This window comes from Mus caroli, unplaced genomic scaffold (assembly GCF_978045245.1).
Source record: "Mus caroli unplaced genomic scaffold, Mus_caroli_1 scaffold_6, whole genome shotgun sequence".
Taxonomy (NCBI): Eukaryota; Metazoa; Chordata; class Mammalia; order Rodentia; family Muridae; genus Mus; species Mus caroli.
This window is the reverse complement of record NW_028227261.1, coordinates 113,617,966-113,762,144: the sequence shown is the minus strand read 5'-3', so window position 1 is coordinate 113,762,144 and position 144,179 is coordinate 113,617,966. Positions and strand designations below refer to the sequence as shown.

At 45.6% G+C, this 144,179-nt stretch overlaps 2 protein-coding genes across 2 annotated transcripts in view; both read right to left on the bottom strand.

Annotated features, from left to right (window-relative positions):
* Positions 1-8,441, bottom strand: part of Smu1 (SMU1 DNA replication regulator and spliceosomal factor) — a 20,572-nt gene extending 12,131 nt beyond the window's left edge. The window contains exons 1-5 of the mRNA XM_021159773.3: positions 8,329-8,441; positions 6,420-6,630; positions 5,278-5,430; positions 4,274-4,384; positions 2,566-2,694 (exon numbers count right to left, since the gene is read on the bottom strand). Of these exons, the coding sequence (XP_021015432.1) occupies positions 2,566-2,694; positions 4,274-4,384; positions 5,278-5,430; positions 6,420-6,630; positions 8,329-8,354 (630 nt within the window). The 5' untranslated portion in view covers positions 8,355-8,441. The remainder of the gene's footprint in view (positions 1-2,565; positions 2,695-4,273; positions 4,385-5,277; positions 5,431-6,419; positions 6,631-8,328) is intronic.
* A 59,778-nt stretch (positions 8,442-68,219) lies between these two features.
* Positions 68,220-115,627, bottom strand: B4galt1 (beta-1,4-galactosyltransferase 1). The gene is made up of 6 exons (XM_021160405.2): positions 115,010-115,627; positions 86,686-86,921; positions 76,259-76,446; positions 73,286-73,408; positions 71,340-71,444; positions 68,220-70,923 (listed from the first exon to the last, which is right to left on the bottom strand). Exons 1-6 carry the CDS (start codon positions 115,422-115,424, stop codon positions 70,791-70,793), a joined length of 1,200 nt encoding a protein of 399 aa, XP_021016064.2. The 5' UTR covers positions 115,425-115,627; the 3' UTR covers positions 68,220-70,790.
* Positions 115,628-144,179: the final 28,552 nt, after the last annotated feature.

Genomic DNA, 144,179 nt, shown 5'->3' with positions numbered 1-144,179 from the left:
CCAGCCTTTCTTCAGTACCCTGTAAGTGCTGGGATTGCAAGCATTTATCACCTACGCCTACGTGAGAAAAATAGACGCTTATTTTCATGTGGTATAGAACCAATACTTCAGTTGGTTCAAACAATAACCTCCTGGCTTTTTTTTTTTTGGGGGGGGGGGTTTCGAGACAGGGTTTCTCTGTATAGCCCTGGCTGTCCTGGAACTCACTCTGTAGACCAGGCTGGCCTCAAACTCAGAAATCCGCCTGCCTCTGCCTCCCGAGTGCTGGGATTAAAGGTGTGTGCCACCACCACCGGGCTTAAAATGGCTTTTTAGTCACAAATTAACATGGCTTAATATGTTTCTGCTGTGGATCTGGATGGATGACTCATTTTCAAAATAAGAGTACTGTAAATAAGATTTCCATCACTGGGGCTGGCGAGATGGCTCAGAGGGTAAGAGCACTAACTGCTCTTCTGAAGGTCCCGAGTTCAAATCCCAGCAACCACATGGTGGTTCACAACCACCCATAATGAGATCTGACGCCCTCTTCTGGTGTGTCTGAAGACAGCTACAGTGTACTTATTTATAATAATAAATAAGGGGCCGGAGCAGTCAGGGACTGAGCGAGCGGGGTGGACTGGAGCAAGCAGAGGTCCTAATCAATTCCCAACAGCCAGATGAAGACTCACAACTATCTGTGCAGCTACAGTGCACTCATATACATAAAATAAATAAATATTAAAAAAAAAAAGATTTCCATCACTATTGAGCAACCTTTATTGAATCATACGATATTGTGTAGCTCACCAATTTGGACTAGAGGCTGGAGAAATAAATGGCTTAGCAGTTAAGAGTACTGGCTGCTCTTGCCTAGGCCCTAGAGTTAAATCCCACTACCCACAAGGCACCTCACAATCATCTGTAACTACAATTCCAAAGGATCCAGTGCCCTCTTCTGGCCTCTATGAGCAGGAGGCATACATGTGGTACACAGATATAAACATGCGCACAAAACACTCAAACATATACAATTTAAAAAATAAATAAATCTTTAGGGAAAATAAAAGCCTAGGACTAATTATTAGACAAGCTATTGCTTGCTAAGTGCCTTCAAGCACTTGCAGTGACAATGTTCCAATGTCAGGGGAGCCACAGGACAGTAGACAGATGGCAAGGAAAGACTACCCTGGGTTTCTCCTTTCCTTTGTTTTTAGTGCTGGGGCACAGACCCAGGGTCCATACATACTCGGCAGGTGCTCTACTACTCAACTAGATCGCCAGCTCTCTCTTTTTATTTTGAGACTAGGTCTCAGTAAGTTGCCCACACTGGACTTGAACTGAGTCTAGGGCTGAGGCAGGCCTTGAACTTGAGTCTTCCTGCCTCAGCCTGCAAAGTTACTGGGAATGCACCATCATGTCTAGTTACATTTTCACTGCAAACTTGGCATCCCCATGCCAGAAAAATTCTAGCCCAGTGGCATCAACAGAATAACACCAAAGTAAATAAAGTTACCACCCAAAAATACCATATACAAGTTAGAATACCCAGTGCAGAAAAGACAAATCCAAAATGCTAAAATCACAGTTAAAGAATATCCAACATCTCTGTGTGTGCATTTATGTGTCGTACAGTGTATGCATGCGTATACATGTTCACGCAGGTGCACTCATCCATGCACACACATGCGGAGGGGAGGCTAGAGGTCAGGATCAGGGATCTTGTGCCTCTCTACCTATTTCTCAGGACACGTCTCTCACTGAACCTGGAGCTTCCCACGTGCTGCTAGAATGGCTCTAGGCTACCTCAGGCAGGCTGTGACTCAATTGTATGTGGGCTGGGAATCCAAACTCAGGTCCTCGTCTGTGCACAGCAAGCATTTGATCCACTGAGCCTTCTCCTTATCCCCATAATATGCAGCAGTTCCTTAATGCACTGACTTCAATACAAGCACAAAATTACAGAAGCTATAATATATTTTTATGATATAATTTTTATAATATAAAAAAGATGCTAACATTAGCAAGCAGACCTCTCACTCTGGGAACTGAACTACCCGATTGTGCCTTTCCTCAAAAAAGTATCCAAATCACCTCAAGGTGAGGGGATGTAGCTCAGTGGTGTGTTGAGGTTCTAGGTCTAATCTCTGGCATGAACTCACACAGTAACCAAATAAGCCATTAGATAAAATTATTTCCCTTAACATCACAAGTCAACTTTATAACCCTGACTAGCCCTTTCCCTGAGATGCAGCAAACTAAGCATAAATGTTTAACAGGCCATGTAGGTAGACAGTTCATATAGCCCAAGATTTAACCAGAGAGTGGACCATTTCTCTAAATATAGGATTATGGGCTGGATGTCAAGTATTTATCTACTTGTGTATACAATTCACATCCAGGACTGCCAAGCTACTGCAGTACCCAAAAATGGGCACCAAGAGAACCCTGAAGACCATCAGAGCTCTCCTTCCTGGAACCCAAGCTCCTAAGGTAGGGCCTGGCTCTATATATGATGGGTACTCAACAACTGATCACCAACTGTTCCATGTCTAAGGTATTCCAATATTTTAAGGTATTCCCCACCTTAATATGCCTGCTCAACTGTGTTGGAAACTTCTCTTCTTCCACATCTTTGACAGCTGCCTTGCCTCGAAACAAATCGATGGTCATACCAGGAGGAAGCAATCCCTGGTGCTGCTGCCACTTCAATGCCTGTGAAAAAGGAAAGAATCAATCTGCTTATGAGCCAGTAAAACCATGCCTGAAAGAACGGGGTCCGAGGAAATTAATAAGCTTTCTGGTCACACCACCTTTAACCATCCAAACACAATCTATGTTCAGTGTGGGCAAAAGCATGGACTTCTCTTGGAAGACTGACAGGAAAAAATCTACTATCTCACACCATTACTTCATTGTTATTATTATTGTGTTATTTCCTTCTATTATAAACAAAAATGTGGAAAGCAGAAATTTCCCAGAATTCCAATACTCAAAGCCAGCCACTAATAACATTTTACATAATTCCTTCTAGTCATTTTCCTCTCACATGATAGTTTTTTAATTGCTCTATTAATAATTATACTATATACTAAGTTTATATTGTCTTCACCTCATATTAAGGCATACCTTAATATGCCAGCTCCTGTATGTATTAGGAATTGTAAAACTATCATTTTAATGGCTGTAAAATATATTGTTTGCTGGAAGTTTCTGTTTACCTTATCAATATACTTAGTGAATATTTGCACTGCTTCCAACTTGTCAACTTATCTAGTGAATGTTGCCCTGAACACATCTAGACAAGGGTGCTTTGTACTCCTGATGGTTAGTTTTGACACCTTGTCACACAAAGCAATCATCAGCAAAGACTGACCTGTAGGCAGAGCTGAGGATATTTTCTTGATTAACAATTGATATAAGGGCCCAGCCCACTGTAGGCAGTACCATCCCTGGGCAGAGGTCCCAGGGGGTATAAGAAAGCAAGAGGAGCAAGACATGGGAATGCAAGACAATAAGCAGCATATTAACTAGCTTCTGCTATACTTCCTGCCTTGAGCTCTTATCCTGATTTTCCTAAAATGTATAATGGAAGCCGGGCGTGGTGGCGCACGCCTTTAATCCCAGCACTCGGGAGACAGAGGCAGGCGGATTTCTGAGTTCGAGGCTAGCCTGGTCTACAAAGTGAGTTCCAGGACAGCCAGGGCTATACAGAGAAACCCTGTCTCGAAAAACCAAAAAAAAAAAAAAAATGTATAATGGAACAAATCCTTTCCTCCCCAAGTTGCCTCTATCTCCCAAGTGCCGGTATTTGTGCACACATGTGCATACATGCAAACAGACACATGCACACACACACATGTACTCACAGCAACACCACAAATATGTATTTTCTTCATGTCAGAAAATAAAATATGCCTCACTATTGGTTTCGGTGGGAACAAACCTATGATCTCATGCACAAGAAGCAAGCAGGTTGTCCCACTAGCCGAGCTACAGGCCCAGCTTGACAAGACCAGAATGCTGGGAGGAGGAGGATGGAGTTTATGGAGCATGAGCATTATCCCAGCAGAGGTCCAACATAATTCTAAAGATGCTAGAGTGTACGTCCCGGAAGCCTAGTTTGCTGTTCTAGGAGAAAAGGAAGGGTGCATGGCGCAGCTACTGAGCAGTCGGCTTTATAGGCAGGCTCTACTCCTAGCCTCTGTCATTTCCTTAGCTCAGAAATATGCCTTATACATAGGAACCAGTACCAGAATTGAGGGTAACTTCACCTCTCCAGGCATTTAGTTACCTGTCCCAGCAATGCCATGAGACGAGAAGGCGGCACCACGCTGACTTCCCCAGCTAAAGCCTGGGCAATCGCTGCTCTCCTTTTCTCTTTGCTACTTCCATCTGGATATGCCTAGGAAAAAAAGGAGGTCATATCGTTTCCAAGGAGAAGCAGAGCTGGAGAGATCGCTCCGCAGCTGACAGCATGTCCTACTCTTCCAGAGAAGAAGGTACCCACATCAGTCAGCTCACAATAGCCTATAACTCCAGCTTCAAAAGTGAACTTGATGCCTCTGGCCTCCTCAGACAGGTACACACATGTATTTACATACACATATGAACACACAAACACCACACACACACTTAACCATGAGAAGAAGAAAAAAAAACTTTAAAGCAAAGGAAACAAGACATTCAAAGAGGAAAACAACAAAAACAAAATATCCAGTTAAACAGGTGAGGAACTATACCAAATTAGTATTTTAAAATAGCTTTCTAATTCTGCACACTTGCATTTCAGAGGTATGTGCAAGAGCTATCAGTCAATCTGCACTGTATCATGAAGAGCCCAGGTAAGCCACAAGGAGAGAGGTGTGGTTCTAGTTTCAAAAATGCTTGCAGGGCCAAACAATCACATTCTTCAAAAATCTGAACTTTCTATTACCCAGAATGTAATGTAATGTATTCCTACTACATTCTCCTTTCTTTTACCTTGACAGCCCTCCAGTGGAAGGTCAAGTGCAAAAGAGACTATGTCTTTATGTGTGTGTATTAAATGGTGCTGGTCCTGGTGGATCAGACAGCTCTGTGGAGAAAAGGTGTTTCCCACCAAACATCATGAGGCATTTGAATCTCACAGCAAAAGAAACAACTCCTGTAAGTGGTCCTCTGACCTCCACACATGAATGCCTGCCCAAACACACACATACACACACACAGACACACAGTTTAAACATTCTTCCTGTAAGGCCACATTACTTAATTTTCACAATTAAAAAGGATATCTTCTAACTACCACAGACATACCTCACGAGGATCAAAGTAGGATCTGGCTAAGAGGTTTTCCAGATGAATATAGCGCTCTGGTTGTGTTTGCTTTAACATAATCATGGGGTCAGTCTGTCTCAGAAGTGACCTGGCAGCACCCAATTCACGAAGCTCTATCAATTCCAAAACAACCTAGACAGTGGAAAGAAAATCAATATTTTTCAGTACATTCTCTTTAGCAATCTCCCCCCCACCCCAAGATCATCATTCAAATTCTTTCTTTTTATTGTTATTTTTTCTTGGTTTTGATTGTCTTGAGATAGGGTCTCACTACAATGCAGCTCTGAACTACCTGAAACTCACTATGTAGACTAGGCCACCTTCTAAGTCCTGAGGTTAAAAGTTTGAATCATCACCTGTGTGTTATTTTATAATAATTAAGTCTATGTCTGTGCTAGGGTCTTGTTTCAGAGCTTATAAAACCCTTAGAAACAAACAAACAAACAACCACAAACAAAACCACAAACAAACAAAAAACAAACAGAGAGAGAGAGAGAGAGAGAGAGAGAGAGAAAGAGAGAAAGGAAAAAATTAAATGGACTAAATAAATATGCCCTGTTCCTGTATACCCCAACATAGTAGAGCCAGTACATAAAGTAAGAGAAATCTATGTCAGATTTACTGGTGTGGGTTAATTCCTGGTGATCAGTGCCTAAACTGATTCACATGATATGATTTAATATTAGAATATTTCTCTCTCTCTTTCTCTCTCTTTTTTTTCTTTCTTTCTTTCTTTCTTTCTTCCTTTCAGACAAAGTCTACTCCTGGCTGGCCTGGAACGCATTATGTATACCACCAGGCCTCGAGGCCATGCTCAACTTTAAACTATTTCATTTAATGACCACCTAGAAGTAATTTCAGTTTCCCTGGGTCTGATCTTCAAAACCATACCAAGAAATAATTTCAGTTTGGGAAAAATCTTGAGTCTTCCAAAAGGGAAGAAAGAATTACACTGTTGCGTCTTGAGAATTACACTGTTGCGCCTTGAGAATTACACTGTTTCGTCTTGACAGTGTACATCTTACATGCAGTTATATCCCTTAAGTGCTTAAGAAAGGCTCACTGATGCTTCCCAATTAAGGGCCCAACCAAAACCTTCAAGAACATCACCTCACTCTTACCTGTTCATAGAGATCAATAAGGGTTTTGTCTGGCAATTTCAGAGACTGTATAGCCTGTAAAACAGTATCCCAATGGCCACTATTAATATCAGCCACGAAACTTTCAATGCTGTCCACAGTATTTAGAGAGACAGTAGTTTCCTCCTGTAAGGTGGCCAGTGCCCGATGTAAACTGTTCTCCTTCAAGTACTGCATGATTAGACGGATCACACTGAAAGGAAGACAGAAAGAAAGTCATTTAGTCTGGAGATTGAAAGGAAGTTGGTAGCCATTATTATTCTGATCATGAGATCTACTGGACATTTGTGTGAGATACTTTAAACCTGTAATACTTAATGACTTTTTCCTTTTTAAATCAACTGGCTAGGCAGTAGTGGCCTTAATCTCAGCGTTCAGGAAACCGAGGCAGGTGGATCTCTGAGGCCAGTCTGGTCTACAGAGTGCGTTCCAAGACAGCAAGGACTATACAGAGAAACCCTGCCTCAAAAAAACAAACTTAATTAACAAATTGAATCATCTAAATTGCTATAAAAAAAAATCTGGTCTGTTAAAAAAATGACAACAACTTGAGTTCTAGCATTCTGAAGGCAGAGGAAGAAAGGAAGGTGGATCTCTGAGTTTGAGGCCAGCCTGGTCTACAGAGTGAGTTCCAGGACAGCCAGGACCCTGTCTTAAAACAACAACAACAATAATAACAATAATAATATGAACATGCAGTTATTCCTCATATAGAAGGGTATTCAAGACTCAAAGATTGGTCGTTAAGGCTATTATTAGACCCCAGGGTAAAATATCCTTTGCAGCCTGTCCCGACTTACATTATCCAACACGGTTTGTTACTGTTTTATTTTTCTACACACAGACCATCTGTCTGTGAGTTCCAGGACAGCCAGGGCTACACAGAGAAACCCTGTCTCGAAAAAACAAACAAAAAAAAAATATGTATCTCACCGGGCGTGATGGCACACGCCTTTAATCCCAGCACTTGGGAGGCAGAGGTAGTCGGATTTCTTAGTTCGAGGCCAGCCTGGTCTACAAAATGAGTTCCAGGACAGCCAGGGCTACACAGAGAAACCCTGTCTCGAAAAACAAAAACAAACAAACAAAAAAAAAATGTATCTCGCTATGAAGAGGCCCAGGCTGGACTCCAGGTCTTCCTACTTGCCCATTTAATACTGCGATCATAGACGTGCATACTTCACGTCCAGCTTCAGTCTTAAAAATACATAACAGGTTTCAGACTCCGCTGACTTAATTAATAAACCTTGCTTTTCTGCAGATCTTCAGAACATGTCTATCTCTCCCTTGCACTCAGAACACAGCTGTTTGCTAATTTCATAATTTAATTTTACTTTTGAGAAAGTAAAAGGCGGTGGGTGGAGTCCTGGGGAGTCCAAGCAAGACTCTTCGGTCACTCACTCCCCGCCCACCTGGCTCCTCGTCGCCGTCCCCGCCTTCACTTCTGACCCAATCTCTTCTATTCAAATTCTCTGTATCCACACAGAGGTTCTCTCTCTCTCTCTGCAAGTTGCAAACCAAATCAAGACACCACACTGGATCTGATCAGATAGGAGAAGCAGCCGAGTCTTTGGGGTAACTAGTGCTTGGACCAGAAGGAAGAGCTGGGGGACTGGCGGACACCCTGGCAGCGCCGAGGGCCGGGTGGCTAGCAGAGGAAACCACAGTAGTCAGGTCTACTCGCTGTGCCCCTGCACAAGCCCGACGCCGGGGCCCAGGGGCTCCAGGCGGCTCGCCCCATGGCTCTCTCGCGGGCCCATCTAAAGAGGGAGCCAACCCGGAAAGTGCTTCGAGGCCGCAGCCTCCGGCGCGCAGCTCCCCCTCCAACGTCCTCCAATCACCCTCCACCCCACCCCACGCCACGCCGCGAACACGCCACGGCAGGACTCACTCGGAAGACTCAATTTCGATCGACATAGCGGTAACGCTCCGGGTCCAGGCCCCACTCAGCACACAGTCGGTCGCACAACGCCGCGCGACACTTCCGGCGGCCGCGCTGCGACACTTCCGCTCCGCTTGGGTCTAAAGGGCGAAGGAAGGATACGCCCAGGTGGGCGGGGCGTGAGGGGCGGGGCCTCGCCAAAGCTTGGCAGGATTGCGAAAGCCCATCGGTTTCGCGAACACACACACAGGTGGAGTCTTTCTACAGCCTTGGCTGTTCCGCCCTCCTCTGCCTCCCTAATGCTAGGATTAAAAGTGTGCGCTATCGCGCTCAGGTCCAGCTAAGAATTAAGTTGGAAAAAGCTGCGGTTACGGAAAAAGAAATGTAACCAAATGGGAAGTTATAACAGATCTGAGACTCCTTTCAATATAGACTTTCAATATAGACCTTACTGGCATGGCATGACAGAGCTGAGGACATAGCTCAGTGATCAGAGTGTTTACCTAGCAAGTCAGATGCCCTGGTTCAATCCCCACTTATTAAAAACAATACATAAATATTGATGAATTTTATAAATAAAGGCTAGGGAGAAGGTGGGATGGACATGTAGCTTATAGCTGGCTTCAAACTAATTATATAGTTGAAGATGCCCCTACTTTCCAAGGGCTAGAATTACAGATGGCATCACAGTGCCTATCGCCAATAAGAGCTATTTTAAAATTCTACTGACAAAGTATATATATATATATATATATATATATACACACACAACACAGTGGCAAGTCTATCTTGTGAAATTACATATTGAGATAGTTTAGGGGTTTCTAATGGCTCTCATCTACCTTCCACACAATTTCTTTACAGTCTCCTTTTTTCCCCCAGTGCTAGGTATCAAAACCAGAGCCTTTCAATATAGCCTCTCATATGCTGTTTACATTTTCATTTTTACTTGATTTTTGTTTGTGTTTTGTTGTATTGTGTTTTGTTTTTGACACAGGATTTCTCTTTGTAGCCCTGACTGTCCTGGAACTTGTTCTGTAAGCCAGGCTGGCCTTGCTGCCTGCCTCTATTCCTGAGTGCTGGGATTAAAGGTGGGAAATTTTTCAAAAGAGTCATTTGAAACTAAGTAGAGAAAATGACATATGCTACTGTTACAACGAACCTATCTTCTAAGGTGCTTGGATTAAAGGGGTGTACCACCATGCCCAGCTCTTTCAGTTTTCAAATCACCTATTTCCCATCAACTCTAAAGAACACAGTCTCAGCCAAGCAGTGGTGGCACACCCCTTTAATTCCAGCACTGTGGAGGCAGAGGCAGGAAATTCTGTGAGTTCAAGGCCAGCCTGGTCTACAAAGTGAGTTTCAGGACAGCCAGAGAAACCCTATCTCAATAATAAGTATAATGACTTCTGAGATTGTCTCATTCAGAGCACAGCATAGGAATTCCTTTCTTTCTTTCTTCCTTTCTTTCTTTCTTTCTTTTTTTCTTTCTTTCTTTCTTTCTTTCTGTCTTTCTTTCTTCCTTCCTTCCTTCCTTCCTCCCTTCTTATCTTTCTTCCTTTGTTTCTTTCCTTTTTTGTTTTTGTTTGTTTGTTTTCTGAGATTGGGTTTCTGTGTATCCTTGGCTGTCCTGGGTTGAGTTGATTCTCTCCTTCCATCAATTGGAAGAATATTGAAGGGAAGATTACAAAATATTGGGAGGTCCTTGAGTTAAGTACTGCTGAGAACATACTGCAGAAATCCCTATGAGAAATGGTTCCAACAGGCAGGCTAGATAGAGCAGGCCCCTAATGCCAGGTACTCAGGAAATAAGGTTAGAAGATCACATATTCAAAGCCTTCTCAGGCTACAAGGAATTCAAGGGCAACTTAGTGAATACCTGTCTAAAACTAAAAGGTGGGAGGAGGAATGACGATGTAGCTCAGTGGTAGAACTTGCATAGCATGTGCAAGGTCCTGGGGTCAGTCCTCAGTACTTACTACAGAAAACAAGTAATTCCAAACAAATATTCATATTCTCTTAACTTTTCGTTTACTTTAACCTTAGAAGGATCTTTTGGAAATGAAATCTCTGGGATAACATTGTAAGAGTCTCTCTGGAATAAGCATTCCGACACCAGTGAGAGTGGAACACACATTCACCAAAGCCAGGATAGATCCTCAAAGATGCAGAGCCAGCTGCACTTTTATTTTATACTCTAAAACCACAAGGTGAGCAAGTAAGCAGGTTAGCAAACAGAAGCAAACAGGAAGTTAGCTGGGGGAGCTTTGGTTTTTTTAAAGTGTTTCAGTTGACTGGTGTAATCTTTTGTGGTCAGGTTGCTAAGGACAATGACCTATTGTTTGTCTTTCTACCTTATTCTACTTCACTCCCTCTTTTTTTTTCCGGTTTTTCGAGACAGGGTTTCTCTGTATAGCCCTGGCTGTCCTGGAACTCACTCTGTAGACCAGGCTAGCCTCGAACTCAGAAATCCGCCTGCCTCTGCCTCCCAATGCTGGAATTAAAGGTGTGCGCCATCACTGCCCAGCTCACTCTCTCTTCTTAGGAATCTGTCTTGAAGAAACAGGTTGGCACTCCTAGAATATCATCAGTAGGTTTATTACTCTCATTCTAGTTTTGATGAACCTGGACAGGATCTTCAAGATGCAAAGCCTGAACCTTGTCATTATAAGTGGCCTCATTAAAAGAGTCAGCCAGGGTGCCCATGTTATCCAAATTGTATAACCGTGGCTCCCCTTTGTACCTCTAGCCTTAGTCCTTTTCAATAAGTTTTCAGCATTCTCCTGTGCTATTTTTGACTGATTAGCCAGAGAACTGGCTGTCTTGAACTTGTTGGATGTTGAACGCAGTGGCACTGGTGCTCATGGACCCTGTCCGGGCTGCTCCCAGTAAGACTGGTAAAAGTACAGGCATTCTTTTATTTCCTTTCTTTTTTACATATAATTTTCTCTTCCTTCCTTCCTTCCTTCCTTCCTTCCTTCCTTCCTTCCTTTCCTTTTTCCTTCCTTCCTTCCTTCCTTCCTTCCTTCCTTCCTTCCTTCCTTCCTTCCTTTCCTTCTTTCTTATTTTTTGTTTTGTTTTTGTTTTTCAAGAGAGGGTTTCAATGGATAGCCCAGCCTTCCCTGGAATCATTTTGTAGACCAGCCTGCCCTCAAACTCACAGAGTTCTGTCTGCTTCTGCCTATGATTCCCAAGTTCTGAGATTGAAGGCATGCACCACCGCTGCTGTTCTGATTTGGTCTGGTACTGCCATTTTTATTTCCCACACTCTGTTTTTTTTTTTTTTTTTTTTTCCAAAAACTGAACAGGTAGCCTGGTTAAACATGTACCTCTGTGTGGTTAACCAGGCTTTGGTTAGCCATTCCAGCATAAAGCTCCAATGTAGGTAACTAGCCTTAAACACAGCATATCCAGGGTAATAACCTTAAGAATGAGTCGTCCCGGAGCTGGTGAGATGGCTCAGTGGGTAAGAGCACCCGACTGCTCTTCCGAAGGTGCGGAGTTCGAATCCCAGCAACCACATGGTGGCTCACAGCCATCTGTAATGATATCTGACTCCCTCTTCTGGAGTGTCTGAGGACAGCTACAGTATACTTACATATACTAAAAATAAATAAATCTTTAAAAAAATCATTAAAAAAAAAGAATGAGTCGTCCCGTAATAAGGACACATGCTCCACTATGTTCATAACAGCCTTATTTATAATAGCCAGAAGCTGGAAAGAACCCAGATGTCCCTCAACAGAGGAATAGATACAGAAAATGTGGTACATTTATACAATGGAGTACCACTCAGCCATTTAAGCCAGGCATGGTGGCGCACGCCTTTAATCCCAGCACTCAGGAGGCAGAGGCAGGCAGATTTCTGAGTTCGAGGCCAGCCTGGTCTACAAAGTGAGTTCCAGGACAACCAGAGCTATACAGAGAAACCTTGTCTCGAAAAACCAAAAAAAAAAAAAATGAATTTATGAAATTCTTGGGCAAATGGATGGATCTGGAGGATATCATCCTTAAGTGAGGTAACCCAATCACAAAAGAAGTCATTAGATATTCACTCACTGATAAGTGGATATTAGCCCAGAAACTTAGAATACCCAAGATACAATTTGCAAAACACAAGAAAATCAAGAAGAAGGAAGACCAAAGTGTGGATACGTCATTCCTCCTTAGAATAGGGAACAAAATACCCATGAAAGGAGTTACAGAGACAAAGTTTGGAGCTAAAATGAAAGGATGGACTATCCAGAGACTACCCCATCCAGAGATCCATCCCATAATTAGCCACCAAACCCAGACACTATTGTATATGCTATCGAGATTTTGCTGAAAGGACCCTGATATAGCTGTCTCATATGAGGCTATGCCAATGCCTGGCAAATACAGAAGTGGATGCTCACAGTCATCTATAAGATGGAACACAGGGCCCCCAATGGAGAAGCTAGAGAAAGCACCCAAGGAGCTGAAGGGGTCTGCAACCCTATAGGTGGAACAACAATATGAACTAACCAGAACCCCCAGAGCTCGTGTCTCTAGCTGCATATGTAGCAGAAGATAGCCTAATCGGCCATCACTGGGAAGAGAGGCCCCTTGGTATTGCAAACTTTATATGCCCCAGTACAGGGGAATGCCAGGGCCAAGAAGTGGGAGTGGGTGGGTAGGGGAGCAAGGCGGAGGGAGGGTATAGGGAGCTTTCAGGATAGCATTTGAAATGTAAATAAAGAAAATATCTAATTAAAAAAAAAGAATGAGTCATCCCATCTACGGTCAGTAACTAAGACAAAGGTATTGGCAAAGACATTGAGAGGCAGAGTAGGAGCTGAGGTGCCATCCCTATTTTGAAGTCATTTTGTAGTGGTCAGTTTCAGAGGATGGCCTGAATCGGATCACACTGTCTATTCTTGTTTTGTTTTTGTTTTTGTTTTTCAAGACAGGGTTTCTCTGTATAGCCCTGGCTGTCCTGGAACTCACTCTGTAGACCAGGCTGGCCTCGAACTCAGAAATCTGCCTGCCTCTGCCTCCCAAGTGCTAGGATTAAAGGCGTGCGCCACCACTGCCTGGCTCACACTGTCTATTAGTGGTTCAAGTCCTTCTAGCCTTGGTGTGGGCATGGTATATCAATACCTTGAGACCTGAAACCTCAAGAACTGAGGGAATGGTGAGGATGGGGCAACTTTTTGTGCACTGTCAGCCACGTGTTCAAGAACTGCTAGAGGCATAATCTCAAAAGGAGAGTAACTACATTACAGGGCATGTGACACACTCTAAACAGCACAAGTGTCAATTTCTAGCCAAGAGAGGTCTGCTTCTTGACATTGCTGGGCCATTTTGTAAAGTCCTATTCATTCCCTCAGCTCAACCTCAAGATTGGGGGGTTGGTACCTTGTGTGCAAGCTCCAAGTTAATCCCACCACCTGGGACACATCTTGGATCACCATTCAGACAAAGACTGGTCTGTTATCTGACCCTCCAACTCAATGGGACCCCAAAGTGTGGGGTAATTTAGCATGTCAGAAGGTGCAAACTCATTGGGTCTTCTCTGTACAGATGAGAAAAGCTTTCTACACAACCTGAAACATGCATGCCATAACCATAAAGCGTCAGTACCTATGGTGGGCTTTGTGTCAGCAAAGTCCATTCTTAGATGTTCAAATGCCTACAACTCCTAGTTTTCTGTCAGCCTAGGGCCTTGGGTCACTGCTTAAGATTATTCTGAACACACCACCGACGGCCTTTGCTAGCCTGTTGAGTCAGTGCTGGCAACCTTGGGTGTCGCGTCCAACTCGGCCAGCAAGAAAGACACAACCACCGGTTCTTCTTAAAGCAGTTTTACTCAGGCAGCTTCTTTCTTCAAATCCTCCCAGCCTCCCTGGTTACAAGTGTTTTTCTCCCCTCCAGCCACAACCACGCCCCCACCAATCACCACAGGTCACATCACCTCACCAGGCAGGCTTGCTCAGCCAATCAGGGATTAAGGGCAGGCTGTCCACCAAACATGGGCTTGTTTATAGCCTGGAATAGATTTCCATCCGGCTGGTCAGGAAGTCAGGAATGGCTTCCCACAATTCCACCTTTTATATTTTTTTTGAACAAGCTCCATGGGTGAAGATAGAGGTCTGATCCCCAGTGTGCAGAAATAGGGGCCATGTACAGGATTGACTCTTAGGCTCACAGGTTTTTACCCAGAGCAACTCTGACCTGCTCCCGTGCCGTTTTTCCTGGGGGAAGGACACTAGGACACTCAACCCTCATGCAATCAGACATACCTCCCAGAGATTGTCAAACAGCTTCCAGACTAACCTCTGTGCAGTGCTTAGCCTTACAACCCTACAGAGCGATGGCTTCATTGTTCATTCTTGATGGCAGCAAGCCAAATCTGAGGTGACTGCCCTGCTTCCACTGTGGCAAGAGCTTGCACCACCATGGCGGCAGTGTGGACCTGGGCATTCCGCAACCGACACATACACCATACACCCAACATGCATGCCAAAACAAGGGCCACAGTGAGGGCACCTATCCCCAGTCCATTCTTTCCCGATGCCAAGCCAGGATTCACTCAGGTAGAATTCACGGTGACAATTGCCGAGTGAAGCTCATTCATCTTGCCATCAAATTTTACAGTCCAATTTCTTAACACCGACAGTATCCCCCATCTGGGTTCCACACCCATCAGGGGCAGACACATGCTCATCACCAGCAAGATCATCTTCTTCATTTTGACAGCGTCGTACTAGCCGCTCTGGAACCCACATTGGCTCTGCGCAATTCTGTGGAAACATGCAAACAGACCCTCTCCCCCAGGCTAACACGGGATCTGGACTGTTCCATGATCCTGTAAGCACATCCTTCCATTTAGCATACCCCAGTTTACTGGGGCTGGTATTAGCATGTCGTTCAGCAGCAGAGCGACCTTCCTTATCCAATTGTAAAAAATTTAAGGTAAAAAGAGCTAATGAGAGTCTTATCTTTGGGGTATGGCCATAGCCTATTCCCCCTTTTTGTTTTATTAATAATTCTTTTAAGGTTCTATGTGCTCGTTCAATGATTCCTTGGCCTTGAGGATTATATGGCAGGGCGTGTTTAACTTGTACTTCCATCTGTTGACAAAAAGACACCGGGGTTTTGGCAGTATATGCAGGGCCATTGTCTGTTTTAAGTTGTTGGGGCTTACCCCAAGCTGCCCAGGCCTCCAAACAATGCTGTATAACATGGGAGGCCTTTTCCCCTGCCATGGGAGATGCATAAACTATTCCTGAATGTAGTCTCCCCTCCCCCAGCCTGAAACCTGCTTGCTCAGGGGTGGAGCTTCCCGCTCAATCATTCTGCCATGCCCACTGCTGGAACCTGCCGCTTTGCTGTTTAGAGCCATACACGTGGTCACCCTGCTACTGGTCCCTGAGATTATTTGGTGGGAATCGGGTCCCCTCCCCCTTCCTTCATAACTGAGTGTCGAAACAAGTAAAATTGAGCTTTGATCAGAATGCCTGTCTTAGCTGCACTTCTTTCTCTCGCCGCCTAGCCCCTCTTCTCTTCCAGGTTTCCAAAATGCCTTTCCAGGCTAGAACCCAGGCTGTGATCTGCTGGCCGGACACAACACCTGAACATGTGTCAATGGATACATGCACGTATTTCTGTTTGCAAAATTCTGAAAAATGTGTCACATCCATCGGCCACACCTGTAGAGGGAGCAATTCTCTAGGATTCACTCCATAAGAAGGTGGGTGTTGAAACTCTAGGCAACGTCCACAGGTAGTGACTATATCCCGAGCTTGTGCTCTAGAGATTCCAAATTTTCTCTGCAGAGTTTTAGCATTAATGTGAAATTTAGAATGAAATTGTGAGGCTGACTCTATAGGGGATGCTAAAAATATGAACTCCATACGAGTACAATTATCCACAATATCATTTACTTAAGGGTCCTGGAAGCCCACTATGGGCACGGACATGTCCAATATATAATGGTTGGCGTCTTTCCCACAGCAACTTCTGTAATTGTAAGGCCAAGGCTTGGATGATAGTACGAGCTTTTATTTGGCCTGCCACTTCTAGGGATAAAACTAAATTAACTACATATTGTGAATCTGAAATTAGATTAAAAGGAAAATCACAATCCTTAATGACCTCAATAACTATTTGTAATTCCACCATCTGCGGAGTACAGGGATAATACTGCCTGACCACAGGATCTTTCCCCTCTACCATATATACTCCACATCCGGTTTTTGATCCATCAGTAAACACATTAACTGCATCCTTAATGGGTGTTTTCCTCACCTCACCACTTGAGGAAAAATGACTGGATGTTCCTTAAAAAAAGGTCATTAACGGATGTTTGGGATAATGATTATCAAATGGGCCCTCATTAATACAGGCTAAAATAGCCCACTCATCAATATTTGCTGTTAGGACCTTTTGCTAATACCTATCATAAAGGATTACAATAGAGCTGGGTTTTCTACCAAAAAATTGTAAACAATGCTGAATTCCCAACAAGGCTAAAGAAGCAACTGTTGTAGGGTAATGATCTAATGTCCTCCCAGCAGATATTTTGGAATGGATCCAAAACAATGGGCCTTCTTGCCACAATAATCCTGTGGGTTGCATCTCAGTAGGTAATATTATCAAAATGATGGGTAACCCGTCTCTACAATGCTGAAGCTGGGCTTTAATCAATTCTTCTTCCACTAGGGCAAGGGCCTTTCTAGCCTCAGGTGTTAATTCCCTTTTGGAACTTAACTCTGAGTCTCCTTCTAAAATTTGAAACAGAGGTTTTAATTTAACATTTGGGATCTTCAAATAGGGCCGAATCCAATTGATATCACCTAACAATTTCTGAAAATCATTTAAAGTATGCAAGGAATCAACCCTCAACTGTATCTTTTGAGGCCAAACGGCTGTAGAGGCAATCCTTGCTCCTAAATAGGACACTATTTTTCTTGTTGCACTTTCTTTTTTTTTTAAAAAAAGATTTATTTATTTATTATATGTAAAGTACACTGTAGCTGCCTTCAGACACTCCAGAAGAGGGCGCCAGATCTTGTTACAGATGGTTGTGAGCCACCATGTGGTTGCTGGGATTTGAACTCTGGACCTTCGGAAGAGCAGTCGGGTGCCCTTACCCACTGAGCCATCTCACCAGCCCCTTGTTGCACTTTCTCTGGTGCAATATGCAAACCCCATTGCCTCAAACTCTCCACCATCTTTCCATAGGCTTCCTGCAAATACTTTTCATCCTTTGCTGCAAGCAGGATGTCACCCATGTAATGAACACAGCGAAGTTTGGAATATTCTTTCCTAATTAGCTCCAATGCTTTTCCTACATAAAGCTGGCACATGGTAGTACTATCAGCCATTCCTTGAGGCAGCACCACCCACTCAAATCTTTGATCAGGCTCTTCATGATTACAGGAGGGCAAAGTAAAAGCAAATCTAATACTATCTTTCAAATCCAAGGGAATGGAAAAGAAACAATCTTTAATATCAATTACTATTAGAGGCCACTTTTCGGGCAGGGCAGATAAGAGAGGCAGACCCCTCTGAATGGAGCCCATCACCTGCATCTGTGCATTAATAGCTCGCAGATCATGTAATAACCTCCATTTGCCAGATTTCTTTCTGATAACAAAATTTTGGGTATTCCATGGAGATACAGAAAGTTGAATATGACCCAAAAGAAATTGTTCTTCAACTAATTCCTTAGCAGCTTGTAATTTTTCTGAGGATAATGGCCACTGAGGCACCCACACCGGCTCCTCAGTTTTCCAGGTTATGGGAATGCATCCCCCAGTGGCCCCTAGGAAAAACCCATTCCTTCCCGAGGCTTTCTTTTAATTGGGAGAATCGGGGACTTACTTCCTTGCAACCCTTTTCCCAACCCGAAGGATGGGTGCCATCCCATATCTTTCATCATCTTCTGGGAGGCATCAGAATATTCATTAGTAAGTCTTAACTGTAGATCCTTCAACAAATCCCTGCCCCATAAGGTAATGGGCAGATCAAGCACATACGGCTTAAACATCCCATCATGCCCTTCCTTATCTTTCCAAGGGAGCATCCTGGCACTTACGTCTGGATTCTTTACATAGCCCAGGCCTTGTAATATTTGTTCTGACTCCTGAATCGGCCATCCTTTTGGCCAGTCCTTCCTTGCAATTATGGACCTATCAGCTCCCGTATCTAAAAGCCCCAAGATGGATTTTCCATCCACCTGTAACTCCAGAACCAGACGCTGATCCATTTGTAATGACAGACAGGTAAGCTGGGTGCCTGAAGACCCAAATCCTTTTCCTCCCCTTTTTTGTGATGCGGCTGGGTATAAGCCGTGAAGACTAGGAATGATTAAAAGTTGTGCTATCCTATCCCCTGGAGAAATAGCTACCAGACCTCATGGTAAGGAGGCCATGACTTTGACAATTCCTTCATAATCTGGATTGATCACTCCTGGATGGACTATAAGACCTCGCAAGGCCGAGGAGTATCTCCCCAAGAGCAGTCCTACTGCATCTTTGGGTAAGGGTCCTCTAAAATCTGTGTCTATTAATTGGGTTCCCATCTGTGGAGTCAGTATGACTCTGGTGGTTGAACAGAGGTCCAATCCCGCTGAACCCTCAGTTGCTCTCCTCAGCTTCAAGGAGGATAAAGAAGAGGCCAGGTTGTCTCCCCCTGGCTCACTACACTCACTGCCCCATATATTTGTGGGCCCTGAGGACAGGGGCCCCGCTGGCCATTTTTTGGCTGAGCTCCTGAATTAGAGGAGACAAGGGGCTGTCCGTTGATGTCCTTTATAGATCGACATTCACTGGCCCGATGGTTTCCTTTCCTACATTTTGTGCACAATCTTGGCTGTCTAGCTCGAGGTCCTTGTGTTGCACTTCTTTCTGGACAATCCCTTTTAACATGTCCCACCCGGCCACAGTGGAAACATGCTACTACAGGAGTTCCTCTTTTTCTCTCCTGCAATTGCATCACCGCTGCGGCCAGTCCAGCATTGCTCAAAGGCCCTCCAAGCTCTTGGCAAATCTTCATCCAGGCCTCAATTCTTGTAGGGAGTAATGGCTGTTCTACACTCCTTAGTACACTGCTCAAATACCAGTTGTTTTATTAACGGCATGGCAGTGTCAGGATCTCCAAAGATCCTCCCAGCAGCCTCAACCATTCTAGCCACAAAGTCAGCAAAAGGCTCAGTAGCTCCCTGTGTAATCTTTGTTAGATTCCCATTCACTTCTCCTCTATTTGGTAAAGACTTCCAGGCTCTAATTCCTATATGATTGATCTGCTCATAAACTTGCAGGGGGTAACCAGTTTGCTGTTGGGCAAAGCGACCTTGACCAAGTAACATATCTCTATCCCAGAATTGATTCCCCGCAGTGGCGGCCTGCTCATTAGCAAATTCAATCAGGAATGCTCTCCAATCCAGATATTGTCCAGGAAACAAACATGCCTTCACCAACCCTGCCCAATCGCTGGGTGTTAGGCAATAGCGCTGTAGTGCTTCTAGCTGAACTGTGGTGAAGGCAGCAGAGACTCCATAGGCTCTGCAAGATTCTGCTAGATTTTTAATAACCTTAAAGTCCAATGGTTCATGGTAACGATTCCCTTGTTGATCTAGGAAAACAGGGAAGCAACCCAAAGAGGATCTAACCTCCTTCCAAGCATCAGGGCAAAATGAGTTGCCAGTCTCGCCCAAATCTTGATAGGGCGGGGGAGCTGTAGGGGTCACTACCTCCCTCCTCCTTTCTTGTCTGTAATCTTTAGGGTCTGCACTAGATGTTTTGCCTTGATCCCTACTACTCCGCTCCTCACTTGTCTCCTTCTTTAATCTTGTAAAATCAGGATACAAGGAGCTTCTTCCTAACTCCCGTGCTAGCTCCTCTATATCCTCCTCTGATCCACTTTCAGAGCTTGATGAGCTCTCCTTTTCGGACTTTAATGATCTCTCTTCCTTCAATTGTTCTAGTGCTTGCTTGCCTGTTTCCACTGCTTGACAACAACGCTCATCTTCTAAACAGCTATTCACTAGTTTCCATACTGCTCTAGTACCTTCTTTAAGGACACCCTGCTCCCAGGAGAAATCTAAGTCTCTTCCCAACCTACCCCAGCTAGCAGGAGTCAAATGGCCCGACATGGCAAACCAAGGAGCAACCTTGTCACACTCCTCGAGGAAGGTTTGAATGGTATGCTTTTTGAGTTTTGCGCCCTTTGCTCTTAGCAGCTCATGGAGCGCTGAAAAAAATTGGGTGTGACTGTGACGACCCCATACCTAGTCATTCACGCCCTCAGAAAAATTACTCAAACGGCTAGAAAAAGAAAGTAACCCATAGACCGTCCCTATTACCCTCTTACTTTCACTACCCTCTTACTTTCACTTTCTCTCTTACTTTCACTTTCTTGTCTCCAGAACTGGAGAGCCTTATTGTCTCTTTACCGAGAGCCTAATCCCAATCCCGGGATAGTGAGTTACTTACCATACTCATCCTGTCGACAGACCCTGACTGCAGAAAGTTCTGAACCTCTTTGGTGGGGGAATTGGGTCCCGGATTTCTTCGGCACCATTTGTCGCGTCCAACTCGGCCAGCAAGCAAGACGCAACCACCGGTTCTTCTTAAAGCAGTTTTACTCAGGCAGCTTCTTTCTTCAAATCCCCCAGCCTCCCTGGTTACAAGTGTTTTTCTCCCCTCCAGCCACAACCACGCCCCCACCAATCACCACAGGTCACATCACCTCACCAGGCAGACTTGCTCAGCCAATCAGGGATTAAGGGCGGGCCATCCACCAAACATGGGCTTGTTTACAGCCTAGAATAGATTTCCATCCGGCTGACCAGGAAGTCAGGAATGGCTTCCCACACTTGGGACCACCAAATATCTTTGCAACAACTCTTGTAGTGAAGTTTTCTTCCAAGTGGAGCTGTGGTCTCCAGACTCATTGTTTGTCTATCTGGGGTAATCATCCAGCCCACCTGATTTTCAGTAGCCCCTTCATTGGTTGCCCTTTTCCTTCTGGCTTATATAAGGGCAGCTCTAGGTGGTAGTAAGAGAGGATTGCAAGACTATGTTGTTGGGGTTGGTCTGGTGCTGCTAAAGTATTAAAATGCTAAATTCTGTACCCCAGGATGGTGAATTCTCATGTATACCTGCTTTTGTTGTACAAACCTTGCTCCCCAAGTTAATTGATCAACAAAAGGCTGAAGCCTGTGATTGGGCAATAGAGAGAGAAAGGCAGGACTTGAGGATCAAGTTAGGGGTCTCAGGAGGGATGGGAGGGGGAGAGAAAGGAGGAGAGGAGAGGAGGGAGCTGCCATGAGAGGATAGACCATGAGCATGTGGAAACATGAAATGACAAGTAACAAGGGACATACACGGCTGAGGTGTACATTAGAATAGCTCAGAACTTGCCCAATCTAGGCTTACAGCTTGTAAATGAAATACCAGGATCGTGTGTGTTTTATACAGGCTAGATAGCCCATATAATTCCTTTACACTGTGTCTTCATGGAGGGTAGCCTGTTTGCCTGTCAGGTCTAGTTGGTTTCCCCAACTCACTCAAACTTGATTCTGTGTGCAGCAGTGCACACCACTGTCAGAGTCAGGGCCCAGACAGTTTCTGGGAGCTCTGGAAGGTTTGCTCTCTGTTTTCAGTTTTGTTTGGTTTGGTTTTTTGTTGATGTTGTTGTTGTTGTCCCCTAAGGTAAGCAGTTTCTTTTTCTGTGTATTGTTGCATTGAGTCTCTAAATGTGAGGGGCTATTTCCCCTGTTGTAAGCTTCAGCTCCCTTCAGTATAAAGGTCCATATCTGAATTAGGGAGTAACTTGTCGTCTAATTCTGGCCTTGTGGAGAAACTTTTATAATTTCTCTGAACTGAAGGAGGCACCTTCTTCAAGCTAGAAGACGAGACGTCATAGCTGCCATCTGCTTGGAAGAGGGGAGGCTTGGCATTTCTCTTAGTGGATACACTGGAATGGACTCCTCCCTGAAATGCCGCTGATCATAGTCTGGCAGAGCTGGCCAGCAGGAGGAGGTGGATGAGCACTGAGAAGGGCAGAGGCATTTAGAGGGACAGGATCTTACACCTGCCCTGGTGATGTCCAGCACTAGCAAATGGAGCCTGTGGGGACCCACGAGCATCATGGGCAAAATTTCATCTTCTGTGGAAGCTAATGTGACATGTCCTTGATGTCTTCAGACTTAATCTTTGTAGGACTCTTCACTCTCATGTCTGGACTCTACTGACCTCAGGATGAGAACCGAGCTGGGAAGGGTTATATGTGCTGCCAGAAGCCATCCAGGAGAGGCTAAAAGGCTAGCAGGTGATCTTCTGGTGATGCTTACAGAGGAACCTATGATGAATGAGCCTTTAAGAGGCAAGACTCTGAGCTGGGCAGTGGTGGTGCATGCCTTTAATCCCAGCACTTGGAGGGAGAGGCAGGTGGATTTCTGAGTTCAAGGCCAGCCTGGACTACAGAGTGAGTTAGGGCTATAAAGAGAAACCCTGTCTCAGAAGAAAAAAAAAAAAGAGGCAAGGACCAAAGGGCAAATTTCAGGAAATGATTCCTACAGCTGATATGGATTTTCTGTCCTTATAAAATTAATATTATACGGCTGGAGAGATGGCTCAGTGGTTAAGAGCACTGACTGATCTACCAGAGATCCTGAGTTCAATTCCCTGCAACCACAGGGTGACTCACAAACATTTGTAATGGGGCCTGATGTCCTCTTCTGGTGTGTCTGAAGACAGCAACAGTGTACTCATAAATAAATCTCTTTTAAAAATTAATATTATAATCCCTGGACATTAGCCTATCCTATTGGGCAGTTTTTTGCAGATCAACAAAGATGATCTTATAGTGATGCTATATAGACAAATAGATGATTTCTTCTTTTTTTTAAAAGATGTATTTATTATATGTAAGTACACTGTAGCTGTCTTCAGACACTCCAGAAGAGGGCGTCAGATCTCATTACAGATGGTTGTGAGCTACCATGTGGTTGCTGGGATTTGAACTCAGAACCTTCAGAAGAACAGTCAGTGCTCTTAACCACTGAGCCACCTCTCCAGTCCCAAATAGATGATTTCTTAATTCTTAATGATGACCTATAAGAATTCCTAACATTATACTAATAATTATTAAGCCCCTTATAATAATAGGACTGCTATTAAAGCCCTCTAATTGTTATACTACAATTAGAACTCTGCCAGTCTTCATGTCATGAGTTAAACACTTCTGAGATAGAAAGCAGGCATCTTAGAATACGTTCCTTAGAGCTGCAAAACAGTGAAGCAAAGGTCATAAAAGGGAACTAATGATTATTTGTAGGGGCAAGGACAGAAGATAAATATTGAATGGTTTATCTTTACAAAACTTCAGTGCTAACTTAGTCACAAGAATTATGATTTTTAGCTTTCAGTGGAGCTGTGGAGCTAGTGGCATAAAAGAAATGTCTAGTTAGATAGCTACCCTTAATGGAAACACATGCAAACATCTCTGCTGTAAACTTCTTATTCGATGTATGATTTGGATTTATGATTTGAATTGATGTTTAAACTCCTGGTGAACTTTGAATTAGATACACTGGACCATGAATTCTAAGAAAATATGTAAGAACTAACTAAGAATTAAGAATTTACAACTAGAAATGTAGAGAACTCAGCAGAGAGATTTAGATAGTTTAATAGATTTCCCCCTTTTTTCTTTTCTCTTAGAAATAAAGATTAGACTCTATTTTCAAGTTGTCCATTTTCTTCCCGCAAGCTACTTTCTTTAGCTTATAAAGAGTTAAATAAACTCCCACCCAACCTTGGAGACAGGACCTTTGAATTCCTGCTAAGAAATCAACAAAGGGACCTCTTTAGTTATTTCCCCCACTGTTAGGATAAAGGACAGGTTAAACCAAGACAGCTGTTTTTAACCTCAGCATAAGCTGGAAAATTTTCCATTTTTTAGAAGCCAACAGCTTCAGCATTCAGCCTAGTTATCTCTATAATTATATGTAGCATAGTCATCTCTATAACTACAAGTTTAAAGGTCAGAGGTCATCAGTCTACTGCCCTATGTCCAAGGCTGTGACCCACTTCAGTCCATTCAGGCTGGGACCAGCTCTCAGCAGTGTGCCTGACCCAATGTGTGTAGGGTGGGGCAGAGGACAGCTTCTCCCTCAAGCAAGTGCCCTCCTGGCCAGCTGCCTCCAGCAATTTAAGAGGTCTTGCTTTAGGGCCCCAAGTATAAAACCAAGACACTGTGCTTGGTCACATCCTATTGCCAGAGGTCAGTGCTGATTCTGGAGAGACAGACTCAGCAGAACCATTAACTCCAAAGATGGGAGGAAAAAGACCTCCGACCCAAATCATCAAGGCCAAATTAATTACAGCAAGACGTCTTTGTATACACGGGCTGCTGCCTCCCACTAAGGCAGAGTTCAAGAAGTCAACATTGGACATGGAGAAAATAAGGATCTTTTACTCCAGTAGTAGGGGGTTTCCAAATGGGGGATTTGGCAGGCAAATGTGTGTGTGTGTGGGGGTGTGTGTGTACCAAAGCAGAACAGATGCATACGAAGTTATTCATAACAACCTGAAACAAAGACGTGCAAGGTGGCCATAAGTTAGTCATAACAAGAGGTCATAATAGCCCTTTGAAGCAAAGACATGATTGCCATTCCTGAAACAGGCAGTACAGAACCATCTGTAGTTAAGGTTACAGGTGGGCATAGCCCAATCCTTGAGAAACAGAGGTTTAATCATAAACAAGAATGAACCGAGTTTGTCTTTCTTATAAAATGGCTTTTAAGCCAAATACGGAGGCAGGCTGGTGGGTTGGAATCCAGTCAGATATCATAGCCACAGGGCTGTGCAAGCGTGATGAGCAGTTACAGACAAATTCACCATCCAATCAGAACTTAGAAATTCCCATTTTAAATTCCTAGTCTGACCAGAGGTGGTGGCACACGCCTTTAATCCCAGCACTCAGGATGCAGAGGCAGGTAGACTTATGAGACCCCTTGACTACTGGAAGGGGACCCTGAACCCCATTGCGGGTGATGGTGAAGGGTATCTCTCTGAGGGGTCTCCAGAACTATTGCAGATATCTCTCTGGAATAAACACCAGTGAGAGTGGAAGAGAGGAGATGTGCTCACCAATGGCTGGAACTAACTGCCTTTCCAGAACTACCATGGTAGAGGAGGGCGGCCAGATCAACATCAGCCTCACTCACAGGAAGTCAAGGTGGGCAACAATACTTGCCTTCAGACCTCTTTATGTCTGGGCCTTCCAATGACAAGTACCGCACACTCAGGGAGGGTCTTCACTGCCCCTCAGCAAATCCCTTCTGGAAATGCCCTCGCAGACCAACATGTGTGTTAAGAGATTCAGACTCCTTCAGGTTGAGATGAGTGTGTGTGTGTGTGTGTTGTTTATTGGCCACAGCTACCTAGGTGTCTAATTTCTATTTGTATGTCTCTGTAAGGGATATTTGGAATGATGGTCACCCAATAATGTCATGTCACCGATGGGTTTTTTTTTTTTCCACTTCGTTTGTTTGTTTGTTTTGTTATTTTTGTTTTGTTTTGTGTTTCGAGCTATGTGAAGCCCTGGCTGTCCTGGAACTCACTCTGTAGACCAGGCTGGCCTCTAACTCAGAAATCTGCCTGCCTCTGCCTCCCAAGTACTGGGATTAAAGGCATGTGCCACCATTGCCTGGCAATGATGGGATTCTAAAAAATGTTTATTTTGTGTGTGTGTGTGTGTGTGTGTGTGTGTGTGTGTGTGTATGGCTATTTTGGCTGCATGTTTGTTTGTGGAACCCATGTGTAATTGGACGCCAGAGGAGGCATCAGAACACTGCCCTGGAACTGTAGCTGCAGATGGTTGTGAGCCACCATGTGGGTCCTGAGAATCAAACCTGGGTTCTTTGGAAACCTCTTAACCACTGAGCCATCTCTCCAGCCCCCAGGATGATGGCATTTTTTAAAAATTATTTTATGTTCATCAGTGTTTTGCCTGCATGTATGTCTGCGTGAGAATTTTGGAGTTACAGACAGTTATAAACTGTCATGTGGATGCTGGGAACTCCAGTCCCCTGGAAGAGTAGTTAGTGCTTTTAACCACTGAGCCATCTCTCCAGCCATCTCCCAAGGACAGTGGGATTTTGACTAATATTTGCTCTCCTCTTTTTTTTTTGGCATTACTAAAATTTTTTTATCATGATTATGTAAAAATGCAATCTTAGGCATTGTTGGCACATTCTTTTCATCCTAGAACTTGGGAGGCAGAGGCAGAGGCAGGCGGATCTCTAGGTTCAAGGCCAGCCTGGTCTACAGAGGGAGTTCCAGTGCCATCAAGGATACCCAGAGGAACCCTGTCTTTAAAAAGAAAATGCAAACCGAGGTCAGGTCTGGTGGTACATACTTGTATTCCTGCACTTGGGAGGAAAAGTCAATATGGTTAAGAGTTCATTGCCTGAGAAATGGAGAGAAGACTCGGTGACTAAGAGGACCTGGTTTCCATTCCCAGCACCCACAACATTGCTGAAAACCGTCTCTATATAACTCCAACTCCAAGAATTCAATGCCCTCTTCACACCGCACCAGGCATGCACATGGTACACATACATACATGCAGGCAAACACACATACATATATAACAAAAGAAATCAGTCTAAAAACTAAAAAGAAAATAAGAGTTCTGAGGGGGCTCAGTGGTTAAGAGCTCCGACTGCTCTTCCAGAGGTCCTGAGTTCAAATCCCAGCAACCACATGGTGGCTCACAACCATCTGTAATTAAATCAGATGCCCTCTTCTGGGGCGTCTGAAGACAGCTACAGTGTACTTACATATAATAAATAAATTAATTAATTAAAAAACAAATCAAAAACAAAAACCAACCAAACAAAAGAGTTCTGGGATATGTAACATGATTCAAAATAAACAACATAATACAATCTTGGGTTGGAATCATAGTGGTAGAATATCTGTCTAACATGTGCAGGGCACACCATTCTTTTGAAATTAGACAGGAGGAAGTTACATGGTTCAGTGGTTAGGAGTGGGGGCTACTCTTACAGAGGACCTGAGTTTGTTTCCCAGTTGGTGACTGTCATGCAGGAAGAGCTGCAGCGGACAAGTGAGTGTCCTGGAGATGACCCACCATCTTGCTTGGCTGTGATGGATATACCCTGGGAAGACACAACCTCAGAGACTTCATCCCGGGATTGCTTCTTGTCACTGATGTGCCTTCTCATGCTTGTCATTGCCGTACTCCTCATTTATTTGGCTTGGTGTGAGTGGACTCTGGGAGACTCTCACTGCCTATAACCCGGTGAGATTACTTCCTGGGTGATCTGTTGGGCAACTTCCCAGAAGATTAACGTGAAGATGATCATTCTTGAGATAATGCTGTTTAGATGAATTAATGATTTCATGGAATTCCTGGTTTTGTTTAAGTAGATTTAGCAAGTTAGTTTGATTTAAATAACTTTGGGAAGTTAGGATAGTTGATAGAAAGTTTAAAGTTAGAATCAAGAATAGAATGTGTTCCTTCCTCATAGAATGACAAGAGCTACATGCATTAAAGACAATACTGGACTGGAGAGATGGATCAGCAGTTAAGAGCACTGACTGTTCTTCCGAAGGTCCTGAGTTCAAATCCCAGCAACCACATGGTGGCTCACAACCACCCGTAATGAGATCTGACACCCTTTTCTGGTGTGTCTGAAGACAGCTACAGTGTACTTAAATATAATAATAAATCTTTAAAAAAAAAAAGGGCAGTAGTACAGTGAGCACTCATGCATTACAAGTGTAGAAAAATAGGTTTGGGACAAGTTAATGATCAAAGAAAACATTCACTCTAGGTTGGACCCAAGTTCCTTGATCTTGTGATCTAGGGCTGTGGTACAGGCTTTCAATGTACGCCATGAAAAGGAAGCTTAGAAACAATGAGTAAATACTTCAGCCTTTTAGCTGATAAAAACTTCAAAAATAAGATGCAAGACAGATGGTCTGTTCCTTGGTATAACAGATTGTCACCAGTGACACCTAAGGAAAGCTTACTACTATAGACATGGCTTGCTTAAACTTTGTTAATCTATGACAAGAGAATTATTGCTTTGGGGTTCCAATGAGCTTATGGAGAGGAAAATGAGAAATGTTTAGTGATGTATAAGTTTCAAAAGAAGATACATAGTCAATAGTTCTGTTGTAATTTCCTTTTGTGTAATGATTTTAATCTGGTTTTGAAGAATATTTTTGGGTTTTGTTTTTTGGGTTTTTTTGTTTTTTCTTTGCTTTTTTTGGTTTTTGTTGTTGTTGTTGTTGTTGTTTGAGACAGGGTTTCTCTGTGTAGCCCTGGCTGTCCTGGAACTCACTGTGTAGACCAGGCTGGCCTCAAACTCAGAAATCCGCCTGCCTCTGCCTCCCAAGTGCTGGGATTAAAGGTATGTGCCACCACTACCCGGCTGAAGAATATTTTTTGTGTGTGCTGATTGTTTTTTTTAAAAATGTGTGACTTGTAGCTATGAGGTGATTTTTCTTCTTACATAGAAAATTATGTCTTAGGGGATATAAAAGGGTTAAGAGAAAAAATAAAGTTGTTTGAGCCTGCTTTGCTTCATCCACTCTGTGTGTGTGTGTGTGTGTGTCTGTGTGATCACCCAATCACCCCACCCCCCAGTTTCTTTTCTCTAATTGCTGGCTGCCATTTGCAGCAGCCCCAGTCAGTTGCTATCTGAACTGAGCCATCAGCCCTCCTAGGGCTGGTCCCTGTTGGCTGCTATTATCACCGACCACCAATCACTTGCTGCCTTCGGATTGTTAACACTGTGGTGTGGAACTAGCCTTTGACACCCAGCCATGTTGGTCAACTCAGGAACCTCTGCAATTTTGGGACATAAAACCTTGTCAGAAAGTTTGGTAAGGTAGAGCAGGACGAGACCCAGAGACTCTGTGGCCACACACCTGAGGCTTGGGTGACTCCCAGCGCCCTGCCAGACTCCCGACTTGGAATAGATGCATTGCTTCTCACATAAAAGAATCATGTCCTATGGTCCCATAGGCTCAAAACAGAGTTCTCCATGCTCATGAGGTTCCTAGAGGCCCAGAGGGCTTAGCCAACAAGCTTACCTTCCCAGACATTCCACCCTACCAAAAGTATTTAATCTAAAGCCCACCCTGAGACGTAGGGTATGGTTTTATGAATCCATTTTCTGCCATGACAATAAACTGTTCAGATCCATGAACTGTATCTTTTCATCAAAATCCACAATGGGAAGCCATGAAGAAAGCCTTTGCCCTCAGAGCCACAGCCTAACCTCCTGTAGAAGGCCTCTCTGTGCTCCCAGCCACAGCCACCACCAAGCCTGCCTCCAACCAAGCTAAGGACAATCACCCTGCTGGGGCAGGCAGGGGCTCCCCTTTTCCTCCCCCGACACCCCCCCCCCGGGCCCCTGACTAGATGCTGATCCCGGCCCTTGGGCCCCTGACTGTATTCTCTGCTCTTCCTGTGACTCGCAGTGGCACCTGGATGTCCAAGAGTCTAGAACCCCATGACCCGGCCTGGGGACCCTCGAACTAGCTCCAGCTTTCCCATGTCTCAGACTGCACTTTCCCACCCGGAAGCAGTGTCTCAGTGGAGGCAGGGTGGGGTAAACGCAGTCAAACTCCCCGTGTTCCACCTCTCAAAGCAGCCGAGCAGAGCAGACACGGGCCTACAACTGGTGCCCATCGTAGAGCGTAAAACCATGATCCTGAGATTAAGAAAGAGTCTCATGGTGCTGGAGAGATGGCTCAGTGGTTAAGAGCACTGACTACTCTTCTGAAGGTCCTGAGTTCAAATCCCAGCAACCACATGGTGGCTCACAACCATCCATAATGAGATCTGATGCCCTCTTCTGTTGTGTCTGAAGACAGCTACAGTGTACTAACATATAATAATAAATAAAGATTAAAAAAAAAAAAGAAAGAGTCTCATGTTCTACTGACTGAGCTAGTAATATCAGCTTCAGGGGATAGGAAGTTTTCCTCTGATCTCTGCTGACACTCTCATTCTAGTATGCACAGCCTCCCAACACGTACCTACTCACAGCTAAAAATGATAAAAATTTATTATTATTGTTGTTATATTTTAATTTTAATTTTTCTAGGCAGGGTTTTCCTGTATAGTACTGGCTGTCCTGGAGCTCGCTCTGTAGACCAGGCTGGCCTCGAACTCACAGACTTCTGCCTGCCACTACCTCCTGAGTGCTGGGGTTAAGGCTATGTGACACAGTTGCTTCGGTATTTATTATTTTCTTATTCAAGAAGCTTTTGAGTGACTGTTTCTCTCCCCAGCTCACTAGGCTATTTCTACACTTGGAAGTGCCCTTTTCTTTCTTAATAACTGTTTCCTATTACTAAAAAAGAAAAAACAATAGAGAAAATATTGGGGTTATACTTCAATAATAGCGTGTTTAACATGTATAAAACCTTGAGTTCAATTCCCAGCACTCCCCTCCATCTTCAAATTCTTTTTTTCAAGAAGAAAAATTACGCTACTAAAGGTTATGTCAGTTATCAAAAAAAAAAAAAAAAATCGATGAGAAACTCCAACCCCTACTGATTCTAAATTCAGAGGTGAAATGAAAGGCACTATAAACAAAAGGGAAGCCATGGAGAAAGAGTGGGCGGGGCGGGGGCGGGACTGTATTCTGCTTGCTGGGTTTGCTATTTGGGAAAGTCTCTGGTAGAACCAAACTGTTACAAGTCAGAGCTTGTTATCTTCTTATCTTCAGCCATGCCTAAAGTCTATGCATCCTCACCCATCAAGTCAGACAGGGAGAGGAGAGAGGAGGGGAGGGCAGGGGATTTATTAATCCAGCCAGGGGAGGGGAGGAGAGGGGAGGGGAGGGGAGGGGAGGGGAGGGGAGGGGAGGGGAGGGGAGGGGAGGGGAGGGGAGGGGAGGGGAGGGGAGGGGAGGCACTTGAAAATCCAGCACTTGAAAAGCTGAAGCAGAGCGGGGCAGTGGTGATGCACTCCTTTAATCCCAGCACTTGGGAGGCAGAGACAGGCGGATTTCTGAGTTCGAAGCCAGCCTGGTCTACAAAGTGAGTTCCAGGACAGACAGGGCTACACAGAGAAACCCTGTCTCGAAAAACCAAGAGAGAGAGAGAAGAAGAAAAGCGGAGTCAGGATGACTCCACCTTGAGGCTAACATAGGCACCTAAATTAGAGCCTCCTCAACATGATTGGTATAAGACAGAAGAGACAGCCAGGAAGTCCTGTTTCCCATTCATGCCCCCTTTCCAGACATTAACGAATATTCTTCTTAATCCAGCAGAGGGCAGGAGAGCCACACTAAAACCACTCTCGTGAACCCGGCCTCCAGATGTCTTATGGTTAGGAAGGAAAAAGGAAGACAGGTTAGCTTCATTTACTTGAGCTCGGCCAGCTTGTCCGAACAGGAGGCCAAATCTTGAGAAAAGCCATCCCATAATTCCAGCGGCTCGTGGCAGAACATGACTTTCTCCTCCTTTTTATGTTCAGTTCCCAGCCCAGTGCTGGAGCCCTTGATGAAGGACCCTTGATGAAATGCTTATGGGTAAAAGTCGTCTGTTTTAACTTGTTACAAAATATGCTTTCCCGTAACTCTCAACAAGACTGTTCCATTCCAGCCGGGCGTGGTGGAGCACGCCTTTAATCCCAGCACTCGGGAGGCAGAGGCAGGCAGATTTCTGAGTTCGAGGCCAGCCTGGTCTACAAAGTGAGCTCCAGGACAGCCAGAGCTATAAAGAGAAATCCTGTCTCGAAAAACCAAAAAAAAAAAAAAAAAAAGACTGTTCCATTCCAAGGTTTCACAGTGTCCTTATGTCCCACACTGAAAGAAGGGAGTTTCTCCTCACAGATCAGTTTTCATTCAGGGAAAGATTTTCCCAGAAGTCTCTGCCCCCCAACTCTCTCTCTCTCTCTCTCTCTCTCTCTCTCTCTCTCACGCACACACACACACACACACACACACGCGCGCGCGCACACACACACACACACCTCATTTCTGCTGATCCACAGGTCAAGGCAACCAATCTCTCATGCTTCTTTGTTGAGTTAAGGACATCACTGGCATACAAAATGGAATCACTGTGGTTGACTAGGCCACATGGCTGTGTCCCCTGGGGCAGTGGAGGACCACTTTCTTCCATGTCTGCACACAGCTGCAGATCATCTGGCAAGAGAGAGACAGAGCCTGTGGAATGTCTTCTGGGGCTGCCATGTAAAATTGGTCTGGAGTATTGAAGAGCACCGACTGGAAGGAAGGAGGGAGGAGGGACTGAGGAGCCCCATCCAAATCTCACAGTGAGGGACTCTGAGCTTACAGAAAACCAGTTCAGCTGTGGGATGTACTTGGGACTTTTTCTCGTTGCTGCTGTTTTGTTTTGTCATTGTCGTTTGGTGGAGGACAGATAATACATGCGAATGTGTTGACAAAGGCACATTGGAGTCGAGAGCCTTGAGCACCTCGCTGCTAAGGATGCTGAACGCAGGTCCTTGCACTTGCTTGCCAAGATCTAGAGCCCAGGCCCACTTACTTCTTTCTTCTGGTCACGCTTGCTTGGACAGGACATGCACAGTTCACATGCACGTCCACCAGGTGGTGCAAGGCTGTGGGAGTGTCTACCAAGGTGATTCTGTGTTTCTTCATTCCCGGAGACCCTGTTTGTGAATTCATTGTGATTTCAAACTTCACGGCGGTCCCAACCCGTTGGCTGAGTGGTGTGGACACAGACCCAAGAACAGATGAGCTACAAGCTGACCAGCACTGGCTCACAAACCCTTCTGTTTTTCAGGCATTGGAAGCTGGGGGGGGGGGAGTGGTAGGGTGGGGAGGGGGACACAGCAAGGGACTTGGGAACAGGTGCTGAGGTCTAAGGCACCTTGAGGAGGAGGAGAAAGCCTGTGAGAGCTCCGGAGGAGAGGACACATGATAGAGGCATATGTGAGGGCGAGCCTTGGCTCCTCCTTGCTGCCCAAAACACTGGAACCTAGTGAACTCTAGGAAACTTCACTTTCCAGGCCTGGAAGAGCTCCTCTGCTAGCACTGCACAACTTAAATTCCAGCGCTCGGGTGGATCTCTGTGATCCTGGTCTACAGAGAGAGTCTTAGGGCAGCTGCATAGTGAGACTCTGTCTCAGAAAAACCCATACCAGCCAAACCAAAGCCCAACCCCCAGTGCCTATTCTTAGATTTTGGTCCCTTCTATCTCTTTCTGTTAATCCTATTTGTACCCTCTGATTACCTTCTTCCCATTGGCTGCCCTCCAGGAGGCTCTTGCTTTGGAAGGAGCCTAACCAGTCACTACACACCGCTTGCCTGTGAGCTGCAGCCCTGAGAGAGACTGAACTGGGAATTCCAGGGTGTGCTGTTAGGAGCTCTCATCATTCCCGAGGGTCAGGTGGTGGGGGTGCAGGCCTTTAATCCCAGCGCTCAGGAGTCAGAGGCAGGCAGGTCTCTGGGAGTTTGAGGCCAACCTGGTCTGTGCCGTGAGTTCTAGGATAGCCAGGGCTACACAGAGAAACTGTCTGAAAAATTAAAAATAAAATAAGATTTCTGAGGATCAAATGAATTATTATTACATGTAAAACATGTTGACCATATCTGACACATCTAGCACTGAAAAAGAATGTACCATAGTTATCATTTAAAGCTGTGGAGATAGCTCAGCACTTACAAGCACCCGTGGCTCTTCCAGAGGACCCAGGTGTGACTGCCAGCTCCCACATAGCAGCTCACAACCATCTGTAACCATCAGGCCTCAGGAGATCTGATGCCTCCGACCTCCTGGGCACCTACATTCATATCCACATGTCTAAGGGTTTTTGGTGCTGTGAAGAGACACCATGACCATGGCAAACCTTATAAAGGAAAATATTTAATTGGGGCTGGCTTACAGGTTCAGTGGTTTAGTACATTATTGTCATAGCAGGAAGCATGGCAGCATGTGGGCAGACATGGTGCTAGAGAGGTAGCTGAGAGTTCTACATCTGGATCAGCAGGCAGCAGCAAGAGACAGTGAGTCATGAGCCCTGCTTGAGCTTCTGAACCCTCAAAGCCCATCTCCGGGGGCACACTTCCTCCAACAAGACCACGCCTCCTAATCTATTCAAATAATGTCACACTCCCTATGAGCCTGTGAGAGCCGTTTTCATTCAGATAACGACACACACCTGTACGTGGTTTTAAGACATAATTGTTTTCAATTTTTAAGACGCTGTCAAAGTCTTCCTGCAGTTTTTATTTCTTCTTCTTTTTTTGTTTGTTTGTTTGTTTTTCGAGACAGGGTTTCTCTGTGTAGCCCTGGCTGTCCTGGAACTCACTTTGTAGACCAGGCTGGCCTCGAACTCAGAAATCCGCCTGCCTCTGCCTCCCAAGTGCTGGGATTAAAGGCGCGTGCCACCACTGCCCTGCCTCAGTTTCTATTTCTTAACACAAAGAGGAAATGAGAACTGTAGGTTCAAACGAGGTCTAAACTGGTCAGTCTGGAGTAAGGGACCACTGTCCTTGTTAACAAAATCCCAGCTCTCACCAATGAGCTTGCACGCTGTTCTTGTGTCTGCAGGTGGTGGCTGGCTGGTCATCCATGACCTTCTCCCTTGTCTCAGCCCCCCACCAATCACAATGTGTGGCCCAGTGGCCCACTGAGCCTCTGTGATACTAAAGCCACATGAAAAGGTTCTTGCCACGGGCTGGGACTGGAATGTAAGGGTTGTTACCCCGCCACTGACTTGCTGGCATTTGTGGCTTCCGGAGGCTTCCCTCTGCTGTCCTTTGATCTGGGATCTGAACAAACAAAACCAGGGCACTGGAGCACAGCAGCTTCCTGTACTTTCTCTACAGGGATTTCCCAGAGTTATCTTTTAAATGGCATCTTTGGCCCTCCTTCCCCAAATTATTTTCCTACAATCTCAAGGAGCTCTGGGGCACAAAATTAATCTTCACTCTACACATTTCAAATTTCTCCTTTTCCTTTGGCTAGATGAGGGGGAGATTCTGCCTTCATCCCCCACTATCCTGCTCAATGTCTTCTTTTCTCCAATTGCCATGGTAGGTTTGGGGAAGTTGTCTGGCAAGCTCATTGCCAGCAGCAGTGGGGGGACACACAGTCCACGCCTGCCTATTGAGTTCTTCTGCAGCCTCAACTCAAATGAAACTGGGTTGGTTTTTTATGTGTTTTGTAAAGACTAGGATGTGTTTTGTAGAGTCAGGGATATGTTTTGTAGAGAGAGGAATGGTGCAGTGGGAGATGGTACCTTAGCGGGCCCATGGGTCTAGTATAGAATAGAGATTATTTGGGGACATGGGAAGGGGAGTTGAGAAGGGAGTAGAGGCAGAGAGAGGGAGGAGACAGAGAAGGAGAGGAGACGAAGGAGAGGGAGAAGGGGAGGGGGAGGGGGAAGAGAGAAGGAGTAGGAGGTAAGAGAGAAAAGAGAGTCAGAGAATCAGAGGGAGTGAAGGGAAGCCAAACTGTCCCTTTTATTGAGAGTCAGGCCTACCTGGCTGTTGCTAGGTAACTGTTGGGCAGAGCATAGAAGGAATGCCAACAGTTTTGATTGAGTTTTATTTTGTTGGATTGTTTTTGTTTGTTGGCTGGTTTGGTTTTTTACCGTAGAGATTTTCAGAACGAGTCAGTATGAAGCAAAGTTGGATTTATTAAAAAGAGATAAAAAATTAGGACAGTTTCGACTTAAATCTGAAGTACAGGCAGAAAAAGAGATGGGGAGGGGGCTTGAGTCTCTCAAGCATAGCTAATACATGTGTCTTGTGGCTTTTTCCTTTATTGGAAACACCATCTTATGTATCTCAGGTTGGACTCAAAATGCTATGTAACCACAGATAATGTTAAACTCCTCATCCCCCAGCCTCACCCTCCTCCTGAGGGCTGGAACTACAGAGAAGCTCTCCCGAACCCCTGGGTAGACAGTGCTTGGGACTGAACCCAGACTGCGTGCTAGGCAAGCCCTCTGGCAACTGAGCTGGATCCCTGGTCCAGTCTTGTAGCGTTTCAAGTTACATTTTTCTTTTCCTTTTTAAAAAGATTTATTCATTTATTTATTTATTTATTTATTTATTTAATGTATATGAGTACACTGTAGCTGTAATAATGGTTCTGAGCCATCATGTGGTTGGGAATTTGAATTCAGGACCTCTGCTCACTCCGGTCAGCCCCACTCGCTCTGGCCCAAAGATTTATTTATTATTATACATAAGTACACGGTAGCTGTCTTGAGACACACCAGAAGAGGGCGCCAGATCTCATTACAGACCAGTCAGCGCTCTTACCCGCTGAGCCATCGTTCCAGCCCCAAGTTACATTTTCCAAAGGATGTAATTTATAAGCAGGTTCAAAGATTAGGTAAAGCTTAAAATTTTAGGCGCCAAAGTGACGGCTCAGCTGGCAAAGCTGCTTGCCACTATCCTGACAACACTACTTCTATGCTTTGGGCTCACGTGATCGTGATGGAAGAAGGGAGGCTTGAGAGAGTCGCCCTCTGACCTCTGTGAGTACATGCACACACACACACACACACACACACACACACACACACACACACATATAAATAAATACAATTTTCAGAAAATATCTAATTACTGGGTGGGGGTGGGGGTGCATGCCTTTAATCCCAGCGCTCAGGAAGGCAGAGGCAGGAGGATGTCTGAAAGTCAGAGGCCAGCCTGGTCTCCAGCATGAGTTGCAGGACAGCCAGAGCTACACAGAAACCCTGTCTTAAAAAAATCAAAAAGAAGAGGAAAGAGAAAGGGGGCTAGGTGTGAGGGCAAGGAGGAGGAAGAGGAAGATGAAGAGGGAAGAAGAAGAAAAGGAGGCGGAGAAGGAGGAAGAGGAGGGGAAAATGTTTAGACACTTTTTTTTTTTTTTTTTGAGACAGGGTTTCTCTGTGTAGACCGGGCTGTCCCGGAACTCACTTTGTAGACCAGGCTGGCCTGGAACTCAGAAATCTGCCTGCCTCTGCCTCCCAAGTGCTGGGATTAAAGGCATGAACCACCACCGCCCGGCTTAGACACATTTTAAAATGTGCTAAGAGGTGAGGAGGTGATGCTTGGGACTGAACTTGGGACTGATAAATCTGGCCATGCACTCACTCGTGGCATCTGCAGCCCATTTAGACCTCTCATCTATAAGACAAACTTGAAACAAAGACTCTTGCCTGCTGTGCACAAAGAGCTGTATCGCCTATTACAGAATTTGTCTGGATGAGCTCCTGCTAGGTCCAATGAGCCACTCGAAGACAAAGACATTAAAAGAGAAATTTGACACAGTCTCTGGATGACTGGTTGACCATGGCACCACTAAGGCCCCCAGCTTACCATACTTCCAAAGCTTTATGGCTACATAAAAATAAAAATAAAAAAGTATGAGCCAAATAGAGCATGGTAGTTCGAGATTATAATGCCAGAATTTGGGAGGTTGAGATTGAAGGATTACAGCAAGTTCAAGGCTAGCCTGTGCTATACACTGAGACCCTCTCTCTAAAAAGACAAACACTGGGGCTGGAGATGGCTTGGCTGCTATCTCAGGAGTTTCATTCCCAGCACTCACATGGTGGCTCACAACCAACTGGAACTATAGTCAGGGGATCCAAAGTCCTCGTCCAGTCTCCATGGGCACCATTCACAAACATGGTGCACAGACAGATATGCAGCCAAAACACTCATACAAGGGAAAAAAAAGTAAATAAATATTTTTGTTTGCTTGTTTGTTTGGGTTTTGTTTTGTTTTGACACAGGGTCTCACTATGTAGTTGTGGCTGTCTTGGAACTCACTACGTAGACCATGTTGGCCTTTAACTCAAAGAAATCTGCCTGCCTCTGGCTCACACGTGATGGAATTAAAGGCTTGCACCATTATGTCCAGCATAAAGAAGTCTTTAAAAAAGAAAAAAGAAAGGAAAAGAAAGAGCTGGTTCGATTGTTTTTCTTATCTTGGAGACTTCCCTTTGCAGAGGGAATTGTAAGTTGGCTTCTGCATTGTTCTGGCTTAGGGATACCAGAAGAATATCATCTGTAAACCCACAGGCCCCAGGTACCTGGCCCTAAGCAAACAGTTCATTTGTTGTTCTTAGACTTTTAGATACATCAAGAAAATGAGCATTGTCCCCATGAAGTCGAGCTCTCCTGACTGTCTCTTGAAGTTCTCGACTTTCTACCGAGGAGCCCACACAAGGCCATAGGGTAAATGGCTTCTTTCCCTTGGCAGTGTCCTCCTTAAATACCCCTCCATTTTAAATTCTGCCTCATCACAATTAACCCTTTCATGGAAACCACATTTCACCAGATATTTCTTTTCCCACGGTATGGCTCAGGGGCAGACGCTGACTTAAAGCAACCTGACTAGATTTTCTTTAGTGGTTATTAAATGACACATGACAGTAGAGACTGAAGAGATGGCACCACAGGCTAAAATCTAGCCTTGGATGTGAAGAAAGACAAAACGGAATAGCAAGGCTGCAGCGGCTCCAATCAGATTTAGAGGTGGGAAGGGCAGGAAATGGAGGAAGTTCACACACAGCCTTTAACCTCCAGGCTCTATCTGTGAGGTGGTCCAGAGCAGGAGCTGGGGGATGGGCAGAGATGTTGTGGCTTGGTAAAGGGAGTTGCTGTAAATAAGGAAGAAAAAGCAGCTTGCATTAAGTCGAGGAATCCCAGCAGTGGCTACAGGTTTTAGGCAGTTGGGACATTAAGGGAGCCCAGCAGGGACCTGTTGGGCTGTAACTTGGTAGAAGTCTCAGTGAGGTGGAAGACATCGATGAGAGTCAGGGTTTGAAAGAACTGACCTGTAGTCACTCTAAAACATTGGCATCTGAGACTAAGGTGGTGCCTTAATCCTGACAGGAGTTGAGCCTGAGCAGAGCATCTAAAATGAAGGGAAACATTAACTGGAGAAAGTCATGGAAATGAGGGGCAATTCCATGCAAGTGTAAAAGTACAGAAACCAGCACATGGGGGATTCCCAGACAGAATTCAGAGACATGCAGATCCATACAGGCACGCAACACGGGATGGTGATCATAAATCCACACAGTCTGAAGTACAGACTGTCCCCTCTTCTCTCTGCCAGCATACAACACAGAGAGGCCCCCAACAGGGACACAGACACATGCATATATTTAGATAGGAAGCCCATAGGTAGAGACATGTATAGTCATATGACACATAAACTTTGAGTCACTCGCCGCAGTCCTGTGACTGAAGTGAGTAAGATTTCCCCCGGGGATTGTGGTGTCCACGTGGCACATTTGCAGTTGTCAGGAAAAAAAAAAAAAACAAAAAAAAAAAACAAAAAAAAACCAGAAACCTGAAACCTCTCTCAAGTTAGAAATAAAGGGCTTGACACAGCCCAGCCCTGGCTTACCAGGGCAAGATGTCTGCTGACACTTTTGTCCTTTTAGAACTGATGTTCCAGCTCAAGTTCTGCCCCAGGGCCTCTCAGTCACAGGAAACAGCCTCCCCCTAGCCCAAGGCACACCAAGACAGCTAGTGGCTTAGACTGAACAGCCTTGCACAACCAGAACCTGCACCCTTCCCAGCCCAATCATTTTTTCAACCCAGCAAGCCAGCCTTACCTCACAAAGCAGTCTGTCAGGAAGGAGAGGCAAGAACAAGAAGGGTGGGGTGGAGGTAAATGTTAAGTCTCTTGTGGCTGGAGAGATGAATTCAGGGTTAAGAGCACTTAGTGATCTTGCAGAAGACGCGTATTCAGTTCTCAGCACCCACATGGTGGCTCATAACTGTCTGTAACTCTAGTTCCCCCGAGGGTCAAATGTCCTCTTTTGGACTAAGCCAGACATGTATGTGATGCACAAACATATGTGCAGCCAAAATATTCATACATGAAAATAAAGATAATATTTTGCTTTCACTCGTAGTCAAACTTTTAGTTCCCCTGAGTGCTACTTCCTTTTACTTCAGACCGTAATCCCTCTGTCCTGCCTTAGTAGAACCTCTCTCATCTCCATATTCCAGAGCCTTGTCATGTCTTCAAGGGCGTTGACCACCTCCATGCTATCAAACCCAATAATGACATGTGAATTCTCAACTACAGAAAGACAAAGCTCAGGAAAGTAAGGTGGATTTAACTTCTCACAGTTTGGCTCAGTGAAGACAACCGGAGAATTAAAAAATATCTACCCAAAGGCATAGAAATAAATGGGTGGGTGTAATGACTCCTTTCTCTTGGATAGATAGATATCTGCCGAGCAATGTCCGATACAGTAGACAGCTAAGAAAATGACCTTTCTTCAGAGAGATCCACTGCTTATGATAATGATCATCTTATCTCAGTTAGCCACTGTTTTATTGCTGTGAAGAGACACTATGACCAAGATTCTGCAAGTCCCTGCGGTACCTTTTCCTCTGTCAGCTCCCCACCCCCCTCACCTCCAGGTTCTGGAAGCGGGATTATAGGGTATGGACTTCCTGACAGGCCCCGGGTAGGACTGAAGTCAGGTGAGATGAAATCTGTTACAGTAAATTTCCAACCCCAATTAGCAAAGAACACACAACTCAGTTATAATATTTATAAGCTGCACTCCTAGATTGGGCAGATCTACCGCTACACTACTCTATTCCCCAGCTAGGAGATCTCTTGCTACGTGTGTCTTCTCCAGGCCCCACGCTCCTGCTCCATCTTCTGTCCATCATCTCTTCCTCCATCTTCCTCTGTCTCCTTGTCTGACTCTCTCCTTCTTCTCTTCCCTCTCTCTAAAACCTCCAGCCCTACCTTTCCCTTCCACTGCCTAGTCACAGGCTCTAGCCTTTATTTGACCAGTTAAACTGGGAAGAAGGTTCACATGAAATCACCTGAGTGCATGATCCACCTCTCAAGAGGGCAGCCCCTCTTGAGGAAGCAGAATTGACATCAAAATGCAAACAGCACCAGGGCAATCCACAACAGAAATCATGGGTCAAAAAATGTTTCCCAGCCGGGCGTGGTGGCGCACGCCTTTAATCCCAGCACTCGGGAGGCAGAGGCAGGCGGATTTCTGAGTTCGAGGCCAGCCTGGTCTACCAAAGTGAGATCCAGGACAGCCAAGGCTACACAGAGAAACCCTGCCTCGAAAAACCAAGAAAAAAAAAAAAAATGTTTCCCAAGGGGGTTGAGATGTGTCCTTTCATTTTCAATGCGGTCTATAACTAGTCCTGGTTTGTGAAACTGTAGAAAATGACATGTTTAGACAGGAGAGGAGAAAACTTGGCCACATACTGTAGGCCTTAAGTGTGGGTCACTGATTCTTAACTTTTGCTTGTTTTTGTTGTTGCTGTTTGTTTGTTTGTTTTTATGAAACAGTTCTCAGTGTAATCCTGGTTGTCCTCGAACTCATCTATTGACCAGGCTGGCCTTGAACGCAAAGATGCCCCTGCCCCCTGCTTCTGCACTGGAATTAAAAGCATACACCACCATTCCCAGCGATTTTTACCACTCCAATTTGAAATGTCTACGTATGGGAAGAATCCTGTTGGTCTGGGGATGTGGCTATGTGGTTAAGAGCACTGACTGCTCTTCTGGAGATCCTCAGACGAAGCGAAACTCACAGCTGTCCTTTAACTCCAGTTCTGCCTTAATTTTCTCTGACTTTTTTTTTTTTTTTTTTGTTTCTTCGAGACAGGGTTTCTCTGTGTAGCCCTGGCTGTCCTGGAACTCACTCTGTAGACCAGGCTGGCCTCGAACTCAGAAATCTGCCTGCCTCTGCCTCCCAAGTGCTGGGATTAAAGGCGTGCACCATCACGCCTGGCCCTTCTCTGACTTTTAATCAACCTCAAGATTTCTGCCTCTAAAAATAAAAAGAAATGAGAAGGGCAGGGGCCAGCTGTGAACAAAAGGTAAACAGCCCTGACAGGGACGGGCTCCAAGCCATCTCAGTCTCTGAGAGGTATTTGTCTTGGCTTCAGTTGGGTTTGAGACAGCATCTTGGAGTGGAGCCCTGGCTCACTTCTCCTTTCCAGGATCTGCTTGCTGTAACCTCCTGAAGTCTTGAGATGACAGCTATGTGCCACATCACCCCGCTCAGTCCCTGAAACTGGAGTCAAGTCATCCCAAAGGATCTGGAAGAAACAAACCTAGATGCTTTCTGCAAGAAGACGTCAGAGCTCTCCAAGAGGTAGCCTTTCACCTGAAGAGGCGAATGACATAAAACCCAGCAAAAAACGTTATGCAATAGAACTAACCCCACCATGGCTCTAAAGGCTGGGATTATAATGAGCAGAACACAGTCTGTGTTTTCTGTGTTCAAAAGCAAGACTGAGCATTTTGGTGAAGATTTGGGAAGAATAAAAAGCTGTTGAGCCGGGCAGTGGTTGCAAATGCCTTTAATCCCAGCACTTGGGAGGCAGAGGCAGGCAGATTTCTGAGTTCGAGGCCAGCCTGGTCTACAGAGTGAGTTCCAGGACAGCCATGGCTATACAGAGAAACCCTGTCTCAAAAAAAAAACCAAAAAAAACAAAAAAATAAATAAATACAAAAAAAAAGCAGTTTGAAATAGAAAATCTAGAATCCAAAAGTACAAGCTAATATTAAGTTGGTTTTCCCTTGGGGAGCTCTAGAGCGATTCTGAATTAGAAAATAACTTCCAAAGTATCCAGAGCTGGTGCAGAGATTAAAAAAAAAAAAAAAATGAGAGCAATAGGAAAGAAAGGGAGAGTTTCTAAAGGGCGTGGAGGTTAGTTCTAATACACCTGGGGTTCAACTGCCACTAAGGTAGATAAGGGGTGGGGGTGGGGGTGGGAGAGATTCAAAGAGCTAATGGCAAAACAGAAGAAAGCCATCAAGCCACACATCCCAGGAGGAAATCCAAAAAGGATTTCAAGGGGCTCAACTGGGTACCTCATCCAGTATGACTCCAAAAAGGGACCTGACTGCTGAGGTGTCAAGGGAATGGGAAGAAAAAAAAAAAAAAAAAAAAGATGAACACAGACAGACCCGCAGACAGAAAGCTAGGATCGGGTGGTCCAGGCTCTCAGCTGGAGAAACCAGAGCACCACCAAAGCTCAGCGTGTTTATATAGAGTCAAACAGAGAGTCAAGGTTATTGTGTGCAGCTGAGCAAGGACTCAGTGCTAATACACACAGATGAGCAAGGAGGCGGGGTTATAGTATGCAGATGCAGCAAGGAGGCGGGGTTATAGTATGCAGATGCAGCAAGGAGGCGGGGTTATAGTATGCAGATGCAGCAAGGAGGCGGGGTTATAGTATGCAGATACAGCAAGGAGGTTTAGCTAATCTAGGTAGGCGCAGTCTGTAGGGGAGCAGTCTCAGGCTCTAAGCCTCTAGAGAGGAGAGAGTTACTGTGGACCTTTACTACACACATTTACACTTGGACCAGACGGAGAGACTTTGCCATCTCCCGCTGAGCCTCATCCCGGGGGAAGTCTTCGCTGCTTCTCCATGGGTCTAACTGAGGCTCTGTGGACCTTAACATGGCAGGCTCATGTCAACACAAACATCCACTCAGGCTTTCTCCGCTCCCAGCAACTGGGGCCGCTGACTTGGCCAGTCTGAACAACGTGCCAGTAGCACGCAGGACCCATGGGTGCTGCTCTGAGCTGCATCACCCTTTACACTAAAAAGCCTCTAGGCACTATGGAATAAAAATATGGTAGTCATGCTGGGCATGGTGGCGTATGCCTTTAATCCCAGCACTTGGGAGGCAGAGGCAGGCGAATTTCTGAGTTCAAGGCCAGCCTAGTCTACAGACTGAGTTCCAGTACAGCCAGGGCTATACAGAGAAACCCTGTCTCGAAAAACCAAAAAAAAAAAAAAAAAGTAGTCGGAGAAGAGAAAGAATTTGCAATGGATAAAGTAAGTCTTCCTTGAGTCATAATTGGAAGGGTGGGGTACCTCCTACAGTAAAAGCATTTCTCAAATAAGGACAACACATGAGAGCCAGAAAAGGACTGGCATTGCCGGATATCACAGCTGGGCTTTCAAGCCACAAACAGCGCCTCACAAGACAGAGACAGCTGGATCAGAGGGAGGCGAGCGCCCAGTCAACCCTGCTTCTGAAGACAAAGAAGAGGAGAACAAAGCACAGAAGAAAGGACCCAGAAACCAGGAAGCTTTGCCTTGCTGTTAGAGGTGTAGGTTCCAGAGGGAGCTCACCCTACTCTCAAAATGGGCAAGTCCCTGCAAGGCCCACCTGGTGGCTACCAAGGAAGCCAGAATCAAGGGTTGGCTTGATTACCATTCTTTTACACGGAAAAGCTGATGTGGTATTCCCACCCTTCAGAATGCCAGTCCCTGTCCTCTGACTCTGGATCCCAAGGGGGAAAAGGAATCTTGTGGTCTCTCTTCCCCCCAGCTTGGAACCTGCCTGCTCTAGGGTGGAGCTACCGGCTCATTCGTTCTGCCACGCCCACTGCTGGAACCTGACTCTGCTGCCTGGAGGCACACACGTGTTTGTCCTGCTACTGGACCCTGAGTTACTTGGCGGGAAATTGGGTTCCCTCCCCCTTCCTTTATAAACTGAGTGTTTGGAAATATTAAATTGAGCCTCGATCAGAACTTGTTGTCCTGGCTTCATTCTTTTCTTCCGCCCTATCTAGTTACCTCTCTTTGCAGGGAACTGCCATTCTCAGTTGAACGGTTCGTGTTGTAGACCGCGGGCGGGCCGCAACTTGCCGAGCTGCAATTCAACCGCATAAGGGACAGACAGATTTGGCGGGATATGTCCGTCTTTGCGCAGACATCGGGCCTTCCTGCGAGTTCTCGCAGGGAACCCACGCGCAAGCAATGTTCTCGAGAAAGCAAGAAAATAATGCATGCTTTAATTGTGGAGGTTTGGATCATTTTAGAAGTAATTGTCCTAAGAACAAGGGCGCCAAGGGTAGACAAACAGGCCGTACCCCAGGAATTTGTCCCAAGTGTGGGAAAGGCCGCCACTGGGCAAAAGATTGTAAGCATAAACCAAGGGTTTTGAGCCGCCCGGTGCCGGGAAACGAGGAAAGGGGTCAGCCCCAGGCCCCGAGTTACTCAAAGAGGACAGCTTATGGGGCCATAAATCTGCTGCCCAGCCAACAAGATCAGTTCTTGAACTTGTCAGGTCAAACCCAGGAAATGCAAGACTGGACCTCTGTTCCACTGTCCACGCAGTATTAACCCCAGAAATGGGAGTCCAAACTCTGCCTACCGGAGTCTTGGGACGAAGCAGTTCTATTGTAGAAGGCCTGCAGATTTTTCCAGGTGTTATAAATAATGATTATGAGGGAGAACTTAAAATCATAGCCGCTTGCTCTCGTGGTGTTATAACTATACCTGCTAATCAAAAAATTGCTCAACTTACTTTGATCCCTTTACGCCAGTTACTGTATAGATTCCTTAAAAGTGAGGAAATACAAAATAATTTTGACTCCTCGGGCGTAAATTGGGTGAAATCCATCACAAATCACAGACCTAACCTTAAATTGACTCTTGATGGAAAAGGCTTTGAAGGATTAATAGATACCGGGGCCGACGTAACAATTATTAGAGGGCAGGACTGGCCCTCAAACTGGCCCTTGACTGCTTCCTTGACTCATCTTCAAGGAATTGGGTACGCCAGTAACCCAAAACGTAGTTCCAAATTGCTAACCTGGAGAGATGAGGAAGGGAAATCAGGAAAGATTCAGCCGTATGTTATGTCAAATTTGCCTGTGACCCTGTGGGGAAGAGATCTGTTGTCACAGATGGGTGTTGTTCTGTGCAGTTCTAAGGAGATGGTGACTGGACGGACATTCAGGCAGGGACACCTGCCTGCTCGTGAACTAGTAAAAAAAGGACAGGGAATTGAGACCTTTAAGGATCTTAAACCCCACTCTAACATGAGAGGTTTAAAGTATTTTCAATAGCGACCACTATCTTGCCTGCATCCCACGCGGAAAAAATTCAATGGCGTAATGATATTCCGGTGTGGGTAGATCAGTGGTCTTTACCCAAAGAGAAAATAGAGGCCGCTTCTTTGCTAGTGCAGGAGCAGTTAGAAGCAGGACATTTGGTAGAGTCTCACTCTCCCTGGAATACACCCATTTTCATTATCAGAAAGAAATCTGGAAAATGGAGACTGTTACAAGATTTAAGAAAAGTTAATGAGACCATGGTACTTATGGGAACCTTACAACCAGGGCTCCCCTCCCCAGTGGCCATTCCTAAGAGATATTATAAGATTGTTATAGATTTGAAAGATTGTTTCTTTACCATCCCTTTGCATCCAAAGGATTGTGAGAGGTTTGCTTTTAGTGTTCCTTCTGTAAATTTCAAGGAACCCATGAAAAGATATCAATGGACAGTCCTTCCGCAGGGGATGGCTAATAGTCCCACATTATGTCAAAGGTTTGTGGCGAAAGCAATTCAGCCTGTTAGACAACAATGGCCAAATATTTACATCGTTCATTTCACAGACGATGTCTTGATGGCGGGAAAGGACCCCCAAGAATTGCTTTTGTGTTATAAAGGTTTACAAAAAGCCCTAGCTGATAAGGGATTGCAAATTGCTTCTGAAAAGGTACAAACTCAGGATCCTTATAATTATTTGGGTTTTAGACTCACTGATCAAGCTGTTTTTCCCCAAAAGATCGTTATTCGTAGAGATAACTTAAAGACCTTAAATGATTTTCAAAAATTGTTGGGTGATATTAATTGGCTTCGCCCCTATTTAAAGCTTACTACAGGGGAGTTAAAACCTTTATTTGATATTCTTAAAGGGAGTTCTGATCCCACTTCCCCTAGATCCCTAACCTCAGAAGGATTGCTGGCCTTACAACTAGTGGAAAAGTCTATTGAAGAGCAATTCGTTACCTATATAGATTACTCCCTGCCGCTGCACCTGTTGATTTTTAATACAACTCATGTGCCTACGGGACTGCTATGGCAAAAATTTCCTATAATGTGGATACATTCAAGGATTTCTCCCAAACGTAATATCTTGCCATATCACGAAGCAGTGGCTCAGATGATTATCACTGGAAGAAGGCAGGCATTGACTTATTTCGGAAAAGAGCCAGATATCATTGTTCAGCCTTACAGCGTAAGTCAAGACACTTGGCTGAAACAGCATAGTACAGATTGGTTGCTTGCACAAATAGGGTTTAGTGGAATTATAGACAACCACTACCCTCAAGATAGGTTAATAAAATTTTTAAATGTACATGATATGGTATTTCCTAAGATGACTTCTTTACAGCCTTTAAATAATGCTCTATTGATTTTTACTGATGGCTCCTCTAAAGGGCGAGCTGGATATCTTATTAATGATCAACAGGTTACTGTAGAGACTCCTGGTCTCTCGGCTCAGCTAGCCGAATTAACAGCAGTGCTAAAGGTCTTTCAGTCTGTACATGAGGCTTTTAATATTTTTACTGACAGTTTATATGTTGCTCAATCAGTACCCTTATTAGAAACCTGTGGCACGTTTAACTTCAATACGCCATCAGGATCCTTATTTTCAGAATTGCAAAACATCATTCTTGCCCGGAAAAATCCGTTTTATATTGGCCACATACGGTCTCACTCTGGTCTTCCTGGGCCTCTGGCCGAGGGTAATGATCGCATTGACAGGGCTCTAATAGGAAAAGCCTTAGTTTCAAATCCTGTGGCTCTGGCCCAACGTGATCATAAAAGGTTTCACCTCTCTAGCCACACCCTAAGGCTCCGACATAAAATCACTAAAGAGCAAGCAAGAATGATTGTAAAACAATGTCCTAAATGTATTACATTATCCCCAGTGCCACATCTAGGAGTCAATCCTAGAGGCCTTATGCCTAATCATATTTGGCAAATGGATATAACCCATTATGCAGAATTTGGAAAACTAAAATATATACATGTTTGCATTGATACCTGTTCAGGATTTCTCTTTGCTTCCCTGCATACAGGGGAGGCTTCAAAAAACGTAATTGATCATTGCCTACAAGCCTTTAATACCATGGGGTTGCCTAAGCTTATTAAGACAGATAACGGGCCATCTTATTCTAGTAAAAACTTTAGTACATTCTGTAAAGAATTCGGTATCAAACATAAAACTGGAATTCCTTACAACCCCATGGGACAAGGAATAGTTGAACGTGCTCATAGCACCTTAAAAAATTGGCTTTTTAAAACAAAAGAGGGGCATCTATATCCCCCAAGGTCACCAAAGGCTCACCTTGCCTTTACTTTATTTGTCCTAAACTTTTTGCAAACTGACATTAAAGGTCAGTCTGCAGCGGAACGCCACTGGCACCCAGTTACTTCTAATTCTTATGCATTGGTAAAATGGAAGGACCCCTTGACTAATAAATGGAAGGGTCCAGATCCAGTCCTAATTTGGGGAAGAGGGTCGGTTTGTGTTTTTTCACGAGATGAAGATGAAGCACGGTGGCTACCAGAGAGATTAATTCGTCAGGTAAACACAGATTCTGTCTCTCCTCGTAAGTATCACCTTGAGGACTAAATTTCCTCTTGAGCTGGGAGTGGAAGCTCTCAAAAAACACTGTTTCCTCTGAGCCAATTCCCCTACAAAAGGCCGGAGATAAACTTTAGCTTTACAATTTGCATCTAAGTAAAGTACCTTGACTTCTCCAAACAGAAAATTTACATTACTACACTCTAATTGTTTAGTATTCTTCCTTCTCTCAAGCAGGTCAATCTACATTCTCCGGTTCTCCGCCCCTAAGAGCAAACAGGTGGTTCTGCTAATCCCAGCATGTGGCCTTTCAGTCTAAAATAAGATTTAGATTTACCAGGAGAGCTAGGGAAGTAGAAATTTCATATATATTTACAAAGATTAGTTCTTATTTTGATAGATATAGGCTTAGTCCCTTAACTGGCCTCTGGCTTTTCACCCTTGCTGTTACTGCAAGGTGTCCTTAGTTCCTCAGGCTACTGGGAATAACAGAGATGAAGAGAAAAGACCTTCAGCTCCTAGTTTAACCAAAATTAACGGTGTTAATACTAACATAATTCTTGTCTAGGCCTTGCTAAATCTGAGGTTGACAAGTCTCACATAGAGGCCTCGCAATAACTCAGAATTGCGATACTGATTCATAATCATATGAATACGGTATGGGTACCGCTTGGCGCAGGAGATCACTGCGGAGGGAAGGTCCAGTTTGACCGTTTCTGAGTTCCCTGTGCGACACACCTGATTTGACGGAGGTTGGTATCCGACTCCAGCTAAACACTAAAAATACTTACGGCTCTGCCTCCCCTCCCCAAAAGATACCAAGAGCCACAGATGTGAGTTGTTACGATACTCACGGGAGGAATCAGGTTAATGTCCACCCAAGTCAAGGTTAAAGGCCCACTCATCTACGGATGAGAAAATCTTTTGATCACCTCTGTTAAGCATTGCCTATTTAAACTTAATTAACAGGGGGGAGAGAGATTGGAGACCTTGCTGTCGTAAGAGCAGGCCCTTCACTGCCTCCCACCCAAAAAATAAAAAAGCCAATTGGCCTTGTACTAGGAGCCAGCCAGTCTTAATCGCTTCTCACTGTTTCCCCTGCCTGTCACCCAAAATTGTGGATAATTATCAGTTCAGTGTTATTCTAAAATTGTTTAGCTAAACTCAGCCAGGGTTCCAACGCCCTACTTAAAAGGCAAACAGGTAGCTACCTATTCAGCACTAATTAGCATTATAAAGTCAGAGCCTACAGCCTTAGCCAGATACAGTTTACCATTAGAATAGTTAAGAAATCCCACGGAAATAGGTTTTTTCTTTAGCCCTAGGAACTTAGGCAGAACTATTGAACATAGATAATCTTTCTGCCACAGGCCACCCCTTTTTTATTTTTATTTTTGTTATCTAATGGGGGGAAATGTGGTCTCCCTTCCCCCCAGCTTGGAACCTGCCTGCTCTAGGGTGGAGCTACCGGCTCATTCGTCCTGCCACGCCCACTGCTGGAACCTGACTCTGCTGCCTGGAGGCACACACGTGTTTGTCCTGCTACTGGACCCTGAGTTACTTGGCGGGAAATTGGGTTCCCTCCCCCTTCCTTTATAAACTGAGTGTTTGGAAATATTAAATTGAGCCTCGATCAGAACTTGTTGTCCTGGCTTCATTCTTTTCTTCCGCCCTATCTAGTTACCTCTCTTTGCAGGGAACTGCCATTCTCAGTTGAACGGTTCGTGTTGTGGACCGCGGGCAGGCCGCAACAGAATCTTATTTGTCTTAACACCATAAAGGTAGCTTTAAAAAGCCAGTATAGCCAAGCCCAGTGGCACGGAGTGGTAAACACCAGTTTCTTGGGAGGTTGAGGCAAGGGGATCATGAGTTGAAGGACTGATAATGCTACAGAGCAAGTTCAAGGCCAGCCTGGGGACTGAGAGAGACCCTGTCTCAAAATGAAGTTGGGGGGAGGGGGGTGTTGCTTAGTGATAGAATGTGTACTTGGGGGTGGGGTGGGGTGGGGGTGGAGTGGGGGTGGGGTGGGGGTGGGGTGGCAAGGCTCTAGGTTTGATTCCCAGTACTGAAAGAAAAGCAAAGAGGAGAAGAGGAGAGAGAAGAGAAGCCAGAAATGATTTCTGCACAGCCACCCAAATGACTTCAAGATGTTCAAAGTCAGGTCGTTCATTCATAAAAAGGAAAACAAGCTTTCAAAAGCAGCCTGTGCTGTACTTTGCAGAGAAAAGCAAAGAACCTTCTATAAAGGACTAAACTTGCAGAACAGGGAGTGGGGGACATTATAAAGAAACCTCAGAGAGTAGGTCCAGCAACCCCATGGTTTTCCTCCCAATTGTGTTACCTCTAAAATTTTTTTTTTTTTAAATTGTTTTTGTTTTTAAATTTTTTTACATTTATTGATTTATTTATTATATGTAAGTACACTGTAGCTGTCTTCAGACACACCAGAAGAGGGCATCAGATCTCATTACGGGTGGATGTGAACCACCATGTGGTTGCTGGGATTTGAACTTCGGACCTTTGGAAGAGCAGTCGGGTGCTCTTATCCACTGAGCCATCTCACCAGCCCCAAATTTTTTTTTTTTTTTTTTAAAGACAAAGTTTTACTATATAAGCCCTGGTTGGTCTAAAACTCACCAGGTAGAACAAGAATTGAACTCATACAGATCTGACTGCCTCTACTGCAGAGAGCTGGCATTAAAGGTGTTTGCTACCATGTCTGGCTTTACCACTATGTGTTAACAGCGTAGCATATGTGTAATTTGGGGCTCTTGTTTGTATATTGTTTGGGGCTGGAAGGGATAGAGTGGAAAGGAATGATGGAGATGGAATAGGAACATTTCGGTTAAAATTTGGGGTCTGATGGGGGAAATGTGAGATAATAGAAACAATTAGAGTTTGGGTCCTATGTCCAGAATATTTCATCTTTTCAAAATAATTTAATGGCACCATAAACAAGGACTGGGAGCTGTTGCTTGAAAGCTGTCACTGTCTGAAACCAACGAGCAAATGTGTGTCTCCTGCCTGACATTAATGTTATTCCCCATAAAAGACTAAACTAGGCATATGGTAGACACCTTTAATTCCAGTAGTCGGGAGGCAGAGGCAGGCAGAGTTATAGGCCAACCTGGTCTACACAGAAAGCCTGGCTCAAAAACAAAGACTCAAGTTTCCGAATTACCATGCTGTCATTTTGTGTTGTGTTTTGTTTTGTTTTGCTTTGCTCTGTTTTTCAAGACCGGTCTCACTATTGATGTAGCCCTAGCTGGCCTGGACCTGACTTGTAGTGAGCATGGTCTTGAACTCCCTCCTGATCTTCTTGCCTCCATATCCCAAGAGCTGGGATTACAGATCTGTTGGCATCATTTAGGAGATGGAAACTGAATGAGAAGCCTTTTGTTAGAAAGTGGGCGTGGTCAGGCCATTCTGTAGGAAAAGTGTTAATTTTTTTAATGAGAAGAGGGAAAAGACCCTTCCATTTCTACCTACAAAGTTATAAATATCAGTTTGTCCACTCAAGTCACTAGCTGAAGTAGTGTGGTAGTGGCTGATGGGAGGGAGGATATAAAGAGGTGAGTCTGTACCTTTAGGGTGAGTGTTGGGGTCCAGGAGTCACCCCACAAACCACAGGAACACCCATCTCAATCAGACAGGGATAGTTTATTAAGCATACACCCATGCCGGGCAGTGGTGGCACACGCCTTTAATCCTAGCACTTGGGAGGCAGAAGCAGGCAGATTTCTGAGTTCAAGGACAGCCTGGTCTACAAAGTGAGTTCCAGGACAGCCAGGGCTACACAGAGAAACCCTGTCTCGAAAAAAACCAACCCCCCCCCAAAAAAAAGCATATACCCAGGACTGATCAATTAGGGTCACAGTCCAGACTTGGGAGCTGACTGCAACCCCGAGCCAGGAAGGGTCCTGCAGAGCTTTTAAGCCTGAAATCCACAAACATCTGTGCCAAGTTATTTCACCAGTCAGGATTTAGGGATAAGGACTTCCTTAGGAGCTCGTCTTTGTTGTACACTTATCCTGCTTCCATTGGTTGGGGTATTCAACTGTGGCAGGGGACTTCCCATGTCTTAACATTCATGTCTTGACAACCAGGATGTCAGTTACCCACATACATGTCTCTTTCTGCCAAGTAGGATGTCAGTTCCCAGGGAGGTCTTGGGAACTTAAAACTTTACTCGATCCCTACTCAAAATGGAAGTATCATTCCAGATGGTTTCTTATATTGGGGCAGGTGTTTCTCTTATGTTGTGGTCCATTCCAGGGGCAGCTTATGAAGGCAGAAACCGGAAAAGCTCACACACAGGAGCAGGAAGTGCTGCCTGCTGGTTGCTTTGGCTCCAAGCTTATTGTAGCTAACGATACAAAGCCATTCTGACCTCTATTGGGATTGCTTTCCAAGAACCCCAAAGCACAGAAAGTAAGAGAATGTCCAATTAACTGCAGCATGAGAAAGTTTCCTAGTAACAGTAGTTACAGCATAGGAGAAAGTTTCCTTGCAACATTAGTAGCAGTTCAAAATGGCTGGCTAGACAGGCATCAGTCTTCCCAGGGAACTCTTGGACCCTCTATTTTATGAATTTTGAAACCCCAAACCATTAGGAACAGGGTTTAGTCATTAACAAAAAAGTTTCACTGAATCGGTCAAAGGGTTGATTGTGTAAAAAAAAAAAACATATCTCAGATTAATTAATATTGGTATATAAGTTCACTTAAGACAGAAAACAGCTGGGCATGGTGGCGCATGCCTTTGATCCCAGCACTCAGGAGACAGAGGCAGGTGGATTTCTGAGTTCGAGGCCAGCTTGGTCTACAAAGTGAGTTCCAGGACAGCCAGGGCTATACAGAGAAACCCTGTCTCGGAAAACCAAAAAAAAAAAAAAAAAAAAGACAGAAAACAATCTTTTTTTTTTTTTAAAGATTTATTTATTTATTATATGTAAGTACACTGTCGCTGTCTTCAGACACACTCCAGAAGAGGGCATCGGATCTCATTACAGATGGTTGTGTGCCACCATGTGGTTGCTGGGATTTGAACTCAGGACCTTTGGAAGAGCAGTCAGTGCTTTTAACCACTAAGCCATCTCTCCAGCCCCCAGAAAACAATCTTTTTTTTTTTTTCCCCAGAAAACAATCTTAAAGTAGAGACCAAAACTTTGCAAGTGTGAGGGGGAAACATAAGGAAATCGAGATACAGACACATCCACAGACTTTCTGAATAAGAGTTAAGTTGCTGAACCTGATAGAGAAATCCAAATTAAAACTGTGTTGAGATTTCATCTCATCCAGGTCAGAAGGGCAGTCACTAAAAACGAGCAGCGTTGGTGAGGATGTGGGAGCGCTTAGACACAGCTGGTGGGGATGAAAACTGTGTCTCCACCAGAGAAGACTGCTCAGGCATGGGATCACAGTGTAGCCCAGAGCCTTTCTTAGGGTGAGATTTTAAGCACACACACACAAAAAAACATGTTCTGGGTTGACATACTTCAGCTAACAAGAACTTTAGCCAGAAGCAGAACTTCAGGAGCCAAAAAGCAAGGTTAGGACATTAGAGTGTCCCAGGACTGTGGACTTTGATGGATTAGGCTTTTGTTTTCATTTTTGGCAGGTAGTAAGTAGTATCTACATGCTGAGCTTTAAAACCCGAATGGCACTTCCATCATAGAGTCAGTTGTGCTAAGGTCTGGGGGACCTGTTACAAGAGCCAGTTCAGTCTCTGGAAGTTCCTAAAAAACTAAAAATGAAAACTATCTGTCCCCTTCTTCTGGCCTCTACCATCATTGCATGTATACTTGAAGACAAAGCACTCATACAAATTGGTTTGTTTGTTTGTTTGTTTGTTTAAGTAAATCTTGAGGGGGAAAAACGTTAAAAGACAAAAGCCAAAAAAAAAAAAAAAACAGATGACAGGACTCAGCTCCACCACTTCTTGGTATTTACCTAAAGAACTCCAAAGGAACACATCACTGAGATACACGTACATCGGTGTTTACCAAGGCTGTATTCATGGTAGCTCAGGCGTGGAACCAACCTAAGTATCCCATCAGAAGAATGGATAAAGAAAATGTCTGTCTCACACACAGAGAGGAATATCTTTCAGCCCTGGAGAAGAATGAAGTCATGTTTTTCGTAGGACAGTGGCTACAACTGGAGATGATCATGGTAGGCAAATTAAACCCGTTTCAGAAACACAGATGTCATATAGTTTCTCATCTGTGGCTCCTAGATTGCCTATAGACAAATACAGTCGTTTATGTATGACATGAGAGTAGAAGCAAAAATGTCTAGTGGAACAAACAGACAAATTTTAAAATAAAATAATATGTAAAATAAAAAAAAAAAAACCCAGAAAGCAACAACAGATTTGAAGAATTAACATAGGCTGGGTGTGGTGGCTCACATCTGTGATCGTAGTGCTCGGGAAGAGAGTGCAGAAGGATCTGGGAAGAGGAGAAGAACCACTTGAGTAGTGTGGGCTGAGAGTGGCACAGAGCCAGCAGAGAGGGAACTAGAACAGAGGGTAAAAGTCACTCTGATTCTTCTGGTAACAACTGTCATCTTCCCGAGACTTACTGCCTCAATCCGCTAACCTACGCCTGGTCCTGAAAGCTTCCAGCCTCCGTACAATCTACTCTAGGCCTAGACAGTTTCCAGCCTCCAGGACGTCCTGCTGAATAAGCTCATCATTTCTAGTTCCCTCTGAGCTCTGGCTGGCTGGTCAGCCCAGCTGTTCTGCCTCAAACTCCTCTCCAAGCTGACTGAGTCAAACTGGCTTCTCTCAGTTTCTTTCTTTCCTTTCTTTCTCTCTTTCTTTTAAAAATATTTACTTACTTATTTTATGTATGTGAGTGCACTGTAGTTGTTTTCAGACACACCAGAAGAGGGCATCAGATCCCATTACAGATGGCTGTGAGCCATGGAGTTGCTGGGAATTGAACTCAGGACCTCTGGAAGAATAGTCAGTGCTTTTAACCACTGAGCCATCTCTCCAGTCCCCTTCTCTCAGACTCACATTACTGTTGGCAATATGTTCTGATCTTCTGGCTCCTCATTCCCTGGCTGTTTGTTTGTTTGTTTGTTTGTTTTTTCAAGACAGAGTTTCTCTGTATAGCCCTGGCTGTCCTGGAACTCACTTTGTAGACCAGGCTGGCCTGGAACTCAGAAATCCGCCTGCCTCTGCCTCCCAAGTCCTGGGATTAAAGGCGTGTGCCACCACCACCCGGCCCCTGGCTCATTTTGTCTTCACCTGTGTCTAGATTGTTCTCTCTTTGCAATCCATCTTGGTATAACTATCGCAGTCAAAACTGCCTCCCTTCTTTCTCTGCACTGCCCCTCAGGTAGCTTCCCTTTCCTCTCTCTTCCCTCCTCTTGTGAGAGTTGGTCCTATCCAGTTCTGTCAAATCTTTCTCTGATTCATCATTCTGTCTATCATCCACATATCATTTTCAAATATCAGTACTTCCTTAAGTCTGCCTTCCAGCCAGAGGGATTAAAGGTGAGTGCTAAGGGCCGAGACACACTCTAACTAGAAACAGGGGTTTGTTTTCTTTTAGTAAATAACACAATCTCAGGATTCACAGTGTGGTCAAATACCCTGCAACAAGAGAGTCCAGAAACAGCTTCTCACACATATGGACGCTTGTTTTATGACAAAAGGTGACACACAGAATAGTGGAGAAAAGGTGATAGCTTTTCAGGACGTGAGCCTTGGACTATTGTGTATTTGAGTGGCAAAAAGCCATTTTTCCAGAGTTCCATGGTGGCTTTGTGGCAAGCCAGATCTTTGGATGTATATGTGATGATGGGCTTTTAAGTCTGTATTCTTTATACTCTCACAACTTCCTTGTTACCTCGAAAACCAGTTCAGTTGTAAGTAACAGGGCCCTGGTAACCCATGTGCTCTGTCCCCTAGGAAGTGATGGGAGCACCCATGGGTGACGTATCATATTACCATCTTCCAGGGAAGCAGACTGTGGGCCCTGCTCCTCTCATAAAGTGCAGCTCCTACCAGAGCCCCGGGCTCCCTTGGGAAGGCATGATCCTCTGATTAACTATTTTTTTCTCAGATTTCTTTATTTTCTTTTATGTGTATGAAGTTTGGGGGGAAGTTTTGTTTTTGTTTTTGTTCCTCCCTCTCCTTTCTCTCTTCTCCCAGACAGAGTTTCTTTCTCTGTGTAGTCCTGTAGACCAGGCTGACCTCCAACTAAGAGATCTCTCTGCTTTGGCCTCCAGAGTGCTGGGATTAAAACTATGAACCACCCTGCCAGCCTGTCTGTGAGGGGTTTTCCTGCATACACATATACCACATGTATACCTGGTCCCTAAGAAAGTTGGAAGAGAAAGTCTGATCTCCCAGTACTGGAGTTACAGAGGCTATGAACAAGTCTTTGGGTTCTGGGAACTAAACTCAGGCCCTTTGCAAGAGTAACAAGAGTTCTTTGTTTTATTTTGTTTTGTTTCCAGACAAGGTTTCTCTGTGTAGCCCTGGCTGTCCTGGAACTTTCTCTGTAGACCAGGCTGGCCTCAAACGCAGAGATCTGTCTGCTTCTGCCTCCCAAGTGCTGGGAGCACTGCCAGCCATCTCTGCAGCCCCTCTCTGATTAGCCCTTTATCCAGGGCTGGCCTTTCAGTCCTGTGATAAGGGCTGGACGTGCAGAAAGTGTAGTGAAGGGCTGGCGCTCTGAGGTCAGATTGCTGTTTTATTTTTGCTTATTTATATTCATTTATTCTATGTGAATATGTGTTTTGCTTGTGTGTGTGTGCGTGTGCACCACATATATGCCTGGTGCTCGAAAAGGTCAGAAGTGTTAGGGTTCAGGAATTGCCACACAAACCATATGAACACTGATCTCAGTTAAGCAAGAATAGTTTAGTGAGCATACTCCAGTGCTGGTCAGACCACGGACATAGCTCAGAATCATCTGAACTATGACCAGGAATATCTTTTTCTGTCAGCTTATAAACGGGGGGGGGGCAGTGAGGGGGGGACCACAATGAGTTCATATGCAGGTGCAGGAAGTGCTGCCCGGTGGTCAGCTCTGATTCTAGATATTTTAGACATAACAGTTCATATTGACCTTTGATTTGATGGGTCCTACGTGAAGCTTTGTGGAATTTCTTAAGATTAGCAAATCTCATACAGAACATACAGAATAAAACAGGGTATGTGGTCAGCATGTCCTTGAGCCAAGTCACTTCTCTGTCAATGACTGGCGGGCATGTTACAACAACAATATGAAATAGCTGGCAGGCATGGAACAAAATGGCTACAGCTATGCTAAGGATTAAGATATGTCAGACCATAACAAGGGGGCATTAGAAGCCCTGACATTGGAGATACAGATGGTTATAAATGACCATGTGGGTGCTAGGAATCAAACCCAGGCCCTCCATAAGAGCAACAGATTGCTCAACTGCTGAGCCTCCTCTCCAACCCCTTGCATGTTTGAGATAGGTTAGAAAACCTACTTGTGCTATGAGCTCTGTTTGGGAGTCGGCAGGAGCTAGGCCACAAGACACCCTCAGGACAGGTTTGGTGTCTCATTTTGTAAGCTGAACTTTGCATGTCTGAAGCTTCCTTCTGTGAGGTGAGACAGACTATAAAACAGGAAAACCAGCTTCCAGAGAAATTTGCATAAAGGCCTGGTTTCAGAAGGACTCCATGCCATGCCCTTGGGAGTCCCTCAGAGCTGCTGTGGGCTGTCTCTCCTTCCTCACCCTCTTCTCTGGCTTCCTGGATTGCCAAAATAGACCTTTGTTTCTGACCCTGAGGTCTTACAGGAGGATGGGACTCTTGTTCTAGGCCTTGCAACCTTAGTCTGGTTACAGCACTTAGAGTAGTAAATTGGAGACCCCCCTGAGCTTTCTGGGAACCACAAGCTTGCAGTTAGATCTCTCACCACCTTGCTGCTGCCCAGATGAGGATCTGAGATGACCCGGCCTTGGTCACTCCGGTCCAGGCTTCCTCTGCTCCCTCTATGGTCCACACCCTCCAAAGTAAGACATTCAATCAGTGGGCTAGTATATGTCATGTCTTCAGAGGTAGAGAGGAGTCAAATGGTTTGGCAGCCCTCCTTCCCATGAAAAGCCCTATAGCTCTTGGAAACTGTGGGTAGTGTATCTGTGCTACAGAGTAGGAACAAAACAGGGACAGCACCCAGACACATGAAGCAAGCAGGGCTGAACCCCAGCAACCAAACTGTCAACAGCTAAGCCATGGACTATGAAGGACACAATCTCAGCACTCTTAGATACTAGTAGTAAGTTATTTCTCCACCGGTGCGATGAGCCAATTCAAGGCAGATCAGATTATACTAAACCCAGGTTATTGGGAAGCTGCTCTTGGGTGAATTCACTAACCCCAAGGAAGGAGGCCAGGGAAGTCACCATGGGAAGAGATAGAGAGTAGAGGAGAAAGAGAAAGAAAGAGAGAGAGAGAGAGAGAGAGAGAGAGAGAGAGAGAGAGAGAGAGAGAGAGAGAAAGGAAGAAAGAGAGAGAGAGAAAGAAAGAAAGAAAGGAAGGAAGAAAGAGAGAAAGGAAGGAAGGAAGGAAGGAAAGAAGGAAGGAAGGAGGAAGGAAAGAAGGAAGGAGGAAGGAAGGAAAGAAAGAAGGAAGGAAGGAAGGAAGGAAGGAAGGAAGGAAGGAAGGAAGGAAGGAAAGAAGGAAGGAAGGAAGGAAGGAAGAAAACATGCTCGGTGAGAGAAGGAGAGAGAGGAGACCAAAATGTCTGGATTATATAGAGAAGAGCCTCTGGGAGAAGGGCATCCCAACCCCCGTGCTGTAAAGTTCAGCGTTAGGGGCAGGGTCAGGACTGAGGGATGCTGGGAGAACCTGGAGGCCAGGTCTGCTTTGGTAAGATATCCACCTCAGTTTCGTGTTCCAGAATCTAAAACCAAACAACTAGAAGAGACTCCGGACTGGTGTCTGGGTCAGCTGGCCCAACAGACATATTGGTCATAAGGGAAGTTTCTCTTGCTCTCAACATACAGCCCTTCTCTCATTCATTCCATAGTCTCATTGTGGCTGGATAAGTATCTAGAGTGAGCCACATGGATCCTGAGTCAGTCAGACCTGGAGCTGATGAAGTTAAGGCCATCATTCAGCTCATGATTCAAAAACAAACCACGGGTCCTTGACTTGCTGAAATCAAAACAAACCCCCCAAATTGCCTTGGGCTGGGAACATGCAGAAGTTTAAGGGAGAGAGTGCTACTTATCCTCCTTTTGGAAAGAAGATGTGTGGTACCGAGGAGAGGTGGCTTAAAGGGAAGGGAGAAAAAGAAAAAAGATCAGCTTGAGGATGGTGAGGATGGTGAGGAACGGCATCTGTGTGGTTTGAATATGCTTGACTCAGGGAATGGCATTATTAGGAGGTGTGGCCTTGTTAGAGGAAGTGAGTCACTGTGGGTGTGGGCTTTGAGAGAGCGTCCCCCGAGCTGGCTGAAGATGCCAGTCCTCTCCTGGCTGCAGTTGGCTCAGGATGTAGAACTATCAGCTTATTCTCTAGTGCCATGCCTGTCTGGACTCTTCAGACAAGGGCCAAAACCAGCTCCTTCTCTAGCACCATGCTTCCCATCATGGACAGAACCTTGGAACCTGTAAGCTAGTCCCAATTAAATGTTGTCCTTCGTAAGAGTTGTCTTGGTCATGGTGTCTCTTCACAGCTAGAAATCCTAACTAAAAAAGAATACCAGGGGGCTGGAGAGATGGCTCAGCAGTTAAGAGCACTGACTGCTCTTCCAGAGGCCTTGAGTTCAATTCTCAGGAACCACATGGTGGGTCAAACCATCTGTAATGGGATCTTATGCCCTCTTCTGGTGTGTCTGAAGACAGCTTCAGTGTACTCACATACATAAAAAATAAATAAATCTTAAAAAAGAAAATTAAAAAAAAAAAAAGAATACCAGGAGTGGGGTACTGTTGTGATAGGCCCGAACATGCTGTTCTTTGGAGGAGTTGTGGACTTTGGGACTTTGAATTTGGAAACCCATGGAATGCTGTAAGTAGGACTTAATGAGCCATCCTAGGAGAAATAGGGAGACATTGGTCTTGAGGATGGTTTGAACCCTGGAGATCATTCTTATGATGTTTGGTGAATAATGTTGCTGTTTTTTGCCCTTGTCTGAAGAGTCCACGTGTGGCTAAGGTAAAGAGATTTCGATTAATTGCACTGACAAAGGAAGTCTCAAAAACCACCAGTGTAGACTTTGTTCTCTGGTTTACTTTCATGAAAAGCATTTTGATCAAGTGTAGCAAGCCTAGAAAGGAAAAATAGAAAAGGTATGGTTCAAGTAATAAAAGGACACCAGGAGTGCAATGGAGCTAAATCCTGTGTTTGAGGAGATAAACAGGTAAAGGAGTTGAAGATAGGAAGAGTGCTTTTACTTCAGACATGGAGGTGCAGAGTTTGGAATTTGCCCGAATTTTGGTCTTGCTTTGGTCCAATATGTCCTCATTATGAGGTTTTGAAGTGGTAATGTATATTCTGTGATATAGGAGGTATGTGATCTGCTTTTTTATTCTGATTTTATAGGGGATTGCAGGTAAGTGATTGGATGGATCTCAAAAGAGACTTTGAATTTTGGACTTTTAACATTGTTGAGATTGTTATGGACTATGGGACTTTGGAAATTGGACAAAACATATTTTGCATTATACTATGGCTAGATATGGCCCCCATAGACTCATGTGTTTGAACAAGCCTATGGGGGCCAGGGAGTGGACTGTGGTGGTTTGAATATGCTTGGCCCAGAAAGTGGCACTATTAGGAGGTATGGTCTTGTTGGAGGAAGTGAGTTGCTGTGGGGGTGGGTTTTGAGGGACCCCCCTCCTAGCTTCCTGAAGATGTCAGGCTTCTCTTGGCTGCAGTTGGATCAAGATGTAGAACTCTCGGCTCCTTTTCCAGCACCATGTCTGCCTGGATGCTGCCATGCTTCCCGCCTTGATTACCCTGATGATAATGGACTGAACCTCTGCACTTGTAAGCTAGCCCCCATTAAATGTTGTCCTTTTATAAGAGTTACCTTGGTCATGGTGTCTCTTCACAGCAATGAAAACCCTAATTAAGACAGCATCTCTTCACTTGCCGCTTTGGGTTTCTGCAGCCTTGTGGTAGATTCTACACTGAGCCTTCCAGGACCATAAGTATTGACCCAAGGCAGGGACAGTCCAAGAGAATAGAGGAGCTATGTTGTCTGTGAACCAGGGACGGGCATTGGTGTTGCTGCTCACAGTGAACTTTAAGAAGCAGAAAACCTCATTGTTCCAGGTCCATGTGGGTTCTCAGTGTCATTGTTCTCCTTGTTTACTTCTCTCTACTCCACAGTGGTATGGCTAGGGCTAAAGAAGCTGGCTAAAAATACTTATGATTAGTAAATACCTGTTTTATATACAGAGATATACATACCTATACATATGCCAAGAGTCAAATAAACATTTCTTGGGTGCAAAGGTGTTGTGAATGGAAAATATTACAAAGTCCAGATCTAGAACATATTCCCATTTAATATTTTAGGAAATTGGAATAATCTTTATTTCTTGGTATCCAAAGCTGTCTGAAGCTCCTTTCCACACTAAGGTAAAACTTAGATATATACCCAATGGGAATATATATATATATATATATATATATATATATATATATATGTGTGTGTGTGTGTGTGTCAGAATATGAGTTCTGAGTCTAGGTAATAAAAGCCACTATGACTTCAAAAGAAGAAGAAGAAGAAGAAGAAGAAGAAGAAGAAGAAGAAGAAGAAGAAGAAGAAGAAGAAGAAGAAGAAGAAGAAGAAGCTGGCTAAAGGGCTGATGAAGAAGGAAAGGTCTGTGTCAGGCACTAACTCTGGGTCACCCCGTGTAGGATATGTAATCTCTTTGAGCCTCAGTTTCCATTGATGGGGTTACTATAAGAAGCATTGCTGAGCAGGGGAGGATTATAGGTGTGCAGCCACTCATGTGGTAGGGTGTCTCCCCAACATTTCCTCCCTCTAGGTGTGTGGCTTTTGTGAAGCTGGGAACTAAGAGGGTGTTGCAGCTGGCCTGTCTCCTGTCCTGTTGTCATCAAAGGAGACCAAAGTTATGCAGGAGGTGCTCTGAAGGCCCTTGTAATGTCCCATTGGCCTTGACTGGATACTTCTAGTGGCCTGATGTCTAAGGCTCTTGATGCAGGAAGCTCCAGCTGGCTGGGTTCCATGGAACTGAGAGAAGCCTGGCAAGGCCAGGCACATAGCCCTTGCACCCTACCACACAGGCTTCAAAGATAAGGGCATGCCCTTGAGTTGGTCATGCTGTGGCACATGCCTCAGCAGGGACTAAGTACAGGAGCACAAGCCCAATGTTCTGTATTTACATCTGGCCAGGAAATGAATCTTCCATAGCTCTAGGGCTCAAGTCTATATCAAAATCCAGATGTCTGCCTGGGCAGAGTCCAGGATTCCTGGATTCTAAGACCAAGGCTCTGCTGGGAATGGAGTCTGCTTACTTTCTCCCAGACTGTTGCTCCTTCTGGGGCCCATGATCAAGGACCACCAGCCAATGGAGGTCTTGCTCCTCCAGACCCAGGGCTCGGTGTTCCCTCCCCAATGTTTGTGTTTTTAAAGTTTTTAATGCAAAAGTGAAACAGGCATGGGGGTCTGCTGCACCTGGGAGAGAGGCAAGAAATTTCTAGAAGTCTCTTCAACCTGCACTGAGCTCCTCAGGGATTCTACAGTGATGCCACATCCCACCACCTGTGAACAGGACTCAGGCCCCCACTCTCTCCTTCTCTTTCTCTGTCTCTCTCTCTGTGTCTCTGTCTGTCTGTCTCTCTCTCTCTCTCTCTCTCTCACACACACACACACAGAAGCCTTCCTCTCTTCCCAGGTGTTTAAAACTTGCAGCTTTCCAGGGGGACCCCTCCCCTGCCTGTCCACCTCCCCCCCCTCCCCTGCCTATCCATCCTGACTCTCACTACCACACTTTCTTGTTTTCTCTTGCATGTTGGGATTGAGAACTTGGGGCTTTATACATGCTACATGCTCGGCATTCAGCTTATTTTCTCAGTGTTGGCGGTTCCTGAACCATGTAGGTGGATAGAGCAGAACAAGAGCCTAGCCCTAGTCTGGGAAGGGAGGTGAACGGCTTCCACCATCTACTGCTTTTGCTGTCACTCCCACCAGCAATTACACACTGATATCTCCATTAAAGGGAGTAGGACCTGACACAACTCCCTGTCGTATATGAAAATAGTCTGTTTTATTTTTCCCCCTTAGGCCTCCTTCCAATAAATGAATCCAGGTCCACTTTATTCTCTATAGCTCTGGTAAACCATACTTCATTTTCCTAGGCAAAACCCTCTCTCTTGATGGCATCTCCTCATTTCCCAGGGTTAACAGCAGGGGGATGTACATCTTGGGAGAGGGAGTAACTAAATTCCTAGAATGAGAATTGTGGGGCCAGCCTGATTTTAAGACATGTCTTCATCAGCCATTCCCAGAAGAGCTGTTCCCATATGGCATTAATGTAGTCTAGGGGTCTTGACTGGGTTCACTTCTTCTGCCAATTAAAGAATTAAAAGGTAGGTAAAATTCTCTAGCGCAACAGTGGAGAAATCACAAACACAGCAGACAGCAGCAACAGTGGAAGGAAGGTGTTTATTGTGGGTGAGAAAACACACACATGGCAGCAGGCACTCGGAGAAAAGGACCATCTGCAAAGCAAGGGGCACTTAGACCAAGAAAGTCAGGCAAAGCCAGTCTTTGAAGTTCCTCACCACCACCACTTTAGGGTTGGTCAGTCTGAAAAGAGACAGGGTGGCTGATTGGTCCACAAATGTATAACTGTATCCTGATGCAGCCTGGGACTTGTTGAACTCATCCATCAGCAGGAGGTCTGCCAGTGGGACACAAAGGCATCCACTAGGAAATTTAAAAGAGGTCAGCTGGCCACTCAGGGTTTGCCACCAAAAGACTGACAGATGCTAGAGGCTCAGCTTGGTTTCTAAATCCAGTTTGACACTCTGTCCCAGAGTTTGCTAATTCTTATTAAGACAAATAACCTTCCTTCCCTAGGGAAGTTAGACTGTGTGAGGCTATGACGTACATACAACCAACCGTCTTTTAGTCAGATGGGAATTGAGTGCTGAGCTGGAGAGTGGGTGGAGGACAGATTTGGAGAGCTGGTTTCATGGATAAGGCCAGAACTACAGTGAATTCCTCCAGATCACAGAGGTCAGACCAGATAACTTCTGGGAAGTTCTCTGTCGGAGGGCAGAATTACACAGAAGACCAAGGGTGGGTTCTGAGGGCAGCTCATAAAAAACAAGAGCAAATAGAAGTCTAGAAAGGAAAGTTGACTTGCCCAGAGTCAATGAGCAAGGGTGAAGGCAGAGAAAGCCAGACCAGTAGTAATGACCGTGGTATGGTTTCATATCTGTATGGTGTGTGTACTGGCTGGTTTTGTGTGTCAACTTGACATAGCTGGAGTTATCACAGAGAAAGGAGCTTCAGTTGAGGAAATGCTTCCATGAGATCCAACTGTAAGGCATTTTCTCAATTAGTGATCAAGGGGGAAGGGCCCCTTGTAGGTGGTACCATCTCTGGGCTGGTAGTCCTGGGTTCTATAAAAAAAGCAAGCTGAGCAAGCCAGGGGAAGCAAGCCAGTAAGTAACATTCCTCCATGGCCTCTGCATCAGCTCCTGTTTCCTGACCTGAGTTCCAATCCTGACTTCCTTTGGTGATCAACAGCAATGTGGAAAGTGTAAGCTGAATAAACCCTTTCCTCCCCAACTTGTGTCTTGGTCATGATGTTTGTGCAGGAATAGAAACCCTAAGACAGTGTGCTAAGGCCTGTGTTCACTGTGGTCTGGTGGGACACACACTTGGTTTTCATGATGATTTCTGGCATAGGGCCCTTAAACCTTTCTACCTTTCTGTCCCACCTACTTCTCTAATGCTCTGTGACATCCTTTTGCCCTTTATCCTCAACGGTATGTGTCTTGCTGATGTATATACTTTCTCTTCAAGTATCTCTGAGCTTTGGTCGGATGACGTTATTACCCTGTAACACCATCCCCACAGAGATTTCTCTGCCTCCTGACCTTTGAATGGCTCATGCCCAGAGGAATGCAGTAGCCACATTCCCTGCCCAGGACAAGTTCAAACAAGGAAATACAGCTCCCCTGTAGGACTGGCTCTGCCAGATCTCATTTCTTTTCTGACAGAGTAAGAAGTTCCAGGGTCTCAAGGGTAAGCCTTGATCTCAGAGTCAGTGATCCTCCTGTCTCGGCCTCTTGAGTGCTGAGTTACGTACTATGAGCCCCTACTCATTTCTACTGATTTCTGTTAGTTTGATCCAGACCTTACAGGTTGCCAAGGCCTGTGTTCACTGTAGCCTGATGGGACATACACTTGGTCTTCGTCCTGGTTTCTGGCATAGGCACTGTTAACACTTTCCTACTTTTCTTAGCAATAGCAGGGCTAGAATCTTTTGATCTCATACTTAGCTTCTGCCGCAGCTCACATTCCTTGAACTCTCCTGCAGGACAGGCATGCCCTTGTTCTAGCAAGGTGGATCCTGGATGGGAACTGGCCATTAGGAAGATAAAACCACGATGGGAACTTGCTATCTCCCCAGTCCAATCACTGAGCCCAGGGTCTCACACAAGGCGAGTGCTCTACCGCTGAGTTCTATCCTCGGCCTTTTCCCCCCCTATATTTTTGGGATGGGGGTGGGGGGTCTCACTAGTTTGCTCAGGCAGGCCTCAGATTTTGGGGGATCCTTCTGCATCAGCTCTAAGTGGCAGGATTACAGGCCTGAGCTATTATGGCTGGATGGAACTATCATTTTATAATAAGCTATAAATTTATATTTCCCTGAGTTCTGTGACTCATCCTGGCAAATGAATTGAGGCTGCAGTAAAGATGCTGGGAACGTCTAGCCAGTTGGTCAGGAGCGCAGGCCACAACCTGCTGCTTGCCAATGGTTTGGAGATAGGGCAGTCTTGTGGTTGAGTCCTTAGCCGGATGGCATGCAATTCCAAATCCAGTAAATGATAATAAAATAAGTTACTCTAGAGGTCATCCTACTGGAAGTGCTTGTTTGGCAGGGAAAGAGTTTGAACACCTAGAAGTCAGGTGTGAAGTGCTGAGGGGGAGAGATAAGGAAAATACACTGGTTTTCCATCAAGTCTCTAAGAGCACGGTGTCAGGAGGTCACTACACCATGTTTGAAGGCCACATCTAGCCATCTTTCATGGATGCTCACGCCAAAGGCCACTAAAGATTCTTCCAATAGCATAGTCAACCTAGGTGGCCCTGGGTAACTGGTGCTCTTTTTTCCTTGCTCATTCTTACAGGACAGCCTGAACAGCCTCTCCGGTGCACTGCCTTCCTTTGGCCTCTTTCAAGTCTACCAGCCAACCTGTAAGAGGCTGTGGTGCCTGACTCATGGGATAAAAGAGGACACACCTGGAATATATTGCCTTAAGTACCTGGTAACAACTAAGATCCTTTTCTAATAGTACTGGAACAATGATTATATACTAAAGAGACATTTTGGGGCTAAAGAGATGGCTCAGTGGTTAAGAGCACACACTGTTCTTGCAGAGGACCCAAGTCTGGTTCCCAGCAACCACTTCAGGCTGCTCACAACCTCCTCTAAACCAAGCTCAAGAGGATAAGATGCTCTCTTTTGGCCCCCACAGGCACCCGTACAGAGAACCACAATGAATCTTGTAAGAGCGAGAGGGAGACATTTCTGCCTCCCTTTAAGGGATACACCATTGTGACGATGCACCCCAGAGAACTGCAATGTCCTCGGGAATCTCAGGAGATGTCCCACACTGCTAGCATCTTATTGGGTGACTTTGTAGGAGAGACCGGAGCTGGAGGCAATGGTGACAGGTGGCAGCAGTCTTTGACAAGGACTGTTTTGCAGTACCCAACCTCTACCTTCCACTTGAACCTGTAAATTTGTTAGGACCGACTGGACAAACTTGGGGAAGGGCCACTGGACCTCTTAAGTACCCACGCTGAATATATCTCCACTTCCTGCCTTTCACTATGCCTTGTCTCATTGGCTTCTTGAGGACAAGCAGCCCTTAGGTTCTGATCTCTAGTCTCACTAGTTTGGAGCCACTGGATAGCAACTTCCTGGCCTGGCAAGAAACTCCATATGGGATAATAGTACGTAACTTACGCTGTGAATACCTTGCACAAATGGGCTTTCAGATCCATTCTCAACTATCCTGACATTTGTTGAGGATAGGAGTAGACTGTGGCCAGAGAACTGCTAGGCACAATTTTATTTTGAACTGGGAATAGACACTGTATTGTTAAGTACCTGTGAGGTATTGGTCATCAGTTTAAACGTATCATCTCTTTTAAGCCTAAAATGGTCTCTATATGGTATCATTCCTACTTACAGATAAGAAAAATGAAGGTCCTACAGGGACACTTCTGATTTCCGGAAGGCATGTGGAGCCTGCTGCTGTCTCCAGCACCCCCCCTCCCCCCCAACAAAAAAGAAAAGAAACCAGTTACAAAGATAAGGTCATTTATTCACGTTATATTACTGCATTTCAAAGGCAAAAATACAGATGTCTGTTCTGAATGCCAAGGTCAGAGACAGCCACCCACCCCCAGCCCCAATGGTAAACACACTTGTACACATGGGATATCAACATACAAACACAGTATCACAGGTCTGGAACAGCCTAGTGGGCAGGGAGACCCTGCCAGGCTAAAGGGTGGCACATTTCCTTTGCTTTCCTGTGCCTCTGATCTTTCCCAAAGGCCAGACTATCCAGGTCACCAACGGGAAATAGAGAAAGAGAAAGGCACAGCATGTTGACACCAGGGTAAGAATTCCCAGGTGAAGGAAATGTTCCCTGCCCCTCCCATCCTCTAGTCCCCAGTGGCATCTCTTGGGCCAGGCAAAAACAGTGCCTTGGGCTGGAGGTTCCCCAAAGGATGCTGGGAGGGAGGAAATGGGAGGACAGTCAAGACAATTTCCCTTGGTCCTGAGAATGAACCACATATCTGACATGAACAAAACCCAACACGAACAGCATAGAGAAAAGGCAGAGTTTTGCTTTAGGAGAGAAAGAAACAACACACTCAATGAGTCTGTCTCCCTTCTTTTAAGGCACTTTGGAAAAGTCAGGATCTGGGGACAGAAAAAAAAAAAAAAAAAGACTCCTCTCAGTGCATCCAGTCTTGGTTTTAACGGCCTTCTAGAGGCATGGGGAACCGAGAGAGCACAGATTTTGCACAGCCTGGCTGCTCTGACTGGGGAAAAAGAGTTTCTAACCCATACACAAAAAGGCTTCTGGAGAAAGCAGCAAGTTAGAGACTGTGGTGCTCAAAGCAATAAAGGCACAGGTAGGATGAGGGCCAGCCATCCACACCGCCTCTACGCTCAGGACTGGAGTCTAGGCTGCCTGAAGCAGAAAGGGCTTAGCTCTGGGATTAGACAGCTGACCCTAACGATCCCAACCCAGGCTTCCTCTTTGACGACCTCTCGGCTTGATGACCTGAGTATGTGCTTCTGGCTACATCACCGCAGGCAGGCACAGAACACGGTCTGGCACAGGGCTCCGTGAATGACGACAGCTCATGGGTACACTGAGCAGTGGGGGCACCCACTAAAACCCTGAGTGGCAATGAGGGGCTTTAGAGGCACCAGAATTCTCAGGAAGAAGGGGGTGTGGGTTCAGGTGAACTTTCTAGACCTCTAATTAAAAGGCACAATCATGCTGGAGAATGAACAGTCTGACCCCGAGGGCCACAGGGAATTTTAGGGAAAGAGGCAAAGAGGTGAGAAGGGAGAGGAAAGAAGGAAGGAAGGAGAACAATAAGAACTGGAGACGTTGGGTGGGTCAGGGAGTGTGGTGGAGGCTCGGAGAGATGGTAAACAAACCTGACTGCTATGAGTTTTCAACCCCACAGTCTAGGGCCATGAGGGCGTCAGTTCTGGGTGGCTGAGGGTCCTTCCACCCAGCCCACCTGGGGGAGTAGAGGGAGAGTTCTGCCAGGACAGCAGATGCTGTCTCCCAAGTTCCTGACCCAGATGTCTGGCAGGATAACGCTGACCTGTTCCCTCAACAAGGGACCTGAAAGTAATTTTGCTCTTTACAAAACCTGGCCTGCCAGCTCAATCAGAGGCTCCTTTGACCACTACAGCATACATTATTTTTTTCCCCTAAAAAATACCCAATCCCTTCCCCCACATTTAAAATACCACAATAAAAATACATAGGAAATTCAAGTTTATATAGCATGCCCAGAAAAATAAAGTCATGACTTAAACACTCAATAGCTATTCTGATTTGGATCAACACAAAAATCAACCTATAGCATAATCAAAACTTGATTTATTCTTTCAAATACTACAAAACTGCTTCTAAAAACAAAACAAAACAAAACAAAACAAAAAACCTCTTTACATTCAGAAATCAGACAGGGATCTGGAGACAGGCCACGTGAGTGAGAGTGCCCAGGCCCCTGCTCTGAGGGCAAAGCCTTGGAATCCACACACTACAGGACCCCAAGGTCCAGGCTCAAGTTTTAAAACTCCTTTGCTAAGAAAAGACACACACACAGTGATTGTAATAATCGCATACCGATGGAAAGGGACAGAGCACGAGACTGATTGAAGTTTTGATTTTCGTATAAAAAAAAAGGTCCAAGAAAATCTTGTCAATCTGAATCCAGCAGCAGTCTCAATTTGTCACCAAGTATGAACATCACGGACTAAAGCAAAGTCCTTCCCCAGGTCACAATTTAGCAGTTTCAACAGTGGGAATGTGACCCACAGTCACTAAGTTTTGAACTGTGTATAGTTCTGACTCTTTGGGGGTGACACGTCCAAGAAGTCTCTCCAAAGGCTGACCAGTTTTACACTGACCTTGTAGAATTTCATCCAGTGCCGAGCCAGGTTGTGGGTAAATGTTACACTCACCCTGGGCATCTGGAGGGATGTCTGAATGATAAGGAAGAAGAACTGTCATTCAGACTGTACAAATGAGAGGGACCAGCCCAGTCGACTGGCAGAGACACATATCTGAGGTCTCCGGCCATTCTCAGGTCTCTTATTGGTACTAAAAATGCTATCTCGGTGTCCCGATGTCCACTGTGATTTGGGTATATAACGGGTATCTCTGTATATCCAACACCTTGTAGGTAAGTGAGTTCAAACCATCAAAGCGCATCGTTTCCTTTGTATGTGCGATCCGGTCAAACCTACCAGGAGAAAGGGTGCAAAGGGGATGGGTTAAAACATAAGTCTTAAGAAACTGGCCAACATCTGTACTTCCCCAACAGCCCTTTTGCTCAGAGTGGTTACCCCAGATGGAATATCTCTACTTCAATGGGGTTAAAGGGCCCTGTGCAAAAGCCTGACTTACAGCCTGTTCCCTTAAAAGGAGGAAGAAATACAAGAACACACGGGGGCTGGAGGGATGGTACTGTCTGCTCTTGCAGAGAAAACCCACACAGTGGATCACATCTCCAGTGCCAGAGGATCACATAACCGTTCTGACTTCCAAGGGCACCAGGCATACAAGCAGTACACATGCTTACATGCAGGCCGAACACCCACACACATAAAATAAATCTAACATACAAATAAATAAAGGGAAGACACAGAGAGGACGTACCTCTGAGGATTGGGCTCATTTTTCTTGTCTCTTGAATGTCGGATCATTCGACACCTCCCTACTACAGCATTTGGACGTGATATAGACATGCCTTTATGAACTAATCTGCCAAAAGTAAAGGGACAGTCATTACCATAGCCCAGCTGCAACATTATGGACTCATTCGTGGGCCTAAACGCTGTTCACGAAGCCCAAACCCTCACCATCATGCCGGGACATGGCCCAGAAAGTCTTTAGTTTAATTTTAGACTTCTTCCCAATACCTTGCATTGGCAGATTCTGCAATTTGTAGTGTTTGCCTCATTAAAGCCCCAAATCGAAGCATCAAATATCCAAGTTAGAGGCGGACTGGCAGATGTGAGTGAGCCACACGATTCTGACCATGTCCTTCCTGTGGGCTGACTTTAGTGTCTGGCATACAGTGAACAGGTGCATAAAGCCTTTATCTCTTGGAGAGCTACTCCATCCCCGTACTTACCCCCATCTTCCCAGTCCCTCCCTCAATGCTTTCCCCTTCCCAAACTCTCCTGACCATTTGGGCAGGTCTGTGGTATACAGCAGTCCAGAGGGCTTGCCCAAGTCAGGTTATGTGTAGGCAAGTGTGTCTGTCTGAACCTTGTATTGAGGTTTCTTACATTTCCCTTGCTGGATGGGCCTTGCAGTGGTCTGTATACAGTAGGTACTCAATATGTGCACTCTAATATGAAGTTTATGTCAAGGTCTTTATTAAGAACTTGGAGCTTTGGCAAGTTCTCACATAGTGGTACCTTGAATGGCATGGACATTGTTCTGACAGACACTTTCTGTTAACTTATCAAATGTATACCAAGTCAGGTAAAAGCTCACATTGGTTCCCAGATGGCTTTCACTACCCAAAACCTACAGGAAACAGGTCTGCCAGGTTTAAAAGAGCCTGGGCTGTGGATAGGGTAAGACTGGCCACAGCAGGAGCACAGGCCAGGGAGTTCCACAGGCTCCTTAAACTAGTGTCTGGGCTTTTGTTGTTGTTGATATAAGGACCCACTATATAGCTCTGGCTGTCTTAGAACTCTCTGTGTATACCAGACTGGCATTGAACTCACAAAAGATCACCCTTCCTCTGCCTCCCAAGTGCTGGGATTAAAGACATGTGCCACCACACCGGCATTATTGTCTTTTTAAAAAAAATGATGTATTTCTATTTTTATTTTTAATTGTGTGTTTGTTTACATCTTAGTGCAGTTGCCTACAGAGTCTAGAAAAAGGTACTGGATCCTCTGTACCTGGAGTGACAGGAAATTGTGAGATGCCTGTAAGATGGGTGCTGGGAACAAGACTTGGGCTCTCTGCAAGAGCAGGATATAATTTTACCTGCTGGGCCATTGCTACAACCCCTAATCTGTCTTTCCTTGTTGGTGGTTAAAATAATTCAAATAAAACCATGGCACAAAGATTCTGTGAGATGAAACTTGCTTTATAAAAAAAAAAAATCAGGACCATAATGAGATGCAAGTCTTTGAAAATGAGACTCTCACATCTGGGGGTTGTCCTGTCCCCACGCCATCTCACTAGAGCATGCTGGGTCACAGACGCATGCACTGCTTACAGCTCTCCATGGCTTGTGACGTTCAAGCTCTTGTGCTTGCAGGTGAAAGTGCTTTCCCCAGCGAGCCGTCTGCCTCCTCAGCTGATGCTTTGGGCTTGCTTCTTCAGTACAGAAAGCCCACAGAAAGCCCACGTAGGAAGCCAAAGTAAGCCTGCCCCTTTATCTCCCTCCCATCTCACATCGTCCAAAGCTCCTTTAAGAATCCCAGAAGCTCGGTTTTCTAAAGACTCTGTCAGACCTACAGCCCAGGGGCTGGGTGGGGATTCCCTTGCCTCCTGGGTGTTAATCCTTCCAGAATAACCAAGCAAGGAGTCAAACACTGAAGGAAAGCCCAAGAGAAGAGAAAAACTGTGAGCATTACCTGTTAAAAATGTCATCATCTTCTCCTCCCCAACCCCAGTAATTATTAGGGAATCCATTGATGGCAAGAAACTGTTGTTTACTGAGAGCAGAGACACCTCCAAAATACTGAACATATGGCAGGCTGGAGAGGAAGCACAGACAGAGGGCCCATGGCTAGTAAGTTTTTACCCCAAGTAATGACTGAAACACACCAACTTTTTTTTTTTTTTAAAGACAGGGTCTATGTAGCCCTAGCTGGCCTAGAATTCACCGTGTAGACCAGGCTGACTTGAGATCGCCTGCCTCTGTCTCCCAAGTGCTGGGATTACAGGCGTGATCCACATGAACATGTCTTAAGTTTCTCCTTAGGCACTGGGAGGAAATCTCCCTAAATTATAGAAAAATTAATAATTAATGATATAAAAATTAATTTGTTTTACTTACCATCTTTCCAAATCCAACCCTGAATCACAATGGTTCCTTTAGCTTTTGATGCTTAATTTGTGTTTTTGTCAGGGTTCAGATTATCTTAGAGACATACATATATGTAGAAGCTTTCTCTCTAAGGGTATAGTACTGAATCTATGGTCACATAGGAAACCAGTCAGTGATGGGAGGCTAAGTCCAGTTCTTCCAACTGTGGCTCTGAAATCTGCTCTCTTCGTACCTTGTTCCTGCCAAAAAAGGTCCTTATGCAGGCGGCCCTGCCCACCTCATACAGATCGTCCTTGCCCATATTCTCTACCAGTCTTTCTTTCTCCCAAAGGCAAAGGTTTGAACACCAACCTAACACGGCAGCTGTATCTCTGCAAACTGCCTCAGTCAGTTATTCTGACTTAGCAAAGTGATAAACCTACTTTTCCACATTTCCAAGTACAGGGACACGGGGGCCTTTTGTTTTTCTCTACCCTCTTATATCTTGAAACGTTCATGGTTAGGAAGAACAGATTCTGCTCCAAAGGCCACACAAAGGTCTGTCCATGGGCAGGCCCTCTCAAGGCTTCAGTACCCTGTTCCCCTAAGTGTATCTCCCAACCACACTCAACTCTAACGTTAATGTTTAAAATCTTGGTTTGTTTCTTTACATGAACTAAGGAAAATGCCAGCCAAGCTACACATACGTAATTGAGCACATGAGATGAAAGATCAGGGGCGTTTCCTTTCTTTCTGGAGAGGAAGTTGTGTGTGGAGTAAAGGTCTCGCTTTGTATCAAGGCTAGCTTTGAACTCATAATTCTCCTGCCTTACTGTAAGGCCTCTCAAGTGCTAAGATTACAGTTACACACCACAATGCCTGGAACTCAGTCCTGTCTCCCCCAAGACACATGTGTACACACACACACACACACATACACAGTCTCAAGCTCACTCACCTAGGCTATCTTTGAACAAATGATCCTCCCAACCTCTGCCTCCCAGTTGCTACAATTACAAGGACAGAGGTCCTCACTGGTTTGGAAGGAAAGACCCCAGGAGTTTTGCTTGAATGAACAATGGATTCAGATTTAGATGGTACCACAAAGGATCAAATTACCCATTTCTGGCACACCTCACACATCGGTTTTTTGTTTTTTTTTTTTTTGGTGGGGGGGGGGTTGTGTATCAAATGCATAACTGGGGACTGAACCCATGACCTCAAGCATGCTAGGCAACTGTTCTACCATTGAGCCACAGCTCTAGCTCCTATATATACACTTCTAATGTTGGTTAAAACCGAAGGTTGCTGGACTAATAATAGGTCTCATGAGTCAGTGGTTTTCTAGAAATAGATTCCTACTTCAGTGGAAGTGTGTGCTATCTTGAGTAGGTACAGCATTTTTGCTGTCTCTGTTCCTTTTCTTATCTACCTGCCATCACAGGGTGTCTGTAAATCATTGCTGGGGTTATGGTGAAGCACACAGAGGTTACTTAGGCCTCATCATCACTCTTCAAGACAAGAATGAGGAAGGTCAGGGTACAAACCAGTCAAAGGGAAGACACTCAAGCAGAGGGAAGACAAGCGGGTGCACATGAGCTCCTGCTGCGTCTAAATGGGCCACTCTGGGTAGGTCCTGAATAGCTCTGACCATGGGGAGACCTAGGTTCTACGTTGTCCTATAGCTCTTGTGCCCTGATCAAGGGAGCGGAGAACACCGGAGTCTGACAGAGCAGTTGTGTTCACACAAAGGCTATTTGCACAGGCCAAGTATACTTGCACTCAAAGGAGCTGCGGCACAGCTTCCTGAAATGTCAGGTTTACTTAAGGAAGGGAAAGATAATGCTTTTCAAATGAGTAATCCTTTAATTCGAACAAGGATGGGCTGTGAAGTAAAATGCACATTTATTTACTTAATGACTTTATCTTTTTTTTTTTTTAAAGACAGTTTTATTACAAAGCTCTGACTGTCCTGGAACTCAGTATACAGCCAGGCTGGCCTCACACTGTAGAGATCTACCTGCCTCTGCCTCTAGAGTGCTGGGATTAAAGATGTACACCACTGTGCATGGGTCTTTGACTTTTAAGGTTAGACAACTGACTATAAGACTATCTTCTACACATGCCAGTAAGGTTTGGCTCACACTGCTACCCTGCCTCTTCACTAGCACTGTGATACAAAAGTTAGAGCCCCATGTTTGAGCAGGAACACATGTTTTTCTTAGAAAAAGAACCATGTTTCTTTGAAAGTGCTGAAGGACATCTGTGGAGTTATCCAATCTCTAGGATCTGTGCTTCTCAAACTATGTGGGGCAGAGGGGGATGGAAAGTGAGGAGATGCAGCCACTGTTGGAAGCCCAAACCTAAGAACTGTTATCAGGATACACAGTAATTATTAGGAACTGCTGGACTCTTTCTCCAGCAAGAAAGGACTGTACACTTAAAAAAAAAAAAGCAACTATTTCTCAGAAGTGCTGGTCTCCTGCAGAGCCGAGGGCACTACAGAGGAACTCCATTTTCTAGCTCACACCGGAGAACCGACCACATTTGCAGCAGACTCTGGCTGGGCATGTCTTACCTAAACCCAAACTTGTCCATTGCAACAGAAATGTGCCGTGGCTGCGAAAAACACCTGTAGGCATTATGGTCGTCCATCGGAATGAGGTCCACATCACTGAACACAAAGCAGTTGTAATCATAGTCCTTCAAGGCCTCTTGAAAGCCAATATTGAGCAGCTTAGCTCGATTGAACATGGTGTCTCCAGCCTGGTGCAGAAACAAGAAGTGCTATTAGGTGCCACGTGACCTTTGAGCAGATCACTCACAAGGACTGGGTCTGTGACACATGGCCATTTAACTAACAGTTAACTGTTGGGCTCCATTTTTCTGCCCTTACTTCACAATCAATCCTGAGTGTCAACCCCTGAATCAGCAACCTCATTTCCAGGAGTCTGCCCAGCAGAAGGGCTTACATGTGTGTGACAAACTGTGAACAATACCATACTGTTCCCTGTGAAGCATGCATCATAGGAGCAGATTGTAAACAGTTGCAGAAGCATCACTGGGGAAATGGCCAAACAAGTCATGTGTGTCACATAATGAAATAGATTTGTGATAGACAGATACATAGATAGGTAGGTAGATAGATAGATAGATAGATAGATAATGGCCAGGTATGGTGGCACCTGTAATCTGGCACCAACGAGCCCAAAGTATGTAGATTATGAGTCTGAGACCAGCCAAAATACAGAGCAGTTTGGAATATAGTGAGACTCTTTTAAAATGTGTGTGTGTGTGTGTGTGTGTGTGTGTGTGTGCGCGCGTGCGCACACACCCATGGAAACCCATATAGCTCTAAAAGAAAAGGTGAAAGGCATTTAAACACGCGTCACTTATTATAGACACCAGCAACAATACATAGAAGTAGTGAAAATTGGGTGCCTCTTCACCTCCAATTTGTTCCAGTCTGACTGGCATACTGTTGGACTTTTACATGTCTATCAGACCATCAATTAGACGCTGGAGGAATGTGGTGAACCTTACTTAATTCTTGCCCTCATAATGCTCACAGTGTATAGCAGGAAGCAGTCAGATACACATGATAGATTTATAGACAAGGCGCCTGCTTTAGGTCCAGCTGATGGGCCCAAGTTGCCAAGCCTGATGGTGGAAAGATTGTTTTGTGTTTTAATGACTTACCTTGTTTGTTCTCAGTATCACCCATGAAAATGTGTCACAAGGGCTTACACTTTTGATTTTTAGTCAACTAGTGCCTCACTGCCATCAAATTAAAGTGTAATAGTTACTGTCTAGCTTGATGGATGGATTGGATGGATGAATGGATGGACAAACAGACAATCTGATGAACACGTTACAATGTACAATGGTAGATGGTGACACTTTCTGTAAAGTTCTGACCAAAGCAGCTCCTTGAGGATCACGCTGGGGTGTTGGTTCTTACTGGCTCCTGCGTCCCATTGTTAGCAAAGATGGTCCCAACACAGGCCTGCAGCCCTTTACCCCAAGCAGGTCACAAATTTCTTCTTGAACACGTGCTTTCACATTCTGATCTCCTATAGTGCCGTGAAGCAGTGAAGGCCCCACACTGTGGAATCCTCACTTACGAAAGCTTTTTTTTCCCTGAAACTCTTAGAGATCAAGGGATTGGAACCTCCACTCTGAGTATCACTGTCCTACAAGGGCCTGTAGCCCATGGATGAGAACTCCTCTCTCACTGTGCCTGGATGGAAACTTGAAAATCGTGGCACTCAATGGGCTCTCTGTCCATCAGGTAGATAATGAACAAACTACTTAGAAAAAGGGAGGTACCAGGAAGTTAGAAAACAATGAATAAGTTAAGAAACCACCTAGCCCACAGGAGCTCCTTTCTCCAGCTCTATCAAAGTCCTTCAACCACGCAGAACACAAAGAACACTGAGTTCTTTGGCTGCTCCACCACAAGGACTTCATTTGAAGTTCTGAGTTCAACTAATTCCACATAAGGCATGGGGCAGAAAGTCCAATGAGTAGGAAGTGAATAGGAAAACCAAGAAGTTATTAGAACCACTGTTATTGTAACAACGTACTGTTAATGTCCACTGGGGGATGTTATACACAAGGCACAGAGTAAGCGCTTCTACCCTTGTGGTATATGGCTTGAACATCTTGACAGTTTTTTACAGTCTTGTCCCAACCCAAATTACACTTTGGAACACAAAGCCCCAATGACCAGTTTTCTAATAAATGAAAGACTCTAACCCCTAAGGGATATCCAAAGGGCATGCCCTTTCTCTTAGCATACTCCCAAGATCTGGGGTGGGGTGGGGGTGGGTGGGAGGGAGGGTTCCTGGTGGCACTCTCTGTACTACACAGGACCTGCTGGCAATGCCTGTTTGATCTAAGCATTGCTCAAGATTATGCAGTGTTCACTTTCCAGGAGCTTGAAATTTGGAACCATGAACATGCACTTGGGGAGGGTGGGGGCACAGCCCATAAACGGAATAAGTACACAGTTCCTTCAATTCAGAGAGCACTCTGGCTGTCTGGACCACATTCAGAACTAGTCAGACAATTTCCCAAGAAACCTGAACAACATGCTCCCTCCTAGGCCTCTTCTCTAAGTAGTGCCATCTACACGAACCAGGAAGGAGGAAAGTACATGGTACCAGCTCCCGGATGTGCTGAGGCCCTGCAGGAACCTGAAATGGGAAGACAGGCAAAATGTACCTTCCTCTTCTCTCCTTGAGACTGCAGAAAGCGAAAGTATTTTCTGGGTTTCTTTGGGTGAAATGCTTTCCTTTCTTGGCCAGAAAGACAGCATGCAAAGCCAATTATCTTTTTCTAAGATGTACTCAACCTCCTTAGAGACAGAAGTCACCCTCCTCCCACGACTCCTTCCCACCATCACGATCTACTGCTTCACTCAATTAAATGCAAATTTAATCAAGCACCTAGTGCTAGACCAAGCCAAATACACAACTGAGACAAGACAGATACTTTCATCCCAGGTTCTCCACTTACTAGATACGTGAATGGATGACTATACTTCTGGCCTCAGTGTCCTGCTTTGTCACAATAGTGCACAAAAGGCCTACCTAGTAACAATTCAGCTACTACCATGATTATTGAAACAGACTTTTCACCCATCTGGGGCTATCAGACTATCAACGTGCTTGAGTCCTGTGGCCATGTTTCCTGACACTCCTGGCGACTCCACCTTCTTTAGCATTTGCTTATGGCCTTTCTTACCAGCTTCAAGAGTCCCCCTCAATTCCTGCTGCTCTGACAGACTGGGCATTTCTAAACAGGATTAGGCTTAAGGGAATTAGCCTGTGACTCACATGATTAAGCCTCCAGCTGCAGAAGAAAGTGTGAGACCTTTCGAGAGCAAGGTGGAGGGTGGGAATGCCCAGTGCAAAGTCTGGGGAGGAGACGCTTCACACTGAGGCACGTTCCTCCGTAAAAATACGACTCAGCTTTTTTGTTGTTTTTTTACTTTGGTTTGGGTCAGTTTGGGGTTCTGTCTGCTTTGGTATTGAGACAAGATCTCACTGAGTACACTAGGCTGGCCTCAAAAATCAGAGACTGACTATCGGGAGTGAAGGCACGTACCGCCTTGGCCAGCATGATCCAGGTTTTAAAAGTGGCCTTCTCACATCGCACACTGGCAGACAAGATTTAGAGTTAGCCTTTCCTCATTTGAGGGGAAAAACAGGCAGAAAGAAGAAAAGCCCCCAATTGCTAAAACCTCTAAATGACTGAGAATGCAGATGAGAGAAGAGACACTGGGCTGGGGAGGAGGCGTCATGTGGGAAGAGATCTGTAAAACGCTGAGGAAAAAGAAACACTTTGGAAACAAGAATTCCACACAGCTGTAGAGGTGGGCCCTCTAGGCCAAAGGGAGTCTTACACTGTTTTGCATGTCTAGAGGGATTTGTCTCTCAGTCTAGGAAAAGACAGGGAGACCAGCTCAATTAGAAAATGGTTGTATAAAACAGGTCATATAAAACAGGCAAGCCTAGGAAGTAATGGTGGGTAAAATTTTAATTCCTCCTTAAAGGAAGAATTCAAGCCAGAGTTCCTCATGCCCACCTGGCCCTAAGCATGTGTCCTTGTGAGAGCCTTTTGGGTGAGGGGGACAGAACAGGTCCCAGAGTCTCATCTAGTCTCCAGGGAAACCCTGAGTCTGAGATGCTAAGGAGGACAAAAGTGACTTCCTTTGATTGCAACCAAGGCCAGAGGAACAGCTAAAGAAAGTCTTGTTTCACCCTGTCCAAGTCTCAACAGCCTCTGTCCAACCATTCTGTCCTCCAGGGATGCAGGCCTACACGTGTCATCAGCAGACAGATCCTGAGACCCAGATGGCCTGAGGACACACCAGCAATAGGCAGCTCAACAACAAAGTTGCTCCCAGGATTCTCTATGAATCAGAATATCTGTGATGGGAGAGATTAGGTTGTTGTGCCCTCTGTGCCCTCATCAAAAAGCCACTCCTACTCACAGTACCTTCAAATCCAGGGGCAGGTCTGTAGCCAATTGCAGTTGCTGACCATGCCCCAAGCATCTTTCTGTGCCTCCTAAGATGCTAAGACCTTGGCTGAATGAGTTGTGAGACAAGCTAGGAGCGCTCAGAGCTGAGGTCAGAAGCTGGGATTATGCAGAATCCGTGGCGGGTTAATACCCACTCCTCTTTCAGTTCCCAGCAGCTGGGTTCTAGTTTTTATGCATAATAAGTTGGTGGCTTTGGGCTTAGACACAGTCCCCAACAGAACTTGAATCTGGGACTTTTAAGTTTTTCGCCACTAAGTAAAAGACACAGGGCCCATACTCTTGGGAGGCAATTCTGTTAGCTACAGTAGTCACAGGGTGAGCACATTTACTTCTGAGAACACAGGCTGGGAAAACAGCGTGTAAGACACAAGCTAAAAACAGAGACTTCTCTTTCAAAAAGCAATTTGTCTACGTACCGGTTAATTATAAAAATGTGCAACGTATTTCTTAACATAACAATCCTATGTGTGAAAATCTAGCCTGAGGAAACCACCTTGAATGCAGAAGAAGCCAACACAGCAAACCTGAGCCTTGAGGATGTTTGCTACTGTTTATTTAGGCTTCTAATAAAGAAAAGGATTAATTGTGGTAGAACTCAGTGACCAATTACGATGAAAGCATTGACGTTATGGATATGGAGACTATGAAACAGCATGGGAAGATGCTAATGATATGTATGACCTGAGGAGAAAGACAAGATATAAACATTTATATACATACACTATAAGTGTGAGCTCTACCGGGGTTTAATCTAAAGCCGGCGAAGTCTCTCGGGCGCTGCGTCATGAGCTGGCTTCCACTGATCTCGATGTTTTCCCAGCAAGCCCAGAGCAGCCCTGTGCTCGCCTGGGAGGCACCACAGCTGGAAGATAGTCACAGGGGCTTATTCACAGCTTCCCCCTGCCAGAGAGGCCTGGCACTGTGTCAGATGTGAGGACATTACCAGAGTGGCAGTGGCAGCAGCGGTGGCAGCGGAGGTGACGGCAGTAGTTAGGATAGCAGCGGTAGGTAAGTCGACTTTTCTTTCTTTAGAGGAGGCAGAGAGGATAGAAGAGAAGGTAGGTGAAAAGTAAGAAGCCGCTCACGAATAGGAGCTCCTCCTTCAGCTTGCTTTGCTACAAACAGGACTGACAAGTAGAGGCAAAAGTCCCCACTAGAAGGGAAAAGAAGGCACACGCAGAAGAGATGGGCAAAGGGACGGGCAAGCCTCAGGCTGCGGCAGGACTCACTGGACCACCCTTACAATAAAGCCAAGTCCAAATACACTGTCACTCCCTTTTTTGTGTAAATGTCTGGAGGTTATTCATTAGCGCTTGAGTACCAGTAAGTGCTGTGACACTTCTCAGGAGAAACCACAGATGTGGTCAGCCAGGGAGACAGCAGGGCAGAGGCTGGCACTCAGCCTGGACTGGCAGACACTTCCACCACTCCCACTCCACCCCCATATCAGCCATGCCCCAAGGCAAGGGAAGGTCAACTGCTGAGCCCTCTCCTCCTAAAGTTCCATCCCCCTACACATCCACTGACAGCTGGAAGAGGAAACAGAAGACAGGTGACATAAAGATAATCAAGACAGAAGTCAAGTCCTAAGGGCCAAGAAGCAGCCACCTTCACGGCTCTGCTTTGCCATAACTGATCCTGACCTCCTGGAGGAACTGCCATCTTAGAGCCTAAAATGATCCTCGGAGGAGGGGCTGGAGAGGGCTCAGTGGTGGGGAACGCATGTTGCATTTGTAGAGCATCTCTCTGAGTTGGGTTCCCAGTACTCACATTAGGAGGCCAACAACTGCCCATCATAACTCAAGTTCCAGTGGATGCCTTCTTCTGGCCTCTACTGGCACCTACATTCATGTATACACAAGTGTACACACACATACACACACACACACGTTTTTTAAAAAGTATCTTCAAAACAAAAATAGAACAAAGTCACAGCCAAACAAAGCACCATCTAACCTCCTAGTACAGGCTGGCACTCTCTCTTTCCCAAAGCCTGTCCAGCCAGATCTGCCTGGAGGTATCACGAGTCACAAAGGCTCCTAGGGGCTTGGCAGCTATTACTAACAAGCTGCTGCCTCTCTCACATGAGCTAACAAGCCTCATGGTACGCCAAGTATACATCATGGCGATCAGGACATTCTATCATCACCTCTCTCTGCCTAATCCCAGTCCGCCAGTGGCCATGATCTGATTGCCTATGCAGCCTTCAGAGCAGCCCTCACTAGAGGTCTATGCAAGTCAAAATACAAAGGAACACAAGAGACTGTGCTTTGGGTTTGGGGCTTGCTAGCCCAGGCTAGCCCCGAGCACACTATGTAGTGAGGCTAGTCTCCAACTTGCAATCTTCCTCTTTTTGGACTACAATTAGAGGGTTGAATCACCTATCATGTCTTGACTCAAAAGAGTTTTTATGATTATGAGCCAACATGGGGCTAAAGCATATTATATCTTTCCCAAAAAGGAAGGCTACCCTAAGGTTTTATCACAGGCAGCCTATACCCTAGTCAGCAACGCACAGGAATGTCAGGTGAAGGGCCCTGGGGAGAGACTGTGCCAGTTTTACAAGGGTCATAATATGGCCAAGCTAGGAGAGGAGACTTTGCAGGAATGGACCCAACTAGAGAACAGGGGGCACGGGGGGTCCTGAGTATGGGTATCAATAAATGAGCAGGACTCAAGGAAAGATACCCCATGTTCCAAACCCTTCAGAGTCAGAGGAGATCCATGGTCAGACATGTGGGAGTGAGTCTGGCCAGGAACGAAGGATCAAGGGCCAAAATGAGACACAAAAATGCCAATTGTCTCTTGTACCAAGAAAAGGAGGAGAGGTCACCTCTACTTCAGGGGCTTCACAGAGCTTGTGAGGTCAAGGCTTAAATCATATCCAGAAAAAGCCACCGGAGAAGGCCTATGCACAGAGTAAGCAGAGGTACAAAGGGGAGGCGACAAGTGTCTGTGTGAGAATGACAGGCTACTTGCCTGTAGCAAGCTGTATGAAGGGTGACAAGGAGAAGGTGGCTGGAAGTAGGTCAGGACTATTCCCCAGGTGGCATCCCACGCTAAGGTTTCAGATCACTCAGGTCCTTGCCTATGGCAGGGGGAAGTTGTTGAAGGCTTTAAGGTAAAGACGTGACATGGACAGAGTCAAAAGGATGAGGACACAAAGGTGTAAGTGTACTGTATGTGACACTGGGAAAGTTGCCTCTCAGCTGCTGACTCGGGGGCAAAGCACTGCGGTGGCTATGACCGACTGTGATTTTTATGATGGATACTTTCTAAAGCTCCTTACCTCTGCTTTTCTTCCTTCCTTTGTCTTTTTCATTTAAGGCTGATGCTACCAGGTGGCAGCCTTCCTGTTACCTGGCTTTGTGCTTTCCTGACTGAAGTATGAGTGACAGAACACACTCCCTGTTTGTTATATGACACCCTGACGTTCATTTCCATACCAAGGTCCACCCCAGTGCTGGATTTAGCCAGATACTTAAGTGTCAGAGTAGGACCCATGACACCAAGTAGGATATGCTGGGACTCTAGCAAGACCCCCATACTATGGCAAGAGGAGAGACAGAACCCCAAAGGACACCCTTGCCCCTCTCTGCAACAATGGGGGAGCACCTCCCACACTCCCCTCCAGAACACTCATGCTGAGCTTTAAGTTTCATAGTGGCTGGAGGGGCCTACACTGAACAAGGTTAACAGTATAAACCATAGAAACACAGTGGACTTAGGACACAACCTTCCTCCTAAAAGAGTTTATGAGGCATGACCCCTGAGTCTTCTGAGAGCCTGTCTTCTGAAGTGGCTCTCCAGGTTATGGGGCTCACTCACAGCCCTGGATACCAGGCTTTGAGAAACATGCCAGGAAGAGGATACATGGCCTCAAGAAGAGCTGTTGTGGCCCAGTGGGAGGACATTATTGAACTTAGGAATCTTACGTGGGGCTTAGTTGCAACCCAGCGTTATTCACGTGACCAGTTCTTCTCTCTACTTGTCCCCTGACTCAGAGCAGAATTTTTTTTATCCCTGCCCTCTGGAGTCTAGGCAAGCTCTAGAGAACAGTGACAGGGTAGTACACTGTTTCTCCTCTTTGCTTCAAGGCTGACACTCAAAGCTAAGGACACGTGGATGCTAGGCAAGCATTCTGCCACTGAGGGACACCCCCAGCTCCTAAAAAAGAGTCCTTTTTTGATACTAAGGTACAAGTCGGGGAGAAAGAGAACGGGGAGTTCCTACTATCCCAGGGAAGGTAAGGCGGAAGCAGACGGCGGGTAATTTAGGGTTGTTTTCTCCAAAAACGTGACTCACAGGACACTCATCACTGGAGATGATTCTTGGAAAATAGCTGTCTAGACTAGCTAAGGAAACGCTTCCGGAGGTCACAGGGTGTCAGTATATGGAAGATTCTAGAACAATAAGATCTGCCTTCCTCACGTATTTAGAAACTCCTGTACTAGATATATCGGGGCACAGCCTTCTCTCCTTCCTCTGAGCTTCAAAAGCATTAGACAGTCACCATCCATCCAATCACACCATTTTGTTTGTTTTTTGAGACAGGGTTTCTCTGTGTAGCCCTGGCTGTCCTAGAACTCGATCTGTAGACCAGGCTGGCCTCAAATTCTCTGCACTTGCCTCTGCCTCCAGAGTCCTGGGATTAAAGGCGTGCACCAAGAACTTAAAAATATTAAAGAAATTAAGTAAAAATGAAAAACATTACTTTTCTTCAGTATGCTTAATGAGCACAACTGTTTTCCCCATGAATATTACTTTGGTTTTTCAAGTTTACCCCCAATACTGAAATTCATGTATATTCTGTAATCTAGGTGTGTTGATGAGTCTGACTTACCTGCCTAGGTGCCAAGTTTCATTAAAATGTGTTTTTGGAAAGACTGCCCCTTTACTTCAACATACATTTTGAGCCTTTTTTTTTTTTTTTTGCTTCCATCAAAGTCAGGGGGCTTTATGTTACATTAGGGAAGCTAGGATATCTGAGGGCTGCCTCAGTTGCTACAGGGATGCTTAAAGAAGTGTAAGATGCTGCCACCTTGAAGCTTCCAGCCCACACTAGGAAGGTGAAGACTTTGCTACAAAGCAGTTTGTTTACAATTTAAAATAGCATGTGAGCCAGGTGGCAGAGGTGCACACCTTTAATCCCAGCACTCAGGAGGCAGAGGCAGGTGCAGAGCTCGGTGAGACTGAGCCAGCCTAGTCTACAAAGTGAGCTCCAGGACAGCCAGGGCTACATAGTGAGACCCTGCCTCAAAAGAAGCTTTAAAACGGTTTAGATCTATTTGAATCTGGGTTGTGGTGATAGAGGCTGGTGAAGTTTTCAGCTTGTATCCTAAGCAGATGAGAGCCTGACACACACAAACTGAGGTACAGCAGGAAACTCAGCCTAGTCCATATCACTCTCTGAGGCTCTAGAATAGGACTCCCCCAGACTTTTCACCCATGGCTGGCTGTAGAGACATACATATATGGTCTCTTATGGATGGTCCCTGAAGAATGATACTGACCACCCAGCTGGATAAATTTCAAAGTTGCCCAAAAAAATCTGAAACAAAAATGGATCGTTTTGGAATTACTATTATTATTAGTAGTAGTAGCAGCAGAGGAGGAAGAGGAGGAGGAAGAAAGCTAGAGTAGTCTAAAAATGGGTAAATAATCAGTGTTTTTACTTTGCAATCATTGGAGATATCTTTTTCTTTTATTTTTGCTGGAAGTTTACTTCTAAAAAGCCAAGCACACCGTATCTATTTCTCTTGGCTAACAGAGCTATATCAACAAGAGAGCTTACCGCTTGGCACTTAGCTCGCTGCACTGTTTAAAGAAGGACAGCAGCAGTGACAGAGTTGACACATCCTTGTAAACCGAGATCACGCCCTTCCCTCAGCGATCACTGAGCACACACTTGTGTGTCTGTGTTCTACCTCCCTTGTCCCACTTCCCAAACCTCACCTGATTGATGACGTAGATGCCATAGTCGAGCTGCTGGCGCTGAAGGACGGGGTGCAAATAATACAGCCAGTATTTGAGATGCTCCTGCCGGTTGCGGAATGGGATGATGATGGCCACCTTGTGAGGAGAGATACAGTCCTTGGGGGAGTAACGGCCGCCCGTCTTTATCTCTGGGTTCTTCTTTGCCAAAAGCTCCAGATCCACAGCAATATTAAAGTCAATCAGCATGGGGCCAACTAGAGAGGGGGAAGGAAGAAGTTAGCCAGCCACAGGGCCCTCTCTGCCGCAGACTGCATTAGCTGACCAGACCACAGCTACAGAGGGGACAGTTCCTCCTGGAAGAAGGGTGAGACAGGGTGATATAGAAAAGGCATTCATGCCCAGCCCTAGTGTGATCAGTCACCTCAGGAAACCTTGTTCCAGGAACTCCCAGACCCGGGGTACTGCGGTACAGACTGGTGAACACAGATGAGAAAAGACTTTCTCAGAAATCCCGAGCTCTGCCACCTGCCATCAGTGTGGTTTTAGACATACGACTACCACGGCTCTTTCTAAACCTGATCTAACTGGGGAAAGGGAAGGAGCAGGTGTGGTGTGGGCGAATCACTGTAGAAGAAACCAGATTCAAAATGAAGACAGCGGGGGAGGGGGGGAATAAAAGGGACTCAAAGGAGAAGGCTGGAGATCATAAGATCCCAGAGGAAAAGGAGGGGACACAAAAAGAACAAGCTAGAAAGATCGAAAGGAAAAAAAAAAAAAAAGCTAAAATATCAGTATGAATTGAGGCTAGGATGGCTCCAGAGTTCCTGTCCAGAAAGAAGAAGTCAGAGAAATGGGTCAGTAAGAAAGTGGTTGGCTCAAAAGACTACGGGACAGCAGATTCTGACATGGTCAGGGACAGAGGGAAGAAAAGAGCCTGTGGAATGCACAAAGTGGTCCAGGCAGAGACCCAAGATTGCAAGCCCAGGCTCACAATACTCTATGCTCCCTGGACATCTTCAATATAGGTTCCACAGACAGGAGCCCCAGCAAGATGCTCTGTAGAAACACTACGCTCAGGACAAGTCAGGATGGAAGCCGCGCAGATTAAATCCTGCTTCTGGAACTCACACAAGGGCACTGAAAAATCTGTGCAGCCAAGAAGCCCCTCAAAGTTCTCTACCTCACCACTGCCTAACTACATCATCACTGAACTGATGATGTCATTTGGGGAACTGTTATTCTGCGGTGGCCAGCTTCACATGTCAAACAAACCAGGCACTAGAACACAGGGAGGAAGCCACAGAAGGTGGGACAGATCAGTCATCTGAAATACACGAAGGACAAACGCTCACTTCTGCCCACCCCTCTGCAGGTTCCAATCTGTCCTTTTTATTAAAAAGGAAGAGGAAGAAGAGGAGGAGGAGGAAGAGGAGGAGGAGCAGCTCCTCACATGCCCAGGGAGCAGCTGCCTTCCTAAAATCTACCTCTTGCAAAGGAAGCCATGAGCCTGTCCCCTGTCTGGTAAGCATTTCTTGACAGCTGCCACCTTCTCTCCCGTTCCGGGGATTCTCCTCAATCTTATCTCCCTGCTCCTTCACCACAGGACCTGTTCCCATTAGTTCATTCTCTTCTGAGACACAGTTCTGATCATATCTCCTTTGTGGTGAAAGCTCTGTGACCTGGCACAAAAGGAGGCCAAGGGCCTTGAACAGGCCCACCGCTCAAGCCGTCTTCCCTGGTTTGGTTGCCTACTTCCTTAGCCGTTCCCACTTCCTTGAACCAACTAACTTTTGTGTTGACAGGCAGGCCTTCATCCTTTGACTTTCTGGAGAAACACAGAGCTTAGGCAAGGAAGGACACAGCCTCTAACTCAAAAGGGCTGTGTCCTGAATCCAGGTTGTGATCTCCCTTTTGAAGGTCAGGAGTCTTGCAGAACTACTTCTTAATAATACTGCTACTGTTTCAGCTCTTACCTCCCAAGATGCCCTAAGGTGACCAGGGACTCTGAGGACAGTGTTAGTGGTCACCTGGTACAGCAGATCTCAACCCTATCAAGAGGATCTCCTGAGGACACTGGCCCAGTCTCAGTCCAACTCAGCTGCTCTTGGGAGAGACATTAACAAAAAGCTCAAGAGCTAGTGGATTTAATGTGTCCATGTACTGTGTATGTGTGTGTTCCTATGTGTGTGTACGGTGTGGGTCTGAACCCAGAGGTTAACACTGTTTTTTTTTTTTTTTTCCTCTTGACTGCTTTCCACTGTAATTTCTGAGACGAGGTTTCTCACTGAACCTGGAGCTCAAGGACTTAGCCAGGCTGAGCTCTAGGGATCTGCTTGTCTCTGTTTCTACTCTCTGCCCCAGCACTGGAGCTACAGATGTATGCTGCCAAGCCTAGGAGCTAGGGATCTGCAGTCAAGTCCTTGTATTTGTAAGGGAGGCACTTTATTGATGGGGTTGTCTCTCCAGACCCCAAATAACTCTAACTGATGAACTGGGCAATAGAGAACTTGGTGGTTCGTTTTCACAAGCCTCGAAACTTTCAAACAATGAAGGTCCCTTAGAGATCCCCACTCTTGTCCATGAGATCTACTAGGCTTAGGGGCTCGATTCCCCAACCCTAAGACAAGACCTTTGGGGGATGCCAAGGTACAGTAGGGCTCATGATCCACCACTGGATTCTTCTTTCTTCAAGAACAGTTGAGTTGGACTAAGACTGTTTGGGCCAGTGTCACAGTCTGGATTCAAGGCACAGCCCTTTTGAGTTGGAGGCCCCACGCCATCTGTAGAGGTGTAAAACATAAACCCTACTTACAAGACCCTGAGAGGCATCCGCGTTGCCTTCCTACCAGATGTTTTTACTTTCTGAAACCAACCCAGACAACAGGGGTTCACATGTGGTCTGCCAAGCCTCCACAAGTATACACCTGCAGGGCGAAAAGTGTCCTGTGCTGCCCTTGCAGAAAGATGCTGGGGTAAAGAGTCCCGAATAGGAGAGAGGAGCCTGCACCCTAGTGCAGCCGCAGCAGTGACTCACTAGATGATCCTTGAACAACTTCCATCTACTCCATTCATAAGCTACATATATTGGACCAGATGAAGTCTAGACCTGACAGGCTCAGAGTACTGGTTAAAACCAGGAAGAACAGATCCCAAACTAGAATCTTCTGAAAATCCTAATTCCCATCTTTCTTGCTCCCAAGATGGCATGAATGACCAAGCAGAAAGGAAGAAATGAATGTCCTAGATGGGTATAAGGGCAAGAAATAAACCTGAACTATGCAGCACCATGCCCACTCATATCCCCTCCTACTTGTCACCTATGCTTTCTCAGCCTCTTTCCTTGGTAACAATCATCGTCCCTTTCACCCAGGTGAACCACCACTCTCCAAATCCTGTCTCCATTCCCTACCTTCCTGCTAGCTACCTAGTGCCACAGACACCTGAATTAACCTACCCCAAGTAACAACTATTCAGGACGCCCTTCGGCACTGACTGTCTAACTTATTTGTCCTCCAGCGATCCCTTGGCAACAGCACTGCTGTCTAGCCAGCCAGGAAGAAGACACGGGCAGTCCTAGCTTCCACTCCCACCTCTTCCTACTCAACTCCAATACTCTCTCTCTGTGTGTTTCTGTCTGCCTCTGTCACATGAATGCATGCATTTGACATGCATTCCTGGACACACACTCACCACACACACACACACACACACACACACGCGCGCGCACACACACACACACACACACACACACACACGGTATCAATAATGCTGACCAAGTCCCTGGGACCCTACCAAGAGCAGAACCAGCCTTTATTCTGAAACATTTGCTTCATTCAAATGCTCCTTGTAATTGATAAGTCAAGAGCGTTCGTGTCAGTGTTTTCTGGGTATCAACTGAGTGCCAATTTGTATGCCAGCTAAAGAAGGGTGAGTTGAGGGAACTGGAGAAGAGCCAAGACACGAATGTTCTCACCCCCACGGAAGCTCCTTCTATGGATATGTAGTAAATCTAAAAGGAAAAAACCCTGGTCGCCAGTTGCCCAAGGATGGTGCTCTTCCAATGGCTCCACAGAGCTTGGCCATTGATCACCCTTTCTCACGCCCCTGCTCCCCCTCTGCACCACTCTCTCACCTCATCATGCCCCCAATACATGGCGAGTACCTCACCCCACACCCTTTCCCCTGGGGCAATTCTTTCCCACCCCCACCTCTCTGACACCCCCACATTCCAGAAATTCTGCAGCCCACGCTTCTCCAGTGAAGAGGGCACAGCAGCAGCAGGCCCATAGGCGAATGCCTCCTTGGCTCCAGTGTCGGCCAGGAAGCCGCAGACCCGCTGCCATACTGTAGGGGCTAGCCTCCACTACACACCCAGCTATACCGCAGTGAGAAAAATCCAAGGAACTAGACTCTGAGGTGGACACTTAAGGGTTCCTTAGAAAGTCGGTTGGATGGTGTTTTGCTGGGGCAAACACGTGAAGGAATGTTTCCGCTGAAGCAGACACAGGAGAGGACGTTCTGCTAAAGCAAGCCTGTGAAAGGGCACGTGATGAAAGATTCTTTGGGATACCACAGAGAGAAACGCACCAAAAAACTTCTGGCAGTGTACAGCAGTTTGTTGCTGCTTCCAAGGACTTGGGCTGATTGGATGCACATGCTGAGGCAAGGCACAGAGAACACACGTGATGTGTGGAGGGTATAGATAGGACTTCACTGAGTGTCGGAGACAGAGCTTGGCTTGCTGGTACAGCTAGCTGTGCAATGCTTGTGGGTCTCGCGTCTCCGCTTCTCTGAGAGAGGCACAGCTAAGAACTTCTCCTGGTGTTCCTGTTGGTCCCTCCTGCTGACTCAAGCTGAGGCTGAGACCCGCTGTCTCTGCTAGGTTGTGTCACCGCAGTTGCTAACCCAGCTCTACCAAACTGGACTGCTGGTTTATCTATGAAGTTTTTGCGAGAGGATCGAGCTGCCGCTGCCTGCTAACCTGTGAACTCAACTGCTGATCTCTAGACAACACAGACGGGAGTTGCTCCAAAGAACCTTTCTAAACAGGTCCACTTCCCGGATCCTTTCTTTTCCACAACCTCTGGTGGGTGGTGGGTTACAAAGAAGGTTGAAGCATTTAAGAACTGTCATTAAAAATAGGATGAGAAAGCAGGGCATGGTGGCGCACGCCTTTAATCCCAGCACTTGGGAGGCAGAGGCAGGCGGATTTCTGAGTTCGAGGCCAGCCTGGTCTACAAAGTGAGTTCCAGGACAGCCGGGGCTACACAAAAAAACCCTGTCTCAAAAAACCAAAAAAAAAAAAAAAAAAAAAGGATGAGAAAAAAAAAAAAGGAAAGTTCCAAGACTCCAGGCAGGCAAGGACTGATACCATTCACAAACAGGGGTCTTGGCTACCAGTTCTCAGAACTGCCCATGAACACAGGAAGAGGGAAGAGAGGCAGCGAAGGCCTGAGTACTTGATGATACTCCTCAGCTGGGCCAAGGCACTCTCGCTGTGCGTGCGTGTGCTTCTGCAGGCTCTCAGCCCCGCTGGGCTGGCTTGTGTGTTTTCTTGGCTCTGAACGCTGGGAAGCAGGGTTACATAAGCACAGATTGGAGCTGTCCTCAGCTCCCCAGGCCCAAGCACTGCCACGTGGACCTCACGGCTGGGAGTTCAGGTCATGGCCTCTTGTGTAAGTTGCTCAATAACTTCAATGTGTGAGTTCAACTCTGTAAATTCCACTGCTTCTTTGAAAGATACACCAAAGCCAAACACACATACGCCCATGTATGTATGGAAAGCAGAACTAAGCCAGGCACGGTGGCCACACATTTAATCCCAGCACTCGTGAGGCAGAGGCAGGTGGATCTCTCTGAGTCCGAGGCCAGCCTGTTCTACACAGTGAGTTCCAGGACAGCCAGGGCTACACAGAGAAACCCTGACTTGAAAAAAACAAAACAACAATACTGACTGTTAGGCTGGAAGCCCTGCTCAGCTCCTGCACAAACTGAGAAACCCCATCTGCCCCACCCGCTTGGAGAAAGCTCCAGGCTAACATCGCTCCTTCGCATTTCCGGCAACCCACCCAAGAGTGCCCACCCAGGGGGGCTCAGATTCCGACTGTGTATGTACACCACCCCAGCTCCTGGCTGGCACGTTATCACTCCTCGCCTAAGCTCTTTAATACCCCCTTGCTTTAGCCTGGATGTGTGACTTCACGGACCTCCACCTGTGAGATCGGTGAACTCACCCGTGAACTCTGCCCTTATCTTCTTTTAATCTTCCTATCAACAACAACAAAAGCAGGGCTAGTCTAAGTCAACCCTAATACAGGCTGAACCTCACTTCCATGTTGGCTGGGCACTGGTTCAGTTTTCTAGCCTCAGTAAACCAGACTGGAACATTCAGTTCACCGATTCCTGACAGACGGATGGGGCAGTGAGTGGTTCAGGAAATTATCCTTAGCCCGAGGTTCGGTTGTGAAAACAGTTCACCAGACCAAGACATGCTGAAACCAAGTCTTTCAAGCGAACACAAGCTGCTAGCGGAGCCTTCCTTTCTTCCACGACTGAGTGCTTCCCAATGTGTTCAAATGTCTCCTTCTACCCCTAAGATACTAAGAAACCATGCTGGATTTTGACAGTGGGTTGATTTTTTTTTTTTAATTTTACTTAAAAGATATCCTTCTTGATATTCAAGGGTCAGGTCCCTAAATTTCTTCTGAGCAAGAAACTCCACCACTTGAGGAACATATAGGAGTAGGCATACAGGATTGTTAGGAGGCAATCACCCTAAGAGCCGTGATTCTGTCTTTGTCTTCTGGGGCCAGGTCTCAGATCTCATGGTCTAGGCCCTCTTATGACCTCTTCCCCCAGTGAGGTACTGTTCCACCAACTCTGAGAGTGTTTGTGTGTGAGTGTGTGTGTGTGTGTGTGTGTGTGTGTGTGTGTGTGTGTACTGGATCTTTCCCCTCTGTGCCTTTGCGATTCCAAAGGGCAAGAATACACCGGAAGTTAGCAACAGCATGGCTGGTCTTGGGAAAGACATTATTAAGCCAGGGCTAATGATTTAAGCCAATAATCTCACCACCTGGGAAGTACAACTTGATTAGAAGGTCAAGCCCCCAGCATGTGCTATTTGAGGTTCTATCTCAAAAACAACCACCAAAACAAAACAAAAACCCAAAGCAACACTCAGGTGGTCTTTAAACTAGAAATTAGAGCGCTAACTGCTACAGAGAGCTCACCCCAAAACTTTCCTTCAGTCCTTTGAGAAAGACAAGCTCTCTAGGTCTGTGTATTGACTCATTAACTGTTGTCACCAAACCTATTCATGCCTCTAACATGACCCAGGAGGCCTTCCCAGGAGCTTGGTTCTTTATTTTCGTCCATGTACTCAAAATATTCACAATGCTAAATTCACTCAAACATTTACCTCCTTAGTAATGACCATGTACCAAGTGATACCAGGCATACAGAAGGCGGGCAAAGAAGTGGCCGGTTGCCCTCAGTGTGGCAGCTGAGAAGCACAAGACAAAGCATTAGGAAGACCAGCACAGCAGAGCATGGTGGGGAATGTGAGAACAGTGAACTGGCACCACAGAGGGGGGACATCAACACCAGTGCCAGGGAAGAGAGTCAAGGGAAGCTTTGCAGACAAGTGACTAGCTCAGCTGGGCCTTTGGTGCCCCTTGAGGAGGGGATCATCACAGATTTGTATCCACTTGCCAGTGAGCTCCCTCTTCTTCTAAGACATAAACACACTAACCAACCAACCAACAAACCAACCAACCACCAACCAACCAACCAACCACCACCACCACCAAAACCCCAAAACAAACAAACAAAACAAAACACTCAAAACCAGAAACAAAATCCTTACCCAACTGGCCCTGCACACAGTTCGTGCTGCTCTGCTACTGACAAACACAGTAAACTTGCATCATTAAACTCCAAGTGAAGACTTGATACACATGGGGTGAACAACATCAGAATGGACTCTCAATCCCCATGTGAATGCATTTCTTTTCCTTTCTTGTTTTTTCTCTCTCCAGGCCCACTCACACGACCCACAGATTTATTTATTATTATATCTAAGTACACTGTAGCTGTCTTCAGACACCCCAGAAGAGGGCATCAGATCTCACTAGGGATGGTTGTCAGCCACCATGTGGTTGCTGGAAATTGAACTCAGGATCTCTGGAAGAGCAGTCAGTGCTCTTAACCGCTGAGCCATCTCTCCAACCCTCGAAGCATTTCTTCCTGAGTTTTAAAATCTAACTCAGGGCCAATGCAACAGACAGCACAGAGGGTGAGGTGCTCACGACCATACCTAAACACCTTCGCGTGATCCCCAGGGCCCACGTGGTGAAAGGAGTGAACTGATTCCTCCACGGTGTTAGTGCCACACACACACACAAGCACACGTCACCTAAGTTAGTAAACGTGCTACATGCTAGTTTGTTGTTTGTTTTTTAAGACCTGGACTAGTGAGATGACTCAGTGAATTTGAACTTGGAGATGTTGACCTGGAGTTGTGACTTCCACGTGCAAGCATGGCATGTTTCCCCACATCACACACGCTAGAGAAATAGAATGTCATTTTACATTTTTAATTAAAAAGATTTAAACTCACAAAGATTTCAAAGACACTATAAATGCTTTATCTTTTTCGCCCCCTTTTAGAGACAGGGTCTCATTCTGCAGTCCTGGCTGACCTGGAGCTCCCAGAGATCTGCCTGCCTCTATGGGGCGCTGGGATTAAAAGTGTGTACCTCTACACCCAGCAAAATTTACTTTTTTTTTTTTTTTTTTTTTTTTTTGAGACAGGGTTTCTCTGTGTAGCCTTGGCTGTCCTGGAACTCACTTTGTAGACCAGGCTGGCCTCGAACTGAGAAATCCACCTGCCTCTGCCTCCCAAGTGCTGGGATTAAAGGCATTCGCCACCAAGCCCAGCCAAAATTTACTTCTTAAATTGTACATTTGTGTCATTTTATTGTACCTTTGAAGCATGTTTTTAAAGCTGAACTAAAAATCATTTCAGGAGGCTAGAGAGATGGCTCAGCGCTTAAGAGCACCGACTGCTCTTCCAAAGGTCCTGAGTTCAAATCCCAGCAACCACATGGTGGCTCACAACCATCTGTAATGAGATTTGATGCTCTCTTCTGGAATGTCTGAAGACAGCTACAGTGCACTTACATATAATTAACAAATAAATCTTTTAAAAACACAAAAAAAACAAAAATCATTTCCATTATACTCCAGGAAAAGTGATCCCAGCTTTCAGTTCCACTTCCGAAGAAAAAAATCTTCCAATATAAAGATTTCACATAAGGGCTGGCAAGAAGGCCCAACAGGTAAAGTTTCTGGTTGCCTAATGATGCAGGCCCAATGGGGGAGGGGAGAACCACCTTCCATAGGGTGTCCACAAGAGTGCCATGGAACACACACTCAAAGACACACAAAAATGCAAAAAAAAAAAAAAAAAAAAAGCAAGAATCAGACCATATAGTTTTTGTTTTATTTTTGAGACAGATTCTCAGATAGCCCAGGCAAGATTCAAACTCACTGTGATGCTGAGGTGACCCTGCACTGAACCCGAGTCTCCCTTTTAAGTGCTGGGACTCTAGGTGTGTCCAACGCCTCCTGTTCAAACCATAGGACTGGGCTATGGAAACCGTTCTCTTTCCCTGCATGGCATCTCGGGCACATGCAGAGAACACAAGCTCCACAGCCACTGCTCGTTCTGCCATCTCAGCATCCACTGATGGAGCCGGAGGGGGTGGGGAGCCATTTTCAACAGGAAACAGAACACATCTGTGGTTTAAGAACTCTACACTTAGAGACAAAAAAAAAAAAGTATTTGATCAAAATAAAAAAAAAATAAAAGAACCTGTCAGACCAATCTCGACAAGGCAAGGCCAGAAGGTCAAGCAGAAAGCTGCATCACTGTCCATCTCTCCACTTGGAACAGCCTTGTCACATGCCCACAGTGAGCCACCAAGTTCATGGACCCGCCATTTCTCGCACGGTGACACATGGCTGTGCACATCATTGAAGAGCTCCCCAACCTTCAAGCACTGTGGTTGGCTTTCAAAATGCTTGAGAGAGAAAGCCACCTATCTATCACACTCAAGTGAAGGGACAATCAGCTGCAAAGTGTGTCTGCTCACCTATACACTCTGAGGAGCCCAGAAAGTCACATCTTTGATTTTTATCTTAAGTTTCTTTCATTGTATGTGTATGAGTGTTTTATTTTCATGTATGTGTACCACATGTATATCTAGTGCCCTCAGAAACCCTAAAAGGGACACTGGATTGCCCTGGAACTGGCATCATACACAGTTATGAGTCCCCATGTGTTTGCTGGGAATTGAACTCAGGTCCTCTAGAAGAGGAGCAGCTAATGTGAGCCACTGAGCCATCTCTCCAGCCCCAGGAAACTGCATCTTGATATGAGTGCTAGGGTTGTTTTTGTTTGCCTGACTGGTTGATTGGATTTAATTTTGCTTTGAGACAGGGTTTCGTATCGCAAAGCCACTCATTTCTCTATGCCTCAGCAAGCCCTTTGTTGCCAGGCTGCTGATACTGCTCAAAATAAGTTTAAATTTTACATTTAAATTTTCTCCAGGCTACAGGCTTACTTACAATTTGAGTTTGTGGCAAAGGACAGACTAACCTAATGAGATGCACTGCCTTTCTTCATCGAGGTTCACACTACCTTACAAACCAGGCTCTTCACCCTATGCAATCCCTTCCTGTGAGAATGAGCCCAATCTTCAAGTCTCAAAGTCTGATTCAGGCCATCGGATGACCAGAAAGACCTCAGCTTTGGCCATTCAATCCATGAAACTGTCATTAAATGCATTAAAACTTAGAAATCTAAGTAAAGGAACAAAGTTATGACCAGGTTATAGTAACTTGAAGGGTCAGAACCCACCTCAAGTCAGACCCTAAAGACTTCTGCCCAGGCCAGAGGAATACCATGATTCCTCTGTGTGAAGGGCGTTAGGACACAGTAGCTCAGGAGCACTCTTGGATCTGAAGAGCTGCCCTTCTTGCCTTTAATAAACATTTGGGGATCTGATAGTCATGAGATAGCAACATGGAGGAGAGGCGATCCTAACAGTCTGCCTCTGCTGTCCCCATGCTATGCCCCATCTCTGTCTCTGAATCTTTGTCAGTCTCAGATTCCAGGGAGTAAACTGAGGGAGGTAGCAAGAAAGTTGGGTCTTACTTAATTTTACTGAGCTAAACTCTTCTTGGGTGTAACTGTTGGTTTTGGCTCTTGAATTCAGTGGTGGCAGTAGGAGCAAGACAGTGCAGGGAAACGTCTTGGAGATTACAGAACTGGAGTAAACGGACAGTTTACTTCTGTCCAAAGGTAAAAAGGTTTCCACCGGCATTGAAAACAGAGACCCTAGACTCTAGGATCAAGAGTCTGTGCCTGGAGGTCAAGAATGTCTATAGCCTGATTAGTCACCTTGGTGTTCACCTTGGTGGAGAAAATCCAAGAATGAATTTCTACTTCATTTGGTGCCATCCTAAGCAGAGGTTTACCTCCTTTTCCCCTTAGCCCGGATTTGTATAAAGTGTACCTGCCCTTAGCTGTCAACCCCAGAGAGAAGGCCCCCTAGAAACCCCATGGTAGCTGGGGAGATGGCTCGGTGGATAAAACATTGACTGCACAAGCATGAGGCCTTCAGTTCAAATTCTCAGACCCCACACAAAGCTGGGGCTGGAGCACACATCTCTAACCCCAGTGTCTTGTACAAGGATGCTCCACACAGTGACATCTGGGCAAGCAGTGTGAGAAGCAGTCTGCATATTCGCCATTAGGGAAAAGACAGGAGGGAAACCCAGAGTAGGTAGACGCCATGGAGTGTCTCTGCGCAGTCAGAATCAACAGTTTAAGTTCACACATGGTAACAGAGATGGACCCTAGAAACCAAAGTGAATCCATCCCTGGCAGCTAATTCTAGTTTTCCACATATATTCTCTCCTGAACAGAACTAAGGCTCACTGAAATGGCTGGTGCCAGGGCAGAGTCAAGGAAAGAGCAGTCTCCTGGAATACCTCACTCCTTCCAGAAAGAAGTTGCTCCAAGAATGACAGACGACATCAAAAGGACGCAACAGTGAGCCAGTGGGAGAAAATCCCACGGTAAACCTGGGATGGCAAGCATCGGAATAAAGTAAAAACCAAGAATCAACAGTCTGGCATGTTGGTCAGGTTTAGGGATATATGTGCACATACATACATATGTATATAATGACAGTTAATGAAAAAACAAGACCATGAATTGAAAGAGAGCAGGGGGGTACATGGGGTGAGTCTGGAGGCAGGAAAGGGAAGGGTTTCTCCCTTCCATTGAAATTATACTTTAATTATAATATAATTGATGTAATTATATTATAATTAAAAATAATTAAAAAAAGAATTCATATTCTGCAATGATCTGTAAATCAAAGAGTAGAGAAAAAGAGAGAATTGATGGGGGGGGATCTTTTAAGTTACAAATAAAAAGAAATCATCCACCACAGTAACTGATTCAGGGATAAATAAATACCTACAGATGTCAAAAAACAATCCAGTGGAGAAAAGTGGGAGGAATCTCGGAATAGTTGCATAAACCTAGGCTGAGGGAGTAGCCCTGGAGGAACACAAGTATAAGGCTAGCCTGGACTAGACAGTGAGACCTCGACCAAGCAAAATATACAAAAAGAATAGTCATGAACTAACAGCAGACCTGAGGAAACTTCTACAAAGTAACCGGCTTGTAGTCTTCAGCAAGGTTCTGTCAAAATACAAAGGAAGTCTGAGATATTGTGTCAAATGGAAAGGCTGAATATAATACATGATTTCTGGTTTTCTTTTTACCGCAGTATTGGCACAACAGATAAATCTTCCTAAGGTGCTAGGCATGGTGGTGACAGGACAAGGAAACTGAGAAGGAACATGAAGTCTAGACCAGCCAAGACCATACAGCAGAGACCTGGTCTCAAAACACATGTACACACACATCTCTCTGTCTGTCTGTCTGTCTGTCTCTCTCTCTCTCCCCCCCCCCCCCTCTCTCTCACACACACACACACACACACACACATCTTCTCCAGCTGGGGCTCTGTGGTAACATGCTTACCTATCATGTGTAAGGCTCTGGGATGGAGGAAGACTCCAGGCCTGCACAATGATCTCTAAGACAGTGGCTCGAGTGAACTTCTCTATTCTGGCTTTTGATTCTTCTGGTCCCTGAGTAAACTCTGACTTTCTATGTAGGGCTGTTTGCATCTTCAGATTTTTTTTTTTTTGAGACAGATTTCTCTGTGTATCCCTGTACTATACAGGCTTGAACTTGCTCTGTAGACCAGGCTGGCCTCAAACTCACAGAGATTCCCCACCTGCCTCTACCTCCCAAGTGCTGGGCTCAAAGTTGTGCACTCAGCCACAGCCACAGAACTCCAAAGCACTTGCTGACAGTTTTACTCTTCCCGCTCTTCCGGTAAAACAGCAACTTAGCATCCTGGCATATACGTATGGAAAGTTGTGCTGCTAAATCAGTCAGTCCTTTTATCAGTTCTGGAACCCTGATGCAGTTTCCTGACCTACAATGCTACTTACGTGTACTCTCACCCTCCTCCCAGGACCAAACTTTAGACTGTAGAAAGCCTAATAGGCCACCTGGGCAATCAGCCAACTGTGCATTCCAGGCAATACTAAGCTATCAGAACCATTATAAATGCAGCTATCTCTAATTTCCCCCTAAAGGGTGGGGATAATTATAAATACGCAGACTTTCACCACAGTGCCTGGCACTTAGAGATATTCAGTGCTAATTTTCCTTTCTTCCCAGGCTCCCTAGAACGACACACCTTATAGGGAAAGGCAGTTCTATTGACGTAAATATAAAACCTCACAGCGGAACTTTGATCCACTGGCCAACGGGGTAGACTGGCAGAGTCTGGTACTTCCGAGGGCCCCATGGATATGACAGAACGAAACCGCAGCACACTGGCAGCCATTCTGCCCTCCATCCAACACCAGTGACAAGCACTAAAATGTTGGGGAGCCAATTCAGGAGTAATGGAGCCCTTCCCGATTCTGAACATAACCCGAAGTCACAGTTGAAAGATGACAAACTAGAATGCCTGTGTAGCTAAAGATGGCAGAGATAAAATTAAAAGATGAGTGAGTCTTTCTATATAAACAGAAAGTCAGGTCCAGGTGGCTTCCCCAGAGAAGTCTACCAGATGCTAAAAGGGTTGGACGAACTGACACCAAGTCTTTCAAAACCACAAGAGGTGGGGATATTCCCCGCCCCGTCCTCTGAGGCATTATTATCCTCATACAAAATCAGACAGATGTCACAAGGAAAGAAAACTACAGGCAAATCTCTCATAATTAAAAAAGCTAAGACAACATACTATCAAACTCAAGCAAGCAAAAAATAAGCACACTAAATACAATGACCAAGTAATATTTATCCTGGGCATACGAGGTTTTTATAGCCAAAAATCATTCGACATGAAAAGTGCACTACATCAATAGAATGGACCAAAAAGGAAAAACAAAAAAGTAAAAACAGAAACAAAACGAACAAAGCCACATGATTAACAAGCACTGTCAAAACCCTCAGCCTTTCAATGATAAAAGCACCAGACTGGGAATGGTGGGGAATTCACCATTCTTTTTTTTACCTTTTAACATTTATTTTAGGGTGTGTGGGTGGGTGGGTGGGTGGGTGCGCTCTCGCACGCGCGACACGTGCCACAGTACACACGTAGAGGTCAGAGGACAACTCGAGAAGGTCAGTTCTCTCCTTCCACACTCGGGTCATCAGGTTGTCAGACTTGTGGCAAACACCTTTACCCGCTATGCCATCTTGCCAGCCCCCTAGAGCAATTCTTTGTTTTTGTTTGTTGCTTGTTTGTTTGAGACGGGGTCTCACTCTTAAGACTCCCAGCTATCTGTCTGTCTCTGCCTCTTCAGTGCTGGGATTAAAGGTATGTGTCATGGCAACCTGGCTTCCCAGCACAGTTTTTAACTGTGGAGACCTGAGTCTTTCCCCACTCGGGAAGAACAAAGGGATAGCATCTTCCACCATACCTACTCAGAATTATAACAGAGGCTCTAGTCAGGACACTTACGCAAGAAAATGAGTCGCTGTGGGTGTTAATGAACTTTCCCCACGCCTGGCATGTAGGGAATGGTCGGCATATATGACATCATGCATGCTTGACGCAGGTGTGGTCGAAGTCCAGGGCTCTCTATTCAGAATGGCTCCCTACCGAGTAGGTTTTCACACCGACCCACTTATCTGATCTGTAGCTTCTGCCTTCCTGTTTAGGCAGCGGGTTTGCCACATGAGTCTAAGCAGATGTGTCTGCCCAAAGCAACCATGGGTAGCTATGATGGCAGCCCAGCGCTGTCAGACATTTACATGGAGTGGAGTGTGTGTGTGTGTGTTTAAGAGAGAGGGAGGAAGAGAGGGAGGGAGAGAGGAAGAGAATCTTTCTCTCAGGTGAGAATCTGTAAATGGCAGCACTATGTGAGGGCAGGGCAGCTGTGAGTTTCTTCAGCTAAGATTCAATCTGGTTCTCCAGGCCCATTGAGAACTCTGCCCGCTTTACAAGGTGGCACTAGTAAGCACCCCAGAATCTTAGAATGAAGCCTCTTAGCTAACCATGGCTACACTGGCAACGTCAGGCAGGAAGATATTCCAATCAGCATTCACGCAAACCCTCCATTTTATCTCACGATAAACCAAGACTTAGGGATTACAATACACTGGCAAGAGAGCTGACTTCTGAACTGGGCATTCTGGATTTCAACTCCAGCCCCCATGTACAACAAAGAAGGCTATCCCAGGCCTAGGCCTTAGGTATTCTACCAACATTCCAGATGTACAGCCTAACTGATGGGACCTATATTTATCCTCCTCTTTTGTTTGTTTGTTTGTTTGAAGATAGGGTTTCTCTGTAGAATTCTCCATTTTAATTTTTTCCTTATTTTCTAAGATTTATTTGATGTGTATGAATGTTTTACCTGTAAGTACGCATGTGCACTATGTGTGTATACCTGGTGCCCCAAAAGTTAGAAGAGGGCATCTGATCTCCTGCAACTGTAGTTTCCAGATGGTTCTGAACCACCATGTGGGGGATGGGAATCAAACCAGGGTCCTCTGCAAGAGGAGCAAGTGCTCTGACTGCTGAGCCATCTCTCCAACCCATTTTTAAATTATAACAACACACCTTCTCACCGCTCCACAAGACATCCAACACCCCCTTCTGGCTTCTTCCCAAAACATTCAACTGGTGTGCTCTGAATACTGACAAACTGGGTCCACCTAGAGATGACTGCGTTGACAGCCACAGATACCTGACACACCTAACACATGGGGGAAGCACACATTCCGGGGATGTCTCCAGTGTGGATTCCACAAGGTGAAGCCCTTCTTCTCATGGCCTGGAGTAGGTCTGTACACTGGCCAGGAGATGACAACTCTGTGATTTCCACTTCCCTAAGCTTTGGTCACAGTTTCACATCTCTCTATTTAGAAGTGACTTTACTGTGCCAGCCTAAGGAACTCAGTGCACACTTCCTGTGCCCAAGGAACAGTTTTGATTATATGCCTCAGGTCACTGAGTCCTCTTGTCAACACTCTAAGATGTGATCCCATTTCACATAGGTAAAATCAACTCTGTTCTGATTCAATGAACCCAGAGTGCCCTATTAAGTCAGAAGGGAACTGCCAATTTAGTGGAAGATACAGGGAGAGGCTAGAAGAGAAAAATAAATAGTGTCCCTTTTGAGAGTGGCCTCATCTCCTGGATCTATAAACTTGGGGTCATTAGAAATCACTTTACCATTTATGCAATTAGGCATGTTTTATTAGTCTCCCCAAAAGATCTGTCCTGACACGCATCAGCTACTGAATTCATAGTCTCCTATGATATACTCTGGTGGTAGTAAGAAAATAAAAGGCAGGTGCAAGGAAGATACTAGCCCTTTATATCTGCGGACTTTAGGCAACTGCATAAACTTATTTTTAATCCAATATAATTTCAGTGTTCTTTGATTTGGGCACTGTTATTAGATTCTGTACACCTGAGCTGTCACATGGGAATTTGTCCACTTAGGTTAAATGACCAGGCATTCAGACTAATCTATCTATGGCTAGCTGCATGCAGGTGTGTTACCAGCAACCAACTCACAAAGGCTTAGATCAATATTATTTTAAAGTCGGGCTTGGATAACCAACATGTGATCCTCTTCTGCACAGTTGGCTTTACATATAGGAAGGAGGAAAGGTCATTCTTAATTTGTATAAACCATTTCTACTTATGGAGTACAAAGAATCAACAAACTTCTTTTCAGAATACCTGGGCAGGAACAGCCTAGAGAGAATTACTGTCAGCCTGGAGGGAACATGTCTCACTTGGGAAATCATACACACAAAGGGGGGAGGGAAGGAGAGAGAAGAGAAGAGGATGGGAGGGAGGGAGAGAAAAAGAAAAGGAGGGAGGGAGGGAGGGAGGGAGGGAGGGAGGGAGGGAGGGAGGGAGGGAGGGAGACAGAGAGAGACTGGAGATGTTCACATGAGGCTCAAGATAGGTTCAACACTCTCTAGCTCCACATTCTTCAGAAGCCAGGGATTTCAAATTGAGAGACTCCGAATGACACCAATTATCTCAGAAAGCAATGTGGCAGTTTGAACCCATGTCATCAAGATGACCATATCTGGCCTACAGATTCCTTCCAAGAAGTTATCCCAAGAAAAGTAATTCAACTGAAATAAAGAGCTATGCCCTGCAAAATGTGTTCAAGATTATGACAGTGAAACCTGGAATGAAGAACACTAAGGGGCCAGCAGTAAGGTTAGTAAACAGGCATGAGGCTGAGGCAGGAGGATTACGAATTTCAGGTCGGCCTAGACTACATAATGAAAACCAGAGTATATCATATGAGAAAATTCTTAAATTGTAAAATTTTGTAATTAAAAAAAACCTTAAGCCTGACGGTAGTGGCACTCAAGGCGGGTGGATCTGAGTTCAAGACCGGCCTGGTCTACAGAGCAAGTAAGTTCCAGGACAGCCAGGAGTACACAGAGAAACCTGCCTCAAAAATAAATAAATAAATAAATAAATAAATAAATAAATAAATAAATGACATTTAATTTTTAAAAAATCTTAAAAAGCTAAAAAGATACTAGGCAGCCACAATGAAAGATAATCAGGTTAATTATAGGCAAAATTACACTTTGAAAGGTAATGGGCTGGGCCAACTCAGTGGGTAAAGTGCTTGTTCTGCAAGCTTGGAAATCAGAGTTCAGAGCCACAGCAGCGTATAAAAGCCAGGCATGGTGGCACATGTCTAAGCTCAGGGTTGGGAAGAATGAAATCAGTGGATCCCATAGCTTGCCAGCCTGCCAGCCTAGCCAGCAAGCTCCAGAGGCACTGAGTGAGCTTCTCCAAAACTAAGGTGGGGACTACTGAAGAAGACAGAGAGAGAACACTGATCGCTAGACTCCACACATGGACGCAAGCACACACACATACACACTCACAGACACACTCACAGACACATACAGACACACACACATACAGAGACACACTCACACACACAGACACATACAGACACACACACAGACACATAGACACACACACAATCACACACACACATACAGAGACACATAGAGACTCCCCAGTTTAATTCCTGGTCCCTGACAAGGGGGCAAACTCATCAGAAGTCAGAGTCACCCCGCCTTGTTCAGTTACCATCCCATCCCACTCATATCCACTGTCTGAAAATACAGCATGGAAAATTCCAGAAGCAATTCACTGTTCTTAAATAACTTGCATTATAGCATATTGGTAACAATTATAAAATTGCTCCATTTTTACTGCTATTGTCTTTTACTGTGCTTGACTTATAAAATAAAGCTTGTTATGGACAAATGTGTTTCAGTACAATTTTTGTGGCCTCGGGTATTCTCATGGGACTATATAGAACTTCTACTATTGACGATAATATAATCAGAGCTTCACATGTCCTAGGCAGTATTTTAGGCCATTTCATGGCCACTCCCTAAACCTCTCATCTCTTAAGTAGATACTATTATTATCCCAATTTTATATGTAAGAACACTGAGCCCCAGAGACAGTAACAACCTTCTCACATCTCACAGCGGCCCAGTATGACAGGGACATTCCTCACTTGGTTTTTTCAGTCTGTGTGTCTGTGTGAGAGTGTACTGTGTCCGCAAGCACCCTTAGCAGTCAGGAGAGCATCAGATCCCAGGAGCTAGAGTTACAGGTGGCTGTGGGCCAAACTCGGGGCCTCTGGAAGAGCAGTGCCTGCCTGCTCCCTGGGCCATCTCTCTGGGCCCCTTGTTCCATTCTTAGCCAGTCATGCACCTGCTTCAGTCATCATACCTACTGTGACAGGGTCGACAAACTCCTCTGGAGCTGCCACAAATGCTCTGGAAGCAGTGGGTGGTGAACGGCACCAAGAATGTCTGAGGTCTTTCAGACTGCAGCTGTAGCTACAGTCTCTACACACAGGCCACACTAGAATTTAGGAAGGAGAGCAAGACAGTCCCCTTGAACTTTAGAAAGGCCTAAAGGAGTCTAAATTGGTCTAACACACAAGGAGAACTCAGAATCCACTGGTGTTCCAGGCTTGCCTCTGCCCTCTACAGACAACGCACGCATGGGTTCTGCAAACTCCCCCTTCACTGCCTCGCTGAGATCCCCTGGCCTCCTGCTGCCTCCAGCGTAGCCCCAGCCCGGCAGCCTGCAGTGCAACAGGGCCTCTCTTTCACTGTCTTCCCTCCGCCTGCGCTTCCTCTCCTCTCTACCCTATGGGTAACTGGAGGCAACAGCTGGACAGTTGGCTGTGTGACAGCAACTAGAAGAAACCGTGGGCTATTTCCAGCAATAGACCCCAGCCCACCACAACACCACAGAGTGTTCAGACAGGCTGAGACGGGGTTGCCAGAATCAGTGTGTGTCAGGGGCCCTTGGTTTCTGAGGCTGGCCCGAGTCCAGGCCACCCATTTCACTCTGCCCATTAGGCCTCTGAGCATCAAGGCCTCTGGATCTGTGGCCAAGATTCACCCATGGTGAAGGGACTCTTCTGTAACAGAGGCCTGGGCCTTGTTTGTGCCTACCTCGTGCACTTCGTATTGTAATAGTTTCTCATTAAAAATCTGCTGTATAAGCAAGTGAGTCCATGTCTGTCTTCTTCCTTGGGGTCTTTCTAAGTATGCTGGTCAGCGGGGCCTCTCCTCGGGCTTTTTACAGTGTTTACCTGAATGTAAGAGGCTCCAGGCCATGTCCCCATGCTTGTCTAACACAAATGTCAGCTTCTCTGAGTCTCCCTTAGAAGTCTGTCTGTCTGTCTTTTTTTTCCACACAAAAAAAGTCTGTCTTGCTTGTTCTGTCACACCAACTGCAGCTCTGTGGTTTCAGGATGTCAAAGGCAAAAGGAAATTATGCAAAACAGGAAGGAACTTTTAAAGAAAATGTTACAGACATTTTTTTAGAATGAACTCTGTCATTGGGCCAAGCATTCACTGAAGTCCCTGCCAGGCCCCTCCAGGCACATATGGAAAGGCAGGAAGGAGCATGACCCTGACATTGCATGAGTCAAGCTGATCTGGCAGAATCCTGTCCCTTCCCTTCAATGCAACCTTGCTCTAACATCCAAGACTCGGTGCCAAATGACCCCAGCAGATTCTCCACACCCAACATTCCCTCAGACGAGAATCTAGCTCAAAATACACTCCTTGGGAAGAGCCAGGCAACAAACAGCCAGAGGCCTTATTGACGTAATCCCCCAAGTCCGCATAGAAAGCCAGCCTCTGTTGCTCTCCTGGGCTTTTCCCTTAAGAGAATTCCCGGAAACTAAGATTCTCACTCCACAGCCCCTCCCTGGAACTCAGGAACTTGTGGTAGTAGAGAAAGAATGTCACGGGTTTCAGAATCTGATTTGCTGGCTCATTTCCCACAGAGGTCTGTGTCGCATCTCGATGATGTCAGTAGCGCTGGGTTAGCCCACTGGTGAGCACCCAGCACTCAGCTCTGGAACCATATTAGGCTATATAAACCTATCCAGGGATTCGGCAGCTAAGGAAACAACTAGAGAAAGTTGACTGAGGAAGCACCATCTCCACAGGGTTTTATTCTGTCCCTGCTCAGACAGATCTAAAGGTCTCCTGGGGGCTGTACTCTGGCCCCACCCAGGCGCTTCTTCAACCTATGCTCCTTTTGATTAGAATTCTAGGCGTATCATTCTAGATAAGTGATATTCATTTGACAGCACCAAGCAAACCTGTAATTTCCCAATGCACTTAACCCTTTGTACGAAGGCCTGACACCTAGCGCTTCTCAAAAAGAATTCACTCTTTTCTTTTTCTCTTTTGGAAAATGTTCTACAGATACCACACACACACACACAAGTACAACTCTATGCCCAAGGCTCACTACACCACCAAGAAAACAAAAACCACATCTATGTGTCTAACAGTCGAGTGATAAGAAAGTTATGGCATTCGCTGTTGACCAAGAGGATACCGCTCTTGAGATTTATTGGTTAGTTTTATTTATTAATTTTCTCAAAGTGTTGGGGCCTCACACCTACTAGCGATCACCCTTCCACTGAATTATAGCCCTATCTCACCTCTGTGGTTTTCTTTTTTTAAAGATGCAGGACCAAGATTGTAAGAGAACCTTAAATGAAAAAGGATAATCACCAGGCTACTACATGAACTCAGATCAGTCCATTCTCCGGTAAAGACATCAGCCATACTGGATGTCTTAGTTAGGATTCCTATAGCTTGATAAAGACCATGACCAAAAGCAACCTGGGGAAGAAAGGGCTAATTTCATCTTAGAAGTGAAGCAGAAGCCATGGAGAGAGGCTGCCTTCTGGCTTGTTCCTCATTCATGGCTTGCTTGGCAGCTTTCTTAGAGCACCCAGGACAACCTGTCCAGGGGGTGGTACCACACACCCCCACAATGAACTGGGCCCTCCCACACATATCAATCGTCAAGAAAATGCATCGCAAGCTTACTCACTGGCTAATCTACTGGGAGCATTTTCTTACATGCAGTTTCCTCTTCCCAGATGACTCAAGTATGTGTCAAGTGACATAAAAACTAGACAGTACACAGAGTATGGAGTCCTCCTCCCGGGCAACCTGAGGCAGGAGCTAAAAGTCTAGGCTACCTTGCAAGACATTGCCTAATAAAATAAAATAAAACAACCCAGGAACAAGTTATTAGCTGTATTCTTTTCTTAAACATGCAAGAAGGGAAGACTAGTAGAAAACGGGAGGGCAGGCTTATCTTAGGTGAAAAGAATGTGGCTTTCGTTTGTATGTTTTCAGAGTTCAAGATCACCAAACCCAGGACTTACCTACAAGTGTTCTACACTGAGTTATACCCTCCCATTCCATATTACTTTCCACAAAAATTACTAACACCCTCACAAAGAAAAAGGCAAATACAAAAGCCTTTGTCCTAATTCCTAAGAGGCAAATCATTACAGTTACGCAATACACCCAGAACATACTTAAAATCACTGCCACAGAATTCAACAACACCCAATAAATGATACAGCCCCTGGCCCTCATTTGTATAAGGAGGCCAAGATGAAACAGAACCTGAACGTTAGCACGTGACTCACCCCTCTCTGTCCTCTAGTGACCAATTCCTTTAGGTCACATTCACCCAGAACTACCTCAGGCCAAACCACTATAGGCCTCTAACCTAGAGAGCTTTCAGAATAGGCTTTAGAGAGCTCTCTCCTCGTGGCACTGGCTCCCTCACCTCACCCTGCACAGTCCCAGACAAACAAGGGGTCACAACCAAGGTCTATTCAGCCACAGCTACAGTCAGCTTTCAGGAGACTTTGCCCTGTTTAGAAACAGGAAGGCTAGGTCTATGAAGATCATGAAGTTCAAACCGACCAACGTTGCAGGGACTGGCCACTGGCTCAGGGAACACATCATGTATGGCAGGATCAAATGTAAACTCATCACACTGCCAAAGTCTCAAAGGGTTAGGACCAAAAGGGAAGTCTGTTTGTCTTAAGACCAGTCCAGAGCTGAGGAGATGGTCCAGTGGGTGAAGTTCTTGCTCTGAAATCATGAGACCCTGAATTTGAATCCCCATGTAAAAGCCAGATCAGAGTATGTCTATATTCCCAGTGCTCTTATAGGGAGATAGGGAGGTGAAGACAGGAGAATTCTGAACAGCTCATGGGGCAGGTTCCGCTGGTGTATGCAGCAGCAGACAAGAAATATTGAGTCAAACAAGGTGGAAGGCAAGGACTACTAATGCCTGAAATTGTCCAGTGACCTCCATAAGACTACCATGGCCAGCATGCCTATCGACATACACACACACCGATTTTTTTTCTTATAAAAAATTTACCACACCACTGCATCATAAAACATGCAAATTCCAAATGGACATTAACTCAAGCAGATTTTCAGTCTCCCTTGGCAGGAACAAACAGGGAACAAAGAACAGAGGCCATAAATAACTGAGACATGAAGGAATCACCAGGTTTGACCAAAAATAATAGCTAGGCTGCTTTCACAGGGACCCTTAGCCCACTGAGCCCAAGGTGATCCAGTGTCTGAACGGTCCCAGGGCAGAATCTGTGGGAGGGCTCCAAGCGACTTGGCATCAACTGCCCCATCATCCTCAACCCCTAAATTAGCCTGGAAATCCCTACCCTGCTGCCACTCAAAGACCATAATACCCAGGCAGATGACTGGCGATATCTCATTATAATCATTATAGCGCAGCAAGTTAAGATTACCCAGCACAGCTAATGTATAGCTTCGGAAAGAAAAGGAAAATTTTCACACAATCAAATAAAACTAGGACGGAAGAACTGTGACATCAAGCCTGAGTGTCTATTTGGATGAAAGGAAGGTAGGATATAATATTAGAGAAAGGAACATGGGATCTCTCGAGCGTGTGCAGCACACATACACACACACACACACACACACACACACGGGGTGTTCGGTGTTCAGAGACATTAGTACAATAATTAAGTCTCTCTTGCCTAAACTGCAAATTGCTACAAGGAAGACATTTTGTCTTCTTTATAGTTCTAGCTCCACACAGCACACACTGTAAATGAATGATGTTACCGCAGTCGTCCAGACATCCGTATAAGACCTATCAGAGGAAGGGATGTGAAAGCATATCTTAGAAGGATCTTCTTTCCAATCTCTAGAATATATCATGGCAATTCCTGGTCCTCTGAACTAGTCTCTCTGGACATTCACCTGAGGCAAAAATACCAGACTCCTCTTCAGGGATGCTAAGCCAAGAAACTATGGTTTAAAGCCAATCCCACATTTGGCTCTTATTTTCCATGTCCGAAGGACTATCTACCTGCTCTTCTGCCACAGGGGGTTCCCACACTTGTTCAGAACCTGGGATATTTCTCCCTGGTGCTGGGATTAAGCCTTGTATATGTAACCACTTAGTCACACCCCTAAAAAGTGTAGAATAAATAACAGTCAGGGATCACTCTTATCCTGCCATAATGCTATTTGGAAGAAATATACAGATTTCACCATGAAAAAGACCCAGACTGTCATGGAGGGTATTTCTCAATGACCTTGGCAGACAGGTTTCCATATTACGGCCACCTGACTGACTGAGTTGGGAAGAGCTGAGACCTTGTAATGCTTTTCCTGGAATGTACATCTCTGCTCCGGGTAGGAAAGGGTATGTCCAATATGACTGTTAGATAAAGACAGTAGGATCTGTGTGTAATCAATAAATTATTGCCTCCAGAGAAAAGTGGCAAGACAAACTGGCTTGTTACCCAAAGTCAAAGCTGCAAGATCTGTGTCCAAGTGAGGATCTCTGTGCCTCCTCTAAAACCCAGGATGAGATTCCACCCTAAAGCAGAGGGTGTTAGAGTCCCAGAGCCATCTCAGAATGGGTAGGTCCAGGACAGCCCTCTTCTGAGCCTCACAGTACAGACTGTTCTAATCAGCCTGCCTGTGTCTGCATGTGCACAAATGGGTGAAGGCGGCAGCATGATAAAGAGGAATGCCTGAGAGCCAAGAGCCCAGCAGAGACCTAGTAAATATTTCATCTTCACCATCACAATCCATGGCAGAGGCTCAGCTAAAAGTGGCCCCCAAAAGCCAGGGAGATGGGCTCATGAACAGGGCTCTACTCTAACTGGGCTGTTTGCTTCTAGATAAGAATCCTGGGCCAGCAAGATGGCTCAGCAGGTAAAAGGTGCTTGCCACCAAGCCTGACAGCGTGAGTCCTGTCCCTGAAACCTCTGAGCTCCACATTCACACCATGGCATATGGGTCTACACACAAACACACACACACACACACACACACACACACACACACACACACACATCTTCCCTTTGAACAAATAAAGGATATCTCCTTAAAGCACAGTTGGGCAAAAGGGGCCTCTGAGATTTAAGTTGTCCAGAGTCCACTGCCCCCTTGAAAGACCTGTACTATCTGTTCCAGACCCCCAGCTGAATCATCCAGTCCTGCTTCCCCAAATCAATCCGGCCTGACATGCTGTCCCCCTTTCCACTAACACCACACCCAAAATGCCTGTGCCACAGCCAGTCAACTCTTGTCAAGCTGTGCCAAATATGAGCAGATAAAACCTTCTGGAAAAAGATAAACATTCCGGGAAAGAACCACAAGGCCTTGCCTCCTCCCAGCTCGGGCAAACATTCAGAGGGCCAGAAAGGCGAGCTCACTGCTACAGCCAGTAGAGTACACAGTGACAGTTACCTGGAGGCCTGTCACAGGGCTAAAGAAAATGCCTGAAGTAACTAGAGTTCTCTGGGCAAATAGAAGACTTATCAGGCACGGCCAGCTAACCCCTGCAGCCCATAGTGGAGTAAGGAAGGATGGGACAGACAGACAGAGGCTCACACTAGCCCTACAGATGAGAGGAGTGCCCACCACCACTAGGACTGCAAACAATACAGTCTGCCCCGGTTACACATATATGTTATTGCCTAAGCACAATTCCAACCTCAGTCTATCTAAAGTCCATTCTGACAAACCCCAAAACAGATCTAACAGCAACCTATCAGCAGCCTGGTCTGGTCCCTCACCACCTCAAAGTCACCAGCTATCAACTGAAAAAGATCCAAGCATCTGGCTTAGACTGCTGGACACCAGAAAGCAGGGGAAAGGAACTGTGAGTAGTGGAAAGGCCACCGTGCTAACCCCCTAGGGATGCTTTCTCGCACCAACCTCAAAACCACGGTCAAGGGCTTTGGCTGACACCTGCCCGGCAGAACAGATGGGCTTGACACTCCACAGACACACACACACAGAGTCCCAAATGCACTTAAAAGTTTTCTTAAGATTCCTCCTGACCAAGAACCGCCCCCCCCCCCAAAAGCTGCACCTAAGCATTCAAATCTAAGGGCTCAAATTAATAAAAACAAAACAAAACCTAACCTCCTACCCTTGTTTCTGCGATTGTGGCCGCAGCAGAAACCTAGACATCAGTCCCATGCAAGTCACATGAAGGTAGGCAGGCTAGAAGAGGGCTAGGCCTCCGGACTCCAGAGTCTAAAATGATCTCTCTCAGTAAGGTCCTTTTGAGCTGCCTATTTCAGGATGAATTGAACAACCCACATTACCAAACCAAACTGAACAGAACTATAGTTACCACAGTCCCTCATATTTCAGCAGGAAGAACCTATACTGTGAACAACTATAAACCTGGTTTTCTCTTTGAGATAGGATCTGATGTTTGCTTAGTTTTATAATCAAGGCTTTGGGCAGGCCAGACAAGCCTTCCACCATCTGAGCTATGTCCACGGCTCTGGGGTACTTTACTAATTAATTTGTCTTTTTTCTGCATAATGCTCAGGCAACAAACCAAAAATAAAAGCAAAAGGCCCAGACATTCTGTGGTCTGAGGACTCAGTCTCTTCCTCCTCCTCTATGTTGTTCAGCGAGCCATCTGCGTGGAAGTCTAAGAAATCGCCACTTCACATCCTCAAACTGTATTGTTGATTCCTTGCTGAGTGCCTACTCTATCTATATACAATCGCAATTAGTCCTAAAAATAACCCTGTGAGGTAAGCACAGACAAGTCCACTTTATACAACAGGAAGAAACACTATAATATGCTTGAAGTCAGACATTTATCAGTAGGACTAATGTTCTACTTCACTTTCCATAGAACTATTCCTGTTTCCCAAATTAACAACCAAGTCCAAAGTAATTCGATTACTCATGCTCGGCCAATTCCAAGAGGTTCCTCCCAAACTTGATGTGAAAATATTGAAGTAATTATTGGAGACATTGAGCAACAGGCTATAGGAAGGCCTGCTCTGCCAAGGCTTTCCCAGAATGAGACAGAGCTATTAGCATGCTGCCTGCCTGTCTGTCTGTGGGGAGATGGGATTCACTCTGCGCAACATTCTCTAAAACCTGGCACTACCTGTGACCTCCAGTCAAAGTTCTACCCTGGCCAGTCGCCTAGTACTAGGAACACAAACTCATATACTTGCCCCCCTGCCTGGTATCAGCTGGGCAAGTATTTCCAGGAAAGTGCAGCCCCCATTTACCGGGTTAATTTTAGCCCTCCAGTCAGTCCCCTGAGTACACAGGCCCTCTGCCCTTGGAGAGGGCCCTGCTCAGTTTGGTTAAGAGGAACCTTCAGGAGGAGGAACTTGGGGTGGGAGACAGAAGGCCCCTTCGTTCAGCACCTACAAACAGGAGGAAATCCCACAATTGTAGCAGCTTTCTAAGAGTTCGTCCTCATTATTTAAACTCTTAGTTACAATGTTTCGTTTACTTCTTCAAAACAACTCCAAAATAGATGTGGTTTATTATCTCCATTTACCAGCAAGAAACCTTAAAGAGAAAGTTAAGTGGCTTGTTCTAAGGCGGGGTGGAGGGTGGTGGGGAGGGGAGGTGGTTTTCTCACTGTCGGTCTTGTCCTCAGATGGTTGAAGTTGTTGCGGGTATTGCTACTATAGGTAGGGAAGGTTGCAGAGCAGCCTTTTCAGTCTACTCTAAACTGACCCCAACTTCAAACTTCCTGAGTCCTGGGCCAGAACAAGGGTATCTCCAGGGCCTTGTCTGGTGCTGGGGCAAGAGCCTGGGGGTTTCCCAACAGGGCCCCTGCCTCTTGAGACACCAGCCAACCTCTCTTTGAGTCATCCCAAAGAGGATTAAGTCCGTCTTGGGGATTATGCACTCTGATCAAAACCTGGTGGCTGGCAGTCCTGAAAGAGATCTTAGGATAATATCCCTGGAACCCTACTGAGGAAATCCGAGGAGTCCATGTCCTCAGATCCTGGGTCTTACCGAGCAGCGGGGACTCCTCAGGGCAAGCAGGCAGCGACAACAGTCCAGTGGTGGTGGGCACTGGCAACGAAGACAAGTTGCTCTTCAGGCCGGGGCCAGAAGCTGCACCAGGGCTGGAGTCGAGACCCGGGCGAGGCTTCGCGGAGACGCCTAAAGGAGGCGGCGGCCGCGCGCCCCGGGGCCGCTGCTCTCCTGGGGGCTGCTTGCTGGCGGCGGCGCCGTTCGTGCCGCCCTGCAGTGTAGAGGAGACTCCGACCAACTGGGGCAGGCGGCTCAGATCGCGGCCGGAGAGGTAATAGACGAGGGTGACGCCGAGGTGCAGCGCGCAGACGGCCACGAGCAGGCGGCAGGCCCGCTGCAGGGTCGCGCCCGGCATCGCGGCGCTGCCGCCCAGGAACTGCTCACGAAACCTCATCTTCCCGCCGCGGCTTTAAGAGGGGGTGGGCTACGGCTGAGAGGACGGCCCGCCCGCAGGCCGCCCGCCGGGCGCTACCCGACCACAGCGATCGAAGGAGGGGCCGGGGGGCGGGAGGGGGCTAGGACCTAGCGCAGCACCGGCCGCCTGCGGCGGAAAGCCGACACCCCTGGCCGCGGGACTTTGGAGAGATCAGCGGGAACTACAAGCGCGGATGGCCGGGGGCGTGGTCTCGGCCGGGGGCGGGGCCTCAATCGGGTTTTCGGAAGGCTGTTCGGGGAACCTGAGGGGGCGGAGTCTAAGGGGTGGGGCCGCAAAGCGGGTCTTTTCGAAAGGGGCGGGGCATAAGGGACAAGGCTCGGAGAGGGGACTGAGGGGCGGAACCTTCAGCCGGGTTTTTCTGGCAGCTAAGGGAGGGCGGGGCTTGGGGGGCAAGCTCTAAGGGGCGGGCCCTCGGGAGGTTGTGTTGCAGGGCGTCGCGACACTTGGGGACTAAACGTGGCGCTCCGCCAGCCCGACCGCAGTCTTGGGTTGAGCGGGCATCCCATGCCCAGCGGCGCTCAGCTTTTCTTCCTAGCGTTCACCGTGGAGCTTAAGACTCTCTAAACCAGCTTCTTGTTCAACGAGCTGCTCACCACTTCCTGGCGTACCCAGTGACTCGGGTATGGACCTGGGACAGCAGCTAGTGAGGACAAGAGGACAGGCGGTAGCCTTGGGATAGTGAGAAACTGGAGTGGAGAAAGGTCGTCTAGGAAACCGGCTTCGACGCCCCGCGAGGCCAGCGGACGGATTCTCTGGGGCGTTCCAAAGATCCACTTACCCTAGCTGGGTCCGCCTGCCTGTGAGGGGGCTAACGTGGAGGAGCTGCTTATTGAGTCCTGCTAGGGAAGTGACCATCTTGCTTTACTCTTACTCCCACATTAGTATTTGCAGGATTGGGGAACCTCAGGAACCTGCCCAACTTGGTTCTAAGTGCAACATGGCCTCTAGTGTATGCCACATGGAAATGACACATGCTTGTTGGGATGAGGCTGGCAGAAAACTGCATTAATTCCTAAGCCTGCGTACAGAACAGCCCGTTGTACACAGCGCTGGAACACAGTCCCCATTTGACAGAGTACTGGAATCTATGCGCGGTCGTGTACACCTGTAACCCCAGACTCTGGTTGCGGAGACAGGAAGAGCCAGAGTTTGGAGCCAGCCCAGACTACATAGTAAACAAAGATGTCAGTGCCTTGGAGTGAATAAGAATGAATGGCCAGTAAAATCTCACAGCTGATGAGCTGTGGAACTCAGGGCTCCTAAAAACTTTGTCACTTCCTTTAACTAACCTTGTTGATCTGAAGGTGGAAGCTGGAATGCCAGGAAGACTTAAGCACTTGAAGTCTTAACCCCTAGGCCTCTGACCCATTTATTCTTGAATGTGATGAGAACCTTGAGATGGGGAATGCTAATTCTAGCTACTCCTATGCTTGGAGAGTTTGTTGTTAACCAATATATGCCATGTAATAGGGGTTGTTAACTGTCTCCGATTCATCGATGAGAAAGCAGGCTGAGTGACATTTGGTTGCAATCATAGAAAGTATTAAAAAAAAAAAAACCACTTGGGAGGCAGAGGCAGGTGGATTTCTGAGTTCGAGGCCAGCCTGATCTACAGAATGAGTTCCGGGACAGCCAGGGCTACACAGAAAAACCCTGTCTCGAAAAACAAAAAACAAACAAACAAACAAAAAAACAACAACAAAAAAGAAAAGAAAGTATACTTCTCATCAGTTGACTTCCTGACCGACCCTCTCTGGCCTCTTTTTTCTGACTGTTCCTCCTCATCTCCCTTCCTGAGGTCCTGAGGCTGCGGTCCCTGCGGCTCTTTTATGTCTATGTTCCTTAGGTGTGGTTCTATTATCTATAAACTGATAACACAAAACTTTGTGGATCCAACCCACATCTCTTCCCTAACCCTCCACCTTCCAGTATCATTCCCAATGAGTCCCGCACACAATAACCTAACCCCTCCATCCCACTCCTGTCCTCATTCCCCTCAGAAAGAGGCGTTATTGTTCTTCCAGTTCCCCAACACCAAAACCTGTTCTGGAAAAGACCCACTTGGATTACCCCATAACTCCTGAAAAATCTGCACAACCTACTTGTGGTTTGGTTTGGCTTGGTCTGAGATTAGGGTCTCTCTGCATAGCCCAGGGTGGTCTTAAACTTGGCATCTTCCTGCCTCAACCTCACAAATCTGACACTATAAGTAGACCTCCATTATCTCGACCAGGAATATCTGTGAGCATCCCTCTGCCTGCCTGCCTCCCTCTTTCTTTCTTTCTTTCTTTCTTTCTTTCTTTCTTTCTTTCTTCCTTTCTTCCTTCCTTCCTTCCTTCCTTCCTCTTCCTCCTCCTCTTCCTCCTCCTCCTTCTTTTCTTTCTTTTCAACAGGAGCTCACCCTAATAGCCTAGGTTAGCCTAACTGGCCTTGAACTCTCAACCTTCTACCTCAGCCTCCCAAGGGCATGGATTGTAGGTATGAGCCACCACACCTAGTTCCCAGAAATGGTTATCTCAGTATGTGAAAAGGTAAAGGAAACCTTTATTGCTAAGTCATTGTAGAGGACAAAGTCAAGAATTATCTTCTGAGAGTTGGTCAGGGTAAAGAACAAACTCCACCATCCTATGCTAGTGGGGAAATTTTGCTTGGGAGTGAGCTATGCTGAGGCATGAGCTCCACATCTGAAAAATGAGCAGAGGAAAATGGAGACTGCTAATTGTCTGTTGATTGGGATGACAAAGAACCCATGAGGACCAAGCCTTTTTTATGCCTGCCAGTTTACATTGCTGTCACACCCCAGTAGATGAGGAGAACAGAGGACAGTATCTGGCACACAGCAGACAGTTATTTTACAGGTCTATAACGCAACTCCCAAGCGGCTTGACAGCAGTTCTCCACCTCGGCTGGCAGTTCTGATTCCCGTAGTAATAACCCGGCACTAGCACAGTTGCAAATTTCAAAACACCTTCACACAGTGCTTCTCCAAGCTCTTGTGTGTGCCCTGGAAATTGGTGCTAGTAGAGGCTGGGAGCTCATAAGGCCCAGCTAGGTTGAGTTATGGGAACTTCCATCTTGACCCCCTCCCCAAAGGCCTTTCCATGTAATGACTTAGCCTGGCAACTGTTTAGGTTTTCCTCACAATGTGGAGAACACGTTTCAAAAATGTCCCCAAACAAATAGAGGAACATTTCCTAAGACACAGCCTTAAACCACTTCTTTTTAACATTTTTATTTATCTCGTGTGTGTGTGTGTGTGTGTGTGTGTGTTCAAACATGTCACAAGTGTTTGAAGTTCACAGTACAACTTTCAGAAGTCAGTTCTCCCACTGTGGGATCTGAGGAGTGAACTCAGATCATTGGGTTTGGATGGGAAGGACTTTTACCTGCTGAGCCACTTTCTTGGTCCCCAAAATATCACTTCTTAGAGAATTCTTTTGATTAACACAAATTTCAGAGCTAGGGATGGTCACACGAACTGTAATTCTAGCAGCACTTAAAAGGTGAAGACAGGAGAATCTCGAGTGTGAGCCCAGTCAAGGCTATATATGTGGTAAAACTCTGTCTCAAAATTAAAAAAATAAAATAACTAATTTAAAGTTAAACATGGTGGCTTGCACCTGTAACCTCAGAACTTGGGAGGTGGAAGCAGGGGGGGGACCATCCTTAAATAAATAGCAAGTTCCAGTCTAGACCTGGGCTATAGAAGACCCTGTCTCAAAGTGAACAAGAAAGTTACGGGGCAGTCTAAATTTAGAGAGAAGGGAAGGAAGGAAGGAGGGAAGGAAGGAAGGAAGGAAAAAAGAGACATCTTGATGGATGTAGGACAAGCACTAATTTTACAGACATCTTAAATGTACCAGTTTTTCCAGTAGCTACAAATTGTTTTTGATTCTTCTCACATGCACAATATATAGTATTTTATATATAAGGTTCCAAGTCCTGTCCTCTGCTCTCCACCCCTTCCACCCCCCAAAGCCCATTCAAGTGCAAAATGTCATCATCTAAACCAGTTCCAGGTACAGTCCCTCGAGTTCAGGAACCTATGAACTATAAAATAAATCACCTTCCTCTTCCTCTTCACACCCTTCTGAGAAATCTAGTCTGGACGTCACTAGAGTGAAACAAAGTAAGTAGTCCAGATGGCATAAGCAGGAGGGCAAAATCCAACCAGGATGAGGGGGACTGAGCCGGATAAGGAGAACAGCAGCCTGACACAATGCAAATGCTCACAATCCAAATCAGGGTGTGTTGCCCAAGGGAGGAAAGGACATCGTTAAATACAGGCAGACAGTTTTAAAAAGAAGCCCCAAAAGTGTGTAAGTAAAGAAAACTACACAAGTCTCCAACTCTATGCCAACTGGAGGTAAATGCAGAGAGCAAAAACTAGAACAAATCCTTTGATACTCTCTTGGAGTCAGTGAAATTGACACGAATGTATGACTTTCCACTTAAGAGATACTACTTTTGCATTGCTGGTATTTGAAGCCCAGAACCTCACACATGCTAAGCAAAGGTTCTGTCTGTGAGCTGCACCTGCCATCCCCTCAAGTGAAAGATAGAGGGTGAAACTGATAAGAGACATCAGCAAATGGATGTTGTAAATCGTGCGTAGTATATTTAAATGTAGTCTCCGTGCTCCGGAGGTGGAGGCAGGAGGATTCAGGGAAGTAGAAGGGAACTTAGGGGGAGGTTCTGTGAAAGTGGGAGGGGCATGAGAGGTCGAGGGGCGGTGAAAAACGACCAAAATCCATTATACATGAGTCTGAAATTGTTAAGAATTTTATTTTCTTAAAAAGGGTTTGGATCGCTTCTCAGCCTTTTGGCTAAGATCAAGTGTAATAAGGATTTGGGGGTAATATGGATCATATCAAACTTACTCTCAAGCAGTTCACAACACTATTTGCATTTATATTTGGACTCTTCTGTCGCCTATCTTTCCCCCACATCCAACATATAATGGGAAAACAGACAACAGGCAAACCACAATCGAAACTCCCATTTAGAAAGAAGTTATTTAGAAGCACATAACAGCCATTAGAAAATCTGAAAGCCAATCATGTTCCTTTGGAGAATCCCCTGGGCTCTGTTCCAGAGGCAGCAATTCTGTTGTTCTGCAGCTCTTACCACTTTCTGTCCTTTCTGCTGGTGGCTGCACGCTTGGCTCAGAAAGCAGCTACTCCTTTGAGTCATTCCTCTTTGTTCCTCAGAAAGAGTCTGTGTTTTCATTCAGCAACCTGTTGATGATAGTTTACAGGGTGCCCAGTGCCATCTTTTCACTTGGAACCGTCTTTGTTTAGTCCTTGGCATATGTGTGTGTGTGTGTGTGTGTGTAGGTGTGAAGGAGTGTAGGAGGTCTGATTTTCCATGGATTTTATTGCACTTCCCTCATTAAATAAAAACTAACGCCTCAAATCCCAAGAGAAATTGTTCCCTCTTTTAGGCTAGGTTGTGAATCAGAGAGCTGAATTACAAAGCACTTAAGGTTTTTGTTTGTGTATCTTTCGGTTTGTTTATTTTTTATAGAATCTTCAAGTATCCAGTGCTGGCCTAGAACTTGCTAGATAGCTAGGGATGACCTATCCTCTCTTGCTTCTCCCTCCCAAGTGCTGAGATTACAGGCATGCTTCACCTCAACTGATGGTTTGCTTAAGATGTATTTTTATCTTTATGGCTGTGTATTTGTCTGTGACTCTGTATGTACACTGCATGTGTGCAGTTATATAAGGATATCAGAAGAGGGTGTTGCATCCCTGGTTGAAAACCTTCTCATAGGGAGTGGTTCTGATGCTTTGATTGGGAATCTGCATGCGAACACTGAAGGTCCTGTTCCCCCATTGGTTCTTGATTGATCAACGATGCTAGCAGCCAGTGTCTGGGCAGAGGCAGGACTTCCAGGCTCCCGCAGGCAGGTTAGGAGAATCAAGGAAAGAAATTAACCAAGTTTCAGAGGGAGAGAGAGCCGCCAGCCATATGAGATCTCAGAGGGAGAGAGAGCCGCCAGCCATATGAGATCTTGGGTAGAGTGGTCATTGGCCACTTCCCTGACTGGGCCTGCGGTAGCAGATGGGAGATTAGAAATGCAACTAAGCTGAGGGCAGATTTCGGGTACTGAGCAAGGAGAAGGTAACTGGGCAACTAGGTTGAGGGCAGAATTAGAGGTGTTGAGCTGGGAGTAGGCTTAAAAGAGCCTGGCCGTTGAACTAAAAAACATATTAAACATAAGCTAATGTGTATATGTCTTTCATCTGCAGATCCAAGGGGACCAGGGCAGAGGCTGGTAGCACTGTCCACCTGGAGCTTAAAGTGGAGTAGTAGAAACTGCACACTATACCTTCTGACATAAGTACCAGGAGCTGAACTTGGATCCTCTAGAAGAGCAGCAAGGGCTCTTAACCACAAGGCCATTTGTCCAGATCCCACTATGCTGGGTTTTTTGTAACGCTGGGGGCTGAACCAGGGCATTATGCAAACAAGGCAAGTACTGTACCAACTGAGACACAACCCCAACCTCCCTGAACCTCTTTATTTTTTTATTTATTTATTTTTTGGGGCGGGGAAGGGTGGAGAAATGAATCAGTAGTTCAATGCACTTATACTTGCAGTATAAGTGTTCAATTATACTGCACCAACATGGTGGTTTACAACCATCTATAACTTCGATTCCAGGAAATCTGATGTCCTCTTCTGAACTTCAGGGGTACAAAGCATGCGTATGGTGCACATACACACATGCATAAAATCAATAAATTAATCTTTAATTTTTTTGAACAAAATTCTCTTTTGGCTTTTGGAGACAGGGTTTTGTTATTAGCTTGGGATATCTATGAATTCTTTTTCTTTTTAAAAAAAATATACCATGTCCACTGAGATTTATTACAGGTATGTAAGGAGTGTTCAATATCTGAAGACCAATTATATCATCCTGTCCTTTCAACAAGCTGAGAGAGAAAAATCTTAATATATATTTACAATAATGTATATATAACATAAAAATAAATTCAATGTATCCAAATAGATTTTTGTTTGTTTCAAGACAGGGTTTTTCTGTGTTTCCCTGGCTGTCCTGAAACTCTCTCTATAGACCTGGCTTTCTTTTCGTCTTTGAGATTGTAATTTTATTACAACGTTTCTCCCTTCCATTTTCCTCCCTCCAAACCCTCCCATATACCCCTCCCCACTCTCTTTCAAATTCATGGCTTCTTTTTTTCATTAACTATGTATATACATTCTTGATCCTCCTGCCTCAGCCTTCCTAGAGATTGTTGCCATACCCTACTCTGCCCTAAATTTTAAATTACTTCTCGCCCCCCTACTTCTAGAGACTGTCCTGGCTGGGCCCTCTTTACTTCGGCTAAATTTTGCCAAACCACTAGGTGTTTCTTCCTGTTATCATGAGCACAATAAGCTAAATGTATAGACGAACATGTTTTTTTGTCTTGTACAATGTTGAAGTTACTTGAATGACAGTAAATTTACCAGGTTTAGAAGTTTAGATAGCAATAATTTGTCATGAAATCCACTAATAGTTGCCTGGCTAAGGCCAATGTAAGTTCTTTTATCCTAATTTTAGTTTTGAACATTAACTCTCTTAATCACACAGCAAATAGACCTATATAGCTCTATACATATATGTCAAAAGAGGCTGTAGCTGAGGTCAAGAGATTAAAGTGGGTTGAGCAGGAATTGGTATTGATAAGACCATGAGCCTGACCAGTGCTAGGAGAGATGGCTACTGAAGCTGCGGAGTTCAGCTTCCAGGTGAAAGCTGGAATGGAACTGAGTCCAGAGCAGGAAATGGCAGGTCAGATCCAGGTCCAGACAGAGGAAGAGGCAGACCAGCAGATGCTTCGTTCAGTAGGCTGTTCAACAGTGAGAGACTGAGCCGAGTCAGGGAGTCCTCTGTTCTTTTTTTTTTTTTTTTTTGGGGGGGGGTTTTCGAGACAGGGTTTCTCTGTGTAGCCCTGGCTGTCCTGGAACTCACTTTGTAGACCAGGCTGGCCTCGAACTCTGCCTCCCAAGTGCTGGGATTAAAGGCGTGCGCCACCATGCCCGGCCGAGTCCTCAGCCTATCACCTGATACACCAGATATCAGGTGATAGGCTAGCACAAGACCAGGCCCCCTGTGCTGCTGGGTGCCCACCACTTTGGGGAGTCAAGAAAAGGGAAATACACCAGGCAGTGGTGGTGCCTGCCTTTAATCCCAGCACTTGGGAGGCAGAGGCAGGCGAATTTCTAAGTTTGAGGCCAGCCTGGTCTACAGAGTGAGTTCCAGGACAGCCAGGACTACACAGAGAAACCCTGTCTCAAAACAAAACAAAACAAAACCCAAAACCCAAAAACAAAAAACAAAAAAGAAAAGAAAAAGAAAAAAAGAAAAGGGAGATATTAAATCCTTTCTTTGATCATGTGTGCCCTATAAGCTCTTGAGTCTAATTTACCTGGTACAATTTTAATAGGCCATATGTCTCAGTAAATGTATAAGGTGGCCCCCTTTCTAGTCCCAGGAGTTAAGTCACTAATCAGTTCGTTCTGGATGAATGGGACCTGGGAGATAGAGCAATTTCTAGGTCCACTTGAGTGACCGTAGTCAACCTTTTCCTTCAAAATAAGAAGAAACCAACTCTCCTAGAGCAGTGTGTAGCCACAAACAAGACAATCAGACAACAAACCCCGCTGCTCTCTACGATACACAGTAGTGAGCGAGAGTAGATCAAGGCCTGGTCTCACTTCTGTACTCTTCTGCGGGCTGCTGAAAGGAGTCAGTTGGAACTTGGAATGTTGTACTTAGAAATCCCTATGAGTTCAGGCCATGAATTCAGTCCACAAACTCTCTGGCTAAGGCACGATATCAATGTGTAATTTAGGTGAATGACCGCTGGTAACAGTTGGATCTCCGGACTTTGATCTATCAGTCCTCGCTACTCTTCAGAACTCTGCAAGCCTCCCAGTCCCAAAGTCAGATGTCACACTTTAGGATTTGATTATGGAAGTATCCCTTCTCAGCTGCAATCTCCGTGTCCGTTTTCTACCAGGAGGCTTCGGAAATTTGGTCCCACGCACTGAACCTCCGCCACCTACTTTTGTAAATGATAATGCATTAGAGCTCAGCTGTGTACTTTTGTTTGTATTTTGTCAACAGAGACTTTCGAATCATAACTGCAGAATTAGGGAGTTGTAACAGAGACCATATGCCTATACAGCCAAAAATGCTTATTGTGTTATCTCATCTTTCACAGAAAAAAAAAGTTTGCCAACCTTTGATTTGTCGCTTATGTAAAACAAAACCAAACAAAGAAAATTCTGACCCAAATGATTCCCCACCCCCAAAAATGTTGATTTTGAATTCACTATTTGAGGCCCAGACTGGCCTCCAAACTCTTAATCTTTCTACCTTAATCTACAAGTACTGCCACCATACATGGCTCAAAATGAGTTCGATTCTTCCTTCCTTCCTTCCTTCCTTCCTTCCTTTTCCTTGGTTTTGCAAGACAGAATTTCTCTGCATGGCCCTGGCTGTCCTAGAACTCCCTCTGTATCAGGCAGGCCTCATACTCTGAGATCCTCCTGCCTCTGCCTGATATGAGAGGCACGTTCCACTACACCTGACTCCAAAAGCAAGTTTCTTAAAACAATAGTATTAAGTATTTCTTATGAGTCTGTGCATTAGCCAGGTGGTTTTGTGTTTTATAGAGTATTTTCTGGAATTGTGGAGTGTGTGGAAGGTACAAATTCTCTTATTCACATGGCTGAAAATTGGTGCTGGCTGGCAGCTGGCAGCTCAACTGGAAGTCTTGGAATTTGCTCTAGAGACCAGGTTGGCTTCAAACTCAGAGATCCACCTACTTCTGCCTCTTGAGTGTTCGGATCAAAGGTGTGCATCACTATGCCCACCTGAGTAATCACTTAAACCCAATCTCAGCTGGATTTTTGAGATAGGGTCTCATATACCCCAGACTATATGACCAAGGCTGACCTTGAACTCCTGACCCTCCTGCCTTCACCTCCCAAGTTCTGAGATTGCAGGCATTCACCACCATTTTTCCTCTTAATTATAGCATGATCCAATTCTTTTATTTTACCTGTTAGAATACCATGCCAGAGATAAAGAGCCCTGTCAACAGATGAGCATGTCTGTTTGCAAACAGATAAACAAATAGACCTTTGTGAGCACTTGGGAGGCAGAGGCAGGCGGATTTCTGAGTTCGAGGCCAGCCTAGTCTACAAAGTTCCAGGACAGCCAGAGGAGCTATACAGAGAAACCCTGTGTCAAAAAAACAAAAACAAAAACAAACAAACAAACAAAAAGACCTTTGTGGTCTGTCATTTTAGGGACTTGTTAAATAGGAAGTGTGATTGTGTTTGCTCTGGCTTATTCTAAGAACTCTCCACTTCCTTGATATCTTTCAAAATCTATTTTCCTTATAAGAGTACAGTTTATAGAATCAGGTTTTTTTTCTTACCACAATAGTATGGATCTAGATCGTCCTCAAAATGTCTACGGGTGAAACATCTTAGCCCCTAGCTCAGTACTACTGGCAGGGTTTAAGAACTTTAGAAGGTAGGGCCTACTAAGAAGTCTCCAGGTAATTGGAGGAGGCCTTGAAGATTTATGGGACTCTGATCCCTCCATCACTCTCTTTCTCTCCTGGGGATAAGGTTTGTGATATTGTTCCACCATGAACTTCTATGACCTGCTGCCTTGCCATAGACCCAAAGGAACCGGTCCAGTCAGTTATGGCCTGAGAGCTCAGTGTAATAGGTCCAGTCAGTAATGGCCTGAGAGCTCAGTGTAAGCTCACATCTGTAATCTCTGTTGGTGGAGGATCGGGAGTTCAGTGTCACTCTCAGTGACATAGTGACTCTAAGGCCAGCCTAGGCTACTCGAAACCCTGTCTCATCATCATCATCATCAATAACAATAAAGCATAGGCTGAAATCTCCAAATGTTTAAGCCAAAATGAGCTTTCTATTTATAAGTGGATTGATTATCTTTGGTATTTGCAATGATAACCTAAAATTGACTAACTCGTTCCCTAGAATGGACAAGAATTGTTTTTGTATTGTATTGGTCTTGTCTGACTTCTATTTATTATTTCTTCTAATAATAGGTCCCCTCTTCAAGACTGTAGAGATGGCTCAGCAGTTGAGAGCACTGTCTTCTCTTACAGAGAACCTAGGTTCTAGTCCCAGCACCCACATGATGGCTTACATATCTGTAACTCTAGTTCCAAGAGATCCAATGTGCTCTTCTAGTCTCTACAGGCACCAGACATACACTGGTACACAGACATACAGGCAGGCAAACACCCATACACATAAAGCAATACTAATTTTTAAAGAGAGACCTCTCTTTCTTCTTCATATGGTTAGGACAGGTTGAGCATAGGTTTCTGAATGAATCAGGCAACCTATATTAGATAGAACACTACATCCCTCAGGCAACAGTAATTAATTCAGGGACCAACACATGGCCCAAGGATGATTGACAAGCAATACTCATTCTTCCCTTAGAATTTCTGCATAGTGTTGAGAAAGGGCTTTTCCTAGCGAGTATTACATGGTCTTTCTATGATCCCTGGGACAAATTGCTACAGACTTGATGGTTTAACACAACAGAAATTCAGTGGTAGCTCACGCCGTTAGTCCCAGCACTCAGGAGGCAGAGGCAGGTGGATCTCTATGAGTTCAAGATCAACCTGATTTACAAAGCAAGTTCCAGGTCAGCCAGGGTTGGCTACACAATAACACCTTGTCTCGAAAGCAAAACCCAGAAACAATTCTTCCACAGTTCTGGAGGTCAAGGCTGAGGTCAAGGTAGCAACAAGACCGTAGTCCTTTTAAACATGCTAAAGAATCCTTCGGAATGGAGAGGAGGCTCAGAGTTAAGAGTGCATGTTGCTTTTTCAGAGGAACCTGGGCTCTTCCCAGAACCCACATGCTGGTATGATCATTCATAACTCCAGCCCAGAGGCTCCAATGCTCTCTTCTGAGCTCTTGGATAGCCAGGCATACACTTGGACAAAACATCCCTATAGGCAAATAAATCTAAAATAGTAATAATTATCAAAAACAAACCTCCCATGCATCTTCTAGCTTCCAGTGGCTCTCGGGAACCCCTGGCTTTCTGTGATTTGTAGCTTTAGTCTTCTAGGCTCTTCTGCTGCCTTCATGTCAACTGACTTCTTCCTGCTTATGGTTCTTGAATTAGTTAATTTTCTCATGGCTCTGGCAAGATACCCAATCAAAGCAACTTTGGGCTCACAGTTTGAAGATGCAGTCCACCATGGTGAGGTGGGCATGGCGAAGGGGCATGAGATTGGTCACGTGCTTCTACAGGCAGGAAGCGGGGGGGGGGGGGGGTCTCCAGCTTGATTTTTCTTTTTTTTTATTCAGTTTGGAACTGTTGCCCATATTCAGGGTGGGTCTTCCCTCCATAGGGAAGCACCCTCACAGGCACACTAAGATTTCTGTCTTCATGGGCATTTTATTTATTTATTTATTTATTTTGGTTTTTCGAGACAGGGTTTCTCTGTATAGCCCTGGCTGTCCTGGAACTCACTTTGTAGAACAGGCTGGCCTCGAACTCAGAAATCTGCCTGCCTCTGCCTCCCGAGTGCTGGGATTAAAGGCGTGCACCACCACGCCCGGCTCTTCATGGGCATTTTAAATCCAATGAAGTTGACAATGGAGATTAATCATCACAGTCCCCAACCCTTGTCCACTCGACACCCAACCACATCACACTGAATCAATGACAACTCTCTGCTGTGTCCTTGGCTCCTTTCTCTCGTTACTCTTGCTCGAGTTCTTGCTTTGTTTAGACAGGGAGGGTCTTCTCCATAAACCCAGCTATTCTTCAGCCCAAATCTTCCTGCCCCAGTCTCCTGAGATCTGGGATTAAAGCCGTTCACAACACACCCAGCTTCACCCTTTTTCTTATAAGAATCGTTGAGGTCTACCCAAATCTGGTATGACATCATCTTCACTTAACAAATGCATTTGCAAAGGTGGTGTTTCCAAATAAGCACAGTTCTGAAGTATTGAATAAGGTAAAATTTGGAAATTCACTATGTTCCCAACTACAGCCACTGAGTAGAAGAAGCCAACAAAGACGCAAGAGAAAAGTGCCGGGCTAAGCCATGCGGGACTCCCTGGGGTCCACCTGTTACAATCATTGCCTCCCCCTCTTTTCATTAAGTTGATCTGAAGAAACAGTAACAAGCTACTCTGTTTCCTTTGGTAGAGTTAGGAAAGCGTTTGCCGTGGCCAGCGCTCCAGACTTCCTCTGCTATTCTCACGTCTCAAGTCCTCCAACGGGACTGAGCAATTTCACTGGCGAGTTGGCTCAGTGCCTTGGGTTACTTCATTTGGCTATAAAACATAGTTATTTTGAGCGGTTAGAAGACTGAGCCCTGATGGTGTCTTTAGCCCTTGCTCTTTCCTTTCTTGTTCTGCTTGAAAAGCACACCCAGCAGAGAGGAGAACAATGCTCCATGTTTCTGTCACCTTATTGGAAACATTATCTTAAAGGCCAGCTAGGTGGCTCAGCAGGTCAAGGCACTTGCCCTCACATCTGACTGGCTGCCTCTTCAGTCTTCAGGCTCCAGACACTGGGAGGAAGAAACCTACTCTTGCAAGTTGTTTTCTGACCTCCACACAATCCCAAATAAGTAAAAATGTAACTCTTTTTTTTTTTTAATGCAGACACAGCTTTCCTTTTGTTCATTTCCTTGTTCTGCTTTGATTTTATTTGCTTTGAATTTTTAAAGAGTTTATTTTATTATATATGGATGGGTGTTTTTCCTGTGTGTGTGTGTCTATGCAAATCACGTGCATTCCTGGTACCCAGGGAGGTCAAAAGAGGACACTGGCTCCCCTGAAACTGGAGCTATGTATGGTTTTGAGCCACTGTGTGGGTGCTAGGAACAGAGCTCAAGTCCTCTGCAAGAACAAGTGCTCTTAACCGCGGATGCTGAGCCTTCTCTACAGCCCTGTTTATTTGCTTTATTGAAACAGGATCTCATTGTATATCCCAGGCTACCCTGAAACTTACTGGGTAAGCTAACCTCAAACTTGAGATTCCCCTGCCTTAGCTTCACAAGTGCTGGGATTACAAGATGGAATTCTGCCCTACTGACACCACTTAGGTGACACAAATGCTGTGTGTCTGTTTATCACAAAGTTACAAGGCTCTAAACCATAAAACAGAGAAGAAAATGCCAGGGTGCTCTAGGTAATGCGCCACCGGGTTTAAGAACCAACGTGCTAAAGAGCTTATAGCAACTACCCAAACTAACCCATAACTAACCCATTCCAAAGTGAGACTAACACTGGACCGAGCACTGAAGGAGACACAAGGAAACGCTGATTTCTGGGAAGAAGCTGGCGCTGAGTAGCAGGACACTTCCTTGGCTGTGCACAAGGCCCTGTTTGGGTTCAGTTACTGACACCCAAGAGACAATGGAGACATTCTAAGAAGTGAAAGCACAGTTATGTAGAAGTTCTAGGGACTGTGACAGAGTCATCATGTCCTGAAATTCAGGACACATGCAGATCTCTTAAAACTTTCTCTCTTTCAAGGAACGGTCTTGGTAGTTTTCTGTCTTTATCTGTTTCAGTCTGTCTATCTGCCCCTCCTGCTTCTCCTTCCCTCCTCCCCTCTCTCTTTTTTTCACCTCACCTCACTTCCTAACTACAACTGATTATACCAGGGCAGAGTATCTAATCCAAGCTAGCCCAATCAGATGGTCAATACTTTGATACTGAGTATTTGGATCTGAAATTCAGGATAGCCAGTGTGGATGGTCCTGTAGAGGCCTCTTCTGCCAATGTGCAGAGGAGCAGAGAAAGCTGAGAGGCAGAAACAGACCACAAAGCTAAGTGGGCATGAGAAGGAAGAGAGGCCCTGGCCTGTTTTCCTGGGCCTTGCTTGCTCCTTTCCCCCTTTTCTTCTTGAGGCCTAGCAACCTTTCTGCCCATGGGTTTTTGTGCTTCAGAACCCAATCTCCTGGATAAACGTAGAGCACAAAGGTAGAGTGCTTGCCCAGCAGGAGCGAGATCCTGAGTTTGAATCCTAGCACCACACACACATTATATATCATCTCCTTGTATTAAAATGTCACAGGTGTTGTATCGGGGAGTTTCAAATCTTCAAATCCAAAGAGAATGATAAATAGATAGAATCTCACAAATGGGAACAAATTCTGAGGAGAAATGGATCAGGCCTAAAAGCACACATCAACGTGGGTCCCTCAGGTGAGAACGTGGGAGCAAATTCCTGGCAGGAGTAGAGGTTCAGACACCAGGAAAGGCAGTAGCTAGGCCATGCTCCTTTCCACAGACGACGCGTACTACACCTGTTTCTGGCCTTTCTTTAGAGTGTTGCCGGGTTTCTTCTGACCTCCGGTGGGCAGTCCCCACTGGTAACTCCCAGCAGCTTTGCTGGATTTAACATCAGCCACACTAAAAGGCACCTAGTTTTCATCAAGCTCTGGGGATCTTGTTGCCACATGCAGTTGCTTATAGCCTGGCTCTCCCAAGTATCTTTAAAGAGCTATTCCCAAGGGGCTGGTGCTCTGCCTATCATCTATAATCCATATTTCATCTTCTGAGTCCCTATACTGAGGCAGGTATGGGGGGGGGTGGTGAAGCTTACCTAAGCTGAAAGCTCAAGACTTTTCCACCTCAGAGAGATAATCAATTTGTTTTGGTTTAAGGGAGAAAGTCCAACATCCCATTTCCTTCTCTGAATCAGGAAAACTAAGGTGATTACAATAGATTGAGGGTGTCAGTAGAAACCTGCCTGAATATTGTTCCCTAGAAAGAATCATTCTAAGCTCAAAGCCACCAAAATCCCAAACCTGATGTTTGAAGCATTGTCACATAACTGGGAATTTCTGTAGTGTTAGGAACTAAACGTATCTGCCTACACATGCTAGGCAGGTGCTCTCTGACTGGGCTAAATCTCTAGCCCCTCTGAATAGTTTTAAACCAATTCCTGAATCTACTGCATCTCTCCAGAAGTTTATAACAATAGAGGTGGGTATAGCATAGTCAGACTAAGAGCAGCATAGATTCTTCCATGCTAGGGTGTGTAGAGAGTCTGAGACCAGCCCACATTATATACAATCAAGTCTCAGAGGGTGCTGATGGCACATCCCTTTAGTCCCAGCACTCAGGAGGTAGAGGCAGGCAGATCTCTGTGAGTTTGAAGCCAGCCTGGTCTATAAAGAGTAAGCTCCAGGAAAGCCAAGGCTTCACAGAGGAACTCTTGTCTCCAAAAACCAAAGCCAACCAACCAAATGAACAAACAAACAAAAAACTGAGGGTTAGTGGGGAGGAAGGAAGGTTAAAAAGAGCATGGAGTCAGAACCCTTACATCAGAACTTGGCTGACCTCAGTTGAACAAAGGATTTCGCTTCTCAGAGCCTTATTTGGACGTAATTCTGCTTTGTTTTACAGCGCTGAAGACTAAGCCCTGGGATTCACACACTTAGGGTAAATACTGCGCCACACTAAATCCTACCCTCAGGCCTTTCAGTACCCAGGGTGGTTTGGATGAGAAGGCTTCCGTAGACTCATATATTTGAATGCTTAGTCACTGGGAACTCCACTGTTTGAAAGGATTGGAAGATATGACATTGTTAGATGAAGTGTGTCACCGAAGGTAGGCTTTAAGGTTTAAGAAGCCAAGCCCAGTGTCCTTCTTGGCCTGTAGATTAGGATATAGCTCTTAGCTACCCCTCCAGCACCATGAGTACCCCACACCTTCCCCACCATGATGATAATGGACTTAGCCTCTGAAACTGTAAGCCACCCCCGATTAAACGCTTTCTCAATAAGTGTTCTCTTGGCCATGGTGTCTCTTCATGGCAGTAAAACAATGACTAAAACCTATCTTTTCTTTCTGAAAAGTAATAAGAACAGCATACCCACACCTGTCCTGTAGAAACAACCTCGGGAATCCCCCCAGGCCTTCCTGATTGGGTCAGACCCAGCTGTACCAGGATACCCCTTGCCTCCCCCAGATCTGCAGGCCACAGTGGTCTCTGCTTTATTGCTGCCAAAGGTTATATAAACCTTAAGATATTTCAACAATATACATGTCAGTAATTATTTTGTTGCGGTGGTTGTAGGTTTTTGGTATTGTTTCTTTTTTGTTTGCTTGTCTTTAAAACAAGGTTCTCAAAATGCAGCTTTGGCTAACCTGGAACTTTCTAGACAGACAGGGCTGGCTTCAAACTCACAAGAGTTCTGTCTGCCTCCATCTGCAGAGTGGCAGGATTAAATGAATGCACCACCATGTCTAGCCAAGCAATCATTTTCATTTGCTTACCTTGCTGTAGTCACTGCCTCCTCCTTCCAGGAGAGCCCTCCCCCTTTCCCTCTCCCCCCTCCCCCCATAGTACATGTCAAGATGCCAGCAGTGAGGCAGACCCTGTTGCAAGGCCATGAGAGGACACAGGCTGTCTCCAGAGGCTTCATCTTATCTTACTCTCTCTGGCTGCAGATGTTGGGTCTAAGAATAAGGCCTGGTTTCTCTCATTTCTGGGCTGAGTCCCTGGAGGGGAGAGCTCCCAGAGCCTGTCAGAAGGCCTCAGCAGAAAGGAGCTGGCAAGAGACTGGAGCATGACAGAAGACCTCATGTCTCTGCCCCCTGCTGTTGTGTAGACCCAGTCCCTTAACCTGCTTGCCTAGCCGCCGGTGTTCACACCTGCCGGCCATGGCTGAAGAGAGACTGGGAGCTCTGAGAGGTTACAAAAGGCATAAATGCAGTTAGTGTTTCGCAGTGGTAGCTTACAAAGTCCTTTCAACCAGCTATTCTACCTGACCATTGTTACTTGAGGTGAGGTCTGTCTACCTACAAAGGCAGCTTGGCCCGTGTGGACTTCTCTGTTGCAATTCATCACTGGGAAGTGTACACACCAGGGCAGGCTTTGAATGCCATGATGACAGCAGGTTCCAAAGCCCTGGTACCAGGTTTCAGGCCCTCTGTAGAATAAAAACCCCAGGAATACACACAGGTCTCACCATCTCCCCTCAGGCCTACCTTACCTGGCCAGGCGTCAAAGGCCTCTTGTGGCTATTCTTTCCCTAGGCTTTCCCCTCCTGACTCTGATAAATGCCCTGGGATTAGCCCTTCTGTGTTTGTTGGATGAGCAATTTGTGTGTGTCTGACAAAACTACATCTGAATAATATTTGGTACAAGCCGAAGAAATGTGATCCACTATATTTCTCTCCAGCCTGCTCTCGGGAGCCAGCCAGGCTCCTGCCAAAAAGGCTGTAAGATTCTACCGCTGAGTCTGGCAGCCTCAATATGTTTGCAAGCAGGGAGGGAAGGTGGGGGATGTGCGTAGGGCAGGGCCAAGGACAGAAAGGCAGAGCAGCCTTAGTGACCTAGCCAGTGATTTTATAGCCCCTGTAGTAATTTAAGGACATCACAGGTGACCATGGTGACTACCCTATCATCCTGGAGACAGGAAACCAGGGGGCCCCATGCAGAGTCTGGCTGGTTTCCTAGGTCCAAGGTCCTGGGTATGAATGCAGTCAGAGAAATTCAAGGGAGTCTAGCGGCCAGATCCCAGGTGTGGGAGGGTAATAGATGCTAAGCTCTTGTTTGTGCATGTGTGAGATGAGTGTGGGGTAGGGTGAGGTCTATGGAAGGCTACTGAAATGCTTTCTATTAGTGTAGGTCCCTGATCTGAGGAGCACAGAGCTTGCAGCTGTGGAAGTCACAGGCCGGAGGTGTAAGAGGGTACGGGGATGCAGAGGAAGAGGGAATTCAGCACGTGGATGTGCCTATGCCATCGAGCCCGACCCTGCCACCCCCCCACCCCCCCACACACACACATGCACATGCACACGCACACGCACACAGGCCTTCCATCACAGACTCTTTCAATCACTCTGTTCTTGCTTAGGGGCCACACATGAGTCCTCAGGCTTGTTTCACCCCATTCTCTATAAGCCATTGGCTGCAAGGCAGGGTACTATCTTGTTGAGCACTGAAGCTGACCACTAATGAGACAGGACAATGGTTTCCTGAAGGGAGGGGTAGATAAAAGAGGCTGGGAGCTCTGCTGCCAATTACAGACCACAAGAATATCACAAATAACATGATGGACAGAAGTAACCATGCATGATTTTGGCTTTGAAAAGAGGGTTGGGCATCATGGCACAGACCTGTAATCCCAACACTTGGGAGGCTGAAGGCAGAAAGGTCACGAGTTGGAGGCCAATTTGGTGTTGGGTGCGGTGACATTTATGTATTTGGTTTTCTTGAGACAGGGTTTCTCTGTGCAGCCCTGGCTGTCCTGGCACTCACTCTGTAGACCAGGCTGGCCTCGAATTTAGACATTCACCTGCCTCTGCCTCTCAAGTGCTGGGACTAAAGGAGTGCACCACACCACTCCAGGCCAATTGTGGCACCTATTTTTAATCCTAGCCTGTAGGAGACATAGGCAGGCAGATTTCTGTAACTTCAAAGCTAGCCTGGTCTACATATGGAGATCTAGGCCAGCCAGGACTGCATAGTGAAACTCTGTCTTAGGAAGAAAGAGAGAAAGAGAGAAAGAGAGAGAGGGAGGGGGGGAGAGAGAGAAGGGGTAAGAAGGAAAGGAAGAAGGGAGGGAGGGAGGAAGAGGTAGGCTGAAAAGATGGCACAATGGGTAAAACGCTTGCTTCATGAGCACAGCGCTTGTCTCCAGCTGAGGCGTGGCATGTGTGTGTAATCTCAGAGCTGAAAGGCATGAGAGGTGGAGGCAAGATGACCCCTTAGGGTTTTCTAGCCAGCCAGTGAGCCCAAAAGGCAAGCTCCAGGTTCAGTAAGAGACCCTATCTCAAAACCACAGTGGAGAGCAATAGATGAAGGCATCTGATATTGACCTCTTCCTTACACACACACACACACACACACACACACACACACACACACACGCACCGTTCCAGGAACACCATCCTCAGAGTCTGCTGGACAAACACCCGGTGGGTGTGAAGCCAGACCTTGAAGCACCTGTGCAGCTATGCAGCCCTGCAGCTGTGCGTCTGTCCTGTGGAAGAACAAGCGAGGTTTCACAGAGTTCCAACTTGTCAGTAAACACACTGTCACGTACCCCACAGGATGCCATCTGTCTCTCATACGCAGAAAACCACACGCACCCGTGAGAAGGCGGGTGCCATCTGTGCTGGAGCACAGAGACTGCATTATGAAAGTTTAGAAACAGATTAGAGCAATTTCACTTGGAGGAGTTAGGGAGGTTTCGTGGGGACAGGTGACATTAGACTGGCTTTGGAGCAGGGTATTGTTTCCCTATACACACAATGCTTTATTTTTTATTTTTATATTTTTACTGTCTTTCATTTGATCTTTATTTATTACTTTCAATTTCTTGGCCACATTTACTTATTTACACGCATGTGTGTACAAGTGTGGGCCTGCATACCACAATGCAAATGCTGAGGTCAGAAGGCAACTGTGGGAATCCGTTCTGTTTTTCTACCTTGTGAGTTCTAGAGATGGAACTCAAGTTGTCCAGCTTGGCATTCAGTGCCTTTACCCACGCACCCATTTTAAACATCTCCCTCCCAACTTTTTTTAAAAAATCTACTTATTTGGCTGTGCTGGTAGTGGACCCCAGGACCTCATGAATGCTATCAAGTGTTCTTATAGCTAAGCTATGCTCACGCGCACTCCCAATCTCACACCCATGGCAAACTGCATAGGGAACCCTTTTCTTTTTCACTTGTGGTCACGTTCATGGGATTCTTTTTCCATACAACTCTCCAGTCAGACTATCAGAGACATCGTATGAGAAGAAAATCAAACTGCTATCCTAACACCTTAGGAGGTGTGTACAACCGAGACGTGTAGGAGATGTGTAAGATGTGAGAAAGAACGGGGTGGGAGGAGCCATGACGGTGGGGGCGGGGTGGAAGTGCTGATTGGAGTAACAAAGAACGTGGGCTGACGACTCTGGAAGGTTTGTGGATGGGGAACAGTGGGTGATGTGGCTAAGAAAGGGCGCTAAGGAGTTATCTGGAATCACATTTTTTGTTAGGCTGAGGAATTTGGCCTCAGCCTGTGGGGAGAGAGAGGGGGGCTAACACAGCCGTGTTCAGGAAGCCATTCTGGCATGTGGCACAGGCTGGACAACCAGCCAGACAACTGTCTCAGGCAACAAGGGACAAAGCCTGTGAGCAACTGCAGCCCTTGACAAAAACATCTGTTGAGCATTCGCCCCACCGCTTCAGTCAGAGCGGTCTTCTGACGGCCTCACAATCCTGGCACTGTAGCTTCCTTGACAGCACAGGCTGTTTGCTGACTCTCCTGGGGCCTCCGGGCTGACATGATTCTTGGCAGGTGTTCATTATATATCAGCGAAATTGCTGACTAGGGCAGTGAAGGAAAAGGGCCGTGGGTGTACAGAGATCGGTGCAGATGTCTGGGATGGCATCCTGACTGGCAAAGACCTCCTCAGGCCTGAGTCTTGGTGTGACCATCGTGTGTATGGGGAAACACATGCGTGTGTAGGAGGTATATGCGTCTTGATCTGGCTGCTTTTGACTTGCCATCGTTCCGTGTGGGTCAGAGAAGCACTTCCCAGAGCTTTTTGAGTTTTTGGAGAAGCGGCTGTCTAATGGGAGACTGCACTGTGGACCATCCTCGGGTGCCTTAGGAAGTATGCTAAAAGCTAGTTCTGAGTTGCAACAGACAGAAACCCAAACTGAGCTTGGGGGGGGGGGGGGTTGGCTGTGTATTGGTCCCTGAGATACATTTCTGGATAGCCACAGTCAGAGATTCTAGCAGGGTCCTGCTCTCTTCCTTCTGTGAATGTCTCCTTCCCTCCACACTTCAGGCTTCTTGCAGTGGCTTCACTGTGGGGCTGGAAACATGGCTGCCAGGAGCCTGGGCTTCCCATCAGAAATAAAGGGACAGAGGTAATTTCTCCCAGGAAAATCCAAAGATTAGGTGGAAGAGCCTATGGGAAGAGGTTGATCTGGTTTCTCCACGGCAACCAGGAATCAAAAACATCACCACCCAGCATCAAGCTCACTGGGATACCCAAAACAGAGCATTTCATTTTGAGATCATCTTTCTTCTCTCTTAACATAGAGTGGAGAGTGACAAAGCTGGGGGTGGGGTGGACAATTAGGCCCCATCTTCATCTATTAAAAATGTAAGCAGCCACTGGTATAATAGCCATTCTGGCAGCGATGCAGAAACCGTTTGCTTCTAAACAGCTGGTGTCAGGACAGCGTGCATGCAACCTGTGAAAAACAATTTATTTGGTGGAGGAGGTCAAGGGCTGGGAAGAGCTTCCTTTACTTTTGACTCAATAATCCCAGTCTTGAGAAGCAGTGGAGAGTTCCAAAGTAAACCCAGCTAGTACAGTGTGCAGGAGATTCTTATACAACAGTGTTCCTCAGGTGAAAAATAAATAAAAATTCAAAAACAAAAACAAAAACAGAAGCTACACTTAAAATAGAAGCAATGAGAAAAACAGGGTTGCAATACTATTACCAGACAAGGTTAACACACACACACACACACTCACACACTCACACACACACACTCACACACACACACACACTCACACACTCACACACACACTCACACACACACACACACACTCACACACACACACACTCACACACACACACTCACACACACACACTCACACACACACACACTCACACACACACACACACTCACACACACTCACACACAAACACACACACACACTCACACACACACACACTCACACACACACACACTCACACACACACACTCTCACACACACACACTCACACACACACACTCACACACACACTCACACACACTCACACACACACACACACACACACACACACACACACACTCACGACCTAGAAAAGACAAAAGACTTCATGATGAAAAAGGGTGAATGCTAAATTAAGTTCTGTCATAAGTATCTATGCATGAAAAAATATAGCATAAACTGACATTGACAGGAAAGGCAGGCAGGGAGACGAGAACAGAAACACAACTGGGTATAGGAAGTTTATTTTCGTTATATTTAGTTGTGTGTGTGTGTGTGTGTCCCTGTGAGAGCAGGTGCCATGGAAGCCCAAGAGGTCAGACAGGTTGTTGGCCACCCAGCCTGCACTAGGAACTGAACCTCGATCCTCCAGAACCTGGAGAGCGTTCACACTCTTAACTGCTGAGCCCCGTCTCGCCAGCCCCAACACTAGGGAGTTGTTTTGTTGTTGTTGTTGTTGTTTTGAGGTTTTGGGTTTTTTTTTGTTTGGTTGGTTTTTTTTTTTTTTTTTTTTTTTTTTTTTGGTTTTGGTTTTGGTTTTTCGAGACAGGGTTTCTCTGTATAGCCCTGGATGTCCTAGAACTCACTTTGTAGACCAGGCTGACCTGGAACTCAGAGATGTGCCTGTCTCTGCCTCCCGAGTGCTGGGATTAAAGGCCTGCGTCACCACGCCCGGCTGTTTTGTTGGGTTTTTTTTGAGACAGGTTTCTTTGTATAACAGAACCCTGGCTGTCCTGGACTCACTTTGTAAACCAGAGATCCACCTGCTTCCAGAGTGCTGGGATTAAAGCCATATGCCACCACACTCAATGGTAGGAGGTTTTTTGGTGTGGTTTGATTTTTTTTTTTTTCCGAGACAGGGTTTCTCTGTGTATCTCTGATTGTCCTGTAACTCTGTATAGACCAGGCTGGTCTCAAATTCAGAGATCACCCTGCTTCTGCCCCCAAGTGTTGGGAACAAAAGTGTGTGCCACCACAGCCTAACAGTAGGTAATTTTAATTCAACTCTCTCAGCCTATGATTGATTAATAAATCAGACAATAAAAGCAAGCATAGGGCTGGAAAGATGGCTCCGCCGGTAAGAGCACTAACTGCTCTTCCGAAGGTCCTGAGTTCAAATCCCAGCAACCACATGGTGGCTCACAACCACCAGTAATGAGATCTGACGCCCTCTTCTGGTGCGTCTGAAGTCAGCTACAGTGTACTTATGTATAATAATAAATAAATCTTTGGTCCAAAGTGAGCAGGGACTGAGCTAACCGGGGCTAACTGGAGCGAGCAAAAGTCCTAAAAATACAATTCCCAGCAACCACATGAAGGCTCACAACTATCTGTACAGCTACAATGTACTCACATACATAAAACAAATAAATATATCTTTTTATAAAAGCAAGCATAGATTATATGATTTATTAATTAGCAAGAAAGATTGAATTAAAATATATCAAACTACAAACCTTGAAAATCAATAATATATTCCTTTGGAGGTACCCATAAACCACTTAAAACTGACCATTTCAAAACTCAAACAGCCCAGCCAGGCAGATATAGTGGTAGGTACGCACTGTTAGTTCCAGCCCTGGGAAGGCTGAAGCAGGGGACTCTGAGTTAGAGGCCAGCCTAATCTACTAGTGAGTTTCAGGGCAGCCAGGGGTACATAAAGAAACATTGTCTCAAACAAAACAAAACAAAACAAAACAAAACAAAACAAAACAAAACAAAGCAAAGCATAAGCCCCCAAACTTCAATACATTTCAAAAGGTAGACTAAGTTCAAAAAAGCCTTCCCTAGCCGGGCTGTGGTGGCGCATGCCTTTAATTCCAGCACTTGGGAGGCAGAGGCAGGCAGATTTCTGAGTTCGAGGCCAGCCTGGTCTACAAAGTGAGTTCCAGGACAGCCAAGGCTACACAGAGAAACCCTGTCTCACAAAACAAAACAAGCTTTCCCTAAGGTGTGTCACTGTGGAGGTGGGCTTTGGAGGTGTCCCTCCTATGCTCTGGCTACGCCCGTCTCTTCCTTGCTGCCTAGAAGTCAGTTTTTCCTGGTTGCCTTCCAATCAAGATGCAGAACTCTCAGCTCCTGTCCAACACCAAGTCTGACTGCATAGTGGCATGCTTCCTGCTATGAGGATAACAGGCTAAACCTCTGAGACTGTAAGCCAGCCCCAATTCAAATGTTTGCCTTTATTAAAAAAGAAAAGCCGCCTCTGATCAAATCAGACACAACAAAAGTAGAAATTAATTAAAAAGTTGAAAATTAAACAAAATAGGATGTTTTTCAGGCTTTTTAAAAAGAAGAGAATTCTGACACACGCATGAATGAAAATTGAGGACATTGGGAGAAGTGAAATAAGCCAGTTATTTAAAAGTTATGCTGTTATGACTCCGCTTTTATGAGTTACTGAAAAGAGTCAGATTCATAGAGATGCAAAGCGATATGGATTCCAAGGTGCCATAGTCAGGAAAAAACTTGAGAGTTATGTTTAATCAGCACAAAGTTTTAGGTTTATAAGACATACAAACTTGGGGCTGGTGAGATGGCTCAGTGGGTAAGAGCACCCGACTGCTCCTCCAAAGGTCCAGAGTTCAAATCCCAGCAACCACATGGTGGCTCACAACCATCCGCAACGAGACCTGGCGCCCTCTTCTGGAGTGTCTGAAGACAGCTACAGTGTACTTACATATAATAAATAAATCTAAAAAAAAAAAAAAAAAAAAAAAAAAAAAAAAAAAGACATACAAACTTTGGAGATTGGTTGCACAACAGAGTGAATATGTTAGGCACTACCACCTGTACACATGAAAATTACTGAGATGCTAAACTCTGTGTCCTGGGATTTGTGTACTGGGATTGGAGATGTGGCTCACTTAGTAAGTGCTGCCTACCATACACAAAGCACTGTGTTCAGTCCCCAACACTGCATATATATATATAGCTGGGCTCAGTGAACCAGCACTTGGGAGGTGGAGATAGGAGGAGCCTACATTTTAGGTCATCTTGGTTACAAGTGAAAACTTGCCTGGGAAACATGAGACCCTCTTGTCTGTAAAACAAAACAAAGACCTTCGACTTGAAAATGAATCCTGGTAAGAGCACCCGACTGCTCTTCCGAAGGTCCAGAGTTCAAATCCCAGCAACCACATGGTGGCTCACAACCATCTGTAACAAGATCTGGCGCCCTCTTCTGGAGTGTCTGAGACATCTACAGTGTACTTACATATAATAAATAAATAAATCTAAAAAAAAAAAAAAGGGGGGGCTGGTGAGATGGCTCAGTGGGTAAGAGCACCCAACTGCTCTTCCGAAGGTCCAGAGTTCAAATCCCAGCAACCACATGGTGGCTCACAACCATCTGTAACAAGATCTGGCGCCCTCTTCTGGAGTGTCTGAGACATCTACAGTGTACTTACATATAATAAATAAATAAATCTAAAAAAAAAAAAAAAGAAAAGAAAATGAATCCTGGGCTACCAAGTTTATTCCAGGCTAGCCTGGATAACTTAGAGAGACCCATTTCAAAATGAAATACTAAAAAGGAGAAACAGCTGGAGAAATGGCTTGGTAGTAGAGAAGTATAGTCATTTGTGAAGTGCTGGGTTTTATCACCAATAACACCACACACACACACACACACACACACACACACACACAAAAGAAACCTTCAATTGATTCTTTTTTTTTTTTTAGATTTATTTATTTATTATATGTAAGTACACTGTAGCTGTCTTCAGGCACTCCAGAAGACGGAGTCAGATCTCGTTACGGATGGTTGTGAGCCACCATGTGGTTGCTGGGATTTGAACTCCGGACCTTCGGATGAGCAGTCGGGTGCTCTTACCCACTGAGCCATCTCACCAGCCCTCAATTGATTCTTAAAGTACAAAATGATTTTTAAAAACAAGAGATACTTCTCAAGGAAATAGTCTAAAATACAAGTCAGAGGATTTTTAGGCTTTTCAAAATTACAGTTATTATTTTACATACCAGTATGCATGTGTGCATGTGGGCATGTGTGCATGTGGGCATGAGTATGGCACACACAGAGCTCAGACGACAGTCTTGTAGAGTTGGCCCTCTCCTTCTACTGTGTGGTTTCTGGCAATCAAACTCAGTTCTTCAGTCTCAGTGGCAAGAGTTTTCCCTGGTCAGCCATCTTGTCAGCCTCAGAATGATCATTTTTATGCTTCTTTCTACAGTTTATATTATCTTCAGATGAAGATGCACAGTGATAGATTGATAGATTCTAAACATTGCAAGATTTAAGATTAACACACACAGAGGCACACACACACAGAGGCATGCACACAGAGGCACACATACACAGGCACACACAATGACACACAGACACAATTGCTTTTCTTCTTGTACTTATCTAATGCCTTGGCTTGCCCCAGAGGATCATGGGCTGGAATCTTCATTCCCTTTTCTAGTCTGACAGTGATGAGGCAGACTAGGTGGAGCCTACTAAGGCCTAACTAAGTCTGGCTCCAGGGAGTTGATGACCCCTGTGGGGATGAAACTTCAGTGGTGGGACTTGATCAGTTCCCCCGAGAAAAGAATTGTACACCCCACACCCTGCATTCTCCCTTGTGCTGGGATGGAACCCAGAGCCTCGTGCATGCTAGACCAGTATTCTACCACTTATCACATCGACAGCCATTGGTTTGAGACAAGGTCTTACTATATAGCCAAGGCTGAACTTGAACTTGCATTCCTCTGGCTACAGCTTCCTGGTGCTGGCACCATGCCCCAACAAGAGTAAGCAAGGCTGTCTGACCCCTCCCCTGAATCCCTGGTTCTTTCTTACTTTGGGGTGGGGGAGCCAATGGGACTGGGTCCTAGGGCCTTATTCATGCTAGCTACATCACAGGCCCTGAGAACTATTCCACAGATGTCGCTTGCCTCTTCCTCGTGCCCCATGGTTCCTGCCCATTCCTATTGCTGTGGTACCATCTGCCCTCCCCAGAGCCAAGTACATGCTGGTGGTGTCATGCTCTTGAACCTTAAGAACTAAACAAACCATGGCATGGTCAGTCTCAGCCTTTGGTGCTTTGTTAAAGTAATACAAAGTATGCTAAGACAGATAGCATGGCCAGGCCATGCGCCAGACCCTGGAGAGTAAAAATAAAGGAGGGTGTTGAGTTCCTCTCTCCCTTCATGAAGCAACAGCCTGGAGGAAAACAGAGCCCTGGAGGAATTCCCAGGGCAGGAAGAGGCAAAGGCAAGGAAGCTGGACATTGGCGGTTGCCTGTAAGGAAAGCCATTGCCCTAGAGCCAAAGGGCTGAGGTGGGCATTACAAATGGAAGAAACTACATCAAAGGGTAGGAGACCTGACTTGGCGATGCCCATCCTGGGCTGCTGAAACCGATCAGCAGTTAGCGCACCGACTGCTCTTCCGGAAGATCTGAGTTTGTTCCCCAGCACCCATGTACAGCAGCAGCTCACAGCTGCCTGTAACTCCAGCCCCACGGGTTCTGATACCCTCTTCTGAGCTGTGCTGGCTGCTGCGTCCAGTGTGCACATGCCACGCACAGCCACACACATATACGCAGAATTTAAAATAAATCTTAAAACAAAGAAAGCAGTTTCAAATTGAAAACCCCGCTCAACCCCACTTACTAGCTTCAAAGAGTAGAGGAAGCCAACCAACAGAGAGGTTCTTCCCGCCAAAGTTAACCCTTTGCCCCTAGGCTTCTGAGTGGGGCTTCCTCTTTGTGACCTCTAAGTAAATCATTTCCCCTCTCTGTTTCATCATTTGAGAAATGGAACCAATAATGCCAGCTGGGTTTTTCTGTTGCTGTTCTTGTTCTTAAATCAAATGAAACAGTGTGTGTTGCGTTTAACGGTCAAAGCCCACACCTGTAATCCCAGCACCTGGGAGGTGGAAGCAAAGGCTTAAGTAAGAGTCAAAG

Coding starts and splice junctions, on each gene's coding strand:
- B4galt1 (XM_021160405.2), bottom strand. CDS start 115,424: ATGAGGTTTCGTGAGCAGTTCCTGGGCGGCAGCGCCGCGATGCCGGGC. Junction 73,409..76,258: donor ATGGACAAGTTTGGGTTTAG/GTAAGACATGCC, acceptor CTTCCTCTCCAG/CCTGCCATATGTTCAGTATT. Junction 71,445..73,285: donor GATGATGACATTTTTAACAG/GTAATGCTCACA, acceptor TACTTTTGGCAG/ATTAGTTCATAAAGGCATGT.